At 41.5% G+C, this 144,179-nt stretch overlaps 1 protein-coding gene and 1 long non-coding RNA gene across 9 annotated transcripts; one reads left to right on the forward strand and one right to left on the reverse strand.

Moving 5' to 3' along the window:
• Positions 1–1,127: 1,127 nt before the first annotated feature.
• On the reverse strand, positions 1,128–22,528 carry LOC106006311. 5 transcript variants are annotated; one of them, XR_001180285.2, is made up of 5 exons: positions 22,438–22,528; positions 20,190–20,336; positions 13,783–13,850; positions 7,242–7,360; positions 1,128–2,263 (listed from the first exon to the last, which is right to left on the reverse strand). It is a non-coding gene; the product is annotated as an uncharacterized LOC106006311 (long non-coding RNA). The 5 variants fall into 5 exon arrangements; XR_001180281.2 differs by having other exon boundaries at positions 20,186–20,336; XR_001180284.2 differs by lacking the exon at positions 22,438–22,528 and adding an exon at positions 22,098–22,401 and having other exon boundaries at positions 20,186–20,336.
• On the forward strand, positions 21,543–115,747 carry PRTFDC1 (phosphoribosyl transferase domain containing 1). 4 transcript variants are annotated; one of them, XM_004757623.3, is made up of 9 exons: positions 21,543–21,647; positions 30,731–30,837; positions 36,749–36,932; positions 95,463–95,528; positions 106,526–106,543; positions 107,909–107,991; positions 108,482–108,528; positions 111,466–111,542; positions 112,094–113,377. In XM_004757623.3, the coding sequence occupies exons 1-9, from the start codon at positions 21,600–21,602 to the stop codon at positions 112,139–112,141; spliced, it is 678 nt and encodes a 225-aa protein (XP_004757680.1). In that variant the 5' UTR covers positions 21,543–21,599; the 3' UTR covers positions 112,142–113,377. The 4 variants fall into 4 exon arrangements, with proteins under 4 accessions (XP_004757680.1, XP_004757681.1, XP_044940902.1 ...); XM_004757624.3 differs by lacking the exons at positions 111,466–111,542; positions 112,094–113,377 and adding an exon at positions 115,554–115,747; XM_045084967.1 differs by lacking the exon at positions 111,466–111,542.
• Positions 115,748–144,179: the final 28,432 nt, after the last annotated feature.

The raw sequence follows: 144,179 nt of genomic DNA on the forward strand, positions 1-144,179 counted from the left end.
CACATATATATATATATAAAATTTTTAAATGCCTTAACTTAGTCACTCAAATGAATGTTGTCGGGACACCTGAGTAGCTCAGTCATTAAGTGTCTGCCTTTGGCTCAGGTCATGATCCCAGGGTCCTGGGATGGAGCCCCGCAACAGGCTCCCTGCTTAGCAAGAAGCCTGTTTCTCCCTCTCCCATTCCCCCTGCTTGTGTTCCCTCTCTCGCTGTGTCTCTCTCTGTTAAGTAAGTAAATAAAATCTTAAAAAAAAAGAAAGTTGTCTATGAAGCAAGGGTATACACTTAACTGTTGTTATTGATATGGAATATGGATATGGAATTCTTTTGGAATAAAAGTTATCTATCCTACCAGTGAAACTCTGCTACCAAGTTCTCCTTTTCTGAGACAGCCAATGTTACCAACTTTTATGTACCTTTCAGTAATACTGTAGAGCTCACTTTTATCAATATATACTGTTCTTTATTTCCTCTTGTGGATGTGTGCTATTAAATCATATGGCTGTATACACTTCACCAGTGCCAGTTAAGATTTCACTTGTTTTTAATACTTGTTATTAAAAGCGATGCTACAATCTAATGACTTTAAACATACACCATTTCACACATTTGGTTCAATTTGTGGGAGTTCATTCCCAGGAGAGAAATAACTAGGTCAAAAGGTACATGCACTCAAAATTTTATTAGAGACTATTGTTTTACTTTGCAGTGTGCATGTGTGAATAGGAGATGTACATACATGGTCCAATGATTTATCCAAATGGGAGAAGAGAAAAGTAAGTCTCCCTCATGCTGTTTCCTATGGCCTCTGCCTCCCCCTCTCAAGTAACCACTGTGACCGGCTTCTTGTGTAAGTTTCCAAAGAATATTCCATGCATATGTGTACCTATAATATAGAAACAATCATGTATGTATCTACAGGAGAAGTTCTCTGGCCTGACAGATATCCAGTTTTCTTCTGTTACAGTCATTGGGGATCAGAAGACTCTTGCCAAGAGAGACGTCAGAGATTGATGTCAGCATTCAAGTAAGGAATAGATTTTTTAATTATCTTGTCATTTTTTTATCAGCCAGACACCAACAACATTGTGGATTTCATCAGGAAAGCAATGTTTCTACTGACCTTCACAATGCCTATGTTACATTCTGGATGGAATAGAGACCATGGGTACTGGCTGAGTTTTCCAATCTGGATTCACTGTAACCATCTCAGATCTGTTCTCACCTTCCCAGTGGTAGAGTCTGTGCTGGGTCTCCTGACCTCTTTGTTTTGCGTTCCTCTCTTTCTTGATTGTGTTTTCCAACAGCAGAGGGCTACACATTTGGACGTTAGAGGGCAAGCTGCGTTCCAAGAACCCCTCCTTAGCACAAGTGTCTTCACTTCCATCTCTCCGTGCAAACTGCATGGCCCTTGCCTGACTTCTTTTCTCTCATCATGTCTTGATAAAAAGCAACAAGGAGCTGTCAACCTACCACAACAGTCTGAGTTCTTCCAAACAGTTCCCCTCGAGGGGATAGATAAGTGAGTGGTTTCTCCTCTATGACAGTTCAAGTGACGACTTTACCAAATATTTTGGCACGGGATAACAAGAGTCAACAGTTTTCCAGCCTGCCTGAGAATCTTGCCTATCATCTACAATAGGTCATGCAATTCAATCACTATTAAGAAGAATCAGAGTTTTGTAAGGCACAGAAAGCCCATCAAGTCTTACCTTTCATAGGACTGGGTCCCAGTGTGGCTTTATCACCTACGTGGACACAATATATTGTATGCTCAAGGCCCCCTATCCACCAAGAGGGTTAATCAAGGCAAAGCAGTCCAGTTTCTCATAAGCAAAGAGAATAACAAAACAGAGGGACTCAGCAGCTGTCTACTTTCTTTTCCATCCCCTGGCCTTTCTGAGGCCAACAAAGAGGACAAACCCCAATCTTGTGCAATTCCCACACATGAACTGTGCTGTTTTGGACCAATGCAGGTTTCTTTTATCTTTCCTGGCTTTAAGGAGACATCAGATTTTCTTCTGGATGAGCTCCGCAGCTCTCCCAACGCCAGCAGGCTTCGGCTTCAGGCCCAGAGCACCCTGGAGGCCACATGTGGTTTCATCTGGACAAACACTTTCAAACAAATTCCCTGGCTTTCCTTCAGAATTGCTGAGATGACAGGCAGCTGCCTCTCCTGTAGTCAGATGATGTCTAGCGCTAAGCTGAGGGCCTCATAGGGTATGGGTGGTAAGAACAAGTGAAACTGGTGAGTTCAGCCTGAAATTATAACAAGATTTTAGATTTTAGGTCACCATCTTACTATAGCATTAAACTGCTGGCGTTCTTTTGTAATGCACCCAAAGCTTTTTTTCTTGTTTTCCCCTAAAAAATCTCTTTGACACACCCTTTGGAGAATTAAAATACAGTAGTAGAAAAGCCTAAAAGACTCTGGTAAGAAGGCTTCTAAGTATATTTTATAACATAAAAAGTGAAATAAAGAACATGCCAAGATTCTAAGTGTTCAGAATTTCCAGTTACTTCAGTGTGAGCCAAGACATTGATGACAATTGACCCTTATCCTTTTAAAAATTAAATGAAACAGAGAATTCTAAAAAAGTAAAACTGTCAGCCAAGGGACTTCAGTAGAATATGATCTTTGTAAAAGATGCCGTATTCTATCACCATTTCATCTTAGGTTTCTACTATTCTTTCAGAATTTTATGTGATGACCTGGCATTGATTCAGCATCTGAATTTTTAGATTTTTAGATTTTTTTAGACTGGGGTATTTTTCATGTAAATTCAATTCAGTTACAATGAGTGCTTAAATTGATACATGTTTTTAAAGATTTATTTATTTATTTGAATGAGAGAGCGAGAAAGCGTATCAGCAGTGGGGGGGGGCAGAGGGAGAGGGAGAATCTCAGGTAGACCCCCCACTGAGAGCAGAGCCCTGAGCCTGATGTGAGGCTCCATCTCACGATTCTGAGATCATGACCTGAGCGGAAATATGAGTTGGACCCTCAACCGATGGAGTCACCCAGGCACCCCTAGGGTGATATTTCGTTATTAGAATCCTTTTCAATTTTAAAACTATTTTAAATTGTTAATTACTTTTAAAAGTCATATCAGAATTCATGTGTACTAGTTTATTCAAATGTTTAAGAGAAAATGAATCTACCATTACTATATTTGCTAACCAATATTTTTCTGGGGGTCTTATACTCTTTCGCCCCTCCCCCACTTCACGTATCGAATTTCTGCTTTTCTCTTGCGTGTCCTCAAGATCATATTTTCCTTATTCATCCTTCTTCTATACCCATATCTCCTTAAATCTAAAATGTTGTCATAGATCTGTCATTTTCGGTACTGTTAAGAAAAAAAGAAATCTGGGGGGCACCTGGGTGGCTCAGTGGGTTAAAGCGTCTGCCTTCGGCTCAGGTCATGATCCCAGAGTCCTGGGATCAAGCCCTGCATCAGGATCTCTGCTCAGCAGGGAGCCTGCTCCCCCCGCCCTGTGCCTGCCTCTCTGCTTATTTGTGATCTCTGTCAAATAAATAAATAAAATCTTAAAAAAAAAAGAAGAAAAAAGAAAAAAAAATCTTAAACTGTCACAGTGCCTTCTTATCACTTATAATTTTTATTTGATAGGAAAAGAGCCCTTTTCAACTTCTGATGTAGATTTTTTTCATGTACTCTTATGTGAAATAAAGAAATTAAGGTTAAGGTAATCCTAAAACATCTTTACGTTCAGATCTGGACTCAAATCCAACTCTCATAGAAGCATCCCTGACTCTAACCTCACTTGACACTTCCAAGTGTTCCCAGAACCCTATGTATCTGCTTGTGCATGCTCTCTCACATTTTCTCTCTTTTCCAGAATAAATTTTTATGGACCATGCTGTAAGACTCCTCTTTGAAATTGCCTGGCACAGCTTTCAGCTGAAAGATGGGGTGATGCCCTTCTGGGAAATTACAGCAGAATTTTAAAAAAGCAGTGGGCACCAAAGTGCCTATTTTGATGGCTTGTTTAGCAAACTTAGTTTGATCACTGGATGTGCCAAAAATTTCCTTATATTAGAGTCTTTACCGTCTCCCTCTAACATCAGCCTATTAAATCCACAGTCTGTTGGATTTGATTCCCAACTGATGGTCAATTGGTGTAGCTTAGATATTTGGGTGGAAATTTACTACAGTCACTACCCTTCCATCTAATGGGGAAAAAGTTTTGTTCCCATGGTAACTGTTTTCAGACCAGTGCATACTTACTATACTTCTAAAGTATGCAGCACATGCTTATGGGAGTACACATCATTATGAAAGATGTTTTTACTCCTTCAATAAGCATTGATCTCTTTTTTTTTTTCCTTTTCACCTGATTTCTGAATAAAATAAAGCTTTGTTTGTAAGAATTGCTAAGGCAGAGTTTCAGGAAATAAACCATGGATAAGCCTGGCCCCTGGCAGCTGCCACGAGAAAGCAGAAACACAGTCCTCAAGTGATTTCTGGGAACACATGACCAGTCCCTCCATAGCTGTATTTCTCCCAGACTCTTTCTATTTTCCATGCATCATCACATTTGCTGTGTTTGGGATGTTGCTATGCAAAACGATATAAAAGAGTGTTGTTCCCCCCCCCCTACGGCACTTAAGTTTAGCAAATGCTACTCTAGAATGTTGCAGAGTTCCTTAGAAAAATTTTAGAACTCCTTGGGGGAATGATCTAAGAATGCTCCTGATAAGAAAGGATACATGTCCATAATGGCCTAAAATGTCATTCCACAGGACAAAATTCATCAGCTCCAGGGACTCTGCAACTATGGACATCACCGAAGCCACAGTTTTGAAAAGTGAAAAGTGTTTTTCTTTGTATTTTGCAAACAAAAGGCCCTCTTGATCTTTTTCTTGCAATTCATTGGGCTCTATGAATTTTTCCCTATAAAAATGATATACTACAATCTTATTCTAGGAAAGAAAGAGAGAAAGAAAGGAAGGAAGGAAGGAAGAAAAGAAAGAAAGAAGGAAAGGAAAGGAGAGGAAAGGGGAGGGGAGGGAGGGAGAAAGAAAGAAAAAAACACCAAAAAATTTGTTTGTTTAAACAAATTTTAACATTTGTTAAAAAAAATTGCATCACGGTTTTTTTTTTTTTTAAGATTTTATTTATTTATTTGACAGAGAGAGATCACAAGTAGGCAGAGAGGCAGGCAGAGAGAGAAGGGGAAGCAGGCTCCCTGCTGAGCAGAGAGCCCGATGCGGGGCTCGATCCCAGGACCCTGAGATCATGACCTGAGCCAAAGGCAGCGGCTTAACCCACTAAGCCACCCAGGCGCCCCCCATGGTTTCCTTTTTATCTTTCTTTTATGTGTATGTGTGTGAATTTTTCTTCAGAGCTCACTCCCAGAAAAAGAGATCTACGGATTCTATAGTTCTGTGATAGGCTTTTAGAAGAGGCATTATGAAACATGCTCATAGGATCGTGAGCACAGAACTTCCATCCTCAGCATACATCACCCATAATAGACTCTAAAACGGTGAGTCTTTGTAACTGAAGGGGCAGCACGGCTAACTTTAGGACTGGCAGCATCCATCTTGCTACTTATAAAGAAGCCCAAATAGGGACAACTGGGTGGTTCAGTCGGTTAAGTGTCTGCCTTCAGCTCAGGTCATGATCCCAGGGGATGGAACCCCATACCCGGCTCTCTGATCCTCGGGGACTCTGCTTCTCCCTCTTCTTCTGCCTGCCTCTCCCCTGTTTGTACTCACTCTCTCTCTTTGTGTCACATAAATAAAATCTTAAAAAAAAAAAAAAAAAGAGAGAAAGAAACAAAGAAAAGTAGCCAAAATACAAGGGTTGGGAGAATAGAGAGTGAGCGATTATACATGATTCAACTTTGGGGCCTCCAAATGGAGGAGTCCCTGTATGGTGGTCAACCTGGAGTAAGATACAGGGTTCCTAGGTGATACTATGGGATTCCAAATATTCTGTCTGCCCTCATCAACATGCTGCAGTGTCTGAAATGCCACCATCAGGTCTCATCGGGTCCTCTAAAGTCAGATTACCTACATGGGTAGAAGGGCCTCAACCGAAGTTGTCGGAAGGCACGTAAGGGAGTAGGGGCATCACGGGGGGCTGAAAAGAAGCCATGGACATGGAGTCGTACCGTTCAAGGCAGGTCTAGGGGGCAGGACTGTGGGAGGAGCTTAGACAACAAAGGATATCGTGAAGGACATTAGCTGCTTGATGAGTGAGGGAGTGGCAGCATCTCTATGAGGAGATTGCTGAAAGACCTAGAAGGCTTTCCTGCTTGCTAAGCTTGCCTGGCGGGGCACCACATTTGTGTAGTCTCGAACTCCTCAACAAGGCTAGGCTTACACTTGGCTTGCCTTGTTCATCAGCCTTGGAAGAGAGAAAGGAAACAGAATTCTTCTTCCTGCTGGGCCTGGGAAAACCCCACTCCCAAAATAGGGATCAGAAGGAAGAAAGAATGGTCTAGTACAAGATCTCACCTGCCGACAGGCCTAAAAAAAAAAAAAAAAATCTACCAGGTGATGACATTTCCACCAATATTTTCCACTCTTTTTGTGTCCCAGTGATGATTTTGCTGATAACCAGAAATACCAGAAGCCTTGTCTATGTAAATCTGTTAAAATATTTAAAAAAAAATAATGTTTTGCTTTACTACTTCTTTTATCTTTAGGATGACTAGTGTCTTGCAGTTTTGGGGGTGCTGAGCCAAAATTATTTGGTCAAAATTATAATATACACACACACAAATATATGCATGTGTATTTAATCGTATATAAGTATAAACATATTAAATATCTATATTTTTCACATACCTATATACATACAAGTGTCACTACTACCCACTTAAGGGCACAAAGTACAGTCAGGATCACAGTAAGACTGCTGGTAAGTCTCCTATAGAATTTTTTTTTTTTTAAGATTTTATTTATGTATTTGAAACAGAGAGAATGAGAGAGAGAGCATGAGAGGGGGAGGGTCAGAGGGAGAAGCAGACCCTCTGCCAAGCAGGGAGCCTGATGCGGGGCTCGATCCCAGGACTCCAGGATCATGACCTGAGCTGAAGGCAGTTACTTAACCAACTGAGCCACCGAAGTGCCCCATCTTGTAGAATTTTTATTCAAGGATCTAAATATGGAATTAAGCCAAGAGTAATGCAGTGAGAAATGCTAGGGCTTTGCTGGACAAGGAGAAAAAAAAACAACACAATTCGTGATTTTTTCCTGCCCTACCTCCATGGCGAGCATTCTGTTCATTTGAGGGGTATTGTCATTTGTAAGAGCCAAAGCCTTTCATCATTTCTGGGCATGGCATCCATCAAAGGCAGGCCAGGTGGTGCCAGCTGCACTTGCTGAAAGAAATCACACGGTGTCATTATGAAGAGTAATGACAGAAGAATGGGTTAGTCCAGACCAGCTGGATACGTCTCTTCCACTTTCTCAGTGTGTGTGGCTATACACACATGCTCACACATAGACATACTCCAGAAAAAGATGACTTTGGAAGCTCTGAATGTGTGGCAGCAGAAACTGAACCTGGTACCTATGGAATCCAGAATCTTCTAGTATGTTAGGATGAGCAAAGCCGTGGGTCTTACTCATAGTGGAGACAAAATATGCTCATTAAATTAAGTAAAAAAATAACCCAATTGTTATATGACTTTCCAAAGGCATGCATAGCCAATAAAATGAGAAACAGAGACATGGCCGCATTTTATTCCCCATTAACAGTAAGAACATCAAACATATACAGCAGTTATAGGGTCTGTAGTGTTCTCCGTGCTTATTAAATAAACTCACCTAGTCCTCATAATAACCTTATGATGTAAATGTGATTACTATCTTCTTTTACCAATAGGGAAACTGAGGCACAGATAGGATGGGTAATTGTTCAAGACTCCACCATTAAAGGTCAGTACTGGAAGTGCTGATAGGAGAATGTGGATGTCCATAAATAAAGGTATACATTCGGGGATCTGGAGTACGTCTTACAAAGATTTCATTTCATCTCTAGCATCCTTCGTGTACCATATTCCAGTCACTTCATTGCTTACGTAGATGGAATGGTGCGTTCTAACAGAGGGAGATTGCACAATGGAAAAGGTGTCCGGGAACCCGGCTGGCAGCACAGGCTGCTCAGCTGACGCTGGAAAGTGACTCAGAGGAAGGTGTTTCTGGTGTCCAGAGAAAGCCCTACGGCACTGGCAGGAAGGATGAAAGGAAACCGGTGGGTGTTACGGTCCCAGAGAATGACGGCACTGCTTTCAAACTTAGTGAGAAAATTGCACATACCACACGTAATGGGGTCTTCCCCTTATTAGCCATGTTAGTATTAAGTCCCTTTCGTATACTTCATTTCATTTTTTTTTTTTTTTACATTGGAATACAGTTGGCAAACAATGTTACGTTAGTTTCAGGTGTAGGACATAGAGATTCAACAACTCTATGAGTGATGTCCCACAAGCGTGTGGTGATCGTCTGTCACCATAAAGGACTATCACAGCATCACTGACCATATTCCCAGGGTTTGTACATACTTCATTTTTCTTTTTTTTTATTAAAGCTTTTTATTATTTCTTTGAGAGAAACAGAGAGAGAGCACAAGCAGAGGGAGCTGCAGGCAGAGGGAGAGGGACAAGCAGACTCTCCTCTGACCAAAGAGCCCGAGGTAGGGGTTTGATACCAGGACCCTCAGATCATGACCTGAGCCGAAGGCAGAGGCTTTTACTGACTGAGTCACGCAAGCGCCCCATACTTCATTTTTCTCCTCCAATTACAAGGCTGACATAAATGCCAAAATAGAAATGGCATAAAAGTCACATTCAAGGAGCGCCTGGGTGGCTCAGTGGGTTAAATCCTCTGCCTTTGACTCAGGTCATGATCTCAGGGTCCTGGGATAGAGCCCCGCATCGGCCTCTCTGCTCAGTGGAGAGCCTGCCTCTCCCTCTCTCTCTGTTAACCTCTCTGTCTACTTGTGATCTCTGCCAAATAAATAAATAAAATCTTTAAAAAAAAAAGTCACGTTCAAGTTTCTTTTTCTATTTTCTAGACATATCTAGAGATTTTAATTCATACTCCGTTGGAATGTGTTTGAAACTTGTTCTTCCGGAGGAAGACTGTGAGTCTGAATGTTCTTTGTTCATATCACTGGGAGATCAGTCATCTTCCAAGTTACATAATCTCACTAAATGCAAAAAATGAGACTAGGTTTCAGGTGGTTGTGTGGCTTCAGAATTAAGTTTCGTTATTTTGTGTTTGATGGATTCACATAGAAAGCCGTTAAAGGCAGCAAAATTAGAGCCCCATGACTTCCTGATGGTCATGTAGCTCATTAGGGAATGAGAAAGGAGATGTAACCCGTATTGTTCCAAAAGAAAACACAAAACGTACAAGGTAGGGCGATGGCAAGAATTAGAACTTACCGAGAAGGGTCTGAGTATCCCTCAGTGAAAGTAACCTGACCACACAGTGGGTGTACTATACAAGGAGCCCTTGCTGAACTAGATGACTTCCAATAGTCCTGCCCCAGCTCGAAGACTTCGCTGGTTCATTTCAAAGAGAACTTAATTTTTTACATGCATGGACATCTAAACATTAGAACATGGGATGAAACCATTCCAAAGAGTAAGAAATGGATAGACAGCTCTGTTCAATTTCTTTGAAGCACGTGAACTCGGTTTTCTAAAAACCAGAGAGGTGGTGGTGAGCTTTCTGTAATGCTGGGACTCAGAATTAGGGCTGAGCATGTACTCGAGGGCTCTGTGGCTCCTGAGGCCTGGGCATGCGCAAGGAACAGACACGGTAGAGGGAAAAGTAAGGGACGGAGGAAAATTAGAATACTATGAGTGACAAAGATCATGATGCTAATGTGAGCCACAGCAATCACATCAGGTCATCATGGAAATTCTCATTTGCAGGCGAGGAGCTGAACCTCAGGCTGGTAAGTCCCAAGGTCACATTAATTGGCAGAGGCATGACACAGACTTCCGATGATTCAGGATTTGCCTGTGCAACCAGGTACTCACCCAGGCAGTGGCTTGAGCAGCCCAGCATGCACAGCTCTCTATGAAAGACAGGTCTAAGAAGGGAAGGTCACTTCCAACTTCCACGGTAAGCCTCAGGAATTTAAAATACCATTTGGGCAGTCTTATGTCCTCCCCCGAGACTCACCTTTCTTTATATTAAATGGAAAGAATATTAATGAACTTCGGAGGTCTCTTAAACTCAACTCCCTATTTGTAAACTCAAATCCCTATTTAGAAGGACTAGGAGAAAATGAAAAATGATTGAGTCATTAAGAAAAAGACAGTGTAGAAACCAAGTTTGGGTTTTGCTTTCCAACCTGAATGTTGATTTCCTCCTCTATGTTTGAAACATAGTCAATGTTTTCTTTATGTTTGGGTTATGTTTCTCTATTCCAGGAAACATCTAAGAAAGAAAACCCTCCCTCAAACTCTTCTAACATTATTCCATAGCCAAAAGGGCTATTACTGTTTATAGGTCTATTGGCTATGGGCTACACAGTTTCCTTTACCACCTTGAAATAGAGTAGGAAACAGGTAAGGCCATTGTAAGAGTTGTCACTCTAAGACAGTGATTTTTTTTTTAAGATTTTATTTATTTATTTGACAGAGAGAGCTCGAAAGGAGGCAGAGAGGCAGGCAGAGAGAGAGGAAGGGAAGCATGCTCCCTGCTGAGCAGAGAGCCCGATATGGGGCTCCATCTCAGGACCCCGGAACCATGACCTGAGCCAAAGGTAGACACTTAACCCACTGAGCCACCCAGGCACCCCAAGACAGTGATTCTTAACTGGGAACAAGTTTCCCCCCACACCCTGGGAGGGATACTTGTTACTTTCTGAAGGGTTTTTTGTTTTTGTTTTTGTTTTTTGAGAGAGAGAGAGAGAAATAGAGAGGGTGCATGCATGCCCGGAGACATGGAGGTAGGGGAGGAAGGCAGAGGGAGAGAGAGAGAGAGAATACTAAGCAGCCACACCGGAATGAAGTCCCACTCAGGGCTCCTCCATCTCACGACCCCAACATCATGACCTGAGCTGAAATCAAGAGTTAGATGCTTAACCAACTGAACCACCCAGATCCCCTGGGGATAACTTCCACAACTGGAAGCTACTGGCTTCTAGTGGGTAAAAGGGATGCTGCTAAACATCCTGGGGTGCACAAAACAGCCCCCACAGCAAAGACTGATTCAGTCCCAGATGTCAATATTGCTCATGGTGAGAACCTCAAGTCTAAGAGCAGATGAAATGCACTGAGCTTACCCACCTGGGCACTACCTTTTAGGCTTTCAGACCTAAAGAAAACAGCACAGTGGAGTTGCCTGGGGTGTTCTGACAGGGGGAGAGGGAACATCTCTTCCACATTCTCTAGTAATTTTCAGAGTTCATCGGATGAGCTTAGGTAATTATTTCCACCATCTCCTTTCTCTGTGTTTCTCATTACACAAAAGTAAACTGGCTTTTGAGAATTGTTGCTAGTCTGTTGGACATCACTTTTCATAGCTTGATCTTCAAGCCAGAGTTTCCTCCCTTTCTTTGTAATAAGGAGTAGAAAATGTGGAAGAAGATTCAGAAAAACTTTTCTAACACAAAGAGGTTTCCGATTAACCACCCAAGCGACAATCTCAGTAACCTTCTCAATATTTAGCATTTCTAAAAGTCTGCTACTTTAAAAAAAAAAAAAAAAAAAGTAGTTGATTAGACAACAGAACCCAGGAAATGCACCTAAAGCAAGAACTTAGAAACAAACACAAAGTAGTTCTAAGACCTAGAAAATATGTTGAGAAAGAAGGCAAAAGGTACCAGGTAACAAAAAAGTCATCACATAAAAGGTAATATGACTTCACTATCAAGGTAAAAAAGTAAGGAGTATAAAGTCCAGGTATGACGTTCATAAGTCTGAAGGCTGTCTGTATCACCTCAGCTTTGGCAAAATCCCCAGACTCACAGAGAAGTCTGAGTCACTCATCTCTCATGCCTTTATTCTCTGTAAAAGGTGACCCAGGTGCATGTTCTGTGGCTGAATGAACGCGCTGAGAAAACTGAGTGTAAAAGGCCACTGACGTCAATCGCAGGAAGAGAAAGAAATTATTTCTCAGGTAAGCATTTGGCCTTTACTATAAAAACTAGATTTTTCCTGTCTCCAATTGCTCCAAATGGCTTTAATTTAAAGATGCGTTAAAAATTTTCACTGTTGTGACTTTTCAGGTTGTCATTTGTGCGTCTGGTATGAACCGAAGAGAATCTGAAGGTTATTTCTCAAGCCAAGAACAGAGTCAGATAACGTCAATGTTGGCCTGAGCTTTGAGTTCAAGAGGTTCGTGATCATTTTGCTGAAAAAGTGGAGAATTTAGAGTGGAGAAATAGTGGAGAATTTGAGGTAAGGTGAGCGCTTCACCTCAGCAGGAAAGCCACTGATTGCAGTAACCAATTAGCATCTAAAATGGCCTGCTGTACCAAAGCACCATTTCTGAATCAAGGTACAGCTCTTTGCCATAGGATTTTCCAGGTCACTCCTTACAGAGACACTGAGAAAAATGTTAAATTATTATTTTCCTTAATTAAGTAGATGCCACACCCAACATGGGGCTTAATTAAACTCATGACCCTGAGATCAAGAGTGCCATGCTCTACTGACTGAGCCAGCCAGGTGTCCCTACATGATTTTTAAGTTTGGTCCATTTACACTTATTATTTACATGTAAACCATACATACTAGATGACTGGTGTATTTATGATTGATATAAGCTTATCTGAAGTATGTTAAGACTTCTGGAAGTTAACTTTTATTGTTATCCTTCATATTCCAAACATTAAAAGCATTAAATCAAGTTACTTTTTTTTCTTTCTAATGTAAAATTTAGAAATATAAAAAAATAGACTTCTTAATTCAGAATCCATCATTATTTGTACTGATCAGATTCTTTTCCTGTAGGTTATTTTTGCTTTACACACACGTACACACACACTATATATATACACACACATATTACTTATATATGTATTTATATTTATTATATATATATATATATATACATAAAACAAGTTGGTAACACAATATAATTTCAAGGAAATTGTTAGCTCACTTACATGAAAAAACTTTTAATAAGACTTTTTTAAAATTTTTTTTTGACAGTGAGAGAGAAATCACAAGTAAGCAGAGAGGCAGGCAGAGGGAGAGGGGGAAGCTGGCTCCCCGCCGAGCAGAGAGCCCGGTGCGGAGCTCGATCCCAGGACCCTGAGACAAAAGGTAGAGGCTTAACCCACTGAGCCACCCAGGTACCCCAAGAAACTTTTATAGATTGTAGGTTTACTAATTCAAAACTCTTCAACAGATCTATTTATTCACACAGAAATTCCAACTGACCAGAAATTCCATCTAAAATTATTCTATTTTAGGGGTGCCTTGGTGGCTCAGTCAGTTGGGCATCTGACCCTTGATTTCTGTGCAGGTTATAATCTCAGTGTCGTGAGATTGAGCCCCATTTCCAAGTCTGCTCTGCCCCTCTCCCTTCCACTCCCCTGCCCTATGTGCAGATTCTCTCTCTCTCTCTCTAAAATAAATAAACAAAATATTTTATAAAAGATAAAATTGTTCTATTTTGATAAAAGAGGCAATGTGCTGGGAACTCCTGAGCTACTCAGTCCCCTGAGTACATTACTTTACTTAAATCTCACAACAACCTTAAGAAGTAGGAACTAAAATTATTTTCCTTGAACAGATGTAGAAATGAAGGTAAAAAGAAGTTAGAAACTTACCCAAGTTCAGGCAGTAGGTGGTAAAGTCTGATTTTAAAACTGAGTTTGTCTGACATAGAGCCAAAACCCTGAAACAGAGCACCATAAACTTTTCATTAGTCTAGATATTACTTTATGGACTACTACAATAAAAGCACATTGTTTTAAAGTAATCTTTAGTTAAGAATTAATCACAAATTCAAACTGACTTTTCTTTTAGTTCTAATTACTAAGCTTTTAGCATATCTTAACTAATACCCTTTTCCTCAAACCTCAAAGTGTTTTTGCTGTAAAATTTTATTCAATTTCAGTTAAAAATTATATAAAATTTACTATAACTTTCCATTGAAGAGAGACATTAATATTGTAAGCTAAATTTAGCACTATATGTCAAGAACCTTAAAATATTTATACCCCCTAATTTAGGAACTCCACTTCTGAAGAATTTATCCTCCAGAAATGGTTAAAATGCATATAAACATTTTATTAAAAACATATTTATTTATATGTAGTTATGAAATCAAAATTTGGAAGTAATAAAAATACTTGGGGAATGGCTAAATAAATGATGGTATTGCCATTTCAAGTGACATTTGTACAGAGTTTATTAGAGCATGGAAAAAGACTTGTGTGATGTTTATTTTGCTTAGAGAGTGAGACAGAGAAGTACAGCAGTACAGAGCAAGTATTTAGTCACAACTGTGTAAGATACTTTCCAGAGTCACAAAAGTGGAAGACCCCAAAAACATGTTTTAAATGCCTTTCTATTTTACTTCTATTTGTCCAAGTGTTCTGATTTAAAATTATTGGTGCATACTACATTTAAAATGGAAAAATACATTTGAATTTTCTTTTTTGAAAAAGTCATAGGTCAGCAAGATGGCAGACTAGAAGTTCCTTGCTCCTATCGCCCCACAGCAACAATAATACGGCAGATATTCTGGGATAAAAAGGCCTCTCTGGAAGCTCTGGATCGAGGTTGGAGGTTGTGAAACCCTGGTGGAGCCCATCTGGAGGGCCCTTTGGAGAAAGCAAGTCCCGGTCCCCATGTGGTAGACTCCAGACCCAGAAGCAGCCCTGTGCACCTGTTGACTTGCTACAGCCCCATTTGGTGTTGGTCCTATGGGAGGAGCCACATTCATCCTCTGGGAAATCAGGTTGGACTTGCCAAGAGTCCTACAGGTACAGCTGAGGTGGTGACTACAGTAAAGAGATTCTTAGTTGGAAAAGACAAAGAACTCAGTTCGTTCAAGTACAAACCACAGAACTATTAATGTGGGAGCTACAATAGATGTCCTTTGTCCTGGATATTATAGAGACCTCCTTGGAAATTCCAGGAGCCCAGCATGCCCACACCCAGTATGTTTACTGGTTCACCTGGATATTCTCTATGCTGGCAATGTCTACAAACCATTGTCTTTGAAAGCCACCATACTATCATCGAGAGAGACCAAGGGGAATGGAAGCAATGAGATGGCTTTCCTCTCTCTTGCTACTCAGAAGGCTGTTCTTGTTCACAAGCTAGGGGGAAGGAGAAAGAATGAATGGGGGTAGGAATAAATTCCTTGTCTTCTAGGACATGCAAAGTTTCATGTCAGCTTGAAGGACTATATGGAGATGGAAAAAGATCTCAGTCATGTCCAATTAAGTTCTTAGTCATATATTTTTTAAACATTTTACTTACTAGAGAGAGAGAGAGAGAGAGATCATGAGCAGGAGGAGGGGCAGACTGAGAGGGAAAAGTAGACTCGTACTGAGCAGAGTCAGGTGGAGGGCTCAATCCCAGAACGGTGAGATGACTTGAGCCAAAGGCACACCCCAACCAACTGAGCCACCCAGCTGTTCCATTAGTGCATATTTTAAAAAAGAAAAACACAACAATACTTAGTATGAAAATAATGTTCTATTTAAAGGTTTAGTTCTTTCAGTGTATTTTTAAAACCACGTAAAACGTCTTACTGGGAGAGAATATTAAAAGTATAAATTAAAATATTTCACGATAGTGTAATTTAAAAAACTTTTATAAAACACCCACCCTGGGAAAGGTATCCACGGTCAACAAAGTTAGGGAAACATGGCATTTTGCTACAGTCTCCTTGAATATTGACAATGTACGTTGGCATGTTGCAAGCTTCTAGAAGTCCCAGAAGATGGAGGTGTGTTTAACTTTGCTGATCTCCTTGTTTGTCCAACCTAATGAATCACAGCCTCATCTTTTTCAAATATAAAGAAAAGCGACACAAAACACACCTTAGAAAATGTTGCTCTAAGTCCCCCCACTTTTTCTGTCTTAGCCTCTTCCCTCTGGAATTATCTGGAGATAATTCCAGACCTCAAGCCACCTCTCCCCAACCTCTTTCCCAGGCTCCCACTACTTCCTATCTAGAATACAACCCATACTGGCGATACTGATGAGTTCCTGGGACTCTGCCAGTGAGGACCGTACGTCTATGCTGATCTGAACAGAACCTATGTACAGTTAAGAGATTAAGCGGCTCAATTCCCACTCACGTTGGTCTTCCCTTTCCCCACCCCAGCCAAAGTTGAAGGAGATCTCCTTGGGTTTTGTTTTTGTTTTTGTTTTTTGAACGGGACATCTTTCCATTAGAAACTCAGCACTGGCTGAGACAGCCAATTAATTTTGCATAAGCTGCCACAGCAGCATTAGATGCTAATCTGTTCATTCATAACCACAAGGTATTGTGTTAGGGTCATGTACATGACTTGTGCCTCCAGCCCTGTGGATTTATTTAGTGCTTCGCCTCTAGTTCCTGCAGCTGTGTCCTTTCAATGACTGCTTTATGGTGGCCAAGAGAGTTGAGGTCGGCTGCCAGGACTCTGAGATCTGCAGGAACACATGGACGCATTATTCTTTTACTCTGAAGCTATCCAATTCCTGTTCCGGTCAGATGGGGAGATGGTGGGAGGATATCTCTGAAACAGCCCAGCACTTAGCGTTGGTGATATTACTCAGGCCTGACATTATTGCAGAAAAAGCAGGCTGACGTCTATCCATCGTGTGTTCTTCAGTGGAAGGTTAATTACTAATGAAAGTGTAATAATACAAAACATAATTCTGAAAGTAGCTCCTGGCTTTATTTGTAAGAACGACTATGGAGCCATTATTTCCTTTATTCTAAGACTACACATTGGATCCTGCTTCAAAAAAGAGGCAGTGAAAGAAGGCTTACTATGCTAATCGAATACTAATGAGGCTTTGGTGTAAGTTGTTTTGTGTTACAATTATTTGCAACTATATTTCTTCTGAACATATGTACCAGCAGGGGCCAAACTACCTCAAAGGTAGCAAGATTCTCACTTAGCCTGAATATTTGGAAGAAAGTATCTTGCCACTTTTTCTTCTATACTTGTAACATTTGTAAAGGGTTTTGTTCAGCACTAAGGAAAAGCAAAATATCATCATCATTATTACTGGCCTTTGTCCACAGTGGATTTCATCCAGACTCTAACCAGTGACTCTGTGACTAACAATCTGAGTCACTAAGTTTCATATGTTTATGTATTTCAACACAATTCCCAGGCTGAGAGTTTTTTTTTTTTTTTTTCATGTTTCAGGGCTTAGAAAAAAATAAATGCCTTTCTGTTATTTTTGAATCCAGTGTTACTGAGTAACAGACTCCAAGCAACTCAACACACAGATTGAAATGCTCCTTCAGTAACAGATTAGTACGGTCAAAAGTTTAAAAGCTACAGGAGTGTCCAAAAAATCAGTACGCATTTTTAGGACAAAAGTGTTTTGGTGAGGTGGAGAATTCAGGTAAGTATAAATATTTGTGATTACACCATGGTAGTGACACATGATAATCTCAGAATTTAAGATGCAGGGAATCTTGGGGCTCCTGGGTGGCTCGGTCAGTTAAGGGGTTGACTCTTGGTTTCTGCTCAGGTCAAGATCTTAGGGTCCTAGGACTGAGCCTTGCATTGGGGTCCTCGCTCAGAGGGGAGTCAGCTCGAGGATTCTCCTCTCTTTCTGCCCCTCCCACTTTTGTACACGCTCCCTGTCTCTCTCTAAAATAAATACCCCCCCCCCAAAATGAAATAAAATGCAGGGAATCTACAACTAAAATGTGATATGGAGAATGACTGAAAAACTCAAGTGTATTTATTGGTTATTAACTTAGCAAAGAGGTACATTTTTATTCTTACAGCTCCTTCAAAGAAATATCAGAAAATGGACAGTCTGAGCTAAAATATTCCTTTTTTATGTGGAAAATTCCATTATTTTACTAATTTTCTCATTTTCCTTATCAATTCTCATACCAACCCCAACTTGTCTCTAGACTGTAACTGCCCCTGATTGGTCCATCACACACATTTTATTTTATTTTACTTTTAAAGATTTATTTATTTATTTATCTGACAGAGATCACAAGTAGGCAGAGAGGCAGGCAGAGAGAGGAGGAAGCAGGCTCCCCGCTGAGCAGAGAGCCCATGCGGTGCTGGATCCCAGGACCCTGGGATCATGACCTGAGCTGAAGGCAGACGCTTTAACTCACTGAGCCACCCAGGCGCCCCACACCCATTTTAAAAAGGCAATTACCCTGTCATTTTCTGATCAACTAACTTCACAAGCATTTGCTCATACATTTTCACGGTATCTCAGATTAATAGCACCTTACAGTTTCATGCAATTTTTCTAAGGATTCTCTTGCCTGTTATGTTATTCTCATCATTATATGCAACAGAGCAGCAAGGTATTGTCCCTTTTTATAGATGAGAAAATTGTGGCATATTAGATTGGGGTATTTGGCTTAGCCTCATTGGCTAAGATGATAAGAATTATCACTAAAAAGAAAAAAAATCAGAATTCTAATGCAAAGCTATCCCACTAGACACGCAACAGAAAGTTGAGATTTTAAAAGAAGTTTTGCCCCTAGATTCTCATAATTCAAGAATAAGAATTAAGGCTGGCCAGATGAGTTGTTATTCTTGGATATTTGTCCTTGCAATTACTATTCCTGATATCAAGTATTACATTGTGTTACCTTAATGCTGCCCAAAGTACTGAAGTATAATTAGATCACATAAAACGTTATCCAAATATGACAAGATAATAAATTCACTTTTAAAAATGATTTGTTAAAAAAAAAAACAGGTATATTAAAAAACTAGAACGGGGTACCTGGATGGCTCAGTGGGTTAAAGCCTCTGCCTTCAGCTCAGTCATGAGCTGGGGGTCCTGGGATAGAGCCCCGCAGCCGGCTCTCTGCTCAGCAGGGAGCCTGCTTCTCCCCTTCCCCTCTCCCTCCCCCACCGCCTGCCTCTGTCTACTTGTGATCTCTGTCTGTCAAATAAATAAATAAAATCTTAAAAAAAAAAAATTGAACAAAACTCCAAATAGTTGGTGTCAGCTTTTATATTCTAGTATAATTTCTACCAAGTTCTTGGAAAATTCATTGATCAATTATATTTGAAATCTCATCCTTTTCGTCTTTAGTTCCTTTCACTCCCCAGGTCTTTAAGTCAATGCAGTCAATTCTAGAGTACTCTAGATTTGCAACACCCAAGTATGGGAACCACTAACTAACCACAGGTGGCCACTGAAAACCTTTAAATGTAGCTACTTTAAACTGAGATGTGCTGTAAGCATAAAACACACTAGATTTGAAAGATCTATTATGAAAAAATGAATAGACATCTCGATAAATGTTAAAGTGATATTTTTCCCATATTGGTTTAAATAAAATGAATTATTAAAATTTTTAAAAACTGTTCCTCATTGTGTGGTCTTCTTAGGATGTCCTATACAGGTCTATACAGAATGTTCTTGAGCATACATTCATAAGATTCCTGTTGCCATCCAAGCAAGTTATATTTTTTCATTGTGACCCCATTTGGTTCTGCATTTAAATTAATGGCCTTTCTAAGGAAAGATTCACCCAGAGTTTCTCTTTCATCTTCCACAGTGTCTGAGCTGGGCCCTTTTTGATTTCTGTTTAAAAGCTACACCTCTCACTTAATTTGAGGTCCCTTGCCCCTGATCTGACTGACACGGGACCTACAGTGAGCCTCCTAGGGGTAAGTTTGATTTTGCAGCAATAAGAGATAAAGTGGGATACTTTACAGCGGGCTTCGAGAACCACCTGCCTTTGGCTCATCTTTGTGTCTTAGTAGCACGGATTTCCACGTCCCGCCCCATGACTTCTCCCCATAACCTGCGGGTAGGGTTAAAGCAGCTCCCCAGCGAGTGTTGGGAACTCTACAGTCTGATCGCAGCACAGGGAGAGTACTTCTCAGATCCTGGAAGTTTTAGGGACGGTGGTTGTGAACATACTTCCTGGGCTTGGTCTTTGATAACTTTCAGCGCAGGACGGACTTTCTCACCTTTGGGAAAAGAGGTGAGAGGCAGAGATAAAAATGGCCCTGAACAAGGACCTCTGACAAGGAGGAGCGAAATGTTTACCTACACGCCAGGAAACAGTATCGCCCAGTGTCCAGCGCGGTGCCTCGTGTCTGCGAGCCACGGAGCGGTCCTCCTTGCATTGCGCTGGCATCTGGGGGCGTCACATCAGTGCTGAGCGCCGCCACGTCCGAACGACCAATAATTTTCCAACCTAGAGCGACATTAACCGCTCGATGACTATTTTCCCCTTAAGCCGAGCAAAATCTGCATTCCTCTCCCTGCCGTGCGCCAGAACCCAGACATGAACAAAATAGCCTTTTGGAGAGAGAGGCCTGAGCCCGAGAACCGTGTTCAGCTCCGGGGCTTCAAGCCCAGAACCGGGCTGCAAAGACCGGACAGCAGCGAGCAGAAGGAGGATAGAAGCCAGGAAAGCGGGGCCCTAGAGGAACGGACAAAGAACCCGCACACTCGGTGGGGAGAAGCCTGGGACCAGGGGTTCCATGAACAAAAGCTTCATAAAAGAGGCTTTCGAGTCTGAGAGCGATCGCTTTAAACTGCAACCCGAAGCCATTAAAGTCTGGCCCTAGGGTCTCAAAAAAGTGGTAAAGTAGATAATTTGTAATGATTTCTCTCCCCTCGCTCGCCGCCCCCCGAATAGGGGTAAAGAAAGGCCCTATTTCAGATTCCGGATCCTAAACTACGGGCTTAGGCTGGGAAAAGCCATCACCGGGCTCTTTCCCACCCCGGGATGGGCGTTTCGACGGTTTAAACACACACACACACACACACACACACACACACACACTCAGGAGAGTTTCGTCCACAGCCGTACTTCGAGAACATCCCACATCGCAGACTCTTCCACGGATTTTAGTCGGGATAAAGAGCGCATAAAAATTAGCAGGAAGAATTCAAAGACATTGTTCGCCTGAAAGCGGCGGACCACACAGCCTTAGGGAGGCGGGGGCCATGGGAACACTTTCTGTTGCTGTAAAATTCCAGCCGCCGGGCAGCCTCGTCGTCCCGAGTCCCAGCGGGGAGCAGCCAGGCGGCGGGGCTCCGGGGCTCCGGGGCTCCGGGGCTCGCAGACGGGCGGGCGGCGGCCGCGAGGGACGCGCCCCGGGCCTGCGCTCAGGTGGAGCGCGCGCGGCTCGGCAGCTGCGCCCCGCGCCGCCCGCCCTGCGTTCCGGGCCCGCATGGCCGCCCGCGCCCCGGGACCCGCCGGGAAGGGGAGGGGAGGGAAGGGGAGGGGAGGGCCGGCCGGGGGGACGCCGCGGCCGAGCCGCTGGAGCCGCGCCAGGCTCGGGGTCCGCGGCGTGCGGTCCTTCCCCAACGGCTGGCCTGGGGCGGGGCGGCCCCGTCCCCGTCCCCGTCCCCAGCCCCGTCCCCCCACAGCCCCATCCCCCTCCCAGCCCTGCGCCCTCCCAGCTCCTTCCCGCGCCCTCCTTTCCTTCCCGCTTTGCCCGGGAGAAACATGGCCGGGAGCAGCGAGGAGGCGCCAGACTACGGGCGAGGCGTCGTGGTAAATGCAAACTGCCGATTTCTGGGCCGAGTCGTGCGCTCCCCGCTCTCTCCCCTCCCCTCCCTCCTTGGCCCCCCTCCTTTTCGATTAAATGCCTGAAATGCATTCGCGTGAAATGCGGGCGGGCCCCTGCTTTGTTCTCCCGTCCCGGGGCGGATGGCCTCCCTGCTCCCTCCCTTCCCAGCCGCCCCCCTCCCCGCGCGCGACCTGACCCGACACTCAACAGCCCTTCACCCCGTGTTCTCAGTGTCCCCCCCCGCCACCGCGCCCCACTCCGCGCCCCTCCCTACCCGCCCGGGCCAGGAGTCCGACACTCCGGCGCTGAGCCTGTGTGGGGCCGGGTCCCCACTCCGGCTAGCGAGGACCGGTCGCCTTTAGGAGCGCGGCGGGTCCGTGAAGACCCTCGCGCGCTACTCGTGGGGGCCTCCCTCCCTTTGTGCTTCCTCTCACCCCTCCAGCGCAGGCTTCCAGTTTTGTTTTCCAGAAGGATCCTGAAGCTTCTCGAGGGCAGCTAGGAATTAAAGTTGCTCAAATGGACGGAGTTTGAGCTTTGAAACGTGGGCTGGGACCCTGGGGTCTTTGCAGATCGACACAGGCTAGAGCCTCTGGGGAGTCAAGTCTCCTTGTGAGCAAAAGGGAGAGGCTGCGGCCTTGACCCTTTGAGCGAATTGGAAAGATTTTAAAATATCTATCTAGTAGTATGTCCGGATGGGAAGATGTAGGATGATGGGTTCCCAGACCAGAGCCTCTTTATTCCTGGGAATCCCCCAAAGAGTCAATCAGAGAGTACCTATCTGTCAGTGTCCTGGAATCAAATCCGTTCTTGCCCTGTGGCCACTGGCGTCTGCTCCGGGCTCCTGTCTATGAATGGTTTCTACAGAAGGCGGTGGTTATTACTGTGTCAGGTGTATGAGCTGGGGTGAGGGTGGAGAGTGGGGCTGACTTGCTGCATTAACACTTCGTTCTTCAGAGACCTGTGGTATTTGCAGAGAACCTGTGATTATGCATGGATTGCATGGGATTTCAGGAAGGAAACACCCCACACTCAGCAGAACTCATCAGGTTGAAATGTGTTGCTCAGTTCTCAACTTAATCAGCAGACCATTTCTGTCTTCAAGAATGAGGAATTCATTTATTTATTCATTCCACATCTGTTGACTGTCCTGCAGAGTTTCCGGGTGGTGTTCTAGGCTCTGCAGATAGAGCACGGAACCAGACAAAGCTCTGCCTTCACTGGGCTTCCATTCTAGAGAAGGGACACAGACAAGCAAATAAAGAAGATAATTTTGCATAGGGATGTGTGCAGTGAAAAGAAAAGAGAGCGATGAGATATAGAGTGATTGGAGGAGAGCCGTGGAGAGCCGTGGCACAGAGCCGTGCTGTTTTTGCTCAAGTGGTCAGGAAGCCCTCTTGGCAGTGATATTTGAACCATGACCTGAGGCAGTAGCCATGTGAACACTTGGAAGGAGAGGTACAGGGTACACTGATTGCAAAGAAATCATTGTATCTTGAGAAGAAATCTTCACACCCAATTTATGCTTTAAAAAAAAAAAAATCACTCCAGTTGCCATGGAGAGAATAGTCAGACCTAGGGGTGGGGGATGGGGACAAATGAAAATATAGCAAGGGAAATAAGTTCAGTTCTTGAGTCTGTAAGGCCTCCAGGTCAAGATGCACTGCGGGTGCAAATTCATATTTGCAATTGAGGAGAGTGACTGGATAGACTTGGAAGTCTTCAGAAAATAGAAAAATATCTGATGCTTGGCTTGGATAGGAAGGCACCGGGAAAATGGGGCAAAAAAAATTATAAACTGCTGTTATGGGTAGAAACTTGGAAATCCCCATATGGAAGAGTGCCCAGCAGAAGTCCGATAAAGAGACCGAGAATGAATAGCAAAGCCCAAGAGGACAGACAGGGTAGTAGGTGTATAGGGAAGGGAGTTTTGTGGAGGGGCGACAGGGCCCCTTAAGAGCATCAGATGCTCCAGGAAGAGCAAATAGGACAAAGATGGAAAAGAGGCCGTTGTATTTAACAATTGCAAAGCCATTAGCCTTGAGAATCATTTAAACAACCATCCCATCAGTAGAATGGCTACAGTATAGCACTACTCTTTAATAATATATGCTTTAGAAAGGAATTAGGTAAATTGATATGACTAATAAGATGGGCGGATTGTTAAAATCTAAAAAGCGAATTATGGAATTGTATAAATAGCCCAATCTATTAGTATCAAAAGAAGCTCTCTGAGAAGCAAGGTAATTTTGTGAGAAAGACGGTTTGAGTCAGTGAGAGGACCTCATGAGAGGTTGGAAACAATGTGTCATGGGGATGACCCCTGCATTTATGCTATTTTCTCCAGTAGAGCTTGGCATCGTCAGATGAACTCAAGCTGGATACAGGTAGGGAAGGCAAATTCAGAATGAGTTCAGCGTTCTGGGGAAGCTTCCCAGAACGTGGCTTCCAGTGTAGAAATGAAAGACAAAGCTTAAGAAGATACCTATACAGGGAAAATAGAGAGCCCTCAAGGATGGTTGCAAAAAACCCAAAGGGTATGTGTAGTACTAGTGGAGAAAGGGAGCAGGTAATGATAGTGAGCGTTTACTGAGCACTTACTATGTGGTTTCCCTGTATTATTCATTACCTCCTTGCAAATCCGTGAGGAAGGACTATGATGATCTCTGCTTTACAGAGGGGGAAACGGAGGCCCTGAGACATTAAGAAAACCCCCAAGGTCACATAACTAGCAAATGAAAGAAGCAGAATTGAAGTCAGGTTTTACTTACGGTGCCGCATAGAAAGCTGTAATTGCAGGAAGTCCTTCGAAGGTGGGACTGCTCTAGAAGATGGGGTGTGGCATGACGATGAAGTAGTTTGGGTTAAGGCAGGTGAAGGAGCCACTGAATATAGTGTCTAGTAGGATGATGGAGGCAGGTTCGGGGCTGTCCAGGAATGAGGTGCAGAAGAAAATTCCAAGCTGGTAGGAACTTTGTGAAGAAGATGGGGGGGGGCGGTTTGCATAGAGCCAGAAGTATGGTTGGTGCAAAAGAAGGGACTATTAAGAGATTTAAGATGGCTCTCTGTTGAATCGGGGAGGCAGGACATTAGTAGATTCTTAACACTACGCGGTAGGAAATGCTCATTGCCAAAAAAGAGTTGTAGACCCTGAGTTCAGAAACTTTGCTCAGGATTGAGTGGTCCCTTGATCTGGAGGCAGTGAAATCACCAGCCCGTGATTAGCACATCTTTGTTCCCATTTAAGGAGAGATAAAGATCTCTACTCACCTGGCCTTTTGGGACCAGGTTCTTAGACATGTTTTGTTTCTGCCAAAGCACTGTCAAGAGAACCATAGTTAATACCTACGTAGTGAGTTTGGAAGGAAGAAGAAGAAAAAAAAATTTAAGATAATTGTTGTTTCTCTTATGGGTCTCCCCCGACCAAAGTATTGGGGCAGTATTGGAGTTAAGTAACCAGATAATCCTTTTAAAACCCAACTTTACCAGGTTGCATGCCACAGAAGAGGAAGGCTTGTGTGATAACAAGGTGTCATTTGGTCTTTATAGGTCTTTATTCCTCTGGGAGCAGAATCTGGAGCCCCTCTTTTAGGGATCCGCTCCTACACATGGTCTCAGCGTGTGGTTTGAGGCGCCCATCACAGCATGCCTCTTTACCTGGGCCAGTGGATGTTTGATGTTCCAGTGTAGGGATTCCTAGAAGCGGAGCTGAGGGAGGAGACTATTTTTCTCCCTGGTGGTCCAGGGGTAGATGTAAATTGGCAGCACCCATGGTCACTGCCTGAAGGAGAGAGTGGGGCCCAGCCTGTGGGGCTCAGAGGCAGAGGCTTTTTGTCTGTGTTTCCAAACTAATTTTCTCTGTGGGGGGTTGGGGGACCTGAAAAATGGTGCAAGAAATATACTAAGCAAAAACATTATTTTTAATGGCTTAGAAGGCAGGTTTTCGATATACCTTCAAATGGGAAAAAAAGAGATGCCGAATGAGTTCTGGGGTTTGAATTTTGTATAAAATGGCTCAGTTAATGTGTTTGTCACTTCCCCAGCCTAGCCATGCTTTGTGTCTTTGGACAGAGAAAGCATTGTTCTGACTAAACTTAGAGCATATTATCTGTGATACTGAAACTATTTAAAGATTTCTTGTTTTGATTTTTTAAAAAGCAGATGAATAACATAATTATCTCCCGTTCATAGCAGCCTCTGTTCCTTTAGCTTTAGGACTTATTTGCAATGCAATTTGCATGCACCATTAAGAATTACAAGGAGTAAATCAGTAGCTTCCCCCTTTAAAAAAAAAATATTACTTTTTCTTCTCCATGATAAGTGTACTCTTTAATCTCCATCGCCTGTTTCACCCATCCCCCCCCCCACCTACTTCCCTCCTGGTAACCAGCATTTGTTCTCCAGGATTAAAGTCTGTCTCTCTCTGTCTTTATTTTTCCTTTGCATCTTTGATTTATTTCTTAAATTCCACATATGAGTGAGATCATATGGTATTTCTCTTCCTCTGACTTACTTCACCTAACATAATACTCTCTAGTTCCATCTGTGTTGTTGCAAATGGCCAGATTTCACTCTTTTTTATGACTGAGTAATATTCCTCTCTATATATACACCACATCTTTATATGTTCATCTGTCGATAGATACTTGGGCTGCCCCCCTAGTTTGGCTTTTGTAGATAATACTGCAATAAATATCGGGGTGTCTGTATTCCTTTGAATTCGTGTTTTTGTATTTTGGGGCATAAGTACCCTGTAGTGTGATTTCTGGATCGTAGGGTGGTTCTATTTTTAATATTTTGCAGAACCTCCATCCTGCTTTGCACAGTTTGCATTCCCACCAGCAGTGCATGAGGGCTCCTTTTTCCCCACATCCCTGCTAACACTTGCTGTTTAATCTCTAATCGTCTTTTTATCTCAACAAGGACTATCAGACTCATTGGAAAAGGCAAGTTTGGATTACAGAATAGTTTTAGAGAAATGTATTTCTTCTAGTTTTAAATGTGTAACTTTAACTAGGGTAACGACATTGGCCAATAGGTTGGAGGCCTATTTGTAAATTAATTCTGTATTAATTGATTCTGTAAATTAATTCTGTTCTGTAAATTAATTAAGACCTTTAATTTGCAGGTTAACTCATGATGTTTCAGCACACCTAGATGGTTAACCCTATAGACTAGAAGACGATGTGAGAGTTTTATTTCCTTGATATATCTCACTAAATCCTCACAATAGCCGTGAATGACTGGCAGTGACTCCATTTTATAGATGAACACACTGAGGCACAGAGAGTTAAAGCCCCAAGTGAAGCCTTCCTCCCAACATGCACTGGATTTCTAAGTCTGGGTGCTTGACCACTGCGCCAGGCCATCTCTGACGACACGTTACCATGATGGCTCTTATCAATAGGTTGATTTTGCCATTTGCTTATCATTTTTTTTCTTCTTTTTGACATCAGTTACTAGGCACTTATTATACATCAGGAAGTGTCCTAGGAGCTCTAAGTAAATTATCTCTCTCTCTCTCTTTCGTTTTGTTTGTTTTTAAACAATAGACATGTATTTCTGATAGTTCGGGAACTTGCAAGTCCAAGATCAATGTGCTGGTTGACTTCATTCGTGGTTAGGACTCTCTTGCTGGCTTGTAGATAAGTGCCTTGTTCTTCTCATTGTGTCCTCACATGGTGGGGGAAGAGAAAGAGAGGAAGAGGGGAGAGGGACAGGGGAGAGAGAGAAAAAAGAGAGCGAGCGAGTGCGCGTCTGTGCTGGAGAACTCCCTGGTTTTTTTCTTAGAAGAGCACTAATTCCATCAGGAGGGCTCTGCTCTCATGACTTAATTATTTCCCAGAGGGCCCACCCCCTCATGTCATCACCATGGGGGTTAGGGCGTCAATACCTGAATTGGGGGGGGGGCACTGTAGATGCAGCTTCCTTGCAGCAGCTCCTCAAAATGGGGTTATTCCTGCCTGCTTTGGAGACTCGCTGTTCTCTCTGAATCCTCACACCAAGCCTGACCATAGGTTTTATTGTGTCTTATTTAAAGGAGGGGGAAACTGAGTATCCGGCAGGGTCAGTACTTTCCCTAACATCACAACTGGTAAGGGTCAGCGCTAAGCTCTAGAACACAGAGAGGAATGTAGGCTCTGAGATGTAGCCAGAGCCGTGGGGGCGGGCGGGGGGGTGGTGGAATTGGGGGCAAGGCAGTAAAGGATTTGCACAGTGGGAAGAATGGGCTCAGAAGACCACTAGTTAATGGTGCCACCATCTGGAAGGGCTCCAGGAAGTGGAGTGGGGAGTGTGTATGTGTGTGGTCTGGAAGGGGAGCCAGAAAATGCCGTGTACTTGAATGATCTCCCGGGGGCCTCATGCTGGTTGGGGTTCTTGTCTGGCCTCTACGAGGGCTTGCCGGGGGGATCTTCAGCAGGCTCATCATGTCCAGCTGGCGTTCAGGCTCTGACAGGGGACGGTGGTGTCAATGGTTACAGCAGGCCCAGGGAGGTCTCAGGGCTGGAAGAGAGAGTTGCTCTGTGCAAATTCAATAGTTGCACCGAGCCAATTTGCAGATAGAGGCAGAGCTTACGTGATACTTTTCAAATATGCAGATGGCACACACCATTTGGCCAACAGTCTGCGCCTGGTAGATTTCTAGAGCCTTGAGCCGCGGTGCTCTTGATGTAAGGAGGCAGATCGAGACAAATCAGTTTGGGTTGGAGCTCAGGTAGTATTGGGTAGTCTGCGGATGGAGAATGTGTCAGTCATTAACCCACTGAGCATTTTTGAGCACTTACCGTATTCCAGATCACTTTGAGCACTTTGAGCTCCAGATCACTTTGAGCACTTACTTTATTCCAAATCTGAGTGCAGGGATTTCAACAGTGATTCAGACATGGTCCCTGTCAGAAGGCCCTGACGTCCAAGTGGGAGGAGACAAGATAAGAGCACACAGAGAGACATACATGTGTCACATCCGGTGGGAACACATGCTGGAAAGGAAAGTCAAGCTGGGGAAGAGGGATATAGAGATGAGTAGGAAAGAAAGGAGTGCTATTTTCTCTAGGGGATCAGCTAAGTCCTCTCTGTGGAGGTGACACGGAAGTCGTGGCTTGAAGGAAGTGAAGTGTAAGCCATGTAGAAATCTGGGGGAAGAGTATCACAGGCAAGAGAGCAGGTGCAAAGCTGTTGAGATAGGAGCATGCCTAGCATGTCCAAGGGTCAGCAGGAAAAATGTGGCTGATGCATGGCAAAGGAGGAAGAGAATGCTTGTAGATGAGTCAGAGAGGTGGCCCCGTGGGCCATGGTGAGGACCTGGGTCGTTCTCGGAGAGAAGTGGGAAGCCCCTGAAAGAAGACGAGTAGAAGATGGCAGCCATGTTGGAACGGGGTGGGGCTGCCAGGGTGGAAGGCAGTGGTCCCTGAGGAAATGATGGTGGTGCAGACAGGGAGGTAGCAGTTGGGATGCTGACAGGTGGCCCTGGTTAAATTTTGAAGGAATTGATGATAGGATTTGCCAGTGCATTCCATGAGGGAATGAAAGGAAAAGTCGACAACAACTCCAACATGTTGATCTGAGCGAGTAGAAAAATATGTTGTCCTTTGCTGAGCTAGGGAAGGGATACCTTTGGAAGAAAATGCCCTTAGGTTTGGTTTGGCTGGCATCCCAGAACCCAGAACTGGGGTGGGTCTGGGTAGGGGCTGGACCATAAGTTGCCCTTCCAAAACCTGAGCTAAGGTTTTGAGTCCTGGGTGAGGAAAAGGGCGGAGAGCTGGGGGACATGCCAGAATTAAATGAAGGGCAAATGGGTTCTATTACAGATAAGACCGAGTGAGCCAGAGGCTGGAGGAGGCAGGAGTCTTCTCAAGGAGCCCGAATGGGAGTCTTTGGAAAGACAGAGAGTTACGACAGTCCTGTCTATGAGGAGTTTGGGAGAGAAGATCAGAGGGTAGGAGCAGCTAGCAAGACCTCCAGAAATAAGTGAGGCCTGAGCTGAGCTTCTGCGGGAGGGGATTGAACGTGGAAGAGAGAGAGAGAGAGAGAGAGAGAGAGAGAGAGAGAAGGAGAGGATATAGGTGCAAGAAAGACAAATGAACAGAACACAGAGCTGGGAAAGGTCATGACTGGACTGAAGACCCATCTGAGGATGGGAAGGTGATGGTGCAGGGAACTGGGCTGCAAAATTAGGCTAGTTCTTCATGATGAAAGCTTCAGGTTGAACAGAGGAGTCTGATGGAAGTGTGCAGGAGCCATCAAAGAACAGGAACCCCCAAGACGGCCATGGAATGAACTGAGTGCTAACACGTTCCTGGTGTATCCTTTCTCAGTGATCTGAAAGTAAAACTCACTCACTCTTCACTTTCATTTTCTCTCCCACATCTTTGCTGTTCTAACCATAAAACTTTCACATCCAGCGCTAAGCAAGGGGAAGACTGGGTAGTACTCTATTCCCTATATGAATAGGCCAATTTGGGGGGACAATTTTTCCTGATAGGACTGATAGAAGTTCCCACCATAGTATATTATTCTGAAATATTTACTGTAATGACTAGACCACCCAGAGGTTTGTGTCTTCACACTAATCCCAGGATACATGTACTTCAATAGGTAATCTTTCCCAGGCGGGTGAGGCATTTACAATGCATAGAAATTTAATAGCATATGTAATAACATTTATAATAATGTATGATCAGACTATCCATATTTGTAAGTCCAGTATGCTTATGAACATAGTGTCACTTATATTCACAATGTTATATAATTTAGATATAACACCATTACATACAATACTATCAGGCTAGCTGTAAGACATCAAGTGGCTATTTCTTTGTACAATGCCAAAAGGTAGGAGTGGAATTCTCTGTTCCTTTCAGTCCTAGATCCTTTATCAGGTTTCCTGAAACAAATTACTTTCCCCCACTGGGCTTTTCACAGGTTGACAGAATGTCATCTAATGTCATACTGATCGTCAGATCTCATCTCTGTTTTTAATATCATCCTTTTTTTTTTCCAAATGATACCCATTTTTACTTATTTATGTCTTACAAGGAAAATATTGTAACCAAGGTAATTTGACTTACAGATTATGGACGATTGGCCAGGATATGACTTGAATTTATTCACATACCCACAGCACTATTATGGGGATTTGGAATATGTCCTCATACCTCACGGCATCATTGTGGACAGGTGAGTGTTTATTTCTTGTGTCAGTTTTGGTCCTGCCCTGGCTGGCCCCCTCTTGTACAAATCATATAATACACTTTACAATGCTATTCCTGAGTCTTTCTAGAAATAGTTCTGTGCCGATATATATATATGTGTGTGTGTGTGTGTGTGTGTGTGTGTGTATATATATATATATATATATATATATATTTTTTTTTTTTTTGGTCAGACAGATATCACAAGTAGGCAGAGAGGCAGGCAGAGAGGCAGGCAGAGAGAGAGGAGGAAGCAGGCTCCCCACTGAGCAGAGAGCCCGATGTGGTTCAATCCCAGGACGCTGAGATCATGACCTGAGATGAAGGCAGAGGTTTTAACCCACCTAGCCACCCAGGTGCCTCAATATTTTTTAAGAATATATTGGAATTCTTTTTTTTTTAAGATTTTTATTTATTTATTTGAGAAAGAGAGTGAGAGAGAGCATAAGGGGGGAGAAGGTCAGAGAGAGAAGCAGACTCCCCATGGAGCTGGGAGCCCAATGTGGGACTTGATCCCGGGAATCCTGAGTCATGACCTGAGCTGAAGGCAGTTGCTTAACCAACTGAGCCATCCAGCCGCCCCTTGTGCCGATATTTTTAAGTTCTGTGCACACACACACACACACACACACACGTGTAATAACACATATATATATATCTATATAGATATATATATATATGTTATACATAACATCCTCAAAATAACAATGTTCTGCACAAACTGATTAAAACAGGGTTTGGAAAGCATTGCTGTTTACTTGAGGACCTTTGTCTTGCATTTTTCACAGACGCTTGAGTTAACCAGGGATAATTAACAGGTGAACTTTGCCTTCACGGGACACACCCCTACGGCCCTGGCTTTTCCTGCCACTTGGCACATATCTCTGATCAAGCAGTGTATCACAGTTCGGCCAGTCTGTGCCCGATTATGGTTTCTAAGCAATGGTAATGTTTTGGGAATAGGCCTATTTTCAACTTAAAAATATCTTCACAGAACTATTTCTAGAACACTATTTCTAGTTCTCTCTGACCCGTCTATATAGAGATGCTTTAGCTCTTCTTAGCCAACTGGCTTTCTATAAGCCAACATTTTCTCGCCTGTTGTAAGCCCTTAAGTCACCATTTGTTTCTTGGTTTTCAGAGAGCATCCTTCACTTGAGCCCACCCTACGCATCAGGATTTAAAGGTCATACCCCTTTCACAAAACTGCCTAATGCCCAGACTATAATCATTCCATGTACTTCTCTGTTTTCTTGTACAAAGATCAAATACTTAAGCCTTCACATTTACATGGAAAGCAAGCCTCACAGTGCACTCCCAGGAACACAGAGACTCTTTAGACACCCAGAAATGGGGGCAGGAGAGGCACTGGGGAGTAGGAGCAGATCGAAACTTTGGAAACTCCACGCTACCTTTTGTTCTTAAACCACAGTACTTCTGCCCCTATTTTTTTGAAAATCTGTTATATCCTTCTGAGTTAATATTTAACTTTATGAAACAAGTCCTTAGCCAAAGTAAAGTTTGGAAAACACTAGATAGTCACTATTCCCAGGATATTATCTTTCCATCAATTCCTGTTCATAGCAAAAGGAAATGTTCTTTCACTCCAAGATTTTTCCATTGGATAAGACTGGGATATTGCACGTCCTCTCAAACTATAGTATATTATTAAAATAAGGTCTAGTTCGGAGTTTCTCATGGCCCAAGATGGCTTTCCATGGAATACAAGTTGCAATCCTCAGAGGGAACAAAATGTTCTGTGATCAAAGAAACTTGGGAAATTTTGCACCTCTCAGATGGCCAGATCCCCCTGTTAGCAATTTATATTGAAGATACAGAAATTCCTGCAAAAAAAAAAAAAAAGGAAGAAGAAGAAGAAACAAGCTTGACTTTAACAATTAAACCGACCTTTCTTGTGTAGTAGAGTCCTTGCCTTCAGTGTACCTCTTAATAACTCAGAGGCATTTCCCCCTTAACACCAGTTTGGGAACCCCCTGGTTTAAAAAAATTCCTGCTTTTCTCACCTGCATTTTATGACTTTAGTTCATTGCGTCCTGATCTAGTACATGATTGGGCCCTGCTAAGAACTACACGAAGCCAGTTCCCAGTATAGGAGACTTAACCAGTGAACTTGTTAAAATGTGTATTTTTTTTTTAAGCTTTTATTTATTCATGAGAGGGAGAGAGAGGAGAAGCAAGGGGAGAGGGACAGCGATTCTGTGCTGAGTGCGGAGCCCTGCGTGGAGCTTGATCCCATGACCCCAAGATCATGACCTGAGTCAAAACCAAGAGTCAGATGCACAATCCATTGAGACACACACACCCAGGCACCCCATAAAATGTGTATTCTCATGCTTTTTATGTCTGGAAATTCTGATTCAGTGGTCTGGGGTGGGGCCCAGGAATGAATTTATTAAGCGTAATTTACATACTATAAAATTCACCCACTGTAGGTCAATGATTTAATGATGTCTAGTAAATGTTTATGGTTGGGCAAGCACAATCATCATTTTACAGTATTTCTATCATCCCCAAAAGTTTGTTTGCTGTCAGTCCTTATTCCTACCTCCAGCATCCGGCAGTCACTAGTCTGATTCATTTCTCTATAAATTTGTCTTTTCTGAACATTCCGTATAAATTAAATCATACCATATCTAGATACTGATTTACCAATCTGGGGTTATTTGGATGTCGAATTTGGGGCTACTATGAACAATGCATCTATAAACATTCGCATGTAAGTCTTTGTGTGGATATACTTGTTCATTTCTTTTTGGTGGTTTCCTTGGAGTGGTATTCTGGGTTTCGTGGTTAAGTTTAAGAAACTGCCAATTATGTCTACGGCCATACCACCCTGAACGCGCCCGATCTCGTCTGATCTCGGAAGCTAAGCAGGGTCGGGCCTGGTTAGTACTTGGATGGGAGAAACTGCCAATTATTTCCAGAGTGGCTGTACCATTTTACATTTCTCCAGCAAGGATGAGGATTCCAGTTTCTCCACGTGGTTACCAACATTTAGTATCGTCTGTCCCTTTGACTATAGCCATGCTCATGGATGTATGAAAGTATCTCATTGTGGTTTTAATTTGTGTTTTCCTATTGTTTAGTGTGCTTGTTAGTTATTTATGTTTTCTTTGAAGAGATGACCATTGATGTCTTCTGCCATTTTTACACTGGGTGGGTTATTTGTCTTCCTACTGAGTTGTAATGGTTCTTTATATATTCTGGATATAAGTCCTTTACCAGATATATGATTTTTGAATACACCACCCCCCATCTGTGGCTTGTCTTTTTATTTTCTTATCTGTATCTTTCAAGAAGAATGTTAGATGAAGTATTCTATAAATGCTAATTAGGTCCAGTTGAGTGATGGTACTGTGTAGTTCAACTATATCCTTAGTGGTTTTCTGACTGCGGGATCTGTCAATGACTGAGAGAGGGGTATTGAGATCTCCAACTGCAGTAATGGATTGATTTATTTCTTGTAGTTTTGTCAGTTTTTTGACACTCTGTTGTTAGGTGCATGCAGATTAAGGATTGCTAGGTCTTCTTGGCAAACTGACCTCTTTATTAGTATATAATGCCCTCTTTATGCCTGATAATTTCCTTGCTCTGAAATCTGCTTTGTCTGAAAGCAATAAGCTACCCTCCTTTCTTTGGATTAGTGTTGATATGGTATGTCCTTCTCCATTCTTTTACTTTCAATCTATCTTTATATTTATAGACAACATATGTTAGGGTCTTTTTTGGAAAATCCACTCGGACAGTCTCTGTCTTTTGATTGGTATATTTAGATCATTCACATTTAAAGTGATTATTGATGTAGTTTGCTTAATATCTACCATATTTGTAATTATTTTCTGTTCATTGCCCTTGTTCCTTGGTTTTGTTTTTTGGTTTTTGGGTTGTTGGGGTGTGGGGTTTTTTTTTTGTCTTTCACTCTGTGGAATCTGCCCCCCCCACAATGGTATGTGACCTCCGATAATATGCAGTTTATTTTTCTTGTTTTTACTTGTAAGCCTCACTTACTAGGACTCATCCCTGTGTCTGAATAGTTTAATCTTCAGTCTAAGATTGGTTAGAGATTGTGCTCAAGCACCTCAAACCCACTAAGCTTCCACTTTCTGCTGACAAATGTGTGTGGGGGCTGACAAGCACTTACAAATTCCCAGCCTTTCCAAGTCTTTCCTGACTTTTATTGTTTCTTCTATTGTTTCTTGTGCTTCCTTGCGTCCCGGAAAGCTTACAGGCTCCATCATTCAGGAATGTATAGGTAGCTGGTCTCGTGCTGGTCTCATGCTGGTCTCTGATGAGTGTATCCATAGTTTCTGGTCAACTTGGGATATATGAAGAGTGTATTGTCTGTCCCTCTCCCCTGAAGCTAACCTCCCAGAACTCCCTATCAAATCTCCAACTAGACTAGCCCGCTAGTTGCTCAGACAGGACTGCAACTTCACAATAATAGGGCCATTGGCAATCCCTGTTCACTGGCTACCAAGATAGCATGCTAACTGGCAATGCTCCCTATGAGGGGAGCGCCTTCTGGCAGTGCCCTGCCCTGGTTGAACTACCTGGTTGAACAACGGAGCTGATGTGGGGTGCAGGGAGACAGAAGCACTCTCTGGCAAGGATGCCACAGACTTGTCCTGTTTCTACCCATAGTTCAGTATTTTCAGGAATAAATGATTCTCAGTTTGTTATATGTCTCTGGTTAACTTCCAGAGTGCTGAAATGGTTGTTTTCGACAGTTTTATCTAGCTTTATAGTTACTTTTTTGTGGAGCGAAATGTGTTGACTGTCTCACTCTGTTATGCTGAAAACAAATGTCCCTTTTTGCAGACTATCTATCTGGCAGGCTGATGTCCCTTTTCTCAATGAGCATGTTTTGAGAAACATTGTCTGAAACCATGGTTGCCATTTAATATGTATAGGTTTATACATATGTATGCGTATACACACATATATAACTTATATATAAAATATATTAGGCAATATATGAGATATGTGGAACATATGTAATATAATGCTTTGTAGATACAGATGTAGATACATATACATATGTGTGTGTGTATATATATGTGTGTGTGTATATATATGTATATATATGTATATATTCAAATCATTCATTTATCACTTTTTAAATCTAATTCTATCTGAAGTTCCAGTAGGAATTTTTTTTAAATATGCACCTTAGCTCCTGCCTCCATTCAAGGTTTTAATGTTGTATGGATGCGTGGGCAATGGACTTCTGGACATGAAACAATTAGAAAAAATACAGTGGCAGTTCCAAATCAGGCTTTGGGTGCCAGCCCGAGGCTGCAGTGTTGCCTAGCTCCAGGAAGTCATCATTAGCATGGTGCGCCCTGGAAACGGTGCCCCCCGGAATTGTACCCTGAGCTCCCCGCATAGGTAATGTGCTATCTTTGTCCAATAGAAGACAGAGGTGATTCTTTTGATAGTTTCTGTGGGCTTGGCTTTTCTTCCAGTCTCTTCCAACGCTGTAAGGTGAGTCATTCTCCATGTTCTCCCTCTTTGCTATGATGTGGGCATAACATCACCAGGTACTTTCATAGCATTGTTAACAACCAGGCTCTGCAGTGATAAAATAATAGCATTCGTGATCTTTGACACGTATTTTACACCTTACCCGTGTTTGTCACACTGAGGAGCAAAAATATACGAGGGATGATATGGTTATCAGAAATAATGTTTTGAACACTCTCTCTTTGTCCAGTTTAAACAAAGCTTCTTTATCTGTAGGCTTCTGTCGCCCAAGCTCTCCTCCATGATCCCCTGTGTAATCTAATACGGGTAATGCATCATGCCTTTTTTTTGAAAGGGGAAAAAAATACTCAGAAGTATTTATGCCTTAATATATCTTTTAATCCCTCTTTCAGAACTGAACGGCTGGCTAAGGATATTATGAAAGACATAGGATACTGTGACATTATGATTCTGTGTGTGCTTAAAGGAGGTTACAAATTCTGTGCCGATCTTGTAGAACACCTTAAGAACATCAGTCGAAATTCAGACAGATTTGTCTCTATGAAGGTTGATTTCATCAGACTAAAAAGTTACAGGGTAAGTTCTTTTCTTAATTCCATTTTTATTTTATAATGTTTAGAATAAAGAATTTTCTAGAATTAAAGAATTGATAATCTGGTAAAAACAAAGAATGTCATTTTTTAAAATTGCAAGATACTGCAAGCTAAAATTAAAATAATATTGTTTGAGCGGAGAAAAAAAACCCTCTTTCTGTTATCACATATACGGAAAGAGGCTTCAGGAATGATTCATGCTTTCTTCTATGGTTATAAAGCTGAGTGGTTATTTCCTGATGACTAGCCTCACAGATGAGTGTGTTAACAATGACTGTTAAGAAAGTCCAGTGAGTGCTGACATGTTTCCGGTCTGGATGTCATCGTTGGCCCTAGAGACCTGTAGGAGAGTGTCCGGTCCAGAGAGGACAGTATTAGTGCTGGGGTGGCTGCAGTCACGGCCTGGAAATGGACAAGGGAAGTCTGTGGGACAATGAGTTACCAAGTGCAATGAGCCCAAATCAAAGAGCCTCCAACAGAAGGCCCCTCCACCAGTCTGTACTGGGGCTTTCTTGGCCCGCACTGGACAGAACCATGGGAGAGTATCCTCCAAAAATGTCATCCCCTTGGTCTTCCCTCTTCTATGATATGACCTTCTGTGATGCTTTTGGGTTCAAAGTATCATTAAAACTAGCCCACTACTCGGTGAGAAACTGTTGGAGTCAAAATCACAAAAGCATTTTCTGATTAAACTAGCTTGACACATTTTAATTCACTCTTCGAACAAGTTTTCTATTGCTCGGTGGCAGAATCACCCCAAACTTAGTGGTTTAGGCCAACACATATTTATCATCTCAGTTTCTCTAGGTCAGCCATCCACACACATGCTCTCTGCTCAAGAGTCTTCCCAGGCTGAAGTCAAGACATTAGCCGGGGTGGGATCTCAGATCTCACCTGGGGTTTGCAGATGATTGACCTTTCCAAGATCCTTCATTGGCAAAAGATCACTGGTTGTTGACAGAATTCCGTCTCTGCTTCCCTGCTGGAGACACTTTCAGCTCCTACAGGCTGCCTTTGGGGTCTTTGCTCCATGCCCTCCCCACCCAACACTGGGCAGTTCCCAGCACAGCAGAACCTTTCCATTTACTGAGGGCTAACGCTGACCTGGGGCGCATGGGTGACTCAGTTGGTTGAGTCTTGATTTCGGCTCAGGTCATGATCTCTGGGTCATGAGATCCAGCCTCGAGATGGGCTCCACACTCAGCACAGTGTCTGCTTCCCTTAGTTTACTAGTTCCACCCACACTCACGTGGAGGAGATTAAACCGGGTGTGTACGCCAGGGAACAGATGGGCGTGTGCCTTAGGGTTCTGCCTTCCGCTCTCGGTGATTCAGTTCTTCAGCTCTTGAGCAGCTGGTGGATTATTACCAGTTCTTGGGACACTCTGTATTCTCCTGATGACTTCTAAGCTGTTTTTTATAGACAACTTAACCTCCAATTGTTGGTTTCATCTTCTTCTGGAAACCTGTTCTTTAGGTTCCTTTCATCCCAGATTAAGTTGCCGTGCTTCCGTGTAAGATTTTTTTCCTCACTTACTTGGCTCTGAGTCTTACTGGATTTTTCCCCCAGAAAACAGCCTTTAAAAATTAAAGTCAAATGTGTTGAAGTATAATTTATGTGCAGGAGAAATTACCTGTTTTAGTTTACAGTTTTATAAGTTTTGACAATTGCATACAGTCATGGAAGTCACCACAATCAAGATACAGAACATTCCTGTCCATAAAAAATGGCCTTGTGTCCCTTTGTACTTTACAGTCAACTCTTTCCTCAGCTCCTGGAAACCACTGATACGTTTTCTGTTCCTAGAGTTTGCTCTTTCCAGAATGTCATATAATGTAATCACATACCACGTAGCCTTAGTACATCTGTAAATCTTAGCATAATCATTTGATATTCATCCATGTTGTTATGTATACCAGAAGTTTATTTCTTCTGATTGTCAAATACAATTTCATTATATATATATATGGATATATCACAGTTTTAAAATCATTTATCAGAGGCACTTGGGTGGAGCAGTCACTTAAGTGTCCAGCTCTTGGTTTTGGCTCAGGTAGTGATCTCAGGGTTGTGAGATCAAGCCCTGTGACGGACTCCACGCTCAGCATGGAGTCTGCTTGTGATTCTTTCTCTCTCCCCCTCTCTCCCTCTACCCCTCCCCCTGTGCACTCTCTCTCTCTCTAAAATAAATAAATAAATCTTTAAATTTTTTAAAAAATAATTTAAAATAATTTATCAGCTGAAGATGGAGAGGATTATGAACAAAGCTATTATAAGTATTTACATGCAAATTTTTATGTGTACTTATATTTGCATTCGACTTGAGTTAGTTTCTCTTGAGATTGCTTAGTCATATGCTGAGTATATGTAAGAAATTACCAAACTGTTTTTTAGAGGGATTGAATAAATTTGCATCCCCACTAGCAGTAGATGAGAGTTCCAGTTCCTCCATATTTTCCACAGCATTTGGTATTGCTAGTTTCCTCCCCCCCCTTTTTTCCTATATTTTACCCATTTGAATAGGTGATAATGGCTCATTATGGTTTTAATTTGCATTTCCCTAAGGAATAATGATATCAAGCATACTTTCATTTGCTTATTTGCTATTCATACAGATTTTTTGTTGAAGTGTTTGTTCAGTGTCTTATTTCAATAATTTTGGTCATGTTTTCTTATTATTGAGTTTTGAGAGTTCTTTATATATTTTAGCCACAAATCCTTTATTAGATATGCATTTTGTATATATTTTTAAGCTAGTGGGTTATTCTTTCATTTTCATGTTAGTATTCTGTTTTTTTTTCAAAGTGTATAATTGAAACTTTTTTTAATTATAAATTTTTTTAAATAATTTTTTATTTTTTATAAACATAATTGAAACATTTTTTATGAATTCTCAACTTACCAATTTTTTCTTTTATGGATCATGCTCTTTGTGTATCTAAGTAATCTTTGCCTCATCCAAGGTCACAAAGATTTTCTTTTCTGTTTTCTTTAAGAAGTTCATAGTTTTGGATGCATGCATGGCTCAGGAGGTTAAGTGTCTGTCTTTGGCTCAGGTCATGATCTCCAGGTCCTGGGACTGAACCCCATGTCAGGTTCCCAGCTCTGCGGGGAGTCTGCTTCTTCCTCTCCCTCTGCCTCTTCCCCTGCTTGTGCTCTCACTTTCTCTCTCTCTCTCTCAAATGAATAAATAATAGAAAAAAATCTTAAAAAAATAAGTTTCATAGTTTTGATTTATTTTTTAAAGATTTTATTTATTTATTTGAAGAGAGAGAAAGAGCACAAGGTAGGGGTAAGAGAAGGAGAAGGGAGGCTGATGCAGGACAGTTTTAATTTAAATCTAGGTATATGATCTATGTCATGGTAATTTGTTAATATGGTACTTTTTTTCTTTCTTTCTTTCTTTCTTTTTTTTTTAATCTAGTTAATGTCTGTTTGTTCTAGGATCATCTGATGAAAAAACTCTCCTTTCCCATTGTATTGTCTTTGATATTTCACTGAAAATCATTTGACTATAGTTTATGGGTCCATTTCTGGACACTCTGTCTAGCTCAGTCCATCTATATGCTTATCCTTTTGTCAATACCACACTGTTCTGATTACTGTGGCTCTATAATCAGTCTGGAAATCAGGTAGCATATGTCTTCTAACTTTGTTCTAAGATTTTATTTATTTATTTGAGATAGAGAGAGAAAGCCCAAGCAGAGAAGAGGATCCGAGGGAGAGGAAGCAGGCTCCCCACTGAGGAGAGGCTTGATCCCAGGACCTGGAGATCATGACCTGAGCCAAAGGCAGACGCTTAACCATCTGAGCCACCCAGGTGCACCTAACAGGTTGTTTTGTACAAATCAACAATATGATTTTAAAATCTACATGGAAAGGGGTGCCTGGGTAGCTCAGTTGGTTAAGCGTCTGCCTTTGGCTTAGGCCATGATCTACAAGTCCTGGGATGAAGCCTTCTGTCTGGCTCCCAGCTCAGTGGGGAGCCTACTTCTTCTCCCTCTGCCTCTCCTCCCCCTGCTTATGCTTTGTTTCTGTATTTCTCTCAAATGAATAAATAAAATCTTTAAAAAACAAAACAACAACAAAAACCAACCTGTTAGAAATTTTATTGGGATTGTTTTGAATCTGTAGAACCATATGGAGAGAATTAACATCTTAACACTCTTTATTCTTCCAATCCATAAACAAGATATAGTCCTCAATTTCTCTAGATTTTATTTAATATCTGTGTTTGTCTAATTTTCAAGAGTCAGATCTAAGACATCTTTGGTTAGATTTACACCTAAATATTTAAAATGTTTTTGGTCATATTGTTTTTGGTAAGTTTTTCTTTGAAATTTAATTTCCATTTGTTTACTGCCGTATGTAGAAATATTACTGATTTTGCTTATTGAATATTAGGACTTAACAAAACTCTCTGAGTGTTCCAACAACTTTCTTGTAGGATTTCTTGTAATTTCTTCCGTGAACAGAAATGATTTTACTTCTTCCTTTCTAATTTGTAGACTTTTTATTTCTTTTTATTGCCTTAATGAACTGGTTAGGACTACCTGTACAATTCTGAATAGGAGTGGTGCCGGAAAACATCCTTGCTTTGTCCTCAATGGGTATGATATTGACTATTGCATCCCCCAATTTTTGGTACTTTGTTTTCATTTTCGTTCAATTCAAACTATTTTCTAATTTCCTTTGTGACTTCCTCTTTCACTCATGAATTATTTCTTGTTTAATTTCCAAATATTTGGGGATTTTCCAGAGATAGTTCTTTAGGATTTCTAGTTTAATTCTTTTGCAGTAACTATACTTTGTATGATTTCAATTTTTTTACATTTGTTGAGGTTTATTTTATGTTGCGGAATATGGGCAATCTTGCTGAAACTAACAACATCGTAATCCAAGTCAGATTTAGCAATACTGCTGTCTATCTCTTGTCCATTTCTCTGGACAACTTCTGTTTATTTGATCAATGTTTTAACCTAGAGGCACACATTCTAACACTCATATTATGCTAACTTATATTTATGTAATACTAATTCAAAGCGAACATTTGCATTTCTAAAACTGCAATAGCATTGTGGGCATGACTGCTGTCTCTAGACAGTTATTTTCAAAACAACATATTTTTCCTGAGGATAAGGATGGGGTGGTTCCTGACCAGTGTTCCGGTGAAGAAGGAAGACGGTGGTAGACTTTACGTCTTCACCACCTTCATCCATTCTCACACACTGCGCATGTTTGCTTTCCTGCCCGGAAAGGTCCTAGAGTAAGTCCTGGAGGACCTGAGGACAACTGCCATGTGCCTTCTTTTCTTACCAACTGTTCTTCCCAATGTCTGTCAACAAGGTGGCACAGATCATCTCCTGAGAAACTACCTCACATACAATGTAAAAGCCTACCTGCTCAGTCAGAACAAGCTTTTCCCCTAACTAAATATCCTCAGAAATGAATGGGAAAACCGTATTCATAGACTGAGGTGTGATGTGAACAGGTTTCTGCTGGGGGCGTAAAAGCGGACTTCATCCAGAGGTGAATTAATTGCTGTGTCAGGTTAGGCCTGAGCTGACCATCCCTTTACATACTTGGGTTCTTTCAACATTCCTGAGGGCAGAGATGTATTTTTTCAAAACCAAAAAACTAATAAACACCACCAAATAAGGGGAACAGGACCAGCTCATTTTCCTCTGTGGTGTTTGGTGTTCCCACATACCTCTAAACCTGTTCACAGAGAGCAGACATCTCGAAAACATCTCGGCAGGAACAATGACCAGGAAAGTGTTCTTTTTATTCCTTTAGAAATTTCTGGAAGGAGAGCAGGACTCTACCGTTCTGGGTGCTGATCAAAAGCGTTGTGTAGTTTTAATTCCTCCTAGCTTCTTGCTCTGTGATTCTTTATAGATTTCTTATTTGGGGAAGAAAAGTTGAATGTCCAGTTAGCTCAGACACCATGTTTCTTCCTGTGACAGCCATCTGCGTTCATACGTCACTCGAGGGGCTCTTCTCCCAGGAGGGCTCTCATTGCTGGATGCCCTCCACTCTTTACTAAGGGACCTTCCCGAGGGGTGAATGGTGCCAAATATCCCAGATTCCAGGCAGTTTGACTTGTCTTTGCTGTTATATGAAACCTCCCATAAAACCTGGAATGAATTTGCATGAACAATAGCAATCTAGCCAAAGATTATTTAGAAATTAGCCTTAGACTAATTCCTTGGAAAGCAGGGCCAATATAGTCCTGTTCTTTAATGAGAAGAGGAACACTGGTAACCTTAATTCTCTAGCAGTTCAAGTTTTCCTTCCTTCCTCCCTCCTTTTTTTTCCTTCTGACCTTCCTTGTCTTTCCATCAATGTTCATTCAGTACTTGCTATATGAATTCATTGTCTCATTTAATTCTGACTACCACCCTGCCAGGTAGCTCTCATCTCTTCTTTTAATGATGAAGAAAAGGAGGCTCAAAGAGCTTCATTAACTCACCTAATGTCACACAGCCAATAAATAGAAGAGATGGCATCAGAGCCCAGGCCCATCTGTCTCTCAAGTCTGTGCTCTTTGCAACATACCCACATTTCCCACAAATTCTTCTAAGGTTTTCCACAAAACTTTGTTTCATGAGCTATGAATTTGTTTGCCAACATTTATGAAGGAGTTAATTATATTTTCCTGCTAAAATATATGTTAGATACATACTAAGTACATCTATACAATTATTATCATAATGTAATAATGTGCCTTTAAGAAATTGTGGTCTTGAGTGCCTGGATGCCTGGGTGTTTCAGTCAGTTATGTGTCCAACTCTTGATTTTGGCTCAGGTCATGATTTTAGGTCATGTTGGGCTCAGCGCTGAGCATGGAACCTGCTTAAGATTCTCTCTCTCCCTCTCTCTCTGTCCCTCCATTCCACTGCTCTCACATCTGTCTCTCTAAAAAAGAAAAAAGAAAAAGAAAAAGAGAAAGAAATGGTGGCTTTACTTGAGAATATCTGGAAGTTGCCTCAGAAAGAGAATTTATTATGTGTATGATATCCCATATGCACACGAGTGGCTATAGTTTGTAGCTTTTCTTATAAGATCAACAAAATTTGTGGAAATATTCAGTTTAATAAAAGAATCAAATTATCAATTATTTCTCATAAGAATTTATTCACCTGTGAGGCCTAATTTTTCAGCAGATCTAATCCAAGGAAACACTACATCTCATCTCTTTATATTATACCAGTATGTGACACATTTTAAAAACCTTTTCTTTTTCAAAAAGTAATACATTCAAGTAGGTTAACAGACCAAACAGAGAGTTTGGCTGTGGAAGTTTAATGGAATAGACAGCTTGAAAAGCCTCTTGCTACCAACACCTAAAACTGCTCAGTGAACATAATAATAAATGTTTAAAAACCTTTTCAATGCTTCCTGGAGCTCATAAGAAGCCACAAAACTGAAATGAAAAGCCTGAGAACTAGACCAGAGATGAACTGGGGGGCTGGGCTTGTGGAAGAGGAGGAGTTGTTGGCTCAGCACTGGATTTTCACACCCGTGCAGAGACAGAGAATAAAGCCTTGGATCAATTTAAGACGGGAAGTTGGATGAGACCCTGCAGCAAAGCCAGTGCCCTCAAAGATGCATGCCCTTGGTAAAAAAAAAAATCCACCCTTAATAATGGGAGACCCTAAGGAACTAGCTTGTCTCTTGGCCTGGGTTAAAAAGGGAAAGGAAAATATCCTGTGGGAATTTCTTAATTCAAGTCTGTACCACGTGTGAGTTAAAGGTTTTAATTCACCTCCATCGTCTGGGAAAGTCCAACCTGAGAGTTTCGTATTAAAATTGGGCTCAGACCACAATATCCCCAAGGTGCCTGGTAGAAGGCTGCTGAAAACGCTCTGGAGGGAGTCCTTGCGCATAGGCCGGATTCTTTCAGATAAGCCGTACTTCAGCTGAGGGCACAGACCCAAAGTGCAAAGGAAACGATCCACCACGACGAGATCAGCTGCACAAATAAATAGAAAGAGGGACATGAACGATCTGAAACAGAATATAATTATACTTAGTATGACTAAAGACATAAATGAAAGGATTTAAAGAAAAAGTGAGACAGCACGAGAAGAAAAAAAATAAATGAAAACTTTTAGAAGTGAAGGAACAGAACATCCAGCAGCGAAAAATAACGTAACTGGATGGATGAGACTGTAAGTCGGATGATAGGATAATGTCGATATGGATGGGAATTCTGGACTGGAGTATAGAGCTGAAAACAGTTGCCAGAAGGCAGCTCGGATAGAGACGAAATATAGGAGGGAGAAGTTAGGGGACATCAAAGAGTGAATGAACAGGCCCAAAATATGTCACCTAGGAATTCCAGAAGGAAAGACTCTTCCTTAGAGAGAATTGAGAAGAAGGAATTCCTTTAGATTTTTTTTTTTTTAATTTGACAGAGAGAGAGAGAATGGGAGGGGCAGAGGGAGAAGCAGGCTCCCCGCTGAGCAGGGAGACCAATGTGGGGCTTGATCCCAGGACTCTGGGATCATGACATGAGCTGAAAGAAACTCGTAACCGACAGAGCAACCCAGGTGCCCCACGTAGAGGAAATTTTTGATAAGCGAGTGCCTAATCATATTCTAGAGCTGGGGAAGGGACATGACTATTCAGACGTAGGAAGCACAGTAAGACCACACCTAGCATGTCATCATGAAACTGAAAATCAAAACACTAGAGTCAAAGAATAGATTGTGAAAGCAGCTGAGGAACAAAGAGAAACTGTCTCTAAAGGAATCACCACTACAGGATGAACACACTTCTCAAAGCCACAACAAAAATCAGAAGACATGGAGTACTATCATCAACACTCTGAGAAATGATAATTGTCCACCATGATTTTCATTCCCTGTTAATCTTTAACTCAAGTATCAGCGCCAGCTGGAGACGTGAGCAATCACATGCTGAAAGTTTCCTGGTAACAAACCCTGACTGAAAGCACTTCTTTAAGCATGTATCTTAATAAGAAGGAAATTGAACCCAAATGAATAAATGTGATGTGAAAAAACTGATAGGAATGTAGGTAAATCAAAAAAGTTTTGATTGGGATGCCTGGGTGGCTCAGTCGGTTAAGTGCCTGCCTTAGGCTCAGGTCATGATCCCAAGGTCTTGGGATTGAGTCCTGCATCTGGCTTCCTGCCCTGCAGGGAGTCTGCTTCTCCCTCTCTCCCCTTCCCCCCTGCCCGTGATAACCCTCTCTCTATCTCTCTCTCATGTGCCCTCTCTCTCAAATAATAATCTAAAAAAAAGAAAGAACATTGGTTCTAAAAAGAAGATTTTGATTGGTTAACATAATATTTGACAAAATAAAAATACTGAAGATGACATCTCTTGGTGGTAAAACAAACAGGATGGAACTAAAATGCCAGTCCACAGGCACTTGTAAATGACTAGAGGGAAAGCATTCTAATTTTGTGCATCATTTAGGGGAAGCCTAGAGATGTCTATGACTTGCAAACTTTAAATTAGCTATGCCTATTTAAAATTTAGGGAGAACCATTGAAAGATTAGGAATGTTATGTAGATCATGGATAACTTCCCAGGAAGTGGAGAGCATGAGAAGGGATAAAGAAAACTCAAAACTTGACTGATGCGATAGCAGAAAAAAAATAAAAAACAACTAGGTAACATTATACCCATTTCTCAGATGAGGAAACTGAGACCTGAAATGTTAATTAACATGTCCAAGGTCAAACAGCTTGCAATCAAGTTTAACTCCCAAGTGCACGATTGTGACCATGTGTTGATGTGTTGAAAGGGAGTAGGTTAAGAATTTCACCAAAAGGAATCAATCAACTTTAGGGGCACCTAGGTGGCTCAGTCTGTTAAGCATCCAACTCTTGATTTCAGCTCAGGTCATGATCTCAGGGTCCTGGGATAGAGCCCCGTGTCGGGCTCTGTGCTCAATGTGGAGTCCATCTATCCCTCTCCCTCCACTCCTCCCTAGCTCGTGCTCTCTCCCTCTCTCTCTAAAATAAATAAATAAAATATTTTTTTTAAAAAAAGGGATAAAGGGATCAGCTATATTTTTTTCTGAGGTTTATTTTAATACCTACCTGACTAGGTCAAGCCAGCTCCTGTAATTGCTGGAAAAAAATGGCAATGTCTATAAATAGACAATTAACGGCATAGTTTTTGACACGTTTTATACCTGATATTAATAAACTATGAAGGAGCACCCTCCAGGAAAATGAATAATAAATGTTAACTCTTGGTTTTCCTGTAAATTATGGGAAACTATGCTTTTCTCTTCATCTTTCCCCTTTACTCCATGGAGACTTTCCAAAAGATTTGAACATTCACTATACCGCTTGCTGTCTGGATTCCCTAAAAGCTGATGCTCTTGGGAAGCCAAATCCAGCAGAATGGCAAAAGAGCCTCGAGCACCAAGCTCCCTACCAACTCCTGAGAGCGTAAAGACTAGAATCAAGGAGAAACAGGCATACTTTAGTTGCCCTTGAGCCACCCAATTTAGTGTGTGGGGAAAACTCTGTCGGGGTTGGAGTGGGAGAACTTTTGGAATGTCTGTTTGAAGGGGCTTAGAAGTAAAGAAACATTGGAAGACCGAAGGGAAGTTGGAGGGCAGAACTGGTGGGTGCCAACAAATGACTTTTCAGCCAGCTTTTTTGTGTGTGGATGTACTATTTGCCAAGCAGTTTTTCTTCATTGCCTCCAAAATGTTGCCCTTATTTAAAGGCCTGTTAATTTACATACAACCCCACCAGAGGCTAAAATGTAATACTCTTGACTTCTTTCTTTTCCATCAATTTGGATAGCTAACCTGTGAGCAAAGTCTTCAACAGACTTTGAGGTTTAAAAACTGACAAGGACTTTATATTGGGCAGTCTAGAGTTTCCCAAGATCCTTGCCCCATGCTGTTTCAATGCACACTGCTCTGTATTAATTAATAAGTCCTGTGTGTTGGCAGCACCAACCGAAAGCTTTTTGGAGATAAAATACAGTCCCGAGATTCTCCATGCAGGCAAATGTGGGCCCCTGGGGAAGCTGGCATCTTTATTAAAGAGGCTCGTTAAAGCTAAGGTTTGGCCACAACCCTATTCCCATAAAAGAAGAGAAAAACTAAAATACGGCTCTTCTCTTTCATTCCCAGGGTTCAGAACAAAAGGTTTAGGTCAGTCCTTCATTAGCCATGCTGGTGAGGAATGAGGATGCGGAGATAAACCACATTCAGCGTCCTTAGTGCTAATGAGAAGTTCTCACTTTTCTCTACAGTCGGCTTTTCACCGAACTTTCCATACGAACTTTGCATATATCGTAAGGAGGCTTTGAGTTGAGAGAGGGACTCTACCTTTAGCAGAGTCCCATCTTGGGTTCGGGTTGAGGAAGAGGATTCCAGTTCAACTCTTTGGTAAGGAACAAGTGGAGAAGACAGGTCCCTAGTTCTCTGAGGGTGCTGGATGGGTCCAAGCCTGTGTATATGTGTGTGTAGAGTGTATATGAATATACATTATTTGTATATATACAGATTTGTATATATACAAGCTGTATATGTACAAATTGTACATAATTTGCATATATGTATATCTATATACCTTTTCAGCAAGGAAAGGAGGAAAACTAAAGGAATAGGGAAGTCAAAGAAAAGAAAGAAATAAAGAAAGAGAGGTGAGAGTCAGAAGAAATTCCATTATTTACCATATTTCATTAAACCTAAGACATCATAGACCGTAAAGTACACCACTAGTTCATGTACGACTTAAGAAAGGAAAAATGCTATAAATTAAGCCATGACATGACATGGATTGTATGCTGCATCCTGATCTGGGATATATTAAAATGTGAAAAAAACGTACCACTTGGAATGGATGAATTGGTGGCCCTCCCTTTGTTTGCAATAGCATTTGCAAATGTTTGAAAAGCTGAAATGTCGCAGAAAACATTGTCTTTACCCTTTGGTTATTCTTGTATCTTGGGTCCTGTGATATTATTCCAGTACCTTTTTGCAAATGACGAGATACTTCTCTGAAACTGCAGATTTTTTCCACCTAGTATCTGAAGTATTTTTAATATCCTCAGATCGTTTTTGCAGACTTCAAAGGGTGATTTATTTATGAAAGAATAAACCAGGAAGAGGCCTGGGTGGTTTGAATCCATCCACTGAAATCCTTAAAATTAATCAAAAGCATTTAAGAAAACTGGAGTATAATTTCTATGTGACCTCTGGATAGAGATGCTGGAACATCTGTCATGTTCATATGTTTACTGAAACAGAGTGTTGACATTACCTGTTTTGTCTTTGACCTTTGGTTCTTAAGATTTATTTACTACTGGCTTTCAACATGCATGGATGAAGAAACTCAGCATGAAGCAAATATCTAGTCTGACCTTAAGAGACATAGTTGAGCCTTGCTCTGGGCAAGTTTACTTTAAGATTTCCAATTCTATCAAGTAAAAGATATTAAAAAAGAAAAAGAAAAAGAAAGATAGAAACCAAAGCTCACTGTGTAATAAGGTTAATGGTAGTTTCCAGTGATATTTTTAGTTATCATTCCTTATGGTCTTTATTTTGTAAATAATTCCACATTTTATTGGTACACATGCTTGGTGTTCACATTTCGCATTCGGTAGAGATGCTTATGAAAAGCCAACACTGAGAGAGCAAACAAAAGGATAATGCAGAAGTAATTACTAAATTATAGAGGCAACCAAGTTATCAGGTGACTCTGGGATAGAGCTGTGCTTAAGTCGGTCACTGCCACAGGCTGGGGTTGAATTCAGGATGAGAAACAAGACCCAGCGCACTGTGCGGTGCACTGAGGAATGGACTCTGCAACCCGTGTGAGTTAAAGTCAAGTGCAGCAAGTGTAACAGATAGTTGAAAAATGGGATGTAAGCACCACAGCCTTTAGAGCTTCACACACTAAGCTGGTAAGTGTCAGCTGGATTGTATTCTATTATTGCTTCTACAATTAATGAAACCTAGTATTCAAAGAGCCCTTGTATACTATGATCAACCATTGTTCCAAGTTCTGTATATGTATTAACTATTAAATGCTGTACTAATACTCCCTTTGCACAGGTTAGGACATGGAGGCCAGAGAGGTTAGTTGGACCCCCAAGGTCTGTCCAGCTCCTAAATTAGGACTATTAACCACAACACCATGGCTGCTCTTGGAGTTGTGGATGAGGAAAAGAACCCTAATACCTAGGAAGCAGGTGGGCAGAAGGGAGCTTCCCAGTTCTTTAGGAGTGCTGCATGAGGTCCCAGGAAGGGGCTTGGGCACAGCAAACAGGACAAGGCATAAATCCAGAACACACATTGGGTACTGGATCTTGAGAACAAGGCAGAAAGCCAAAGCCAGCAGGAGAGGACTGAATCATGAGACAATTAGGCTCCGGTTGCCGGCCCAGCAGTTCCAGAGTTCCGATCCCATCTAAGGTTGGGTTTGTTCCTAGAGATTCACTGAGGTTGAGTCAATAGGTGAAGTGGGCGTGGTGGTCACGTGACTTAGCTCTTAAGCGTGAAGGCCGCATTACCTGGGAACTAGGCAAGGCCTGGCCCGGCAGGTGTGTGATCTGGGAGTCCTGACTGCATCAGATGCCTCAGGATTCCCATTGTATCATATGCCCCTGCTTTCGCCTCATTTCCCATACATTCTAGACCCACAGAACTTAAGCATGCTATAAAAGCATGCTGCTAATCATTTTGATTTATTTGTATCTGACCTTTTCCAAAAAAGTGGCAATGTGGTATTTTATTAAGTATGTCCAGAGAGGGACACCTGTGTGGCTCAGTTGGTTAGGCATCTGCCTTCAGCCCAGGTCATGAACCTGGGTCCTGGGATGGAATCCTGCATCGGGCTCCCTGCTCAATGGGGAGCCTGCTTCTCCTGCAGCCTGCCCCTCCCCCTGCTTGTTCTCTGTCTCTCTCTGACAAATAAATAAAATCTTGAAAAAAACATGATGTCCAGGGAATGTCTAATTTTCAGCACAAGAAAATAATCACAGGCAGCAAAAGTCCTTGCCCTGATTTTATTAAGTTGGACTGCTTTTATCAATGTTTTGTAACTGACATAGAATATAAAACCTAATATCAAGGCCATAAAAGTGTTTATGAACTCACATATGCCATGTGTATCTCATAAAACACATGGAGTTTATATGCTAGGTAAGACACCAAGAAATAATTTGGATTTGGAGGGGGAAAAAAATATAAAAAAATGAACTGGGGAAATAGTTATGATAAAATAATCTCTTTAAATATCTTTTATGATGGTCATTATGCTGTAATACAGTTGAAATTTAATGTTTTTATTCTCATTGTGGATTATAGTATAGATTAATTACTTCATGGCATGAGTTTGCCCTTAATAAATGCAATATTACTGTTAACAATTTAGGTAATTTCAACATACTTGAAATGTTTGAAATTTGCAGCTTTCAAGGACAGAAATCATTTAACTTAAAAAAAATTAATTTGGCATTCATTTGGAGGATAGTTGTGAAAATATTTTTTGTGGTGTGGCTAACATTTTTTTTTTCTCCTCGAGAACAGAAATGGAATTCAAACAGACATTGACAAATTAGGGAATAACACGAAAAACAGGATGACCCTCAGTGAGTAAAAGGGCACAACAATACGTCAAGGACCCTGAAGCTCACGCCAGGGATAGAAATGACTAGGCAGAAATGCCTCAGGAAGGGACTCAGCACTCATGGTAGACCAGTAGTCGGTGATGAGTCAGCACCGCCTTTAGGAAGAATGCTAACCGAATACAGTAGCGGGAAGCATTGGTGGTCATGTGACCCGTCAAATCCCGGAATTACTCCTTCCTCTCTCATGAGCTCTTGGCTGAAATACTGGCAGGGGCTTTGGTGCCCTAGTAACCTCTTGTCTGTTTTGTTGTAGAGGCTCTTCTAATCAGCAAAGGCAGATGGAAAGGACACTCAGAAGCTGCCCCAATTAGAATTCTAGTAATTCTAGTAATTCTGATACACTTTTGAAGTTCCTCTTGACCCGTGTTTAAGAGATCTAAGAAGGGAAAATGTACAGTGTTATCCTTCCTTTGCCTGTTAAGAAAATGTCTGAAGATGAAAATAGGGTTTTCCCTTATTCCACTGATTTCTGAGCCCAGGCCACAGGAAGAGATTAATTATGCCCATACTCAATTCTTTAAATCACTTTTCACTGTTGTTGGGTTATAGGCAGGGAAATACTTAACTATGAAAGAAACATATCCTGGTTTTATTTCATTATTTAAAGAAAATCCGCTCCTTTTTAATGCAGGTGAGTGGGGACCAGCAAAAAAAAAAGGGTAACTTTCCATGTTTTCAGGTAGAGTTCCTTTTTGTTGTTTTTTTTAAAGATTTTATTTATTTATTTGACAGACAGAGATCACAAGTAGACAGAGAGACAGGCAGAGAGAGGGCAGGGGGTGGGGAAGCAGGCTCCCTGCAGAGCAGAGATCCCGATGCAGGACTCAATTCTAAGACGCTAAAATCATGACCTGAGCCAAAGGCAGAGGCTTTACCCCCTGAGCCACCCAGGCACCCAGGTAGTGTTTTTGTAAGAATTAGAATTGTTGGTAATTTTAGATGATTAATGAGTATATTTTTACTTGAAAAGCCATCATGTAATCTAGCTCATTTCTTCTACTGCATAAATTTTAAGCATATTTCAAATGGATGGGTTCATGCAGACTTTTCCAAGGATGGTTTTTCTGTCAGCAGCCTTTTTAGGGTTACGTCTACATATAGAACACATATACTAGTATAAATTATCCCTAATATTGGTACGAATTCTTAGACTAAGCTCTCTTTCTACTATAATAGTACTGTGTGGTTTTTTTTAAAAGTTGAGTTAGATTTATTCAAACTAATAATAGTAATGTTGATTAATGGAAAGCTATGACTGCTATGTGGAAGTGCCATTTTAAGTGCTTCACAAATATTAATGCATTAATGCCAACCATGACCTGATGAGTTAGGTAACTGATATTATCCCCATTTTACATATAAGGAAAGTGAGTGACAGAGAGTTTGAGAAACTGTCTCAAGGTCCCAGAGCTGGTTGAAGATGGGGCCGAATCACAAAACCAGTCAGCCTGACTCAGTCCCCCTAGGCCTGACAACGTCTTCAGGCTGCTTTCCAGAAGAATCTCATGACTGCAGATCACTTTGGCCAAGAACTTATTTCTCAGGGATTTCCTTTCTTTTTTGTGAAATGACAAGGTCATCTTTCAAGATCGGTAGGGTGCCGGCATATTTGATTTGCTGTCATCTTTTCAATCTTTGAATATCTGTATGAAAATGACAGATTGACTGCATACATTTGATCTGCATTTTCCACTAAAGTGACATTAATATATTAATTATATGTGATAGTGATTATATACGTATAATATATATACATGCATGTATGTATGTATATGAAATCTCAGTTGACAAATTAAACAGGAGAGGCATTTCACAGCATCAGAGATAATGCACATAATGTTATGGAGGTGCACGGGACCCAAGTTCCTGCAGGAGGACACCACAAAGCAAAGAGCAAGTCAAGTGGGGCCTTGAGGGACTGAGTCCTGTACAGCAGTTAGTGAGCTGATATCTGCACGGTCCATTTGCACTTCCTGGTCCTCTGACCTCACCTTCCTTGTTTGAAGTCAGGTGACTACTCTCCTCCCCTCCCACCCCACTCTTATTTCCCTTTTCCCCTGTTGCAGGAAAGTAAAGTTTAATTTTGCAAGAAAAAAATGAACCAAAGAGGTGCCAAAACTGTGGACACCAAGGAAAACAGAGGCCTGGGGGGATTAAGCTAAGATTTCTATACGAGATTCTGGGAATATCAGCCCAGTTCCTTAGCAGCCAGACACATTACCACTCCACACCCCACCAGTGAGGCACTGAGGTTTGAAAGTAAATGCTCTTCTTTGAAGAAATTGAGTGGCCCTGAAGAAAAGACTTCCACATATTGCATTTGGGAGTCTCCCACAGAAAAGGACATCTCTCCCCTAAGGAATCCTCTAGTCAATTCATCTGTCATACTCTCTGCCCCTTGACGGACACATAACTCTTTCCAATCCGTTTGTTTGGTGTCACTCTTTTAAATAGGAAAAGACAAGCAGGAGGAGCTGCCTCTAACTTGGATGAGAAAGACCACGCAAAAATACAACAAGATAAAGGGGACCGTCAAGAAATGGAGATAAAGCAGGGAACAGAAGAAAACTTCAAAATGTTATGTTTAGCATTCCCTTGGAGACAAAATAAGGTTTGGTATCTCTAAAGCATGAACAAGACCCTGTAACAGAATAAGAGAAGATGAAGAAGAGAGAAGAAAAATTTCTTAGAAGTTAAAAATATTTGCAGGGCACCAGACATTCCTGCTTGCTTATCCAAAAGATATCCTTCCTCTCGACCGCAACTCTTCTGTTCTCCGTGACAAAAGCTGCTCATGCCAACTCACTCTCTCAGCCTCTCTTTCACTTAAGAGATGGGCATTGACACAGTAAAGGGAAGCCTACTGCAAGTCTTCCCAGAGGGAATGATTTGTTTCCCTAACGAGGAAATCCCTCTGTTTTTAAAGTAAGATTTATTTTGTCGTAAAGATTGTGGCAGTCTTCTTGGGGCCACCAGAAAACAAATGTGAGGACTCAGCTAATTACCAAGGATGGCAGAGAGGAAGGAGAGCTAGTGCATGGGTCTACAATGGCCCTGTGGAGACCAGGAACTAACTCTGAGCTATATGGCAATAAGAAGACATGAATATATAGCAACTGAGCCATAAGGGAAAGTCTCTAAATTTAGGTGGAGGAAGCAGTCTTGTCAGGAAACAGAAGATGATGTTACTGGGGGTATTATGAGTACAAAATTGCCATAGTGTGGTCATTCGAGAAATAGTTATGCTATGGGTCAGACCCTGTTCTGCATGCTAGAGACCCAGGAGTTAACAAAACAAATTCCTTGCCATTCTGGAGCTAACATTCTAGGTAAAACAGGCAGGAAATTTAAAAAATGAGAAAAAATATGAAATATGTCAGATAGTGAAAAATATTACAGAGAAAAATAAAGCTGGGTGGGAGAGATAGAGTAGGTCGAAAGGGGTTGTGGGAAGAGTGGTCGGAGAAGGTAATTTGAAGCAGAGACTTGGAGGAAACAAGGGAGTAAATCGTGTGGGCAGGGGAAGTAAATTCCAGTAGCGGAAACAGCAAGTAAAACAACCCTTAGGTGAAATTATGGTTTGCTTGGGTTTTTTTTTGCTCATTTGAAGAAAAACAAAGGAGAATATGAAGAAGATCAGTAGAGGGAGATTAATAAGAGATGAATTCAGAAGTAATGAGAGGTAAAATCACATAAAATCTGGCAGGCTGTTGTAGGGACTTCTTTGGCTCTTCATAAATGAGAAGACTTTGTTGGGTTTTGAGTAGATGACATGATCTTCCTTACGTTTTTAAGAAGTCTGTTGTGTTGAGAACAGAATGAAGGAGGTAAAGGTTCAGGCAGAGAGATGTCTGGAAGACCTCTGCAGTAATCAGAGTGAGAAGTAATAATAGCTTGATCCAGAATGGTTACAGAGGAGGTGGCGGGGATCTAGATTCTATACACGTTCTAGAGGTAAGCCAAAACTGTCAACTGGATTTGCTGATGGATTTGACATTGCTTTTCAAGAAGGCCTTCAAGGTTTGGGGCCTGAGCCGCAGTATGAACTGAGTTGCCATTTACTAAAATCAGGAAGAGTGTGAAGAGAGGAGATTTGGAAGGCAAAACAAGGACTTTGGTTTTGAACATTTTTCCCCTTGAACACCCAAGAGGAGCACGCCAAGGGATATACCAATCTGGAGTTTAGGGAAGAGGCTGAGGATAAAGAGGTGAATTTGACAGTAGTCAATGTGTAGAAGAGATTTAAAGCTGTTATAAAGGATGAGGTCACCCAGGGAGTCAGAATAGATGGGGAAGAGATCCAAGGACTGAACCTTGGGACACCCCCAATATTTAGAAATGAGGAGGACAAGAAGAAACTAGAAAAGGAGTCTGAGGAAGAGCCGCCAGGAAATTAATTTCTCCTAGAATCCAAGTGAAGGGGAAGCTGATCAATCACTAAAGGCAGTTGATAGATCACATAAGAAGAAGACTGAAAACCGACCACCAAATTTAGCAAAATGGCGCTCATTAGTGGCTTGATCAGGTGTCCTTAGGAACAAAGAGAGAAGGATAGGTTTGGCAAGCCATGATCTGTCGCAATAGTAGCTAATCTAGACACACAATAGGAAGTGTGGGGGGACACTGAAAATGGCTCCTTGTCTAGGAGGTGTGTGGCATTCCAACATTGCTTGTAAGGATGTGGTAGCCAAATGAGGGAAAATATATTTAAAAGGAAAAAAAGAGGCTCTGATTTTACCATCTAAGTTATGCTCTTTGCTACTCTTATTTATTTGGAATCAGTGTAAAGGAAGCTAGATGACCCATTTCCCTGTCTAAATGTCAGAGGTCTTTGAAAAGGCAGCCATAATAAAAAGGAATATGGAAGTTATAAGCATCAACTTCCAAATAAAGATGTATCTGGCACAAATTCCAGTATCATAGACTGAATTTTTTAAAGATTTTATTTATTTATTTGACAGAGAGAGATCACAAGCAGGCAGAGAGGCAGGCAGAGAGAGAGGAGGAAGCAGGCCCCCTGCTGAGAAGAGAGCCTGATGTGGGACTTGATCCCAGAACCCTGAGATCATGACCTGAGCCGGAGGCAGAGGCTTAATCCACTGAGCCACCCAGGTCCCCGACATAGACTAATTTTTGAAACCAAGTTACTGAACCTTTCTGAATCTTTCTCATCTCTAAATTAAAGCTAGTCATGCCTACCTCACGAGAAGATTTTACGAGCACCGAATCAGATAACATATGGATGACTCAGCATAGAGTCATGCAAATAGATAATTAATAAGTAACAACTATGGTAATGCTGATTTGTATTACATTCTAGTTAGGCCTGAGACAAGAGGCCACCTGCTTTGATGTGGAAAAGATGAAGCATTTGTTGATATGAACCTAGTTGGAAAAGGGGTTGGCTGTGCCTGCAGTTTTAACAAAATTCTTTGAAAGGCATTTATTATGACCTAGACCTTATAAAAAACAGAACAGGGCTCAAGGCCGTATTTTCTTGAATGTATTCCAAAATAAATTTCACTGACTTCTCTTAAACTCTACTCTTTATACTAGATCATAGCATGTGTAAGGTTAAGATAATACCACACCTCTGGGATGTTGAGGGCAGAAAAGAGAACACCTTGCTGTCTAAGAATGTTGCCAGGCCAAGAAGTACATCTTTGTGAGGCTCTAAGCAGCCCTAAACTCACCTTCATCCTTTGTTTTTCTTCTCACGCATGTATTTTTACTTCAGAACACTATGTACACATGGGTGTTGGTTTTATTCTCACTGGTTCACAAAATAGAAAGCAGATAGCAAATACCTAAGAAATAATTTTGTGAAAGTACACGATGACTTCCATTTTATTTTTGCAGTAATCCAAACCAAACTGGAATATTTCTAGTAGAAATAGTCACATTCCTCACTCTTGAATAAAATATTTGGAAATTTAGCAAATGGGTCCTATGTCCTAAAACAATGTTTACTTGCAGCTATTATTAACTTCATTTTCTTACTTAAATATGTAATTTTGAGTCCCGGTCCTATGATTTATTTTTTCTAGCTGACTTGACTATGAAACTTTATGGCATGGAAGCACTGTAGCCAAGAGATTCACAGGGCAGTGTTAGTTTTGGATTTCGGTTTTGCATTACAGTTCATGGGCATTCAACATTTAAAAAAAAAAAAAAATCAAACAAAATGGACATTCCAGAAGTCAAGTACAGAGAATGCCCAGCTTAGGACTTTTTGACTTTACAGATGATATGAAGGCAATATGTATTCAGTAGAAGCTGTACTTTGAACTTTAAATTTGGATCTTTTCCCAGGGCTAGTGACATACAGTCAGAATCTCTCTCGTGATGCTGGGTGTGACCGAGACACAGCCCATGGTCAGGTCCTCCATCATGAGGGTAAACAACCAATACATTTATAACCATCTTGCTCGCATACAACCACTCTGCTGTTCAGTTTCAATACAGTATCCCGTAAATTACATGGGATGTTCAATACTTTCTTATTAAATAGTCTCTCTGTTAGAAAATTTTGCCCAACCGTCGGCTAATGTAATTGATCTGAGTTCATTTAAGGTAGGCCAGGCTAAGTTATGGTGTTCAGTAGAATAGGTGTAGTCAATGCATTTTTGACCTACCAATATTTTCAATTTTTCCATGGGTTCATCTGCGCATGAGGGACTAACTCCCTCCCCAGAGGGAAAAGACAATTTCCCCAGAGGGAAAAGAAAATTGCATTAGTTCCCAAATTAAAAAATCCTAACCCTATTTAAAAATAACTGCGGAAATCCTATTTCTTCACATGTGACTCAAAGAAAGATTTGTTTATGCGTCTTGAATGCACAGCGGCTTTGTGTATTTCGTGACTTTCCCTTATATGAGTTCTAGTCCCTATATTAGAGGTAAATTGATTCTACAAATTGACTTAGAACCATTGCCTGAGTTGTCCTTACCCTTCTTAACCTCTGGCTATAAACGAATGAAAATACATTCTAACAGGGGCATTGAAAACCATGTAGGCTAACTTGAAAGGGACATTTCTGTCAGAAATGCCAATTCCTCAATACCCAGATCAGGTACAGTAAGCCTAATTAGATTCTGACCTCTCTCTCTTTTGGGGAGATCACAGTAGAATTTTACATAAGAAGTTTCTGGGAATAAGGAATTGTCAAAGTTTGGGCCTGCCATAGGTTGAGATATTTGGAGTTGCAGAACAGGCATGTGAATGATAACATCCAACAGAGAACTTAACTATAATAACTACTACATAAGTAATCATCTCATAAACCTAACATATACACATGAAGTTACTTAAAGTGTCAAGTAAAAAGGATCAGTAAGATTGCTTGACATTCCTTGAGACCATTACACCCACCCCTCTCTTAGCTAACCTAATTTTGAACCAACAGGAGGAAGTCAATTACAAGGTTATCTCTCAATGTAAATTTACTCTACTAGATGACTCTGCCTTGGAAACCAGGCAGCCCTAGAAAAGTTGGTGTTTTCTCCCCCAAAGTGGCTGAAATTTCAATGGCAAATGGTATTAGGACTTCTAGATGCAGTACTTGAAATTCTTTATATTTGATTTACTGAAAAGATTGTGTTATACTGTATGGTTGTAGCTGATTCCAAAAAGTGAAAGTGGTGGCATTTTCTCTTTGTGAATAACCACCTGTAGTTTTTTACTTGGTCAAAAGGGAGGTTTTGAATGGAAAGGTGACATGTTGTGATGTATGGTTTAAAAGGGTCACTCAGGATGCTCTTTAGAATATAATGAAGAGGCAAGAGAGACCTGTTAAGAGGCCACCACGGTATCCCAGCTGAGAGGTGACAGAGCCATGTGGTAGCAGTGGAGGTGACGAGAAGGGGCAGATTCTGGAGATATTTCCACGTAGACCCAGAAGGACTGGATTGTGAAGTAAATGGGAATGAGGGATGTCAAGACTGATTCTAAGATGTGGGACTTGGGCACCAATTAGAAGAAAATACCTTCAAAACATATCTGAGAAAGGTCTTATATCTAGCCATATAAAGAATTCTTCTAACTCATTATAGTAAGCGGACACATAACCCATTTTTTTTTTTTACAAGTAGGCAAAAGATTTCAGTAGGCAGTGCACCAAAGAGATAAGTTGAATGGCAAATGAGAATATAGGAAGATTCCTAGCATCGTGGGCCATCAGGGAAATGCAAATCAAAACCTCAATGAGTTCCTATTTCATACCCACTAGGATGCCTATCATCAAAAAGCCAGACAGTAACGAGTGTTAGAGAAGTTGTTGAGAATTGCAACCCTCTTCCATGGCTGGGGAGAAGGTAAAGTTGTATCACCTCTTTGAAAAACCCTTTAGCAGTTTCTCATAAACTTAAATATGGTTGATGGTTGAACAATGCAGGGGTTAGGGACACTGACCTCCCTCGAAGTCAAAAACTTTGGAGCGAGAGAAGGGATCATCACACTGGGGTCCAGCAATGCAAAGGGTAGAAACCAAGCAAAGAACCATACACACAACAACACGGGCACCTTTCCAAGGCATTATGCTAAGTAAAAGATCCAGACTCAAAAAGCTACATACTGTATGATTCCATGTAAGTAAAATTCTAGAAAAAAAAAACCCAAACTATCAGAACACAAAGCAGAACAATGTTTGCCAGAGCCTGCGGACAGAGGCTAGGGAAACAACTCAAAGGCCCACAAGGGAGGTTTTTGGGCTGACAGACATATTCTCTATCATGATCATAGTGACGGAGACTTGACTCTAGACATTTGCAAAACTCATTGAATTATATGCTCAAAATTGGTATATGTAAATTAAACCTCAGAAGAGCTCTCTTTTTTTTTTAAGTAACACTAAATATCACTGCTTTTATTTTTGAGGTTAGCACATATTAATTGCTTGGGACTCAAGAGATGAATGCACAGGTGTACACAGCATAAGCACTCTTGAAAAATCGACTTCCCTCTCTAGCCATCTGTCGCCTCAGATGCAAACTGGAGACCATAGTTCCTGATGTAGTGACTTTTTAAATCTGAAAAGTCAGGTATAAGAACTGTTTCTGTAAATTGTGTTGAATTTTCATTGCATCAAGTTCAGTTTTTATTCATTGGAAGCCCGTGGTGATTCATTTTGTAAGGTATCTGTTTGGGGTAAAGTAAGTGGGCGAGAATTATTTTGTGGACTGGTGTTTTTGAAAACTAGATTTTAGTAGAGGTGGATGGATCTATAATTATATAATCCTGAGGCGGGGCGGGTAGGGGAGGGATGCTTGCTCTCATATGCACAAGCAGAAATTCTAGGTTCTTAGGTTGTTTGCACTCAAGTAACATTGGATTACTGTATTCACTGTGATCATACACTGTGCTTTCAGATACACTATCTCATCTCCCACAGCCCCTTGAAATAGGTGCTATTATCCCCAATATGCTTACAATGAGATAAAAATCTATGAGCTGTTTAGATGACATGCTCGCGGTCACCCAGCTTTAATTGGTCAAACGAGAATTAAATCTAAGGTTTTCTGGTTTTATGCTTTCCCTCAACCAAAGCTGCCTTCTTGCTCTAGCCCTTCAAATACATGAAATTGTCAGGATAATAATTGGCCTTAACTTATGGAATCCCCAGCCTCCACCATTATTAAGCATATATTATTAGAATATATCTGCCTAGGAAGCCAGCCATGTCAGTAAGGTCTGGCCATGGCAACTGAGAAAGAGCCCCGTGCTGCTAATTTAGCCCTTTCCCTAATTTCATTGCGGTGCTAATGGCTTCATAGACTTTCACTAGGAGGCGAGATGAAACAAAGTAGTCTTTTTCAATATAGAGGGTGAAATATGGAGTGAGAACATTTTGAAATCTAAAATTAATGCCAGGTGCAGCATTTTAGCCTTCCACAATTAGAAGAAGGGGACACTTTTCCCCCTATAGAAAGCTGACAAATTATAAAGACATACATGCCATGTTTTTAAATTCATCCACTTAAGTGATTTGCTGAAAGCTGGTGCATAAGTGATTCTGCTAGATCCTGCAAATTTGGGAAAACATTACACAATTGTACACAATCCCTGTCCTTAAACAGACCCACAGCTTAGTAAGGGAAACAGATGTTCCCACAAATGAGTTTTGAACAGTGAGATAATGGGTAATGGATACTTTTATATAATACAAAGGGAACTTGAACCCTAGCTACTTACTGGAAGTCCGGCAATCTCTTCCTCCAATCTTTGCCATAGATCTTAACGTATGGGGGAGGTTAGATGCCCTGCTTAAGGCTGATCATCCCAGGAGGGGAGTTTATATTTAAAATGCCTGCTCCTTTTCCTGCATAACCATCCCAGCCAGAGATGTTCTGGGTTTCTCGAAGGATCTGGACTCCAAGGGACTGTTCAGAAGAGGGGTTAACTCGAAATGTCCATCCCCGGCCTCCGCACCCCATGTAGGTACGAAGGCCAGAGTGGAACTAGGTCTAGATCCAGGGAGGTGCCCAATAGCACATGGAAAGTTCCAGCATTCAAGCCCTTTCCAGCCCCTTCAAACCCTGGCTAGTCAGCAGTGCTCTAGGGGGGAAAGGGGACACTTTGTCACTTGGTACTATATTTCATACTGCCTCAGATTGTGAAAAAACATCAAAAATGTGTAAAGAAACATTGTTCGGGCTTTAGAAACACTGCCTTGAAACGCAATGGGGTGGTCTTCTAGTTCTTTATTTGATGAAAGCTAGAAGGCACGTTCAATTAAATGCAATTCAACAAAAATGTACTGAGGGTCTTCTGTACCTCAGTGGTGGTGATCGAAGCATGTGATGTAGGCCTGGACCTTGGGGGCCTTTGCAGCAGATCAAGCAGCAGTCAGTGAAACTATTCTAAAAGGCCCTATTCAACGTTCCCTTTAAAGATCTTGGACCAAATCCTAGAAAGCAGTGCTGCCCTCAAGTAAAATTTTCCCACATTTAACGTTCAAAACACTTGGTTGCTAGAAAACTCTGTAAAGAAATTATACTGAAAATCAAACTCTTAGGGCAAAGGTTATGACATTTTGTTGCCTGACTCCAGAATGAAATAGGCTTTTATTCCCTCTTGCCTATTTATACTGGGTTAGAATACTTCACTTTGAAATGCATTTGCATGTAGTTTTAAAATGAAAGAGGATGGCGAGAAAAAGAAAGAAGACAATTGCTCCAAATATTTTTTTGATTGTTAGCCATTATATTTGAAAAAAATATAATTCTGTGGCATTGGTGGAACTTCACGGGATGTTCAGAACCTAAGCGAAGTGAGGTAACTCCAAAAATGATTATGTTGCTATTTTCAAAGACATTTTCCCCCCCAAAGAATTTGCCTGGAAGTGATTGAAGTCAGATAACTTTTATCTTGTGGAAATTCTAATTTATACAACTCTGTATCAGTCTCCATTTCCTGGGTAATTTTCCATTTTTATACTTATCTACACTATCCCATTTTTCTTTCTTTCTTTCTTCCTTCCTTCCTTCCTTCCTTTCTTTCTTTCTTTCTTTTTCTCCTTTTTGGAGTGGGGGATGGGCAGAGGGCGAAAGAACGAGAATCATAAGCAGGTTCCACACCCAGCGCAGAGCCCGACTTGGGGCTCCATTTCAGGACCCTGAGATCAAGACCTGAGCCAAAACCAAGAGTTTAGATGCCTAACTGACTGAGCCCCTCAGAGATCCTACACTATCCCATTTTTATGAAGTGTTTTCATGTGACTTTTATATTTAGGAAAGTAAGACATAGCTGTTTTGTATCCTCAATGGATATAATTATAGCCTATCCATATGCCTATATTCCATAGAATTCCCTTTAAGGAAAGATAAACCAGCAGCAAAACCTAGAAGAGTACCAAGATCTTCTGACATGTCCGTTTTCCCAACCCTCTGACCCCAGGCCTTTCAAAACCAGAGCCTGTGGTGCTCAAATGGGAGCAGGCAGCTAGCAGCCCTCAAGCCAGCTTTAAGAGCAGCTGAGGAGAGCATCTTACGTGTGAGCCTTGTGGCCACAGTTGCTCTCATGAAATGAGGTCTTGTAGCAGCCCTTTTATTTCCCTGATAAATAAAAATGTTCCAGTTCACTGGCCTCTTAGCAGAAATGCCAAGGATATTATTAAAAAAAATAATAATAAAGACAGACTTTTGTGTGCCTTCTGTGTGGTCTGTATTCTGACCATTTACCAAGGAAGATATTATTCTCTTCATTCCACATGGGGAGACACATTCATTTGTTCTTCCATACGAGTCATTTGTTCCAAGTGTCAGTGTAGCCCATCTTCATCTAGCAATGGGGGTGTGTGTGTATGTGTGTGTGTTATGGAAGTATTCAAATTTGCACATTTTTGTAATTCTTAATCTTCATATTCAGTATCTTTAGATCTCATGAGATGGTTGGTCCGGGCCTTGCTTCACTTCAGAGAGGACCGGGCAGTCACAGTGTAATTAGAGTTGTAATGAGGTGTCTATACAAAGCATGGGAGCAGAGGTGGGGGAGGGGAGGCTCCCTCAGCTGGAGCATCATGTGGACTGGGACTCTCCTTACAGACAACAGGAGAGGAGGAGTTGGAAGCTGAGAAAGCAGCATCCACAACTGCACAGGGATTGGGGGAAGCCCGAGCCAGCATGGATGAAGGGCCACATGCATGGGCCATGATAGGAAGCTGAGCAGCAGAGATGAGCCTGGTCTACCTCTGGACTTGACCCTAACCCTCTGGTCTGGGGGTTGGGAAACTATAAGAGGATTTTAAACAGGTAAGTAATACACTCAGCTGCGACATAAAGAGTCATTTTGAGGATGATGTGGAACATCAGAGGTGGAAGAGACTAGGAACAGGGAAGCTAGTTAGGAGTCTATTGCCATAGTCCAGTCAAGACAGGAAGAGGCTCTGAACCAGGGAAAAGACAGAAGGGAAGTGGCAGGAAGAACAGGCTTAGTCTGAGGCTTCGTGGAAGTATTTTGAAGGCAGTTGGGCAAATAACTGAATTTTTTTGAGTCTCCGTTTCTAATCTGTGGGGTTAATATAATAACACTTAATTTGAAAAATCGTATCAGATAAGATGAGATCACCACCCCACCACCAATGAGCCCTTCCTCTTTCCACTTCCCATGCCAGTCATACTGGCCTCCTGGTTTCCTGAAATATACCCTGTATACTCACACGCAGAGCCACCCCACCCATGGCTTTCCCTGCTACGATGCTTCTTAAATGTCTCCTCATCAGAGATATTATTCTGACTGCCCTGTCTAAAGTAGTGTACTCCACACCCTTCACCCCCCGATCCTGCTTTATTTTTTGATGGAATTTATCAATGCAGATATCTTATTTATGTATGTACATAATCCCTGTCTTTGTTCACTAAAATTTAAAGCCCATAAGAGTAGATACTTGTTTGTTCACTAGTGTCCCCAGAACCTACAAGAGTTTCTAGCATAATAGTGGTTGGGATATTGTAATTTGTAATAAGAAATACATATTTGGTTTTCATCCACTTCCTGGCACAGAGCTCCGAAAACCCTTGGAATTTCCTGTGATGAGAGTGATAAAGGTATCTTTTATTGTTAATGAGTGACTTTTGGAAAGTCCTTAAGCATAAGGGTTGGTTGCCAGTGGAGCCCACCTTTTGATGAAAGGGTTGGATATTTCAGTCCCCCCCAACCTCTAATCACCATACCCTGACTTTCTGCAAGGAGAGAGGGACAAGAGATTGAGTTCAATCACCAATGGCCAATGGTTTAATCAATCATGCCTGTGTAATGAAGCCTCCCAAAACATCCAAAAGGCTAGGTTTCTGAGAACTTCCAAGTTGGTGAACCAGAACGCATCCCTGTGTTGCCGTGCTAAGCCCTAGACTCCACAGGGACATAAGTTCCTGTGTTCAGGGACTCGCCCTATGTATCTCTTCATCTGGCTGTTGATTCATATCCTTTGTAATAAACCAGTAATCAAGTGAGTAAACTGGTTTTCTTAGTTCTATAAGCCATTCTGGAAAATTGAACCCAAGGTGGGGGTTGTAGGAGCCTCTCTGATCTATAAACAGATGGTTAGAGCACTAGTAACAACCTGAACTTGTGACTGGTATATGAAATAGACGGCAGTCTTGTAGGACTAAGCCCTCAACCTGTGGAATCTGGTGGATGTCCAGGTAGACAGCATCAGAATTAAGATGAATTTCAGGTATCAGAGAATTGCTTGGTGTGGGGAGACCACCCACACCTTGGGACTGGTGTCAGCGTACTACATATATTTTGAATGAACGAACAATGAATGTAAAGTGTCAGACACCTGAATCCTGTCACTTTTTGTATCTATCCATCTATCTTTCTACCCATCCACCCACCCATCTCTCTGATCAAAGCAACTATAGTAGGGGTGATGATACTACTAGGACTAATAATCATAACTCATTGCATATTTACTGCTCAAACACTATGTAAGTGATCTACATGGACTTTCTCATTTAATTCTAAAAAAATAAATGAGGGGCCCCTGGATGGCTCATTCAGGCATCAGACTTTTGGTTTTGGCTCAGGTCATGATCTCAGGGTCATGAGATCGAGCCTCACTTGGGATCATGTTTCTCCCTCTCCTCTTGTTCCTCCCACCCCCAACAAAAGCAAAATGAAACAAATGAAATGGGTAATCAATAGTGATCAATTCCTCTAGGTGATTAAATTAATAGGTAACATTGAATATGGTTGATAAAAGGAAGAGAAAATAATTCTATGGCTCTGATGAATAATATATCCTCACCGAGACACAGGAGGAAGAAACCATTCAGCGGAAAGATAATAGGCACTATCCTACAGACTGACTTTGAAGGGCCCATGGAACACCCCTGTGGAGTGAGACTAACAACAGTAACAAAATAAAAGAATTATATGTGGTAATGAAATTTATGAGAAAGTGGTCTTGTTCAAAAAATCTCATTGTGCTATATTCACCCTTCTTCTTGTGATGATATGAGATGATAAAATGCCTGCATTAGGAGATGAGGTGAGGTGAGTGACATAGGGTGACGTAGCCTAACACTAGGCTTCGGGCAGATCAGACGTAGGATCATCTGCTTCCAGACTATGGTTGACTGTGGATAACTGGAACTGCTGAAAACAAAACTATGGATTTGTGGGGGGACTACTGTATCATAGGGTGACTGTATTAAAATATGAGCTACTTGAGAATTGGGATTCTGTCTATTAATTGCTTCCTGAGGTATGCATCTTTTAACAATGTTTTATTGTGGGGCGCCTGAGTGGTACAGTCAGTTGAGTACTGGACTCTTGGTTTTGGCTCAGGTCCTATTCTTAGTGTTGCAATATTTATCTCTGCATCAGGCTCTGCGCTCAGCATAGAGTCTGCTTGAGATTCTCTCTTCCTCTCCCTCTGCCTCTCCCACTTGTGCTCTCTCTGTCTCTCTCTAAACTAAATAAGTAAATTTTACAAAAAAAATGTTCAGTTGAAATATAACTACATACTGAAAAGTGTTCAAATCGTAAGAGGTCAGCTTAATGAATTTTTCATCAAATGAATATGAATGCACTCATGTAATCATTACCAGCTAACAACAAATAGAACATGACCAACTGTTTGCTATATTAGTTTTCTGCTCATAGGGAATGCTCAGCAAATAACAAGTTAGTCAATGGAGATGACCCAATCATCTTTTTCTCACAACAGTCTCTGTACCTGGTTACTCTATTCATAGTGTTAATTTTGTGCTGAATAATCCACCCAGTCTTTTAGAGTCTTAGGAGAATAGCAGATATTTGTTGAAAGAATAAATGAATGAGTATTGAGGCAAACAATTATGGCAAAGCACTTAGACAACAAAGAAGGAAGAAATCTAACTGTAATCTTGTTAGACTACATCGCATTTGCTTTCCTGTTTCCTGTCACCATGTCACTGTGTGGTAAGAGCAGAAAGGCCTTTAAGCTCCACTGTCACTCTTCTTGGTCCAAAGTATGAAGGAAAATGTGAACATTAAGTTCCCCTGGGGCTTCTAGAAGAGTCTCCTTTCCTAAGAGAGGCAGTTTGCACTGGATCAGAATTTATGGAGACTAGAGTCTCGTCCCGGTTCTGATGCAACCTTCTGAATCACAAGGTCTTGGACAGAAGTGGACCAGGTCTCATCTGGACAATTGTTAAAATTCATTCCTGCTCTAAGAGTCCAAGGACACCCACTTCTTTGCAATGACTGGCTGTTGCCCACAGAGCAGATGCAAATGAACTGGAACCCCACGGTAGTGAGCCATTGACCTAGGGCCACACCTCTATGAGCTTGCTGATCCAACCAACCAGGGCAGAGATGAATGCTTCACTCAAATGTGAATTGCATAAGAGCAATTTAAAGATTAGGGAGAAAAAAATTCCCGGCAGACCATCCCTCTGCCATCCCGCTAAACAGGCAGCTTTGATGAGCAATCCCTCCACTGCTCCAAGCCGCCACCTTTGTTCTTTTGCCCACTTTGCTGATGCAGGTTTCTGTGTAGATCTCACCTACCTAACACTCCTCTGTGGATAGATGGGGCAAGGAGTGCAGAGACAGTCATTGGGAAGACCCCGGGGCTTTGACCCTGTGGACGGATACCTGTGACAAGTCACCACACCTTTATACCATCTCAGCTGCAGTGGGTGTTATTCCTAGATGTCCAGGAAGAGAAATTGACTGTAGCTACAGAGTGATTCAGGACAACGGTAAGACATCAACAACATGGGGAAATTGGAAATGTTCTGTTTCAGCCTTTTATTTTTTTTTAAGATTTTATTTATTTATTTGACTGACAGAGATCACAAGTAGGCAGAGAGACAGGCAGAGAGAGAGAGGAGGAAGCAGGCCCGCCGCGGAGCAGAGATCCCGATGCAGGGACTCCATCCCAGGACTCTGGCATCACGACCTGTGTCGAGGGAGAGGCTTTAACCCACTGAGCCACCCAGGCACCCCTGTTTCAGCCTTTTAAAAACACATTTTAGCATGTATTCGTGAGATTAGGCCATGATAGTCAGTTCTCTTTAAAAGCAAATTTTGGGGCATCTGGGTGGTTCAGTCAGTTGAGCCTCTGCGTTTGGCTCAGGTCATGAATCCAGGGTCGTGGGATCCAGCCTCGCGTGGGGCTCCCTGCTCTGGTGGGGCGCCTGCTTCCCCTTCTGCCTCTACCCCTGCTAGTGCTTTCTCTCTCTCTCAAATAAATAAATAAATAAATAAATAAATAAATAAAAGCGAATTTCTGTCTATGGCTTCTGTTTTCGGTGGATGATTATAGCGTGCGCATGCGCGCAGCCCTGCCAGTTTCCCTTACCTTCTAACTGCTGACGCGATGCTGGTAAAGAAGCCCTCAGTTTCTCACACAGTCACAGGTTCCCTTTTCCTTACTGGACTGACGTTTCCCTGCTAGGCCATTCAAGAAAGGAGAGCTTGACAACTGAGGGGTTTTAATTGTTGCCTTGTGATCAACTACGCATAAATAAAGGAACCGAGATACAGTGGTCTATTAAGTTATGTTCTGGGTTCTGAGGCATATGATTCTGAAGCAGGCTCCAAGCCTAGACACATGTCTGATGCTAAAATATGATTTCCAGGCTGAGGTTTGACTTCGAGACCAAAGATTTCAAATTCTAAGTTCAAACACCAAATCAGTGGCTGGTGACTGTGAAATAATCTCCTTCCTGAAGGCCAGACACAGGAAGCAGGGTTTTTGTGTTTCAAATACAGTCTTTATGCATAGATTTTATTTATATAAAATGTTTATCCGGAGTTTTTATAAACAGTATTTACCCAAGTTATTTGTTTTTTTAATTCTGGAAATAAACATGCACAAAACTTTGCAACTAGAATCCAGACTCACTGGGTTTGCAAGTAATATTATCTAGATATGTTGATTGTGTTTGTGGGAGAAACAGTTGATTTTTTTTAAGCCAATGAATGAACTTAATGAGAATATTTAAAAGACAAAGGAGTTGTGTATCCCAAAGAGCATGTTTTTTTCACCCAATTTCTCTTTCACAAATTGGTTAGCACATTCCTCTCTAACTCCATGCAAGATTCTGGAAGGGTCTGAGGTATTGCCTTTCTGTTAATTGGCCAGAATAACAAGGTAACTTTTCTAGAGCCGCAGAAGTCAATGGGAAAAATTACGTTGCAAAAATACCAAATTACATAAGGTTATATAAAAAGTCAGCTACAAAAACAAGGCCTTAAAATTTCTGGCTTTTTGCTGTCTGCCCCTCTTTGAGCGTTGGTGTGTGTGAACTATCAGCGTTTGAAGGGTCTTTGGACCAATACCCCTGCCGTGTTGTTTCTCATTTCTCCTCAATACTGGCTTAGGTGTTCACAGGAATTTATATTTAGAAAGAAACTCTATAGAGGCCAATACTGAAGGTCTCTCAGTTTAACAAAATGAGAAACGATAGAAAGTAAACGGTGTGGTTTTCATAAGGGAGAACTAGGCTGTCGTGGGTCAATTAAGTGCACTGTGGAATTCTGCCTAGTGGTGGACAATAAGCAACAACTAAATTTCTTTCGATTAATTTTCAAACCTTCACCAGCTAGGAGTTGCTATACATTTACTACTCTCTCCATTTAAAAAACAACAACAAATCTGGGAGTTCATGTCCAATCCATCTTTTGCTCCCTTCCAAAGTCCCCCAGTTCCGATAGACGAGAGTCCACAGACATCTACGTCTGTATAATAAAGAAAATCTGTAAAAGCAGCATTACTGTTTAATTTAGAATACTCCCACAACATTGTTGGCTATTCTCAAACAGAATTAGAGAATTTCATTGCTGTGGGAACGTGTTTAAAATAACCGTCATGTGTCAGAATTACCTGTCTCTATTGAGATATTAGATTTTTTTTAAAGATTTTATTTTATTTATTTTTTATTTGATAGACAGAGATCACAAGTAGGCAGAGAGGCAGGCAGAGAGAGAGAGAGGAGGAAGCAGGCTCTCCGCGGAGCAGACAGCCCAATGCAGGGCTCAATCCCAGGACCCTGGGATCATGACCTGAGCTGAAGGCAGAGGCTTTAACCACTGAGCCACCCAGGCGCCCCAAGATATTAGATTGTTAAAGGCTCTTGTGTATTTCTCTCTCTCCCTCTCTCTCTCAAGTATATGGTTCAAATATGGCATCTCTATGATAGCATGATAGAGTTGGTTTCTGGTTAGTTAGAAATCAGTATGTTTTAGGAATGCTCTACTGGATTCCTATGTAAGAAATGGCCGTTTCCCATGACCATTTCTTACCTGCTAAGTTTGGTGGAGGATATGAATTATTTTGTCAGTGATGGCAGCTCTTCTGTCCAATCCCTCAGACAGTATGGCTGGGGATAGTTCTGCACAGCTCCAATAGGACAACCCCTACCCAATGCCCTTTATCCCAGAGCACTTCCCAATCACACAGTCGCAAAGGAATCCCTTAGTTCTTGAAATAAAGTAAGACAAAGGTACTGTTTAACACTACAACTAGGACCAACTACTGTGGAAAGCACTGATAAATCCTATTATCAACTGAAGTTGTGGGAGACAAATTCGAGTGGGTGCCCCGCTTCCACCAATTTCCCCAATGGCCGAGACTGTGCTATTTCATCCACTCTGCTACTCTCATGGAGGGTCCACATTGCCCCCTTGGTCACAGCTATTGACTTAAGTAAGGGTAGATATCTGATACAAAGCAGGCTAATCACCGCAGCTCAGGTATACTTGGCCATAATGATTGGTCCAAGGGGAAGACATGTGATCTGAGTTCATTCTTCTATGGAATTTTTCACATCCAAGTTTAAGAAAAATCCTTTTCTCTTGGGTGATGAGGTTATTAGGATGTGAGGCTAGAAATGGATCAGAAGCAGAGATAAGAGAAAGGGAGGGTCCTGAAGCCATCTGAGTTGCCGGTTCTAGAGTCTCACCATTCCTCAAACTGCCCTGTGCCCTACCTTCCTGAACTTAGTCACCTTTCTGTTTAAATTACTCATCACTAGCACTTGAGTAAGACATGTATCTTCAGTAAGACACATTTCAAAAAGAGGACTTTACAATCACTTTTCATGGTAGGGAAGCATCCCACCATTTGCATATATTTGCAGATTTTTCAAGTAAACCTCTATTATTGGACATTTAGATAACTTAAAGTCTTCCTGCATCATAAACAATGCTGTAATAAACACCCTTATTCATAAAATATTGTACACATCTCTGATTGTTTCATTAGGCTTTCTCCTAAAACAAGGTGTACTTTGAAAGCTTTTGATATGTTGTCACCAGATCTTCCTGAAAGCTTTTTTTTATTTTTTAAATTTAAGTCTAGTTAGCATACAGTATTATATTTCAGGTGTACAATGTAATGATTCAACAATTCTATACATTACTCGGTGCTCATCACCATAAATGTACTCTTAATCTCCTTCATCTATCTCGCCCATCCCCCAGCCACCTCCCCTCTGGCAACCACCAGTCTGTTCTCTATACATTTCTCTGAAAGCCTTTGATACATTAGCACCAGATTTCCCTGACAAACATTTGTATTTAATGTGCCTTTCCAACAGCAGTCTATGCAACTGTCTGGTTTTTTTCACGCTGTCACCACCTCGGGATATGATCGTTCTGTTTCTGTAATATGTTTCTCAATTTTCTAAGCAAAAAGTGCTAACTCATTGTTTTTTCACTTGGCACTTCTTGGGGAAAGCAGGTCATTCTTCTAAAGAAGGTCTGGGTTTCCATCACATTTTAGAACCCCACGCTAGTGGCGCTCTTATTGCTGCATTGAGCCCCTCGTTGCTGCCTGACTCACCCTATCAAAATGCTAACAGAGTTTCCTGACATCGGAGGGTTTTGTCAAAATATCACGTTGCCTAATTTTAATCCAAAATACCAACCCTTTTCATGCTGAGAGCAGAAGAAGAGAAGTCATCGAGTAAACATCCTAAGAGATAATAGCAGGTAGCAGGAGCACCTTTGCTTTATTTTGTTGGGTTTTGTTCCATTTAGACTTAGTGATTGAGGGGGGATGGGCAAGCTCTTTTACTGGCAGAGAAACTGACCCCAAGTTTCTCTTCCTAAGGAGGAGACTTTCTTTTGACTCATATTGCTCTCAATTTTTTTTTTTTTTAATGCTCTCACAATAGTTTGTTCTTTTGCTATGGAGCTGGGATGACCTTGGATTTCACAGAGGCACTTTTCAGGACTCTTCCACGTCATCCTTTTCCAAAGCATTTGCAATGTTTGACCGCCCAGTGCTCCCACAACGGACCGAATGACACACTTTCTCTTTCCTTTGCAGTGATTCCAAATAGGGTACATTTGCACTCCCTTCCATTAGCAGCAGGCTAAAACTAGCATGACATTGTCAGAAATTGAACTTGGTGAACTCTGGGATTCTCGAGAAGAGTCTCCAAGTGAAGACAGGCCATGTTTCACAATTAAAAACTTGGGGAAGTGTCCTTTAGAGTAACCACTGTTGACTTCTGTGCTGTTGTTGTCCAAAACCAAAAGCCCCTTTTGTGCCTATGTGGCGTGAATGTGATGTGGCCAAAGAGTTAGCTGAGGCTTAAGATTCTCACCGTGTCTGTGCAGTATAAGAAAGAAAGGAGGGAACTATTTTCATTTTATTTTTTGGTTAAGTGTGTGTTGACCTAGCTTTCAGTGGTTGGAAGAATTATCACGTGAAAAAGATTTTTAATATAGTTAGGTCTGTCCTAATATATCAAGAGATTTAATTAAGGCATATTCGTTTGCATTTTTAATTAGTCTATCTTTTTGTATATATGAAAAAATATATGTATGTATGTATATATATTTTTTTTAAAGATTTTTAAAACTTATTTATTTGACAGATAGAGAGCATAAGTAGGCAGAGAGGCAGGCAGAGAGAGAGGAGGAAGCAGGCTCTCTGCTGAGCAAAGAGCGTGATGTGGGGCTTGATCCCAAGACCCTGGAATCACGACCTGAGGCGAAGGCAGAGGCTTTAACCCACTGAGCCACCCAGGCACCCCACCCCGTATGCATATATTTTTATACATACATATGAAAAGCACAGACTGATTCAAAAGTGAAAATCCATATGCCTTGGTGCAATCTTATTTTAACCTATTACATCAATAATACTGATATTTAAATACATATATGGTAGGTGTGTAGCCCCAACTCTATCCCTCCTAAGTTTTAAGGTTTCTTCTCTCCGTTTTTGTCCACTGCTATACCTTTACTCTAAACTCACATCAGTACCACCATCCCCCATGTATAGAAAACTACTTTATTTGAATAAGAAAATTTAGAGATTTCTGGAAGAAAGAAAAAAAAAACTATCTGGAGCTGGAAACAGAATGGCTTATAGGCTATAGGTTTTTAAATTTAACCTTGGTACAAGTCACAGCTTCCCTGGATCTCAGTTTTCACATTTATAACAGGAAAGGGATCTAGTATTCTCTATAGTGGTATTCAGTTTTACAATTAGAAGTTATAACACAGGCAGACATGTCTGGGGAGCCAGGTCCCAAGTTCCTCTTTTCTAAAGCTCTAGGCACTTCCCCTTCTCTTTCTGGATTTTAACCCAATTCCCCTCTAGCTCATCACCCTCTAATGGGACCAGATGGTAGTGTTAACAACTACCATTTCCAGATGCCTGTTCTGAGCCAGCATGTATCTGAGGTTCAGAAGGGTGGATTAAGTTGCTCTGTGAGCACCCAGTCCAGGAATGGTAGAACCTGGACTTGAACCCACACTGTCAAGCTCCAAAGCCATGATCTTTACCACCATGCCGTGTCGGTCTCCCAGTAGGCCTGTGATTTTCAAATGTGTTTTCAGCACTGAAATGTTTTAAGTGGCATCTTCCATAAAACCTCAAAAGTAGAGCGGCTTTGGGTTAAATAGAGTGGGAATGTGAGTATGGGCCCCTTTGCCTCATATACAAGCCTAGGTTGGCCTCACTGTGCTTTCACAGAACTCTGAACTGCATGACATGGCTAAGAAACACGATACTCCCATGACTACACACGGTTATGATAGGGCAACATGCACCTTGTCTCCTTTCCAGAGTTTTGGGGTGAAGCTCAAGCAATCAGTGTCCACAGAGGCAGAGGTCCAAGAGCATGACTCACAGTGTAAGTAGCAATTCCAACAGCCAAAGAGCCAGTAGAGCAGCCCTATTTTAATATTTCCTTTGGGGGCTACGATAATGTTATCAGGAAGCAAGCAGTTTCTGCATTTCCTTTGTCTTGACTCCATCACATTTTTAAAAAACATAATAAGTAGGAACCTTTGGGCCCTCATTCCTGGAGCACCACTGCTATTAGCATTGCCAAGTTGATTAGTGTATCATTTTCCTGAGGTTTAACAGAATGGTCAAGTGTGAGGACTCTGCTATGAACAAGCCTAGTTTTCCATTCTGACCCCACCAACTGCTGAGTGGGTTTCGACCAGCTATCTAATTAAGATACCATTTTCTCATCTCGAAAATGAGATAAAGTAAGGAAAACCCAGCACAGTATCTATCACAATAAAGGTTAGCTATTAATATTGTAAGTTACTGAAACATATTCTTCTAGTTATAAGAAAATGAAAAGAATCAGTATTTCCAAAAAGTTTATTAATATATCTGGTAATCTAATTATTCAAAGATGGACTCCTCTCTTTAAAAACTATTCTTTTAGGGGCTCCTGATGACTCAGTCACTTAAGCATCTGACTCTTGGTTTTGGCTTTGGTCTGATCTAACGGGTCGTGAGATAATGGAGCCCGCATTCAGTGGAGAGTGTGCTCGAAGATTCTCTCCCTCTGCCCCTCCCCTTCCTCAAATAAATAAATAAATCTTTAAAAACTTTTTTTTTTTTTTTTTTTGGTTTGGACACTCCCCTGAATTGCATCTAAATTTTTTTGTTTTTATGACTGCCACAATAAGTCTAGTTAACATCATCAGCACACATGGTTACAACTTTTTTCCTTATGATAAGAACTTTTAAGATCTACAGTCCTTTTTTTTTTAATAGTAGAAGGAATTTTACTTTTTTTAAGCTTTTATTATTTATTTGATAGAGAGATCACAAGTAGGCAGAGGCAGGCAGAGAGAGAAGGAGAAGCAGGCTCCCTGCTGAGCAGAGAGCCCGATGTGGGACTCAATCCCAGGACCCTGGGATCATGACCTGAGCTGAAGGCAAAGGCTTTAACCCACTGAGCCACCCAGGCGTCCCAGGATCTACTCTCTTAACATGGTGCAATGTACAACATGGTGACCATAGTTAATAATAATACTATATTTTATATTTGAAAGTTGTGGTTGAATTTTACATGAGGTGTCTTTCTCAGATATGTAATATTATGTCATATGGGGTGTGACATAATTCCATGTTCCTGGGAGTCAGTTGTGCCATTACAAAGACAGATCTTATAAGGATCAGAATTTAGGTGAATTTTATTATCTATTGATAGCTAAACCCAAGGGATTTTTTTAAAGATTTTATTTATTTATTTGAGAGAGAGTGAGAATAGGGTAGGGGCAGAAGGAGAAGCAGACTCTCTGCTGAGCAGAGAGCTCTATCCCAGAATCCAGGGATCATAACCTGAGCCAAAGGCAGAGGCTTAACCGACTGAGCCACCCAGGTGCCCGTAAACCCCAAGGTTTAAAGAGAATTTGGAAACTCCTTTTCCTATTCCTCTCAGCCAAATGAAAACTGGAGTTATAGAAACCAAACTTCTGTGTGAGAGGTTTGGGAATCACTAATGCATGCTTAAAATGTAGCCATGTCTTCCAGTGGTAGCAAAACTTGCTTTTAGGTCTTTAGTGCTCCAGAAATAACTAACACTTTAATAAAACCGGAAACGTCAGTGTTCTCATGAAGAATCTGCTTTCAATGCCATTGCCTCCTGAAATACCCCAGTCCCTTTCTACTTGTGGACTGGTATATTTATAGTACCCACAATTTGTCATTCATTTAGGTGTGCTTAGAAGGCATATGAGCACAGAACCAAGGCTCCATCACTAATTGGCTCCAGCAGCAGATAAATAGGAAGAGAAGAGGATTTATTTTGACTGCAGGGGTAAAAAAAAATAATAATGTATAGCCCATCTGAGTAGATGAGAGTCAGGGGTGAATGTGTAGAAGAGACAGTTGGCGGTGAGTAAAGAGAAGGAGGCTAGACGTTTTACGTAAGAAGCGATTTAATCAGAACACCAGGGACTTGAAGCAGATTTGAAAGGCATTATTTGAAGGAAGTCTGACTTGGTCTCTATGGTGGTAATGGGATTGAGAAGACTTGGAGCAAATTCCTAGAACTTTTGGCTACAGAAGTTATTCAATATTCATTGAATATGTGTATTGACTTTTTTTTAACTGAGCTTTTTTTTTTTTTTTAATATTTTTGAATACTTAAACCTGATGTGAAAGTCAATCTTTGTAAACAGCCAATCAATAAGCATCCTTACAGGCACATTCTTACAGACATAGCATTCTTAACCCAGGGTTCTTTCCTGGTTGTTCATTCATTCAGGTGCCAGTGTTCTAACCTCAGCACCCTCCCCTGAGCCCATCTACTTGGCCCCTATTGATGGACAAGTGGGTAGTTTCCAGTTTGGGGCTATATTACAAATACAGCTGCTATGAATATTTGTAACAGGTCTTTGTATGGACATAGGCTTTCTTTTCTCTTGGGTAAATAAATACCAAAGGGTAAATGGCTGAACTTTATAGTAGGCACATGTTTAATTTTCTAAAAAAACTACTCAACTGTTTTCCAAAGTGGCTCTACCATTTTAAACTCCCCGCCCCCCAACCCAACCAGGAAAGCAAGATAGTTTCAGTTCCCCTACATCCTCACCAACACTTGGTGTGGTTTTTAATTTTTGCTGTTCAAAGGAATTGAGGTATCTCACGGTGTTTAAATTTGTATTTCCTTAATGAATACTGATGTTTTTGGTTTCTCTACTTTTTATTTCTTTTTTTCTTTTTCTTTTTTTTTTTACTTTTAACCTATTTGTTTCTTAATATGCAGAGCTGGTGTCTTGAAGGCAGCATATAGCCAATGTGATACTTTTGCATTTTACCTGTGACGTGGAGACCATATATATTTAATGGGATTATCAGTATGGTTCAATTCTGTCATCTTGTGATTTGTTTTCTATTTGTCCATTTGTTCTCTCCCATCATTTCCTATTTTCTGCTTTCTTTTTTTTTTTTTAAGATTTTATTTATTTATTTGACAGAGATCACAAGTAGGCAGAGAGGCAGGCAGAGAGAGAGAGGGGGAGGCAGGCTCCCCGCTGAGCAGAGAGCCCAATGTAGGGCTCAATCCCAGGACCCTGGGATCATGACCTGAGCTGAAAGCAGAGGACTTAACCCACTGTGCTGCCCAGGTGCCCCTATTTTCTGCTTTTTGTGTGTGTGTGTGTGTGTGTGTGTGTGTGTGTGTGTGTGTGATTCCATTATATCTCCTCTGTTTGCTAATTAGCCAAAATTCTGGGTTTTTTTAGTGATTGTTCCAGCATTTATAGAAACATTTTTAACTTACCACAGTCTACCTTGAAGTTGTATTATACCATTTCACCTATAGTATAAGAAGCTTATAATAGTACCTTTCCATTTTTACCCTTCTAGACTTTATACTATTGCCATGCATTTTACTAATACATATGGTATAAATGCCACAATATATTATTACTACTTTTTGTTATTTTTTTAAAGGTAATTATCTTTTAAGGGATGTAAATATGAAGAAACTATGTCTCTATGTACACTCATGTAGTTATAGTTACCTTTTCTGATGTAGTTTATTCCTATGCATGACCATATTTGAACAAATAAGATGGGTTCCAAGGATTCTAAGTAATTTATGTAGATACTTATTTCCCAAGGAGAAAGAGATTAATTCCCCAAACCTCGAGGGTAGTCTGGGCTTTGTGACTTAGGAGAGTATGGAAAGCAGAGGAAAAACAAGTCACTGTCCAGTGGAGAAGCCTGGCAAACTCTACCCTGACCAGGTGGCCAAGGTTAATATCATGAGTGTTAAGTCATGTTGATAGCATGTACCCTTGGTGTGATGTAATGAAAATAGCACTTTACCTCCATGATCATCTTGTCAAGAACCCGTAGCCCAATTTAACTATGAGAAAAATATCACACAAACTTCAGTTGGGGAACATTTTGCAAAACACCCAACTACACTCCTCAAAACTGTCAAGATCATCAAGAAAGGAAAGTCTGAGAAATAGTTTCAGACCAGAGTAGTCAAGAGACATGATGACTATATACAATGCAGTATCCTGGATGAGATCCTGAGATAGATAAAGGACATAACTAATAGCCAAATAAATTCAGCATTTAGTTAATGTAATGTAGTAATACTGGTTCCTTAGTTATAACAGATTGACAACAGCCATCTAATATGTTAACAATAGAAGAGACTCGGTAGAGGGTATGCAGGGAATCTTTCTACTAATTTTGTAACTTTTCTGTAAATCTGCAGTTATTCCAAAATTGATAGTTTACTTTTTAAAAAGATTTTGATACCAAATGTAAAAAATCTTTTCTATTTATTTGTGTAGTTACCGTATCTAGTCACATTCATTCCTTTGTGCAAATCCCTATTTCCTTTTCAGATCATCTTTCTCCTGCCTGCAGTTTTTCTTCTAACTTTTTTTGTAGTGTACTTCTGCTGATGATGAATTATTTCAGCTTCTGTGTGTCTGACACTGTCTTATTCATCCCCTTTTTTGGAGAGAGGGAGAGAGGACACATGGAGGGGAGGGGAAGAAGGGAAGGGAGAGAGAAGATCCTAAGCAGGCTCCACACCCAGCACCGAGCCCTTCGTGGAGCTCAATGTCATGACCTGGAGGTCATGATCTGAGCTGAAATCAAAAGTCAGACACTTAACTGACTGAGCCACCCAGGCACCTCTCACCCGATTTTCGAATGATAATTTTGCTGGGTACAGAAGTCTAGGTTGGCAGTCTTTTTTTAGTACTTAAATGCATTGCACCATTATTTTCTCACTGGAATTTTTTCTAATCAGAGCTACTTTGTCATTATTATTTTCATGCTTTAGTGTCGTTTTCTTCATGTTACTTGTACATGGCTTTCATTAAGCTTCTTGGATTTGTGGATGTATATGTTTCATCAAACCTGGAAATTTTCAGACATTATTTCTTCGAATAATTCTCGTCCCCACTTCCCATTTTCAGGAACTCTGCTGACATGTCGATTAGGCCATATTTTAAAGTTGCTCCAGAGCTCACTAATGATCTTTTTACCTTTTAAAAATTGTTTTTTGTCTCTGTGTTCCATTTAGGGCACTCTCTATTGCTGTCATCAAGCTCACTAACCATGTCTCCTGCTGTATCTCATCTGCCATTTGGCTTTGTCACTTATATGACTTCTGTACTGCTGCATGAAAAATCACCACAATCTTAAAAGATTAAGACAGCATACATTTGTGATCTCACATCGTCATGGGTCAGGAGTCTGGTGCCAAGATGCTGGGTCCTCTGCTCAGGGTCTCCCAAGGTTGTCAGCTGGAAGCATCCTGATAAAGCCAGCTCAGGAAATATATACCCTTGCAACCTCCACCAAGTTGTTGGAAGAATTCATACCCTCCAGGTTGTGAGCAAAGGTCCTCATTTTCTTTTTGGCTGACAGCTGTGGGCAGTTCTCACCTCCTGGAGGCTGCCCCCCATTCCCTGCCACTTGGCTCTCTCCATAGCATAGCAGTTCACAACACGTGTGTCTGCTTCCCAAAGCCAGCAGGCTTCCTGTTTCTTTGACAGACTCCTCTGAGTTCTCAGGCCTGCCTGCATCATCTCCCTTTTGGTTAGCTAGAGTGAGCTGATTTGGGATTTTGATTATATCTGAAAAATTCCTTTTGCCAAATATGGTAACATAAGTGTTGGAGTTATATTCTATCATATTTGTGGTCCCTTTCACACTCAAGGATGTGTATGCCAAAGGACAGTCTTGGGACCATCTTAGAGTTCTGTGCACCACACCCATGCATTTTTCATCTCATACATTTTATGTTTCATCCTTGGAAGCTCCATTTATGTCTTTTAAAAATTGTATATCTTCCCAGTCTACTTAACCAATGAGCCTATACAATACAACTGTAAGAACTGTTCTAATGTCCTCATCTTCTAACATCTAACATCTAACATGTGTCAGTTCTTGATCAGTTTCTACTGATTTTTATTTTCTTCAATTTTCTGCCTCTTTCTGTGCCTGAGAATCTTTACTTAGATGTCAAACATTGTGAATTGTGCCTTACTGTGTGATGGACTTTTTACATAAATAAAATTATTTAAATAAATAAAAATGCAGGAGATTTGCCATCTTAATAATTTTTAACTGTGTGGTTCAGTATTCCACATTGTTGTGCAAGAGATATTTATTTGAGAGAGAGTGAGAGATGACATGAGAGGGGTAAAGGTCAGAGGGAGAAACAGACTCCCCATGGAGCTGGGAGCCCAATGCAGGACATGGTCCCAGGACTCCAGGGTCATGACCCAAGCCAAAGGCAGTCGCTTAAACAACTGAGCCACCCAGGGGTCCCCTCTAGAACTTTTTATTCTGCAAAACTGAAACTCTATGAAACTGAACAATTCCTCCATTTCCCCCTCTCCCCAGTCCCTTGGCAACTGTCATTCTACTTCCTTCCTATTTCTATGACTGGAACTAATTTCGACACCTCAAATGAGTGGAAGCATACCAGTATTTGTCTTCTTGTAACTACTGTATTTCACTTAGCATAATGTCCTCGAGGTTCATCCATGTGGTAGCACGTGACAAGGTTTCCTTCTTTTTAAGGCTGAATAGTTTTCCATCATATGCATATACCACATTCTGTTAATCTCTCCACCTATTGAACTTTTGAATTACTTTTATGTCTTGGCTGTTGTGAATAATGCTGATGTGAACCTTGATGTGCATATACCTCTTCAACATGCTGCTTTTAGTTCCTGTGGATATATCTACCCAGAAGTATAATTGCTGGATCACATGATAATTCTATTTTTTACTTTTTGAGGAACCACCACACTGTTTTCTAAGGAGGGTGCGCCATTTTACATTTGTACTAATGGCGTACAAGTGTTCCAGTTCCTCTACGTCCTCATCAACGCTTGTTGTTTTCTGGCTTTTTGATAATAGCCATCCTAATGGGTGTGAGGTGATAGCTCATTATAGTTCAAATTTGCATTTCTCTGACGATTAGTGATGGGGAGCAACTTTTCGTTTGCTTGTGGATGGGTACTTTTTTTTATTCCCTTATATATTCTCGAGCCTTGTTTTGAGATGCGGTTGTGACTTGGAAGCAGTTAGATCCTTTCAGATCCTGCTTTTATGATTTGTTAGGTGGGTCCAGAACAAACCCCATGCTAGGGCTAGAGAGTCTTCACCACGGAGGCAAGACCCTCCAAAGTACTCTACGCAACTCCCCATCAATGGTGGGATTTCACCTTCTGGTAGGGACAGGCACTATTCTTGGCTCTGCTTATGTTGGGCACTGCTCCCTCCAATCCGTTTAGATGGTTCTTTCTTTGACACAAGCAGTTTCTTCGTCTGTGTCTGCAGATCTGCTGCATGCTCTGCTGCTTTTCCTTCTGCAGCCCTTCTCTCCAATATTGTATCCTGAGAACCACTGTCAGGTTCTCCCGGGTCACTCCTCTCCATCTCCTACACTCCACCTCCCAGACTCCACCAGGATTCTCCTTCCCTATGCTCTGGTATGAAAACTCTCCCAGGACAGTCAGCCAGTCAGTCATAGGGTCCCCTTTGTTGGTTCCTATCTTGGGGATTGCTCTTCTTTGTTGCCTGACATCCAGTATCTTGAAACTGTTGTTGCCTACATTTTGCTTATTATTATTTTTTTAAATCTGGTCTTTGTTACTCCATCTTGGCAAGAAGCAGAAGTCACGGGGACTTATCAAAATATAATGAAATTTTAAAACTACAACAACAGTAAAAACCATCCCCTTAAAATTTTTAAATTAAAAACCGAGGTGCTACAACAGGGATAGTGTCATGAACTCCACGATGTTAAGGACGTTGTGAACTTCACAGCAAATGAATTTGATGTAATCAGAGGAAGGTTATATAAACACCAAATAAATATTCGACATTTCTGCAACCCAAATGTCGTTTCCTATGCAGCTTTCATCTTTGGCATTACCCATTGGTAACTACAAAAGTAGATCCAGGTGTGAGCATGCCAAAGTACACTGCATTGGGATTATACTTTTCCCATTGGCCCGATCAAGAATTTTACTCTTTGGTTATTTCTGAGACTTCCCAAGGGGGTCCTCCCATGTGTGTCTGAGTCAGTCCCTCAGCTGCACTTACTCCACAGCATCTGCTACCTCCTCAGCCAGTCCCAGCTCTAGTTCCTGCATTTGGTATCTCTGCCCAAGAAGTGCCTTCTGGAATCATTATCGAGGCCACGGCTAACCATGCCTATTGTGAGTGCCTGTGTCTGTGCTAGGGGAGCCCCGCAAACTGCCAGCCTTGAGGGCACCAGGACAGGGCCATGTTTCCCACAGAGGCAGGGCTCCCAAACGGTTGTGAATGGGCTCCACTTTGGACCCTTGACCCCTTCCAGAATCTTCGTCTCTAATGAAAGCAGTTCAATCCTCCAATATCAGGGCTCAAATGTAGTCAAAGGGACCAGATGGAGAACAGTGGTCATCATATCAGCCTCCAGGCTTCTCTTCTCTCTTCCCTATCCCCTCTGACTCATACAAGTTCTCCTGCCCCCTTACAAAACAAAGGCCCTCGTGTCATCAGCCAATGACAACAAATACTCGATGGGGGTAAAGAGAGAAGAGTAGCTATTCATGTGTGAACAGTCAGACAGCCCACATGCCCTATTCTATAGCTGCTGGCTCTGTCAGGCCACCTCATATAGACATTCTGACTTTTGGGGCACTGAGGTTGTTGGGTCTACATCCTTAGCTGGATGCGTCATTAAGAAGTTATTCTTTGATCATCCAGCAGGAACTGAGAGCAAATCCACCTTCCCTAGGCGATCTGGCAGTCCTCATTGGCAAGTACAGAATAAGGTACTCTCCCATACCTTAGTCTGTATGGAACCCCACCTTTCCCATGTTAAAGAAGACACATCCGCTCTAAGTCAGACACAGCTGTGGTCTACTTCCTTCTCCCACTCCCCTCCCAGGCTTCCGCCAACAAAGTGGTACTGGAGTCTCATTTCCTTTGCTGTCTTGGACCTTCCTTTCCACTGTGATTATAAAAACATTTATTAGAGAATAATTTATTCCTCAGGCACATTAATGGAGTCCAGATTCTGTTTGTATAACATGGACAGACAGATGTGCAGTGTATTGTGCTACTTTTAGATGAGCAACGCTGTTTACACAGAATTTTCCTGAGACCACCCAGCTCAGTTCACATGTAGTCTCCAGCCACTTCCAAGCCTGGCCTCCAGAGGCAAAGAAAAAATTTAATAACTCAGCGCCCCACCCAGTTTTGAAGACATGACTTAATACTGAAGGAATTTGCAAGCCTGCACTGCCAATCAACATGCCTACATCACATAAACCATCTTCTCTTGTTCTGAAAAATAAAAGGTGGCTCTAGAAGCATTCTGCTCTCAGACCTTCTCACGTGATACTTGTGTCTCATCAGATACCTGGAGAAGTTGGAGCAAAACTGTAAACCTAAAATGTAGTCATAGTAGATGAAATGCTTGACATTTGGTGTTCTAATTTCTTTGTATTCCATATAAATTGCCTTTTCCCTCTAGCTTTGTATTATGGCTGAGGATATTGTTAATGCAATTTTGCATGTAAAAAATTTTGCTCCATTTTTTCGTAGCATTTGCATGTATAGGCAATCTGCTTGCTCTCGACATGTAAGGAAGGCAGTATTATCCCCATTTTTCAGATGAAGTTAATGAGAAATCGAGTGAGTTTGCCAAGGTGTCCCAGCGAGTAATTGCTTAAGGCAAATCATTGTCTGGTCATAATCATTTCTTCTTGTACAGTCATGTTACTTGGAAACCATTACCTAAATTTAAATTTGCTTATCTTGAATTACATAGACATACTGGTATGTCTATGTAACTGTTACATATGTACATCACATGCACATTAAATATATTATGTACATTAACTTATACTTTACCACAATGTAAGGACATGTATTCCTTTCATCTGGTAAGCCCTAATTGAACATGAGTCAATGATTTGCACAGAAAGTGTGAACCAGGAAATACTACTCCAGGTTTCTTCTGTAAATATTGATAAATTTTAGTTACATGAGTGACTAGGGGTTACATAAGCAAAAAAAAGTGAAGTAGAGCTTGATAGAGTGGAAAAACCACATAAATAAATGTTAAGATACCTTGGGGGTAAGCCTGGCTTTGTCATTAATTCACTCCCACACTCTCCCCTTTCTCTTTTATGGGTAACAGAAAAGGAAAATCCAATTCAATAAATATTTATCAGGGGCCTACTCTGAGCAAAGCACTCTACATATGACATTGAACTTAAAGCTCACAACAATCCAAACAAGTAAGTGTTATTGTCCCCACTTTATAGAAAAGGGGAACACATCATGGTTCCTTTCTGCATGCAAGACACCTGCTCAGGGCTAAGGAACCTACAAAGATGAAAGATCTAAAGTCTCTATCTTCAAGTTGCTTTTAGAAGAGCAGATATGAACAGATGCATAAAAAATGAGTGAAGAGGAATAATGTAACAAGTGTGGTAAGAATACATGCTTAATGCAAAGGAAACACCTTGGCAGGAGAAATCAATTCTGGCTGATGGTGGTGGTGGGATGAGGATCAGGTGATGACTTACAGTGATAGTCGATTTTTAACTTGTACATCTAGGGAAGTTATGATTTTGACAAGCAGGGATGTGGCAGGAAGACCTGGGTGAAGGGTGCATCCATAAGACACACGATGATAAAATGAGGGTGTGTGCTGGAGTTAGCCAGCAGATGGAACATAGACCCCCAACCACTCAGAGCATGGCCTGCGGACCTGCCCCCTCTCTGTCACCTGGGAGCTCACGAGAAAGGCAGACTCTCGGGTCCCACCCCAGGCAGGATCACAGTCTGTGCAGGGGATTCCTGTGCACATTACAAGCACCTTGGCAGGGAGAGGAAGTCTAGTGCAGAGTCAGACAGAAAGGTAGATTCTGATCAGACCCAAGAGAAAAGCTGTAGAACATATTGGTTAGGTGGAGGTTTGGGAGCAAGACAGAGGGTTATCCTGTTTTCAGCCCCTCACTTTCCAGCTGTGTGGACTTGGGCACTGTAACTTAGCAAAGTTACTTACATTGGGATGATAATAGTGCCTGTTACCCCATAGGATTTTTTTTAAATGGACTTAATTTTTTTTTATTTTTTATTTTTTTATAAACATATAATGTATTATTAGCTCCAGGGGTACAGGTCTGTGCATCGCCAGGTTTATACACTTCACAGCACTCACCATAGTAAATAGATTTTATTTTTAAGAGCAGCTTTTGTTCACATTAAGGTTGAGGGGAAAGTACAGAGCATTCCCATGCACTCCCAGGCCCCACACACCTACAGCCTCCCACCATCAACATCCTACACCAGATAGTTACATAGGTTACAACTGATGAACCTACAATGACACCCCATAACTCTGTGTTTGGACAAATGTGTAATGACATGCATCTATCATTATGGTATCCTAGAGTATTTATACTATTCTAAAAATCACCTGTGGTCCACCTACTCATTCCCCCCACCCTTACCAGCCTCTTTTACTATCTCCATAGTTTTGCCTTTCCCAGAATGTCTTACGGTTGGAATCCTAGAGTATATACCCCCACCAGATTGGCATTTTCACTTAGCCAGATGCATTTAACCATCTTCCATGTCTTTTTGTGGCTTGATGGCTCATTTCTTTTTAGTACGGAATGATATTCCATTGTCTGGGTGTACCACAGTTTATTTATCCTGTCAACGTACTGAAGGACATCTCTGCTGCTTCCAAGTCTTGGGAATTATGAATAAAACTGCTATAAACATTCAAGTGCAAGCTTTTGTGTGGACATAAATATTCAACTCCTTGGGTAAATACCAAGGAGAATGGCTTCTGGATGGTACCTCATGGGATTTTGCTTGGATTCATGTTCGTGATGTGTTTTTGCGCCGTGCCTGGCACTTAGTAAATGTTCGGTAAATGGTTCTCAAAGTCAGCCTTGCCTCTAATATGAATGCAGAGGCACATACCATTATTTCTAAATGTTTAAGGTTTTGAAGCTTTATAGCTTTGTCCATGGCCAGGCTCATGTATCTACTCAGATCCCCTGAGCTGGAGACTAAAGGTGCTGTACTCATCCCTGCAGCCTGCAAGCCTGAGCAGAGTGGTGTGTCTGCTGGGCAGGGCAGGGCATAAGCTGGGCCCAGGACCAGCTTCTGGGTGGTGACTGAGCCTGCCTAAAACCGGCATGAGACTGACCCACTTAAGCTCTTCAGGGACTTGGGGAGGCTATGCTTTTCTCCCTTGTGCCTCTTTTTCCTGATTCTGGTGCCTCCAAGATGGTACCTTCTGAGTAGAGAGGCAGGAGGGAACATGGTTATCTGGGGAGACACCTGATTTGGGTGGTTTAGAGTCACCAACCTGAAAACATGTCAGCCCCTCTTTTTCTGGTTTCCCGAGATAAGGCTGTGCTTTTCTCCACCACCATCCTCTCCCCACCCTCCACAAACTTGACCCTATAAGGGGGTTGAGGGCAAGCCCAGTTCAGCACACATGTCCCTGTTGCATAGTTCTTATTAGTTTAACAGTTACAGAACTTTCCAGAAACTCCCTTATAAGACCAAAAAGAAAAAAAAGCAAATGTCTTTGTGTTTTGGTGTTTGTGATATGCAGGGGACTCTTGCCTGGCTCTGAGGCGGGGCAGGGTGGGGGTGCGGGGGTTGGAAATCAGATGCTATTTTGCAAGCATGGGCATCTTCAGAAATGTTCTGAGCTGAGAAATGATACAAGATAGCAGAAGTTTTTGGACCCAGAGTACAACTGGGTGGGAAAGAAGATAGATCCAAGTTTAATACTAAAAAGTGGTGTGGGTTCTAGAGGTTTCTCTGGTATGCTATCTGTTGCCAGTTCTCTCCCTTGGTCCTCCCTGTTCACCACCCCTTCCCCTGGTAATCCTAAAACCAGTTCATGAGAGCTGGTTTAAGATTTCATTACTGTTGAACAACTATTTTCAGTTGTTGTTCTTTTTGTTGTTTTTCAAGTTATAATTATAAATCTTCCCTGGGTATTTAGGAGGGAAAAATTGTATGGAGAAAATGGTCTTCCAAGAAAGAGTCAACCATTGGGATATGGCCATCCACATTTTAAAACACAGATTTTACTGAAGTCTTTTGGGGTCACTCAGATGTTTCCAGAGGCTCCACTTGTTTGTCCTGCTGATCCATAATTTAAAAACACAATTTCAACCAAAACAACAGCCCATACCAAGATTCAAAACAGAAGGATATCCTGCTTCCAAGTTTTCAGAGTTCATGTAAAGAGAAGTCACTGGATCTGTTTTCAAACTGTGTTTCCTCCTTCCTGGGGTCCTCTATAACTATATTAAAATAAAGGTCTATTTTCTTCTTCCTGTTCTCTTTTTCTTTTCTTTTCTTTCACTCTCTCACTCTTTCTTTTTCTTCTTCTTCATTTTCTTCAGCCTATAGATTCTTCAGATCATTGTGGCCCCTTCTAACCCAGCTCCCCTTTATTTCTTATACAGAAAATAACCTTTCTCTGTTGGGTGGAGATTCCTCTTAGCTAACCCATACCCCTCTTGGAGACCGGGTGGAGTAGATTGATTGGTATTCTACCAATCACAATGGAGTAATAAATCGTTGTCATTAAGCAAAAAGCCATTTTGTCTTCAAATAAAGTCACATCATGTTTGCAAAATTAGGCACACCAAATTCAAGAGATGCAAAGTACACTTGTACTTTCAAATAAGTGAAACTGTACATGCTAACCTGTATGGTTTCTTTCCTGGCTAAAACACTAGTTTGGCTTTAAAATGTATCTTTTACTAATCATGAAATTCCTGTTATTAAGATATCTTAATAAATCATCTTTTCATATTTCTTGTGTTCAGAATTCACATGGATATGGGCATGTAGGTTTTTAAAAATATTGAGGAGACAAGGAACTGAGACAATAAGAATGTGAGAATAAAGAAATATCATTTGGATGGAAATCAGACGTAACAGAGGAAGGTCTACATTATTTCAGTCATCCCATCTTTCAAGTTACTCAAGTCAGCTTTATTTAAGTCCTTCTCAGTTGAGCTTTACAGATATTTTCTCATGTGTTTGTTTATAGTTGTCATTTTTCTCTGAGTCCCATTGAGGAATAAGGTCCTTCAGGTTTCTGGACAGCTGGAGAAGAACTTAAAGGAATAGAAAACAAGTGCTGTCCAAGAACACTTGTAGTCCAAGTGGGCAGGAGAAAAAGTACTAAAAATAAAGCTAACGCATGTGCTCGGATGCTTTAGTATGATTCCATAAACACTGGATGCCACCATGTGCCAGCGACAGAGGGAACAATTAGGATGACAGTAAGGCTGTTGTGCTGAAGGAGTTTCCATTCTATTGGCAACTGCTACATTCATAAAAATAAACTCCAGTTGGATATGGTCTATCAACATGCAGATCTGTATAGAGTGTTATTGTGACACATATAAAGTCCAGGGGACTCTAGGAAAGCTTCCCAGAAGAGATGATGCCTGAACTGAGTCTTGATGAAAGAACATGAATCACCCATGTGAAGAAAGATGGAGACATGTAATGTGAACAACCGTGAGTTAAGACATGGAGGGTAATGCAGTAGGTTCTGTGCCGGGAACTCCTGGGGTCTCAGTGCAGGACAGTGTAGGACATCAATAGTGATGAGATGTGTCTCAAGTAATTTGTCACTAGTAATATTTATCAAAATTTGCAAATACCGACTTGTCCTATAAGTTAGCATGGTATCTTAGTTGAGGTTCTTTTGTTTACAAGTAGTACCTAAATCAATTTTAGATTACTTTAAGCTAAAATGGTGGATTCGTAGAAAGAAATTAGGGCAGCTTATGATCCCCAAGGTAAAAGTGTAGCTGGGCCTGGAAAGAGATGAGAAACCCAGTCTTCCATTCTCATGTTCTACCACAGACCTTCTGCCACCATCTTGCAAGGCAGTTTCAAGGTTAACTCCTTGCTCTACTAACTGTAAATGGTTCTCACAAGGCTCTAAAGAAGTTAAGTATAAAAGTGGGCCAGAGCACCATCTCCAAGTGGCTTCTGCCTGTTGAGGAAAAGGATGAAAACAGCAAAGTGGAATGACAAGAATTATGCCCACCAAACAATCTGCTGGAAAGCATCAGACAGCACAGTGTGGAAGCTGGGAGGTCATTGAGAAACCCAAAAAGAAAACACGTAAGAGGTCATTTTTAACCAAAGCTCCAGCTGGGATACAAAGTGTCAGTGCAATGACATGAGTCCTCCTTACCCAAATGCCTCATGGGTAGCAGTTAGCCTTGGTAAACCCTAACCACGGAGCGCACCCACAGAGTAGTAAGACACCGAGTGAACTGAACGAAGAATACATCACAAAGTCAAATGTTAGGGTACCAGGTAGATTTGCAAGTTTCTTAGGAGAATATGGGGCCTGCTTTATGTACTGCTAACTGTTACATGCCAGGCACTTTTCTAAGTGCTTAATGTACATGAATTCCTTTAGTCCTCCAATAATCTTAAGAGGTAGGAATGATTAATATGTCCTTTTTATAAATAGGGAAACTGAGGCCCTGAGACGGTAAGTAACTTCCTCAAAGTCATACAACTCATGAAAGGTGGGGTTGTGAGTGGAAGCCAGGCAGTCTGGTCCTTGAGGGGACCCGGGGAGCCCAGCCACCTGGTCGCTTAATCTCCACATTCTTCTTTCCACAGCATACACTTTGCCCCCCACTCCCTCCGCATAGGTCCTAAGAAGGAGTTCCTAAACAAACACTCTCAGAAGCAGATGGGTAATTAAATGAACAGGAAACCAAAAAGTCAGTCAATTCCAAAGGAGAAAATACGAAAACAATGGTTTTTTAAACTTTTTTTTTGCCTGCACCACCTCACTGTGAACCCAGTCGATGTAAGAAAGACAAGAGGAATTGTTCTGCTTGAAGCAATGGGTTCAGAAGCCATGCAGGCTCTGACCACACTGTGCCCTCTGCTCTGGCTTCAGGCAGCATGAAGGACTAAGGGATCCTGTTAAGAGTCCTGTCCTAAATCAACCACTGGTTGAAGAAAAAACTGGGGATACTGGAACCCATTCACCTGTCCTTGTTCTCTGACTTGGCATCAGATGTTAGAGTTAAAAATAATAATAATTAGTAGTTTGCACCATTTTAATCAGAAACTCTGCAGGTTGTTCATTAAACCTCCTTATAATGAAGACTTTCTGGGTTTTGTTTTGCATCTCTGTCCATGTAATATAGAATCAGTGACCTTACTAAGCACAGAATAGTGAAGAGGAAAGATAATTAGGGAGGAAAAGCAAAGTTAAGGAATCTGTGGTGGCGGAGAATATTGAGAAAACTTTTGTGTGTACAGATTTTGAAGCAAGTGTCTCTGTCTTGGAAAACGAATGGCTTCGAGAGTGGTTCCTTTGTTTATTTATTTTCCTTACTTTTCCCCTTCCTGTTCCCCAAAAGGACAGGAACTCAGGATATTTATTCTTGCTCGGTGCTGTTTTTTTCTAAACATGATCTAAGCAGTCTAAATTCTCCATAGGAGGAATTGTCACATCTGTGGGGCTGCTTGGGCGTGCCCCCTTTGGTACCTGGAGATCAGGTCACCTAAATTAGTAGTTTCCAAAATATTTCTTCCAAGGAACCAGGGCTAAATACCAGAGATTTCCTTGTTTTTTTGTGGGTTTTTTTGGGTTTTTTTAAGATTTTATTTATTTATTTGAGAGTAGGCAGAGAGGGGAGGAAGCAGGCTCCATGCTGAGCAGAGAGCCCAATTTGGGGCTCCATCCCAGGACTCTGGGACCACGACCCGAGCTGAAGGCAGAGGCTTTAACCCACTGAGCCACCCAGGTGCCCCTTCCTTGGCTCTTTAAATCTAAATAACCGCTCCACCATTTCTACAAGATTTTGGCTTCTCCTGGCCACGGAGAGAACTCGTGTTCTCCTGAACTCGTGTATTTCCCTTCATTGTGTGAGCAGGACTCACTCCTTCTCTAGATTCCACTCAAAGACATACTATGCGCTTTTCTCTTTTAGGAATACTGGGTGCCAAGGGGCAGGGGTAGGTTACACCAGAATAACAAGGAGCCAGCCATTTTAGGATTGAACTAGATCCCTTCACCTATTAGCAACTCCTCTTTGGGCAAGCTATGTAAATGCCCATTGCTCAGGTTTCTGGTTTATAAGCTGGGAGTTAAATAAGACCTATACTGGGCTTTATTGAACCTTAGCAAAACCAATCAATCCCTTCTGAGACAAACTTCTTCTAGAGCCTAGGAAAAAAAGATAAGTAACCACTCGATGCATTGTATAGGGCTAGTATAACTTTGCTTTAAAACTATAAACCCATCTGACTTACGAAGATAAGACGAAAAATCCCAAATAAAATATTATCAAGGAAAAACCAAGGATGTTTTAAAAAGCACATCAATCCTAGGACTGTAAGGATGCTTTTGAGCCATCAGGAAAATATCATGGTTAAACACAGTGGATTGACTGCATACAATTAGCTCTATTCCCTCCTGAAACCGCACCGAAATGCCAGTAGAGAAAGGAATGGAAGTCTCTATGTGCAACGACAAAGAGGAGGGGAGAGATGTCAATGGGTTTTGGAGGCAAAAGTGATTAAGGAAGGGCACTGACGCAACGTAATAGAGAAAGTGAAAATCTAAATGCCTGTGGAGGGAATTGTCGATGAGCATTATAGGATTTGTGCCACAGAACTTCTGAAGGCTCACAAGTGAGTCACTAGGCTCTTGGAAGATGAAGTGATGGGGGAAGGGGATAAAGGAGCAAGAGGTTGGGGAACATATGAATGGAGAAGGGGGTCCTTTGAGTTCCCTTCTCCAACCCAGCAAGACACGAAAGCCTCCTTTGCTGGAGTCATTAAACCAGGGGGCTCCAGACCTCAGACCTCAGTGTACCAAAGAGGCCTGAGGAGTGACCAGTTCCTAAGAAGGTAGGAAAGAAGGAAGCAAGCAGGGAAGAAGCAGGAAGGACGGAAGTAGGGAAGACAGAGAGGGAGCAAGAGGGGAAGCGAGGGAAATTAATGATATCCAGCATTTCCTGAGTACTGACCACGTGCCACGCTCTGTTCTAAATGATCAGTATGTATTCATTTGTTTGATCTTCATAACAGCTCAGCAAGTAGGCCAATAATTGTGCAAAGATAGCCGAGACAGTTTTTAAAAAAAGAACACAAAAACGGGACTGACACTACCAGATACTAAAACATACTAGAAAGCTATAATAATGTAACAGTACGGTTTGGATGCTAAAATGGACATTTAGGTAAGGAAACAGAAGAATATAGAAACTGACCCTCACATAGGAGAATGAAAGATAAGGATAAAAATGATGTTTCCCATCAGTAGGGGGAAAAAAAAAAACAATTAAGTAAGTGGTATTGGGACAATTGACTTTATAGACATTTGGAAGATACAAGCTCCAGATGAGTTAAGGACAAATGTAATAATAAAAACATGTTATAAACTTGGGCTCTAAGGAAGGTCTTCTGAACTAAGACTTGCTTGGCAACATGCTGAAGGCGACACTTAGAGCAAGCACATTATTTAGCTTTCTGATATATTGTGCTTTTTGTTTTTAATCAGTAGAATGAAGATGGTAATAGAATTATTATGAAGTTTACACTGATTGGCAGCGGGTAAATCTCGTATGTTACGTCAAACTTTGTGGCTTAATAGTTGCATCCAATTCTGTATACCTCCCTCCTCTGGAGATATTGAAATTTCATTTTTCCTGCTGCTATGAGCAACACATTTGAGTCTAATATGCAGACATTCCCCCTATGTTAACTCCTGTGTCTCTGCACCTCCGCAAGTGATAAGAAAATCTCTCCTTTGACGTTTTGGACAAGTCCCTAACCTACTGCGTGACTGGTTGTGAATGTACGGTTATGAATGCCTGTTCAGAAACAGCAAGAGATCTGTGAATTCTGGGTGTTCTTTGACTTTCTCCTTTTGAGATCAGTTCCCATAAGAAGAAAATTTTTGGTCTCACCTACTTGGTGGGCATCCTGTCCACTCCACTGCCATAAAGAATGAATGCTTTACCAAGGGAAGTGAAAACAATTTAAGGTCGTTTTTCGCCCCCAGCTCTGGAGCAGTAAGGTAAAAGATAAAGGCTGCTTCATTGATGAAACTGTTCTGTGGGTTATTTGGCTGCTTTTCATCTTCCCAAATAACGCATTCTACGACAAAGTAGCTCTGTGCCTAGAGACTCAATTGCAAGTGACAGAATCCAATTCAAACCAACCCAAGGACTTTCCTAAGGGGACAAATCTGTTTCAGTCGCTGCAAAGTCCAAGACCTGTTGTAGCTTTGGGCATAGCTGGTTTACCTACCCAGGTAAGGCCTGGCCCCACCTGATCCTTAGGAAATGAACACACCTGCTCCCCATCCCACCACCAGGAAAGAGGCAGAGCCTTTTTGCCAGAATAAAAGAGGAGAGCCCAGAGCTCCAAAAGCCACAGCAGTGACCTGAGATGTTTCCTGGCTCATCGAGTCCTGCACGAAGGGCAGCACTGTGACCTTCTCCCGTAGGTTTTTGCTGGAAGGTCTGGCTTGGTTGTGAATCCACGGTCTGTAGGGTGTCTGCGTCAGCCCTTCTGCTGTGTCTTCCCAGTGAGGCCAGAAAACAAGTTGCCTGTCTCTGTTTCCTCTGTTCTGCCTCCATGTTATTTTGTTGTGATAGGAACTAGGTAACAATCCGTATTTGGTTTTGTGTGCGTGTGTGTGTGTGTGTGTGGTTTAATTAGAAGAGGATGATATACGATATATAATCATCATGAAAGGGATACTCATGGACCTTTAACAGAACTGGCGTGAAAATCTCTTAAACATATTCCTGGGCCTGCACAACGTTCCTGAGGCTTCTTCATTCATGCCTGAAGGTCTGAGTGCAATAGTTCTTGCTCTGTGTGAACTGTTAGAATTGCCCTTGACAGGGTGGCTCAGTTGGTTAAGTGTCTGTCTTTGGCTCAGGCCACGATCCCAAAGCCCTGGGATTGAGCCCCTTGTGGAGCTCCCTGCTCAGTAGGGAGCCTGCTTCTCCTTCTCCATCTGCCCCTCCCCCTGCTTGTGCTCTATTGCACTGTCTCTGTTAAATAAATTAATTTTTTTTAATTGCCCTGGACCTCAGATGGGGGGCTGGACCTGTATTGGTAGGAGGAAAGAGAAGGCCCCTAATTTCTTTGGGAACCACTACCTGATTGCTACCCCCTGGGGCAGAGGATGGGGCTTGGTGGCCCAGCAGACAAATGCATGGCCCATTTCTGCCCACCCCCACATACACCCCCCACAAACAGTAGCCCCCTCCATCCAGAGAGGTCCCGGAACTTGACAGCCTTCCCCAATTCCATCTGCCTCAGGGTAGACTCAAGCATCTTCCATCATTTCTGTGTTCCCAAATTAGGTCTGTTGGTTTTCTCTCCACTCCATTTATCAGCCCCTCTCCACAGTCTCCCTCCTCTAGGAGCCATCCCAATGCTTTGTCTCCAGCACCGAGGCAGGCGGGTGGCTCTCGGTAACCAGGGGCAACCAGGAATCTGTACCAGCTATTTGTGCGGGATTTGTCAGGCACAATCTAGCCGCGAGCTGGGCAGACAGGGAAAATGTGCCGCAAAGGTTTTCTCGCACAGTGAAATATTATCTTCGCTTTTTTTAGAACGACCAGTCCGTGGGCGAGATGCAGATAATTGGAGGCGAGGATCTTTCAACACTGGCTGGAAAGGTTTGTGAATGTGACTCTGCTGGGGCTGCACTGAGGTCATGGGGAAATCAGTGACCTTCGTTTCAGGTCAGCTCTCGCAATGCATTTCAGACACTCTCAGGGGTGGGCTAATTCATGCAAATGGATGTGTGAATCCTTTTAATGATTTCTTCCTTCTAAAACACTCCTTTTATAAGGCTTCCAGGACCCGAGGCCGACCAGATCTTTGGTCTCCAACCTTCTTTTCAATCTCACTTCAGACAACCCCATATTACAAAATCCCTTGGCGCTCCTGCTTTCTTCCTTTTCTCCTCTTGCTGTTCCTCCAGAAAAGAAACCTTTATTTCTATGCTTTTGTGTCTCTCATCTATGCCTCAGCACCTAGGCCTTGCACTAAGGCATTTAAACAGGTTTGTTGAAATATCTAATATTTAAGGAGGGGGTTAAAAAGTACTTCTGGAGAGCATATGTTCCAACCTTAGGCCTTTTCCACTCCCATGCAAAAAATGCAATCCATTAAATCATGGGGCAAACACCTCCACTTTCACCTTGGCGTTCCAGACCTTCCAATGCTTAATAGTTAAGTGAAAATCTGTTTGGATTCTGACATAAGTACATCCATGGAAGGAAGCGTTGTTTCCTAAAGTGCCTGGCCTTTGTCGAAATGCGCCCCGAGATTCAAGTTCTGCTGCGAATCCAAGCAACAACTCTTTTGACATCTCTAGTACTCATTATCCTTGGACAACTTTAGCTTCCCAAGTGACAGGAATCAGTCTCTCGCACAAGTTTAATCTCTCATATTCGTGGTTGTTATTGTGACGCAACATCTGGATGGGGTAAAGGAATAGCAGACATTTAACAGAAACATGTATAATAACATTAGGAACATGACAGAGCCCCAAGGGCTCTACCTATACAAACCAGCTTCTTTCCCTCTACTCTTTAGAAAGCCTCGTAGCCATCCAAATGGGGCATTACTATCTAGACATAAATTATATTCTACAGAAATTGGAATTAACTGGCTGATGTTAATGCATCACGAGGCCATCATGTGATATTACTACGTCAGTGCATGAAATAACATCCTTGGGGCACCTGGGTGGCTCAGTCCATTGAGCGTCCAACTTTGGATCTCCGCTCAGGTCTTAATCTTGTGGTTGTGAGTTTGAGCCCCACGTTGGGCACCACGCTGGGCATGGAGCCTACTTAAAACAAATAATAAAAATAAAAATGACATGCTCGAAAATTAAAATACTCAATACCCAGAAATTAACTTTTCACAACCATGAAGTGGCCTTTAAATAAGTCACTTTGGGACTTTGCTGGAGGACATTGCCTTACAGGTGTATGACACAAGAGAAATACTGTACCCGGTGCAGTATTACACAATCACCATGGGCTATTACCAGGAGAGTTTGTCAAAGTATCAATTCTAAGAATTCTAAAGGAAGGCCAAGAAAAAAGATGCATATAAAATTGGTTTTTCTTTCCTACTTTTTTAACATCATCTTCTATTTCATTTTAAAGTGCTCTCCCTCTTACATGAGTATTGGATATTCCCTTCCCTTAAGAGACAGAGAGTAGGGCAGGGAAAGGGTAGTTTCCTACAAAGCACAGAGTGATAGGAGGGGTGATAGTACTAAGCCTCAGTATCCCTCCCAGAATTACTACAAAGATACCTTCCCGCCATGAGAAAATAGAGATCATGGAAGTTCAGGTAGGAGAGGGAGAAAATCAGCCAGCAGGAAGTATAAGCAGGAGTCAGCTTCAGTGTTCTGTTCCCAAGACAAATGATTCTTCCAGGTTACCAGGTGCTACTCCGTGGTATCTTTACATTCACCTGTATGTGTGTGCATCAATGGATTTCTATATGTGCTTAAATATGTGCTGAGTCAAACCCCTTGAGCTTACAATGCATGGGGTAAATATATCTGAGATGAATCAACATTGGTCAGCCAGGTTCTCAACGTTCACAATGACTTAGGTTTAAAGATCATGCATCATTATGCATTTCCGTGAACCTGGACTCACATCAGAGCGGAGTACTTGATGAACCGTTGTAGACCACATTCAGTGTTCTCAAATGTGTTTTAAATCTGCCTACTTCTCTCCATCTTCATGGTAATCACCCGAATCTAGACTTTTGCAGTAGCAAAATGTGGTCTACAGCAGGGCTTTGTGAGCTTTTTTAGGGAGGAGCCAGGCAATAAATGTCTTAAGAGTTTGAGGGCTGTATGGTCTTTGTTGCAACTACTTATTCTATCACAGCATGAAACCAGCAAACAGCCATAGATAAATTGGAAACAAATGGACATGGCTGTGCTTCAATAAAACTTTATTTATAAAAATGGACAGCAGGCCAGATGGGCCATAGTTTGATGATCTTTGGTCTAGGAACCAGCAAGGTCAGTACCACCTGCAAACTAATTAGAAGTGCAGTATCTCAGATCCCACCACAGATCTTCTGAATTAAGTCTTCCTTTTAACAAGAGGTCTAGATGGTTCCTAGGCACATGCAATTTTGGGAAGCACTGGTCTAGGGCCAGGCCACTATTATCTCTTCTCTGGGATGCTATGGTAGCCTAACTAGTCTCCTCGAACTTCGGCCTTCATTTAACTCTTGCTACACCCCAAACCATTCTCCAAAACACAACAGCCAAAGAGATCTTCTTAAAATATACATGGGATCCCCTCACTTGCCTACTGAAAACTTTTCAGCGGCCTCTCAATTAGAGTTGTCAGACTTAGAAAAAAAAAAAAAAAAACACCAGACATGCACACAAAACAGAGAACAGGATGCCAACAAGCTGAATTTGAATTTCAAATAAACAATGAATACATTTTAAGTATAAGCATGTCACATGCAGTAATTGGAACATACTTAAGCTCAAAAGTCATTTATTGTTCATCTGAAATTCAGATGTAACCGGGTGTTCTGTATTTTATCTGGGAACCCCACTCCCAGTGTTCTGAGATTTTAATCCAACATCCTTCTCACAGCCTGTAAGACCTATGTGATCTGGGCCTGCTTCCCTCCCACCATCACCATCACCATCACCGCACGCCGCTCACCCCTCCTCATCGTGCGACACTGGTTAAGCTCCTTCCAGCCAAGACCTCGGATAAGCTTGGCCTCCAACTTGGAATCCATTTTCCTCCCATCCGTCAGGTCTCAGCCCCCTGTGGAAGGGAGGCCCTCCCTGTCTCTCTGTCTAAAATGAGCAAACTGTCTTTCCCTTGCACACTCCCCACCATTCCCATTCATCCCTGTATCAGTACCCTCTTTCAAGTCAAGCGCTTTTCACAGTTTGCAGTGTTTACTTTGAGGCTAATTTTTTTTATGTCTGTTTTCCCCACTAGTCTGTGTAAGGTGGGCAGGGACCCTGACTATATTATTTACCATCCTATGTCCTGCATCGTGCACGGTGCCTAGCTGACAGGTTGGAATAAATATTTGGTGGCTGAGTGAGGGCAGGCTCCTCTTTCTCTTAGAAAGAAACCAGAAAGATGTTTTCAATGAAGTATGGGAAAGGGAGGTCATGGTCGGAGGGAACAGTAAATAGAAGTCCATCTAGCAGGGCACCTGGGTGACTCAGTCAGTTAAGTGGCTGCCTTCGGCTCGAGTTGTGATCCTGGGATCAAGCCCCACATTGGGCTCCCTGCTCAGTGGAGAGCCTGCTTCTCCCTCTCCCTCTGCCTGCCTCTCTGCCTACTCTCTATCTAAATAAAATTAAAAAAAAAAAAAAAAAAGTCCGATTAGCCAGAACAAAGGACACATCAGCCAGCAAGTTGGGTTTAAGCCGAATGAGAAATGAGTCAAATGAGAGCGCGTTGTCTTGGAGAAGCAGAAGGGCTTTAGCGTCCTAAGAGATTCAACCTGGGGACTGGGTTGGCGAATGCTGCACACCTGAAGATGAACGAGTGAAAACAGTGTCACTTAACGTTCGGAATTTCTTTTCCCTTAAGTAGATGAAGGCATTCATATGGCTTTATCTGTTCACCTTTCCTTCAGCCTTTCAGAGAGAGGCTATGCATTAAGACTTAGAGAGAACTTGAAAAAAATGTTTCAGAGGCCTTCCAGAATCTTTCCATCATGCAGAATGTACACCAGCATGGTGGGAGAAAAACAAACTTGAACAGGTGCCCAACAACAGGTGGGTACTTTCTTCAGTGGTTGTAGAGCGAAGTCGAGTCGTAGTAAACAGCTGCGTGGGATGGAAGGGTTGTTGGAGGCCATCAGCCAACTTCTCCCTTACAACGTGATTACACAATTTTCAATCAATACATTTACACTGAAGCTGCATTTATCATTATCTGATTACACCGCCATCAACTTGTACATTTTTTTTTAACGTTCGGCACCCCGAGAAGAACTTCAAGAGTCTTCCCACACGACATTCTTTCCTTGCCCTTAAAGAAATCCAGAGAAGGAATGATTCCTTGGGACTGTGACTGTCTTCACAAGTGGAAGTGGTTTCGCTTGGGAACAGAAAGCCTGGGGGAAAGGGAGAGAAAACGCTTGAGAAGAGGGAGGAAGAGAATCGCACAATGAGGGACAAAGGAAGGAAATGAGAGAGCCGGAGGACCAGAGCAGACCAACGTGACCCAAGGAAATCAGCTCAAAATAGAGAAACAATGCTTTAAAACACTGAGAATGTAAATTGGGTTTGGTTTGTAGAATATATTAAATGTCTCAATAAAGCATTTAACTCGCTCAGAAAAGCAAAGAGGAGTCGCAAACGTTTTTGAGGAGAAATGACATCAAGAAGCTGTGTTTCAGGGGCGCCTGGGTGGCTCAGTGGGTTAAGCCGCTGCCTTCGGCTCGGGTCATGATCCCAGGGTCCTGGGATCGAGTCCCGCATCGGGCTCTCTGCTCAGCGGGGAGCCTGCTTCCCTCTCTCTCTCTCTGCCTGCCTCTCCATCTACTTGTGATTTCTCTCTGTCAAATAAATACATAAAATCTTAAAAAAAAAAAAAAAAAAACAAGAAGCTGTGTTTCGGGAAAGTGAACTTAATAGGAAGGTAGAGTAACTGAGGGAGGGAGAGAGACTCCAGGCAGAGAAACTAGTCAGGAGGCCCCATGGACAGGGCACACACGGGCACTAGAACCACAGGAGCTGAGAAGGGGCCTTGGAGAAGGCACAGCGCTTTCCAAAGGAGCAGTAGCAGAGCTAAATGACAAAATGAAGGAGGGAGAGTTAGAAAAGATTTTTTTTTTTTAAAGACTTATTTCTTTATTTGAGAGAGAGAGTGTGTGAGTGGGGTGAGGGACAGAGGGAAGAGGCAGAGGGAGAGAAACCCAAGCAGACTCCTGGCTGAGCGTGGATCCCAATGCAGGGCTCGATCTCACAACCCTGAGATCATGCATGGCCTGAGCTGAAATCAGGAGTCGGATGCTCAACCAACTGAGCCACCCAGGAACCCTGGAAAGATTTTTTTTTTTTATCAAATTTGTTTATAAAAGAACTTTTAAAAACATGGGGACATAGCTTACCTATATAATTATCCATACATTATAAGCCCCATAACTGTACTCCATAACTTCTTAAATTCTCTAAAGATGTGTGGATTAAAATATTCAGAAAAGAGACTACAAACCCCACGGACTTCTCTCTTTCTTGGCTCCTCTTTTTACTTTTCTTTCCTTCTTTCTTTCTCTCTTTCTTTCTTTCTTTCTGTCTTTCTTTCTTTCTTTCTTTCTTTTTAAAGCAAAGAAAAGGAAACCCATAAGGGAAGCTGGCTGAGTCATGGTTCTAAATAGGTCATGGCTATTGAATAAAGGGAACCCTCAATGATTAAGTTAAATGGCCTCGTCGGCTCACAGTGTTTAAAAGCGTTTTCCTCGGTGTGTTCAAGCTGTCTGCACAACGTGCTCTCTGGGTGATTTTTTTTCAGAGTTGATTTAATCCTGGCACTTCATAAAATGTGTGTATCCATTAAAGCAAGAAGATTTTATTCATGTTCAAGGGAAATCTTTGAAAGGGGTGGAATAAAACCAAATGCATGGAGGCAGACCCAAATCTGGCAACAGGAAAACACAGATGTGCAGGTTAAATGCAAGATTTCAGGAGACGTGCCACCTTCCTCCACCAAATAAGTTTCTAATCGAATGCCAGAATGAAGCGTCAGAACCTGCCAAATTTCCTCCTTGGCTGCCTTAACTATTTAAATCATTCCTTTTTATTGCATCTGACTAGGCTGAGAACAATAATGGAAATGCCCACCAACTGATAATTCTGGCAATTTTGTGAATTATCACATAAAGTGAAATGCTGCACTGCATTCCTTTCTTCGTGGGGTTCATATTCACACTCCTACCCATGCTCCGCACCCACAATGAGCCCATCAGCATTACTGCCATCCCTCTGCTGGGCGTGACCATAACTGCAAAACTGTGTCGCTGCCATTAGCCTGTGGTGTGCTAATCAGTCTGTATCTTAAAAGACTGAAAGTGGGAATAACCTATTTAAGAAAATCACTTAGATTTGTATAACTCCTTCCTTCTTTCTTTTCTTCTTTTTCTTCTTTTCTTTCTTTATCTTCAGGAAACTTGAGGTGATTAGCTTCCATCGGGATTGCACCATAGCAACGAAAGGACACACTCGAGAGACCCCCATAGAATTTTTGCCTGTGGCCCTCCCAGGTTGCAAATTTTACTTACTTTCCAGGAGGAAATGAGCTAGGTGTGATGAGATGACTAAGACAGTAACTGGCAGACATCTCAGATTCAGTGATGGGAGTTATCAGATTGGAAGCATTTAAGAGGCACAGCTTGTCCTGAAAAAATTGCTAAGGGTGCCCACTCCAAAAAAAAAAAAAAAAAAAAAAAAAAAGAGAGAGAGGGGATTTTTGAAAATTTCTTGGTGCAAAATTAAAAGCAGTAGACATTAATTATAGCTCAGTTAAGGGGGAATTGTACATCGTTAAGGAAAAATAATGGAGGGAATGTGTCAAAAGTATAACAGACTAGAGAAAGAAATGGGGTCAAAATTGTTGATTTGTTCCACAGGCATTTCTGTGGAAATGGAAACAGAAGATCGTTTCCACCGGTCTCCATGTTATATGCTAATCGTATGAAGATGAATTTGTCTTTGTCCCTTTGTGTAGCTAATTCTGTTATGTTAAAATGTAAAGAGAATAGTACTCTTAGACGGTAGTGAAAATGTTTCCAAAGTTGGGGCAGTCACTTTCTCTGTACTCTTGAGCTATTTGTTCTGTATTTCCAAAGGTACTAAAGGTATTGCTTTTTTGGGAAGTGAACTTTTCATACAACAGGTAGGTTTCTAACAATCTGGGCAATAAACGCACATATTACTTAGGAAAGAATTTGAAAATAGTGTGATGTTCTGTAAAGGAAAAGAAATATCTGTATTGACTACTCTATTTAACTCACTGAAGAATTCTAGATTTCTGCATAGCCCCCTTTCAGTAGCAGATGGGTTTTTTTATATCAGTATTCCCTTGACCATCATTTATGAACCCACTGAATAATTTTACTTTTTTTTTTTTAGATTTTATTTATTTATTTGTGAGAGCGATCACAAGTAGGCAGAGGGGCAGACAGAGAGAGAGGGGAAGCAGGCTCCCTGCCAAGCAGAGAGCCTGATGCAGGGCTTGATCCCAGGACCCCAGACCATGATCTGAGCCAAAGGCAGAGGCCCAACCCACTGAGCCATCCAGGTGCCCCAATAATTTTATTTTTTAAATACTATACACAACTCAGAAAGTTCTTTATGTTGTTACAGATTTTATCAACCCACTTAACCTCTTTAATCCTCCAAAATCCTTTGAGAAATATAGTTAAACCATAATTAACTAATTTTTTTTCATAACAATCCTTCCAAGAAAGAAAGAAAGAGAAAGAGAGAAAGAGAAAAATAAAGAAAAGGAGGGTTGTTGCAGTCTAAGACAATGGATGATGACAGGGAAAACAATTAGGAATTCCAAGGAAAGAAACAAACTAAAAGGGAACGTAATTATAGTATACTACTTGACTCTGTAGTGGGAAAAAACATGAGCAGTACAAGAAGATACAGTCATAACAAAGTATCTACCCCGGGGGGTGGAAAAAGAAGTGAGATAGTGTAAAACAACAAAATTCTTATCCTTATATAATATAGTAAGTAGATAATGTCTAAAATTATTAAATTGGGAAATAGTAGTAAGTAAAGGAGACTTTTAAATTAAAAGAGAATTAAAGACCCAATACATGGGCTTTAATTACCCAGACCTGCTACAAAGGCCATTTTAAAGACAACTAGGGCAATCTAAATATGTCCTAAGTTTTATATATGATATTAAGAAATTATTGCCATATAAAGAAGTTGTGATACACACACACACATGATGGAATATTATTCCACCATAAGAAACTGGGAAATCCTGCCATTTGTGAGAACATGGATGGACCCTGAGAGCATTATACTAAGTGAAGTAAGTCAGATAGAGAAAGACAAATACCGTGTGATCTTATTTGCAGGTGGAATCTAAAATAAAACAAAACAACACAAAAACTGGACTCACAGAAAAAGAGATCAGATTTGTGGTTACCTGAGGCAGAGGGTGGGGTTGGGGGTAGGGAAATCAGAGGAAGGTGACCAGAAGGTTCCAACTTTCAGTTATAAGATAAATAAGTATTAGGGATGAAATGTACAGTACAATGACTATAGCTAACACTGTTGTATGTTATATACAAAGGCTGTTAAGAGAGTAAATCCTAAGAGTTCTCATTATAAGGAAAAAATTTTCTTTTTTTGCTTTCTTCTCTTACTGTATCTATGTGAGATGATGGGTGCTAACTAAATTTCTTGAGGTAATCATTTTATAATATACATAAATCAAACCATCATGCTGTACACCTTAAACTTATATGGTGTAGAAGTTTATGTGTATGTGTATGTCAATTATGCCTCGATAAAACTAGAAAAAATGAAAAACAGAAAATAAAAGGATTCTTGTCATTTCTGTTAGGTGTGATAATATTTTGGCTATGCATAATATAGAATGCCATGATAACTTTAATATAAAGTACATAAGCATTTTTAAATACTTTACAGTTAGATACACAGCAACATTTAGAAAATATTTAGACTTTTCTATTTGATTTTGAATCTGTATATGCATTCCTTGATTTTAAAATATGTTTAAGTAATATTTATCATGTATTTCTGGATTAGTACACATTTAAGTCCCACTTCCCAGTCACCACTATATCTTACAGTTAAAGCTAATTCATTCAAAGATGACTCCTGCTTTGCAAGGTTCCAAGCTTTTAAACAACAAATTTAATTATGTTCTGTGCACTTTATCTAATTAGGCAAGAAGGCAGACTAACAGAGTTTTAAAGAGTTTTTCATTATAAGATTGAAACAAACAAACAAAAAAAAGATTATGAGCTAGGGAATTAAATTAACCAAGTATTCTCCAAGTATTTGGGTTGGTTAACAAGCATGGTTGGTAAGCCTCAATCAGACTAAAAATGCACATCCTAAGTAACTGTCGTGGGATAATGGCTAAGAACATAGCAAATGTGTTCAGAATACCAAGGGGACTCCTCTGTCTCTGGGACTTTTAGGGTAGAGGATACTGTGGTCATGACCTACTTTAAAAGTGGATGAGATAAGCTTACATTTCAATGATAAAACTAGGATTTTTTAAATGTATTTAATTTGGGGGGGGGGTGGATTGCTCCATCAGTTAAGCATCTGACTTCTGCTCAGGTCATGATGTCAGGGTCCTGGGATCGAGCCCCACATTGGGTTCTGTGCTCAGCAAGGAGCCTGCTTGGCTCTCTCCCTATACCCGTCCCCTACCTTACACACACTCTCTCTCTCAAAAAATAGATAAAATTTTTAAAAATGTATTTAATGACTAAATGACTATTTAATGATTATACCTAAGAGGAAAATAGTTCCAGAAAGATATTTCCTTCTAAGAAGCACATGGTACATAAAGTAAATATGGTTTTGGTTGGTTGACTAACACTTTCATTACTTAAATCTCTTTTGCACTAGGCGTAAATGAGCTTCCTAAGGTGTAAGGCTTGATAGAATTTTTAAAGTATCATATGAATCACAGGGAGAAATAAGAGTCATCCAAAGGAAAACAACTTTACATCATATCCACACCCTTCAGTTCATTGCAATGTCATATTAACACAGTCGTGTTTTAATTCGGGCGACAGTACTGACATATAACTACTAATCCATTTAATTGGTTGGTTTTAACTCATTAATCAGTGTCATCAGTTATTAATCCTCCATTCAGTAAATAATTGCTAAGCATCTATATGCAGCTCTATATGCCCTAGGGACTGAGAATAGTAAGCAAGACAGACATGATCCCCATCCTCGTGGAGCTTATATTCTGGTGGGAAGACAGGTATCAAACAGGAATTGAAATGAAACATAGTCAGCGTTTTTAGGGGAGAAGGAGAGGTAGACCTTGAGAGCACATAACAAGGAACCCAACCATGCTTCTTAAGATATCAACCAGGCGATTCATAGAGCTCTCCCTAGTCCAACCCTTCCTCGGGGTTGAAAATCCAAGAGTAAACACAGAATCCCCAATGACCGGTAGCTATGCAGGAATACAGGACTGTCAGAGCTGAATATATGATCCTTCCGCAGAGCGCTGTCTCCATTAACAACATAGTTTATGTGGCTTATTTTCCTGGTAAACTTTGTGTCCCTCTTATAAACTTTGTGTGCCAAGGAATGCTTGGATGGGGTGCTTGCCGGAATTAGGGACATGGGGTGACCTTGTAGATAGGTCTTCAGACAGGTCTAGGATCTGACATGACCCTGCTAACCTCACCAAATATTTGCAGAGAGACTGTTAACATGAACCTGAGATACCTACATGACCACCGAGCATTTGAGTTAGATGGGTAGGGGAGGACCAGCTAAACAAATTGTGAAATTTCTAACTGTAAGCAAAAATGTGGGTCTGTCTTGTGAGCCAGATTTGCATCGTATTCTTAATAACTGTTGCGTTGGTTTTTGTTTGTTTAATTTCAGAACGTCCTCATTGTTGAGGTAAGCTGACTTTTCTTTATCCATACGGGGAAGTTGAAAGAATCTAATGGTGAGTTTTGAAATATAGAACTTATTATCCAATTGGTCAAGGATTTATTGAATTTCCACTGTGCACATGGCTCTCCAGATTTCCTAAGAGCTAACTAGAATCAGTGGCCTGAAACAGTTTAGAATAAAAGCTTTGGAATAATAGTTTTGTAGTACTTTATCCGTTTTTATGTCTAATTTCACGCCCGTCTACATTGGTTCTTCTACCGATGTGCGAATCAGACATTTTTACAGAAGAGGAAGCTAGCCCAACAGAACCAAATATATGGAATAGCAAAACCAAGGTTTGAACTCTTTTCACCCTTGAGTCAGTGTTCTTGCTAATGACCCCTAAGGACTTCAAACAATTCTACCTTCAGCAACCAAGTCATAAATACAATCAATTTTTAAATGGCAATCCAAGAGAAAGCTATAATTTAATTTCGTTTTCTGCTAAAAAAGAAAAATGGGAGAGAACGGGTCCTTCGGAAGCAGCGGACTTAATACAGCACATGGCCACTTTTCCTTCAAGAGCACGCCTGTCTTATCAACTGGCAGGAATTCAAGAGAGCTGTTTTCAAGCTTTTGTTACACAATTGCCTGTGTGCTCCGTTTGTATCTGCAGTCCTCCCGGCTCAGACCTAAGCCAGGAAGTAAACCCTCTAGCCAAGCGAATTGCCCAACCCTGGCTAAATTCAGACCTGTTGTTTTGATAATCAGCTCCTGACAGCTGATTTCTGTCCCAAGGACAATACATTTCTGCTGCCCATTCTCCTCTAATTGTGCAGCAGCTCATCAGCAGAGATGAGCCGAGGCTCACTGCAGCCTCGTACCCTCAGAATTCACAGGCTGTCACCAGCTGCCGTCCAGACACATCTCACTTCCCGGCCACAGAATGCCCTATTGAGTGGGGAGGGCAAGGGGGAGGCGTTTATCCATTCAGTGTATTCAGATGTACATCCCACGTCCATGAAAATTCATGCGTTCTGTATTGTGTCACATAACCTCGGGGCCAAATTTGGTCCTTGCATGCGCGTGCACGAGTCCCAGTGTGCTCAGTGAGCAGCCCCACAGGCTCTCCAAAGGCCAAACTTAGATTTCAACACGGCTCAAGGATTCCAAGAGGAAATATTCACCGATATACTCCCCTAAGCCAAGCTTCCAAGAGAGGCACCTGTCTAAAAAATGGAACCAACCCCGCTTCCTACTTTGACTCCATCTGATGGCAATTCTAATTAGGATGCATTATTAATAAGGCATACAGTCATCTGTCTTGATGCAAAATCTGTTATGCCATCCAAATGCGCCCAGCTGAACGTGTCTGTCTTCTTTGCAAAGGATGTCGTTGGAACTGGGAAGACCATGAGGGCGCTGCTCAGTAGCATAGAGAAGTACAAGCCCAACATGGTGAAGGTCGCCAGGTGAGTAGGACACTCACGTCATTGATGCTTCTGTGTGTCCAAAGAAGCCCGAGAGGGGCCCTAATACAGGAGGTTGTCCCCAAAGAGAGCAGTCTTTTCCAAACCAGTGACCCTTTGCCCTGGGGTGTTATGGCTCGACCACATTGAACAAATAGCCCATTTGAGTGCCAGCCCGAGACAGAGGAAGGGGAAGAGGACATGCTTTGCTGGGTGTCTGAGCCTCTCGTTATTGCGCCTCCATTAGCGGCTTTCGGGAGCAGCTGGCGGAGCCTGATGCCAGCGCCCCTTTCCCTTTCTTTTATCTAGAATCACTGATGTGGTGCCCCGGTAGCAAGAGCATGAATTAGGGGGCTGGGATGGTGCCCCATGTGCTCGGGGAAGTGGGGGAGGAGGGATACCTATTTTAATGATGTTCGGTTCTATTTGCAATTCCCAGAAGTTTTATCTGGATCACTAAACGCCTTTTTTTTTTTTTTTTTTTTAATGCTAGTTTGTTGGTGAAGAGAACACCTAGAAGTGACGGCTTTAGACCCGACTGTAAGTGGGTTTGCTTTCTATTGGTTGCTTATTTGGTTGGCTGGTGTTGTTTCGTGTTGAAGAATGTCTGGTTTCCTATTTGCCAGCATTCCGTGTGATGCAGAAGCTGGAAAGGTTTGATAGTGCCACAGATCTCCCGAGGTCTCCCCAGCCTTGCCGATAGAACCCTTTACAACAGGACAGAACCCTTTACAATGAGAGTTTTTAATCTCCCAGTTCACGTTTTTCACAGAAACTCTGTTGTGTGCAATGGATAGTTTCGTGTTTAGGTTTTCCATAGCACCTTAAAGCCCAAGAACTCAGCAAATGGGCTTCAGGGGGGTAGAGGGAGACTTGACCCCACCCGACTGGCTGACATGCAGGATCCCTGCCTTGGCCACTGGCCCTGTCAGTCAGACCAGGAAGGTAGAGGGATCCTCTTACCATTTCCAGGAACTTTCACCAGACAACGCTCAATGCCAACCTTCAGCAAGCCTGAATTTTAGCATGCAAAAGGGGGAAATTCAAGACACCTCTCTCGTCACCCTCAAAGGAAAGTTCAATAACGCAGAGAATTGGCCGAGGAAGTATCTCTATATATCATCTTTGTACTTGACTTCATATGTCCTGGAGGATTTGGCTCATAGAGGGCACTTGGCTACTCTCCTTCCCATAATATGAATAGTTCCAATGCCAGGAAGAATAAACAAGCAGCCTGATTATTTATTATTCTAACACTAGAGGCGACTTTTTTTTCACTCACATAGGCAGACTTCAGCTTGATTTTTATAACTTACATTTGCTCTAAAGCCTCTGGGATCATTTGGCTGTGGTTCTCATCAGCAAGCTGAAAAAACATCAGAGCAAGAGACGCATGCTATGAACGGGTAATGACATTTCACAAGTGACTCTTTATTCTAAAAACAAGTTTCATCCGTGCTGGGCAGATAGAACCAACAGCATGTCCCCGTCCAGGTCCTGGCCTGGAGAATATACTCTGGTTGCAGTAAGGTTAGGCAAAGTTAATAAACAGAAATCTTCGAAGGAAATCATGGAAGATCTCACAGAGAAAATTTAACTGAAGTTGAAAGATTCGCCTCAGATCTAGCCAACTAATTACAGATTATTTGCATCACTGACAGCAACAACATGAATAAAATAATGGCTGATAACACCAGTAAGAGGTCACCATGGCCCTCCACTCTTCTAAGGGCAACACAGAGATCAACACATTTCCTCCTCACAACATTTGTCCAAAGTAGTTGCTCTTGTGATGCCCATTTTACAGCTGAGGAAATTGAACACAACAAGGTTGAATGGTTTGGGAAGGTCACGTTGCCGTAAGTGGAGAGTCAGTATTGACTGGAGTCAGTCTGGTTCTGATCACTGTCTTGCTCTTGCACTATGTCTATAAGTAACATCTGCCAAGTGCAAATAGAAGTGTAGGAAATGCACCCATTTTCCAGCTGGACATAGGTCACCCTGATTCCTAACCATCCCCCTCATCTACTGATCCAATGTCCTTCTTTCCCTCCCCGACAGCTCTGGAGGTTTGACCTTCGGAACTGGCTTTAGCCAATCCCAGGTGCCATGCCTACTGTAGGCATTGTTCTGGTCCCTGTGATGTCGTTACTATGGTGACAGCCCGGGTGCTCTGGGATTTACTAATACTGTTTTAGCTGGTTCAGAATCTCTGTTTCTTCTCCCTGGATTTCTCAGGCTTGATACTTTTGATTCCTTTCTCGTAACTGACTCTTTCCCGTATGCTCAATGACATCTTCTATATGCTCTGACATCTTTTCTTCTGCTCTAGCTTCTCCTCTTTTATTATTTTTCTTAAGGTAAAATGTACAGGGTGGAGGGACCAAAGGGGGTTTCTATCAGTGACCTATAATGCAATCCTTTAGAAAGTAAGCCCCTCTCTTCTGGCACTTCCTACAAGCAGGAGCTAGTTACCTACTCCATGTGAAACATCTTTGGTGATAGGAATCACAGTGGTAGTGATGTCACCAGAGGAACAACTTTCTCCATGCTCTAAGTCCATTGGCTATACCGAAGTCCAGTTTCATAAAACTGAGTTCCTCTCTCATCTGCAATGCTGTAATAAACAAACAGATTCAAAAAAACTGAAAAGAGTTTAAAAAACCATTGGATGATAGGCACATTTATTCTGTTCCAAGACCTGTGAAGAAGGACCACTACTGCCTGTTCCTTAAAGATCCTTTTCCACAAAAATCACCTACCTTTCAAGACATTTTTCCTTTGTTTAACCTAAGTACCTCATACTGCACTTAAATCCATTTACTCCCATTCTTCCCACAATAGAGATAGAGAGCTAATTCATATCATCTGTCTCCTGGATTCAAAGACTAGTGTTAGAATAACCCTTAGTGTTCTGTTCCTCAAACTGAACAATCGCACTTCCTGTCATCTGGTATCCCAGGTTTGGCTTCCCAGGCCTTTGTCCAGCTGAGGGCACTGAGCACAGTGGGAGAATGGCTTCCAGTGGCAACAGCCTGTGTACCTAGTCAAGTAGTACAGGATTGGAATACTGCTGTGTGAACTGCACTTTATGCTTCCAAGTATTTCCTTTGGCATTATATCATTGGATACTGCTCGCTTTGGAACCAGGGGGCTCCATGACTAACTCACACATACTTCATGATCTCCCCTTAGCTGGCTGAGCCCTTTCTCAGCTCTGTGTGGTAGGAGTACAGCAATCCTTCCTCGTATGTTTGCTTGTCTACCTGTCTACCTGACTACCTGCCTAGTCACCTGACTACCTGCCTAGTCCAGGACCCGTTGGACTCATCCTATGCTTTCCTTATCATTTCTCTCACACTTGCTTCTGCTTAAATGAAAGATCCTCCAGTTTAAGTGCCAACATTAGCATATGGTGACTTTCTACTCATTTGATTCCTTTTTTTTTTTTTTTTTGCTCTCTCTCTCTCTCCTCAGATGTTGGATTTGAGATTCCAAACTTATTTGTGGTGGGTTATGCCTTAGATTACAATGAATACTTCAGAGATCTGAATGTAAGTCATGCATGCAAATCCCTAACCTCCTTTTCACAAGAACTTAACAGTTATACGAACTTAACAAATTATTAAAATAGTAGTCATGATGGCTGCCACATACTGAGTATCTTCTGTATCGGGACTATTCTGGGCACTTTTCATTCATAATTCCAATTACGGTTGCATGCAGTTCCTATTCCCCATTTGGAGAAATAGTGTCAACATAAATACATGGACCTCTAGTGTAGACCCCTCAGCTGTGTGACCTTGACAATTGTTGAATGATCTAGAGGTAAACATCCTACCTAAAGTGGACCAATTGTGTGCACTTTGTGACCCAGGGAGCCAGATTCATAATAGAGCTCAAAACCAGAACAATGATGAAACTTTTTCAAGCATTTGATTGGGTCTCTTTAGATTTTCTATACGTGCACACACATAAATGCGCACACGTAATTTGAATGAACAATAACCAGTTTTAAGATGACATTCTGTTATCACTGCATTACATTCTCTGCACCTCCTATTTTGTTGAGAAACCAAGTCATTTAAATCATCTATTGTTTCAGCACATATGCGTGATCAATGAGCATGGCAAAGAAAAGTACCGGGTCTAGAGGAGTCAATTCTCACCGTCGACTCTCCAGATAACATCGTAACTTACGACCACAGTTGGAAAGCCACCATGTAGAGTTTGTCTCCCCAGGCATCTTCACTCAGCAGGATATAAAAGAAGAAAAAAAAATGTTTTAATGAGAGAGCTTTCTTTTCTGAGGTTTTAACATAAAGAGTACCAAAGGTTGTTAAGGAAAAGAAAGCAATGCTTTATTTGACTTGTTCCAAATTAAATACTCCGCCTTGTGACTCATGAGTTCTATCTACCTTCACACTCTCTGAAACTTCACCTTTCTTGATTCCAACACAGCCTTTAAGCTTGATCACCATCCCCCCACCTAGTTACTCAAATATTTTTCACTTAACTTTTTTTTTTTTTTTTTAATATTCCGTTTGGGTGACATTTTGCAATCTGAAGAAACTGGAAGGCTTTCCAGTTAAGCTCTGAACCCAAATCCTGGGACTGCAACTAGAGTCCCATACGAAAAAAGGAGAGAAAGAACAATTTCATATAAATTTCTATTTGTGCATTTCTGGCAGGCCATAACTATTTGCTTTGACAAAGCCTTTTTGAACTGTAGCATATAATGAATCTTAATGATGTTATGAGATGAGCCTTTGCTCAGTGCTGTTGATACTGGCTTCCGGTGTGTGATAACGGTGTGTCATGTCTGCATGGATGTACTCAACTGTGTTTAATACTCTGAATTTTAATTAGAAAAAATACAATGGCAGCAAGGCCCTCGTTTCTAAGCTGCGTCTCTTTATTTGTGTGGGACATGAGCAAATGGCAGAATTCGCGGAGCGGGGGGTTCAATTCAAATCGAAGCAAGTCTGAGGTTTTTCCCCTTATTTACATCAAAGGACAAGACACTGTTATATATTATCATCAACATGAACACAGAGGTTGAATAATTTTTTTGAGTGATCTTAGAAGGCTTATCCGACAGCCCAAGGCATTACAGAAAACCAGCACACTTAAGAAAGTTTTTTTCTGAATAACATTTTTTTCCATTTCCACTGTTTAATGAGATGTTTTCTAATTTATGGGAATTTTAATTGAAAGTACACTTGAGTGCCAATAGAACTGTTTTTTTTTTTCTCACTTCCTAAAAGGAGAAAATGCAAAATAAATAACTAAGCGGCCTTTGTTTGGTTCTGAACCATATATGGCATATTGTTATCAGGTTCTAGCTTCCTTTAAACTAATAAAGAATAAAAAACCTTGTTACATTTCATAACTGCTTACTGTTTTTCTTCCGCCTTTGTATTTTTTATATACTTTCAGCCATTAAAATGTGTGAGCCAGTAGCTTAAATATACTACTGCATATATCTTTCCTGAGGCTTTATTTTTGTTAACCTGGAAAAAATCCAGTATATGCACTAGTATAAGCAAACGATTAAGCCAGACTTGATCTACTGCTTTTTTTTTTTTCCTTAAGCTTGTTTGTAAGACAAAGAATTTTAGTTGTAAAAGATTTTCCTGAATATCTTTGTTCCAGTCAGAGAAGAAAATAAACCACACCCAGATATCTCAAGTGAGAAACCAGCACAGGGAATTCCTTTTAGCTTTGTTCCGTAGAAGAATCAGTTACCAAGTTAGAGATTGAAAATGCTAATTGGACAGTTTCTTAAATTATCAAATTTGTGTTCTAAACACAGTTTTCACTATGCCACCTTTATATCAGAAGCCCTAGAAAAACCCAGATACATTTGATTATAAATATAAAAGTATCCATGATCTTTACAAAAGTATTTTCTATAGAATGTTGAGTTTTAGCAAATGTCAGTATAATTTCTGAGGACTGAATGTTTATTTGAATTAGGAAGGAAATTGATCTGCTTCACAAAATCTTGAGAAGGACTTATGCTAGTTAATGCTGAAAAAGAAAAATCCATTAAACACACAAGAAATTTAATCATTCCTACAATTTTTTTCCTATCACACAATATTTTGACAGTGATATCCAAGAATGTCATCTTGGGAAAAATAGTATTTCCTTTTCTCTTGCAAAACTCTAATCGGTTTAATACCTCAGGGTTTTTTCAATCCAGACCAAAAATGTGAAAACTCATAACCTGCTTAGCAACCAATGCAATTATTAATTTGGTGTTCCAAAGCTGATTGATTGGTGGGGGTGGGGCAGGGACAGACAAGTGTGTGATGTTTTATTTGGATTCAGTTACAGTAATTAGTAATACTTTTGCTACAGTAATACAGTTACCTAATAAGTAATACTTTGGGATATTCCATACAAATTAGAATGCTTCATTATAAATTGGTTCTTTCTTACTGGGTTGGAATGTATCCAATATTGAACCATGCACTCCCAGAGTGAACTGCAAATAGTTGAATCTTGATGCACCTTGTTTAACCTTTGGATGTCTTTGGGTATAAAATGGTTTACCATGTTCCAGGCCTTCTGAGCATTTTTTCAGCCTGCCATGGGATGAACTTGGGTTTCCCCAATGGAGAGAGAAGGTGGCCCACCCCACTTCTAGAGAACTAGTGTCATGGAAATATTTCCTCACTTGTGTAATAGAGGTAGTATGTTCTTGGAAATCAAAACCCTAAATCACACTCCCCACCCAGATGTCTGGTTAATTTGGGCAAAAATAGCATTTGGGACTTGTTGTTACTGTGCCATCATAAAGTTCCTTTGGGATCACCAGATGACACTTGAGGGCTGGTGGGCAGGCTAGTTTCAGGAGGGGAGCAAAGGGGTAGAAGGGAGGTTTGTGCATTGATGTTGGGATGCATGTAGAGGGACGGAAGGTGTACATGGAGAAGACTGCTTTGTTTCTTGGCCCAGCCATCCACCATGTTTGGTTCTGAACCCCATGGAGAGAAGGAGACAAAGACCCCAACTGAAAGAGCCGCTTTCACCGTAGCCTTTGGGCCACACACTGGGACAGGCCATTGGCATTTCATCGAGGGCCATGCATAGTCCATTCCCAAAGGGGGAAAAAATGTTTTTGCCATTTCTTGGCCCAAAGGACCCCCTTTTCTGACTTTTTCTGCCAGGGTGGGCTTTGCTCAGAGATTGGTAGGAGAGGCCATGAAGACAGAGTGGGATACTAAAGTCCTGCATTTTCTAAGGGGGAGAAATAAGCCTTAACTAATGTTACTGTGACTTTGTTTTTATCCAGAGCTAATAGGTATTGGCTAGTAAATAAGCTGCAAATAGGGTAGTGAGTGTAGATGACTCTTTCAAGAAACCTGGCTATGAAGACCAGAGACACATAACCACAGCTAGAGGGCTTTTAAAAGATGGGAAAGGCCCGCACGTTTTTATTTACTGTGGAAAACTAAAAATAAGTGAACAGTAGAAACAGTGTATCATTATCAATGGCTCTGTAACAAATCACTCCCCAAACTGAGTAGTTTAAATGAGCAATTATTATTTCTCAGGGCTTATGAGAATTAGGAAGATGGAGCAGGCACCGTGGGGATGGTTTGCTTCTGCTTCGTGAAGTCTGTTGCTTCAGCTGGAAGATTCAAAGGCTGACGGCTACAACCAAGTGACGGTAAATGGTCCAACATGGCAGCCATTATCCACATGTACCTGTTTAAATTTAAATGAACTAAAATGAGGGGTGCCTGCGTGGCTCAGTGGGTTAAAACTTCTGCCTTTGGCTCAGGTCGTGATCTCAGGGTCCTGGGATCGAGCTCCACATCAGGCTCTCTGCTCTGCCTGCTTCCCCCTCTCTCTCTCTCTCTGCCTGTCTCTCTGCCTACTTGTGATCTCTGTCTGTCAAATAAATAAATAAAGTCTTTAAAAATAATAATAATAAAAATAAATAAATAAATTTAAATGAACTAAAATGAAGTAAAATTTAAAATCAACTTCTTCATTCGCACTAGCTACATTACCACTGCTCCATAGCCTCATAAGGGAGTAAGTTACCGTATTAGCACATAGAAAATTTCCACCATCCCAGAAAGTTCTGTGGGTAGCTCTGATCTAAAGGTTTGCCTGATGGTTGATACTGGCTGCTGGCAGGAACCTAAGCTGAGGCTGTGGTCAGTCAATTTTTCTGTGTGATGTCTCCGTGTGGTTTGAACTTCCTCACAACATGGCAGCTGGGTTCCAAAGGCAAGTGCAGACAGACAGAGACAGAACCGGTGTAAGCCATACCGTCTCTTAAATGACAGGCTCTCCACCAAATTCTGTTAGTCAAAGCAGTTACAAAGACTTGTCTGAGTTTAAGGGGAGGGAACGTAGACTGCTACCACTTGATGGAAGAACATTATAAGACCATCATCCAGTGGGGTAGGATGTATATGGCTCTGGCCATTGTCAGAAAGCTGAAGAAGAAATCTACCACAGATAGGTTATTCCCTTGCCCATTTTCCACTCATGAGATTAGAGAAGAAAGTGATTATGCAGTGGTCATAATGCACGCTTGTTTGCCTAGATTTTTAAGAATGACAGAATACTGGGGCACCTGGGTGGTTCAGTCAGTTAAGCATCTGACTCTTGATTTTGGCTCAGGTCATGATCTCAGGGTCTTGAGATGGAGCTCAGCGTGGAGCCCCACATCCGGGTCCATACTGGGCATAGAGCCTGCTTAAGATTCTCTCTTCCGCCTCCACTGTCCCTCCCCCTCAAAAAAAAAAAAAAAGAAAAAAGAAAAAAAGACGACTACTACTTAGCCACCTGGGGAAAGAGGAAATGATAAAAAGAACAGTGAAATAGCCCACCTTGATTATAAAGAAATACATGTTTTCCCACTGATAGTGTCTGGACCAGATTAAGAAGACTTTGAAAGAGCAGTTTAAAAAAAAAAAAAAAAAAGAGTAGTTTTATTTCTCTTATTATTAAGGTGCTTAAATTTGAAAAATAAAAACTATAGTAAAATAGTTTTTGCTTGCCAAGTATTCTGTAAATGTAAATTCAAGTGGAAACTTTAGAAGTAGTTCCGCTTTTATAGGAGGAAATTGCCATATAATTTGGCCAAGAACCTAATCCAGAATGGGACTCCCTATATATATTTATATAACATCATGCTAGAAATAGTACTCACCAAATCAATTAAAAAACATTTTTAAAACAACAAATCACTGAGTACTAACCAACAGGGCTTCCGATAAAAACTGCTGTGTCCAATTTATCTAATCTCCTAATATTGAATGACGGAGCTGGTGGACTGGATAAAGGAAGTGCTGTAATTTGTCTTATCTTTATTTGAACAACGCCTTTGGTTGTGCCGCATGAAGAGTATTCATCAATAGCCTGGGAAAATGATTTATGCTGCACTATGTACACTACATACGTAACTGCTGGGTGACTGCGTGAATCTTTATGGTCGTATTTAGTAGAGATCTATCATGAGCATAACAAAAGATTGTGAAAGACTGGAACCCAGACATTGAGTGTGTTGACATTTTGCAATGATCTGGCCGCAACTACTGTGGGTCATGCACTCTACGCAATCTTGACAATAATTCAATTTTGTATCTAGCATGAAACCCACAGGTAGGAACCGGCACCTCCATTTTAGAGATAAGGAAATGAGCACCAAAGAGATTAAATCACTTACCCAGGGTCACAGAGCTGTGTTCAAAACAAGATGTGGAAACAGTGTTATTAGACGGCTGGGTCAGTACTCAGTACACAGCACTGAGTTCATGGACCATGAATGGAATTGTGTCCATAGATTCGCAGGTGATAATCAGACGAGGAGAAGAAAGAATGGTATGGGATAATAAGAAATGTGCTTGTTCTTTGTCCCTGGTTCCTGACGCAGAGCTCCTAAAATCCTTGGAATTTCCAAAGTGGGGATGGGTTTATTTGTTACTCTTAACAAGCCCCTTTTATCTACCTGAGTTTATGCTAAAGAGATGACTTAGAATGGGACCTCTCTAGAGAGCCTCAGGTTGGGGCCGGTCACCAGAAAGACCAGTGACTGGGGGGTTGGAACTTGGAGCCCCGCACACTGACCTCTGTGTAATTATGCAACTGGATCTCATATGCTACTATTTTTATGAATCTACATTCAAATATGAAAGAATCCAATAATTTTTTTCTATTATTTTTACATGGTTTTGGAATCCGGATTATTTTAGCTTTAAAAGGTGACATCAGCTTTTACGTTTCTTCTGTTTTTCTCAAACAACTTGCATAAGATAGGGGGTTCTCTGTGTATTGAAATTGTTAGGACTTAAAATTCTCAATGTGTATATAGACATTTCTTCTTTTTATTCCATATTTTACTTGCTTCTAATACTTTTCTCCTTCCCCCGCCCCAACCAAAGAAACCAGTTTAACTTTGTTCATGTTCTTCTAGTGGATTTTCTTTTCCAGACTGGTGTACCCATCTTCTAGATTCCCTTGAGTATTGGCTGCCACAGTCCCCCATCGCCCCTTCCCTGCTTCCTGGAGTTCTACACCCTCCCCAAGGTAATCACAGCCAGTGACTTGCAGACATGTGAGCACCACGAAATCCCAAGTGGGACTCTCTGGTACGATTCATGCTCTGAACTCCCTGGGGGACCAGGCTGAAGTTCTGCACATCCTTGCTTTGCTTCTCTGTCCTGGCCTGCTTTCTTGCTTTCTTCACTCTGTTCCTCCTCAGAGCGCTCCTTCAAGACAACACCAAAGAATGAGTGTGCCTGAACAGTTTTTTCCAGCTCTGCTTCTAGGAGGGCAAAGTGCAACCCACAGGTCAAATTCAGCCCGCAGCCTGTTTTGACATGGTCTGCAAGCTAACAGTGCTTTTTCATTTGTATGGGATTGTTAAAAAAGAGAGAGAGAGAAGAGGAAAGGGAGGGAAGGAGGAAAGAGAAATGAAGGGAAGGGAAGGGAAGAAAGAAAAAGAAAAACAAATATATCAATAAACATCCTATGTGACCTGCCAAACCAAAAATATTTACTAGCTAACCTTTCACAGAAAAGTTGACAGACCTCTGTTCTAGGAAATCTGGCTTAAGATATTTCTCTATTCTTTTGTGTTCTACTTCATTTATTTCTGGTCTTAAATGACTCTATTGTTAAAAAAAAAAAAAAAAAAACTACTTGAGCTAAATTATTAGTTTTTTGGGTTTTTAACTTTTTGTTTTCTGATAAAGATCTTTAGAGTTAGATTTCTCATTTTCTTAGATTTGCTGTAAATACTGGTGTATTAAGACTTCATTTCTGCCGTTTTAGATCATATTTCTCATTTATAGTATTTTTTGTCTCTTTTTCTCTTTTTCTCAGATTTCTTGATTTTTCAAGAAAGATTTATTTCTTATGCTGGTTTGAAAGTTACATCATCAATTTTTGTTGTCATGGTCATTGGCTTTGGGTTACCAAGACCCACTCTCATGTTCATGATTTTTAAAATGTTAGAATCTATTCTCCCCCAATATAAGTGCTATCACTTGTCTGGAAGTTAAGTTCTAAGGTACAGTGTGTGTCCTTTCTTTTATTATTTAGTTCCAAGCTATTTCATCTTCTTCTTTGTTTTGTTTTTGTTTTTTTAAAGGATTTTATTTATTTACTTGAGACAGAGTGAGAGAGAGAGAGAGAGCAGGAGCAGGGGGAGAGGGAGAGGGAGTAGCAGGCTCCCCACTGAGCAGGGAGCCTAAAACTGGGCTTGATCCCAGGACCCTGGGATCAGGACCTGAGCCAAAGGCAGATGTTTAATGGACTGAGCCAACCAGGTGCCCCCAGCCATCTTATCTTCTTAAGACAACATAAATTTTGCCAAGGTATTTGACTACCTTTATTGGCTCTGTCTCCTATGCACCCTAGCCTTGTCTCTCTTCTTATTTAAATACTACCTTAAAGCAACTTCTCATTGTGTGTGTGTGTTTATGATAAAACTTCTAAGCCTTCATATGTGTGTGAATACTTTTTTATTGTGTTCTCATTTTGCATGAAAAATTGGCTGGATATAAAATTCTAGGTTTCAAATGATTTCAAGACTAATTTACATTATTTGTTGATCTTCTTATATCCTATACTGCTCTTGGGAGCAGGATGTCCCTCTGATCATTGTTTCTTTGAAGAGAATCTGCTTTTGGCCTCTGAGCACTCTAAGAAATGTGTTGCTTTCTCTCCTGTTAGGCACTGAACATTATAATCTGAAGACTTCCATCTCTTCTTTTAGTTTTGAGAAATCCCTGGTCTTTATTTCTTCCACTATTTCCTCCTTTTTTTTTCCTCTCTCTTGGAGGTTTTATGATTCTGACCTAAGCTCTTTCACCTCAATCTTAGCCACTCCTTGGCTTGTCTATCTTAACTCCATTCTTTCATGCTGCATTCTGGGGAAGTTGCTCAATAGGGTCTTGCAACTCACTAATGCATGTGTCATTCATAACCTTCTGGCTGTCCTTCTCATTTATGGTGTTCTTTAGTGTGACTATTATATTTTTCCTTTCTCATATTTTTACTTGGTCTCTACTAATGGCTTTTTCTTATTGATACGTGTCACCCATTATCTTCCCCCACCTCCTAGAGTAAATTTTTCGTGTTTATTTTAAAATTCAGGTGTGTTTAGCTCAGTAGTTCTCCTTCAGATTATGCTCAGCATAGGTTTTCCTGTACGATCATTGTATTCTTTGTGTATCTAGTTATTTTGACTTGCAACTTCACATCTTCCTGGAGGGATCAGCTGCTTTGGAGGAAAGGTGTAGTGCAGAAGGTCAAACCCTAGTCTGTGCTCAACCACGCGTGCTGAAGGTAAGGGGAAAAGATTATCCCAGAAACCACAAAACTGTTGTTGATCTATTCACCGCCATTCCGGCAGCCATGCCCTTGGTTTCACAGGAGTCTTCCCTTTAAACTCTTAGAGGCAGCATTGGGAGAAAGCAAGCTTCTTTGGTTACAACCCACCAGTCCTAGGGGTTTACAGAGAAAGTTTCCCCTCACTTCCCAGAGTGTAAGCACAAGGCTGGCAGCTCAACCTGTACTTGTTTTCATCAATTCCCCAACACTAAGGCTCTCTGTGCTCCTGCATTTTACCCTCCGGGCCAAGGAATTGGCTACTGGTATTGTTCTGTGGTGAAGGCTCAGGACAATGGGGTGGAGGGAAGGAGGCAAAAACAAAACCATCTTCCAACCACACTCACTTTGCTGCCTCCAGCCACTCCCCAGCCCCCACTCCACCTCTAGGCTTCAGTTACCCACTGCCCTATACCTCAGTGGAAAGAAGCCTCCTGTTCTCCCAGTTGAGGGCTGTTGTTAATTGGTTGAAACTGAACCTGTATTCCCCTTCTCACTTCTGTAGTTTCTCTAGGGCTTATGCGAGGGGAGGAATCCAGTAGTCCATGCTTGTTTATATTTATCAGCTTTTATCCCCTTAACGAGACTTTGCTTACAAATTTACAATTACATCATGTTCATTATAAAATATATACAAAAATAGACATTATGAAGTAATGAATGAGATAAATTCAGTGGCTAGCCTTGTGAAAATTTAGATATCCTGACTGACCTCCTTGAAGGAAATGATAAAAAAAATTGCTGGATGAAATTTTTTTTTAAAGATTTTATTTATTTATTTGACAGACAGATCACAAGTAGGCAGAGAGGCAAGCAGAAAGAGGAGGAAGCAGGCTCTCTGCTGAGCAGAGAGCACAATGCAGGACTCGATCCCAAGACCCTGGGATCATGACCTGAGCTGAAGGCAGAGGCTTTAACCCACTGAGCCACCCAGGTGCTCCTGAAATATATTTTTTAAGTCATTTTAAATGCACTCATAAACTGTTACCAAAAAAGCAAACAAACAAACAAAAAAACAAATTGCTCAAAGGTTGAAACATGAGTAAAAGCAGAAACCCAAACAAGTAAGTTTACTAAAGCCAGTTTTCATCTTAAGTCTGTGAAGGCCATGAGAATGAGCCTTAGACCTCCAGCAGCAGGGAGAGTGGGCTTCAGAGAGAAGGGTGGGGGCGTCAGCTCTACTTTGATACCCTCACCACATTTGCCCTGAAGTCACTCTTCCCACATGCTGCTCCTGGTCAGTGACTGGGCACAGTGAGACAGACCTAAGCCAGTTCTGTTCATAGAGAACTTGGGGGTCCTTTGTTGGGCATCTTTGTCTCCAAGACTCCATGACGGTTTTGCTGAAATTACCTTAGACCTGTACAACAGTCTAAGATGCTTCTATGCTCTTTTTCCAGATCCCTCCCCACTTTCTCTCATAGGAATGTTTCATTGTAAATTTCTTATACATTTAATCTCATCATGGCATCTGCTTCTCTGAGGACCCACGCCAACACAAGAGTATTTACCAAACTTGCTGCACCTGAGATTTCATTTTTATTGCCTTGTGAGGTGTAAGGAACAGGAGAGCAAGCCCAGGATTGGGGCTGGGTAGGAGTCTGATCACAGAAACACCCATGGCAAAAGTGAGATTAAAGAACAGCAATAGCATGATAACCTTAAACCTAACCACAACAATAATTACATTAAATGGAAAGAGCCTAAAGGAAGGGTAGATAAAGTTATTTTTCTGTCAAGGGCCAGATAGTAAATATTTTATTCTCGCTGGCTATATGGACTTGGTAGTAATGAGTCATCTCTGCCTTTGAATGCTAAAGCAACCATAAACAACATGTAAATGAATGACTGTGGCTCTGTTCCCAAAAAAACTTCATTTGCAAAAATAGCCTTTAGTCCAGGATCTGTAGTTCACCATCCCTTGGCCTAAACACCCCAATTAAAAGGAATAGATTGCCAAACTGGATAAAAATCCAAGGCCTAACTATCTATCAGAAACAAACTTTAAAGATAAAGACACAGATAGGTTCAAGGTAAAAGTATGAACAAAGACATAACACTCTGATACTAATCAAAAGAAAGCTGGAATGTCTATATCAATATCAAACAAAGTAAACTTTAGAACAAAGAATATTATCAGAGATAAAGAAATACATTTTATGATAATAAAGCAATTTATCATGTGGCCAAGACAAACCTAAATGTTTATGCACATAACAACAGAACTTCAAAATACATAAATCAAAAACTGAAAAGTGTGAGGGAAAATAGACAAATCCACAATTATAAACAATGATTTCAACACCCCTTTTTAAGCAATTGATAGAACAAGTAGAACTAAAATCAGTAAGAAGGATATAGTAAAGTTGAACAGCACTGTTGATCAACTTAACCTGATTGATATTTGTTGAATACAATGTCTAACACAGAATATACACAGGGCAGGTAGAACATTTACCAAAATATACCATATTCTATTAGATAAAATAAGTCACAAAAATTTGTAAAGGATTCAAGTTATATAAAGTGTGTTCTCTGACTACAAGGGAATAAAAGTAGAAATCTTTAATAACAAAATGAGCTATCTCTTGAAAATCCCAAAATATTTAGAAACTAACAGAGGTTTAAATAAACTCTGGGTCAAATAAGAGGCCCCCCAAAAAAATAATAAAGTATTTTGAACAGAATGAACATGAAAGCACAATATATCAAAGTTTGTGGGATACAGCTAGCGCAATATTTAAGGAAATCTTAGAGCACTAAACACATATTAAAAACGGAGAACAGTTTTAAGTCAATAATTCCATCTTTCACTGTTAGGAACTAGAAAAGGAGGATCAAATTAATTACAAAGTATATAAAAGGAAGGAAATTATAAATGTCAAAGTAGAAATCTATAACAGAAAATTGAAAAACAATAGAAAGAGATCAATGGATTAATAAATGGTTGTTTGAGAAGATTAATAAAATTGATAAACTCTAGCTACACTGACCAGAAAAAAAGAAAACACAAATCACCAATATCAGGAATGAGGGAGCTGATATTACTACAGATTCCACAGATATCCAAAAGATAATAAGAAAGTATTAAAAACTTCTTATGCCCAGAAATAAAATAAACTAGTAGAATTAGTAAGTTTAATGAAGTTGTAGGTTATAAGATCAATATACAAAATCAAATGTAAATACTAGTGACAGCAATCAGAAATTGAAATTTAAAATATATCCTTTACTTGTATCAGTAAATATGAAATACTTAATGATAAATCTGAAAAAAAGATATGAAAGGCTCGTATGCTAAAAACTACAATAAGTGCTGAGAGAAATTTAAGAAGTTCTAAATTAATGGAGAAAAATATTTATTGTGTTCTAGGCTCAGAAGATATAATATTGCTAACAGTTCCAAATGAAATCCCAGCAAGACTTTTTTTTTGGCAATAATTTAAAAAACTGAATCTAAAATTCATATGAAATTCAAGGACCTAGAATAGCCAAAACAACTTTGAGAAAGAATAATGTAGATTAATACTATCTAAAATCAAGTTACTATAAATATACAATAATTAAAATAGTATAGTATTGGTACAGACAAATAGATCGGTAGAACACAGTAAAGAGTTTAGAAATAAACCTACTTCTACATGGACAACCAAGTTTCAGCAGAGATGCCAAGGCAGTTCAGGGAAAGTATAGCATTTGGTACTAAAATAATTGGATATTGCATATGCAAAAAAAATATGAACTGTGATCTGTACTGCACACTATATAAATAATCAACTCAAAATTGATTATGGACCCATATATAAATAATCAACTCAAAATTGATTATGGACCCATATATAAAACCCAAAACCACAGAATCTAGATAAAACCTTTGTGACCTTGGTTTAGGCAGAGACATATTTGATAAAACACCAAAAGCAGGATATACAAAAGAACAAATTAATAAGTTGCACTTTATCAAAATTAGGAATTTCTGATCTTTGAAAGTGTTAGGGGAATGAAAAGACGGGTCACAAACAGGCAGCAAATATTTAAAAATCACTTATCAGATAAAGACTTGTATCTAAAATACATAAAAACTCTCTGGGTGCCTGGGTGGCTCAGTGGGTTAAAGCCTCTGCCTTTGGCTCAGGTCATGATCTCAGGGTCCTGGGATTGAGCCCCGCATCTGGCTCTCTGCTCAGCAGGGAGCCTACTTCTTCCTCTCTCTCTCTGCCTGCCTCTCTGCCTACTTGTGATCTCTCTGTCAAATAAGTAAATAAATAAAATATTAAAATAAAATAAAATAAAATAAAATACATAAAAACTCTCAAAACTCAATAATGGGAAAACAAAAAACCAATTTTTAAAATGGGCCAAGCATTTGAATAATTACTGCACCAAAGAAGATATACACATGGCAAATAAGCACACGAAAAGATAGCAACATCATTAGTCATTAGGGAAATGCAGATTAAAGCCACAATGAGACAATACTACAGATCTATCAGTACAGCTAAAATTAAAAAGACTGACCATACCGAGTATTGTCATGCATTTGGAGAATTGTCCTCATACACTGCATGGGGGGAATTTCCAATGATAAACTACTTTGGAAACCAGCTCCGTTGTTTCTTAAGAAGCTAAATATATGCTTGCCATAAGATCCATCTATTTCACTCCTAGGTATTTCCCAAGACAAATGGAAGTGTATATCTAGAAAAAGGCACATGAATATTGATAGCAGCTTTATTCATAATAGCCCAGACTAGAAATATTTCAAATATCCAACAGTATGTGAATAAAAGAATTGTAGTCTAGCCATACATTTAGGATGAAACTCAACAACAAAAGTGGATGAACTATTGATAGACACTAAAGCATGGATGAATCTCAAAATACCTTATGCCCAGTGAAAAATGCCAGACCCGGCTCCCCGAAAAAAGAAAGAAAAGAAAATGCTGTGTGATTCTTTTACATCAAATTCTAGGAAATGCCAAGCAATGTATAATGACAGAGAGTAGATCAGTAGCTGCCAGGGGATGTGAGAGGAGAAGATGACAGAAGGTAGAGCAGGAAACTTGAATCAGTGTTGAATTACCTTGACTGCAGTGATGATTTCACACATATATACACATGTTAACAATGAACAAATCGTATACTTTAAATATAGGCAATTTATTACCTATCAATTAAACTTCAATAAAGCTTATAGAGAAAATAATACAGGTAATATAATCCCTCAAATTAATCCAATCAGAAATACACTATGAGTGACACGCACACTGTGTGGCCGACCCTTTGAGATTATAGGCTCGGGCCATTTGCAACAATTTACGTGCAATGTGACATTGGACACACGGGCCATGTGAGGGCTCCCATGACAATCTATATGGTAAATGCCAGCAGGGTTTAGCTTCTTATTTTTAGATTTAAAACAAGAAACAAATAGAAATTTTAGTATTTCCTGCCCACCTAATGAATCATGTGTGTCCATCTGGAGCTATGAATATGAAAGTCCGCGGACATCTACAAAAATGATGGTAAGAGCAGGAACTGAGTGACTGCCTCACCTTTGTCACCAGTGCCAACATAGCTGGGGCACAATAGGCAGTTGATAAGTATATGTGGATTGCATGAAGTGGGGCTGTCCTGTTGACTGTAGAACTAATCTGACTTTTTCTGGAGTTCCAGCACCAGTTCTGGGAATAAAGGTGATAAAGAGAAAGCCAAAAATTGCAAAGAAGAAAGGGAGATTAGGTTTCTAATGACAGAATAAAGAAGCTTAGAGAAAAATCTCTGGGTAAGGGTGGAGGTTTGGAGCTGTTAGGGTTTAATTCAGATGTTGTAGAGGTGAAGGGCTAACCCCCACTTGTGAAAATCAAAGGCAAGGGATTCGCAGCTCCACTGGGATCAAAGAAAAGACACAGCCCAATGTGACACCTGAATGAATTCTGACATAACGAAGGTATTTTTCTCAATTTTCTCTCTAGCAGACACTGTAATACCTTTGACATTAAAAAAAAAAAAAAAGTTCAGGACGCCTGGGTGGCTCAGTTGGTTAAGCAGCTGCCTTCAGCTCAGGTCATGATCCCAGCATCCTGGGATCAAGTCCCACATCGGGCTCCTTGCTCAGCAAGGAGTCTGCTTCTCCCTCTGCCTCTGCCTGCCATTCTGTCTGCCTGTGCTCGCTCTCTCTGATAAATAAATAAATAAATAATCTTTTTAAAAAATTAAAATTAAAATTTTAAAATTTTAAAAATTTCTCCGGGGCGCCTGGGTGGCTCAGTGGGTTAAGCCGCTGCCTTCGGCTCAGGTCATGATCTCAGGGTCCTGGGATCGAGTCCCGCATCGGGCTCTCTGCTCAGCAGGGAGCCTGCTTCCCTCTCTCTCTCTCTCTCTGCCTGCCTCCCCGCCTACTTGTGAAATAAATAAATAAATGACAGAGACACAGCCCAATGTGACACCTGAATGAATTCTGACATAACAAAGGTATTTTTCTCAATTTTCTCTCTAGCAGACACTGTAATACCTTTGACATTAAAAAAAAAAAAAAAAGTTCAGGATGCCTCTCTCTGTCAAATAAAAATAAAATCTTTAAAAAAAAAATTTCTCTGAAATGTGCTTTTGGGGGTGTAGAGGGAGAAGTGAAAGGTCGTGGAAGCCGGAGCTAGGATCTCTCCAAGTCCTTGCAACTAGGGGACGCTATTAAGATTTTCTAAATGGGCGGGACGCCTGGGTGGCTCAGTTGGTTGAGCGGCTGCCTTCGGCTCAGGTCATGATCCCAGCATCCTGGGATCGAGTCCCACATCGGGCTCCTTGCTCAGCAGGGAGCCTGCTTCTCCCTCTGCCTCTGCCTGCCATTGCCATTCTGTCTGCCTGTGCTTGCTCTCTCCCTCTCTCTCTCTCTGATAAATAAATAAAATTAAAAAAAAAAAAAAAAAAAGATTTTCTAAATGGGCAAGTGTAAAAGGTATTTAAATTTAAATCTCCTACATTTTCTCATTTTGTACCATTGTTCGTTACACATACCGCAACATGCTTTCATTAAAAGAGCTGCTAAACTTTGCTTAGCTGTGGTTGCACCCTATGACTCATCAGCTTTTTCCTTTTCTCTTTTTAAAATTCAATTCAACAACATCTGGTAGCTTATATAAGGAGAGAGGATGTTCTTTACAATCAGTGATTTTTCTGGACAATGTGTTTCTGCAATTGGCAGACTTCCTTTTTTCTCTGAGTTGCTCTCTCCATGTAGTCTAACACTGGCATCTTAATTTTTTTTCTAAAGATTAAAACATGTAGGGGTTTGGGGCGCCTGGGTGGCTCAGTCAGATAAGTGTCTGCCTTCGGCTCAAGTCGTGATCTCGGGGTTCTGGGATCAAGCCAAGCAGTGCCCTTCCCCTCAGGCTCCCTGCTCAGCAGGGAGTCTGCTTGTCCCTCTTCCTCTGCCCCTCCCCCCAGCTCCAATGCTTTCTCTCTTTCTCTCAAAGAAATAAATAAAATTTTGGAAAAAAAAAAAAAAAGATGCAGGAGTTTGATCTAATATTGCACAATAAATTCTTGTAATGATCGGTTCCTAAATCCCTTCTGTTCATTTGTTCTGAGTTGGTCCAACCCTGAAAAAAGAAAACTAGGAATAATAGTGAACGAATTAGAAGAAAACAAAAATATCAGTCTTAGACGCTTCCCAAGCCGAACAGCATTTCTTTTCTGGGATTTTATATTAAGAAATCCTTTTAGCCTCTTTGATAACCACTGAAAGAGAAGATAAGGATCAGAAATTGCAAAATGTATCCCCAGCTAGACAGTATTTTTTTCTACCCAGAGGTTTTTAACATCCTTTTGACTCACAGTGCTTGAGACAGAGATAAATTATGTGTGATATTCATGCTACTCAGTGATCTTGAAACATATCCCTGGATTTTTTAATGTTCCTGTGTTGGTCTAGTCTGTTTATTAATCTTTGAAATGGGAGAGCAGAACTAGGCTTGTTGTCTACAACAGGAATTATATTCACCTGAATAAGATCCTTATACAATTTTCTACTACTATTTCTTCAGGAAAAGAAAAATGTTAGCTCAAGCCACTTATTCTCCATCTGTTTGCATCTCCATTTTTGCCAGGGGAAAAATGCCCCAGGAGTTAAAAAAAATAAATTGTAATCAAATTGAGCAAAGAGGTAATTATTGACTCCAGATACTTAAGGATATCAAAATGAATTTTAGGAAGAAATTAACCTATATTGCTTGACACCCAATATTGGTGTTAATATTGATTATAGATAAGATATTAATCAACAAAAGCTATTTTATGCTTATCTTTGCATGGAACTCTTCTAGCTTCCTAATAATTAGATCCACTTGATATTTGGTATCTTGAATATTTGGTAGTTTGGATGGTTTTAATAAATGTGATATTTCTCATTTCTTTTTTAAGCTGTGTTCTTATTTTCATTAGGGACTAAATTGTGTCATCAAGCCCAAGGAGAAAACAACTTGGTTTTAAATAATGTGTTTGGAAGAGAAATTAATACACACATTGAATATACTTACAGCAGAATTCTTTGAGGTCTTGGCATAGTTTCAAGTGTGGCTGATGTTTCAAAAGGTCGCCAGCATGTCCCTGCCCTGTCTCCACCCTTAATGAGACTTTAAATCCACTCATTCTTCTGTGAACAACATACCAGAGTAGGCAGGTGAAGAAATTACTATTTCCTTGTGCATTCATGTTCCTGGCAGCACTGTTCACAATAACCCAGGGGTAGAAGGAGCCCACTTTGTCCATTGGTGGATGAGTGGATAAAAATGCGGTCTGTCCTAAGAGTGGAATATTGTTTAGCCTTCAAAAGGAAGGAAACCCCGTCACTTGTTATATAGATGAATCTTGAGGTTATTGTACTAAGTAAAATAAACCAATCACAAAAAGAGAAATACAGTCGACCCTTGAACAGCACGGGATTGACCTCTGCCCATACATTTAGAATACAGTCGACCCTTGAACAGCACGGGATTGACCTCTGCCCATACATTTAGATGCAGACATTTCTCTATAAAACAAGACAAGACTACAAATGCATGGTCTCTTTCTTATGATTTTCTCAGTAACGATTTCTTTTCCCTAGCCTCCTTTATTGTAAGTATACAGAATAGAATACGTACAACATACACAACGTGTGTTAATTCATAGTTTACGTAATCTTTAAGTCTTCCTGTTGACGGTAGGCTGGTAGTAGTGACGTTTTGGGGGAGCCCAAGGTTAGATGCAGAGTTTTGACTGTGTGGGGAGTAGGTGCCTCTTACTCTCTGTGTTGTTCAAGGGTTAACTGTACTGTGTGATTCCATTTATAGGAGTTACCTACAGTAGTCAAACCAGCGGCTGGGGAGAGTGGGTGGTAGGGAGTCATTCATTATTCAATGGGTGTAGAGTTTCAGTTTTCAAACATGAAAAATGTTTGGGAGTTGGGAGGTGATGAATGAGTGAATGAGTGAATGAATATGGAATTACTCTTCCTTCAAAAAGGTTTTTTAATTCCCAAAGTTTATCTCGCTTTAAAATTGCCCGTTGCCAGGAGAGAAGAAAGGAAACCTGCTGTTATCTCAGCAGATGCACATGTTTCTTCCTTCCTCGCTCCAAAGGTGTTAAGTAATTCATCCCGACAAAATCTGATGGGGCTTGAGAAGTTCCCAGATTTCAGGCAGGAGGATTGCTAGAACTGAAATTCAAAAGCAACTGTGTCATTTTAAGAGGCCTTGAAGCTTGCAATCAGTTCATACCTTCCCTTCCCTGAGAAGTCTTCCTTCACGTCAAATAGCACAGGAGATTGGTTTTTCGATAAGGAGAACAGGACCCGGAACACAGGGAAGGGGCATGTAGTACGAATACCAGAGTCTCTGCTGGTCTGTCTGCTTCCCTCTTGTGCTCAGCCAAGACACTGTGGTCCATTTCTGTTGTGTGGGCGTCCAAGGAACTCAAATCTCTGTTTCAGATGTTCCCACGTGCAGCATGTAATAACGCAGCCTTCCGATCATTGCCTGAGCGGCTGTGGGTGCACACAGGCTCCAGGCGGCTGAATAAAGTCCTTTCTGCCCTGAAGTCTGGGGAAGGATGAATATGACCTTCATGGAAGATTCTCTGCTGTCACTCCATTATCCACCCATCTTATCCAAGATCTCTTTCCTAAGTCTAAGCTTCACTCTTGTGGGGAGGAGGATGGTTTCTCAACTTTCCAAACACACTAAGTATTTCCCCTGGGCATTAGTTCCTGGTTTTCTCTGGCTTTATGAAGACCCCCCACTAGCATTCCAAAAGAGAGTGGCCTTCTTTTTGTTGTCCGTGCAGACTCTTTCATTCATGTGACAAATATTCATTATTTAATATATAGTAGGCATTGGTTCTTTACCATTTAATTTAATATTTTTATTTATTTAATATTTTAATTAATTAAATTTTTTAAATTTAACTAATTAATTTAATGGTTATTTATTTAATATTCTAATATTTACCGTCTATTTAATATGGCCTTTTCATATCCTAGATTTGGGCCCTTTAAAAATCAGTGGGGAAAAAAAAAAAATCAGTGGAGTAGCTTGAGAATGACTCTCTATGTTTAAACAATGATCTTGACTACCAACACAATGCTAGATATCTATGAGGCATGCTTAACAGCATTACACAGAGGGATGTGTGGGTGGCTCAGTTTGTTAAGTGTCTGCCTTTGGCTCAGGTCGGGATCCCAGAGTCCTGGAATGGAACCCCTCTCTGATGGTCTCCCTGCTCAGCAGGGAAACTCCTTCTGCCTGCCACTCTGCCTACTTGTGATCTGTGTGTGTGTGTGTGTGTATGTGTGTGTGTGTGTGTGTCAAATAAATAAATAAAATCTTAAAAAAAAAAAAAAAGAAAAAAAGAAACAGTGGGAAAAAAATAAAAATAAAAATATTACACATACTCTTGCTTCATTTCCAGAAATAAACAAACCAGTTATGTTTCAATATAAAACAAATATATTTTGGGCGCCTGGGTGGCTCAGTGGGTTAAAGCCCCTGCCTTCGGCTCAGGTCAGGATCTCAGGGTCCTGGGATTGAGTGCCACATCGGGCTCTCTGCTCAGCAGAGAGCCTGCTTTCCCCTCTCTCTCTGCCTGCCTCTCTGCCTACTTGTGATCTTTCTCTATCAAATAAATAAATAAAATCTTAAAAATATATATTTTCTGAAATGCATACGGAGGGCGTCACAGTCTTGCTCACAAGCATCTATACTGGCCTTGAACACGGACAACCGTGACCCAGCTCTAGTCCAGGGCGCCCCATCCACGCACGCGCTCTGAGACAGGAGCTATGCACAGGCCCCCAGACCGAGCCTGCGGGGTGCTGGGGCCTCCGGAGCTAACGCGGAACCTGAGTGTTCGGCTGATTCTGTCCACCATTCCTTGGCCTGCAGAGACCCAGTCTTCTCACATGACTTCTGGCCCTGCGCTCAGCTCACGGCCACAGACCTCACCACTTCTTGGCATTCCCAGCCTGCTCCTGGCTCCGTGCCCTGCTTCCGTTATCCACCACGGCTGAAGCCCAAAGCTTGACAGTTGTGACTAATAGGGGGCAGGTCATCCTTTCAACTCCAAGAGGACACCCCATCTACCTCATCTGAGCTGGTTTTACTCAAAGGCATTCTCTTCCCAGCCCCAGCAACCTCAAAGCTACACTAGATTGTGCATTTGCTTCCTAAGGTGAAAAAGCTAAAGAGAAATAAATTTCCTTCCTAATCCTTAGAAAAAAATGGTAGCAAAAATTTACTAGAGATCACTTCACAGTTTGACCTGACTCTTAGCCTCTTTGTTAGCAACACGACATTTTACTTTTCTAGAACATATGCTTAAAATGCGGAGCTGAATGAGCCCTGTCCTCCATCTCTAGGTGTAATACTAGCATATGAAGGTAAAGTCCCAGGCATTGGAGACAGGCCTGTGTTTGAGTCCAGATTTCCCCTTTACAAACTGCAAGCCATGGACAAATGCCTTAACTCTTCTTAGATACAGTTAAACGGAGACCATACGTACCCCCTAGAGTTGTCGTGAGAATTAAATAGGATAATATATCTAAAATTCCAAGTACTTTGTATTAACCCAACTATACACAACATACAAATATATGGTCTTATGTAAATACCTAATATTGATATTTTTCTTATTGTTCACCTCTGAGCTTACCCTTCAGCTTCATTAATGTATTTTAAATAATTACTATTTCCACGGTCAAGTAGTGTTTGCCTGAACCTTGACTTTGTTACAAAGGTACAAAAATCTTGGTTTTTGAACTTATCCTAACAGAACTATGGTTAAAATAATTGTGGTGCTGTTTTAATTTGAACAGATGGCTTTTTTTTTTTAAGTACAAATTATTTTGGTGACCATCTTTGAACTTAGTTAAAAACTTTTTAAGAAAGTTCTAATTTTTTTTTTAAAGATTTTATTTATTTATTTATTTGAGAGAGCACAAGCACAGGGAGAGGCAGAGGGAGAAGCAAACTCGCCACTGAGCAGAGAGCTTGATGCGGGGCTCAATCCCAGGACCCAGGGATCGCGATCTGAGCTGAAGTCAGTTGCTTAACAGACTGAGTCACCCAGGCGACCAGGAAGTTCTAACTTTTAATCAGGATGCCAGAATGATTGGGTCGTGCACCGGCAAGGTACTGGGTCCCTGCTAGTTTAGTGCCATAAGTTCATAAACAGTCTTTCTAGCAACATTCAAATCAGGCACCTAAAACAGGAAGAGTGCCAACAGAGTGCAAAACAAAGAGAATTTTGATCTCACCATAACTCTCAGTTAACTTTAGCAGTTAAGACCAAACAGGTTCTACTCTCCCAGTTAAAGGCAGAGAAGTGAAATCTTAAAGCCAAAACTCAGAATCCAAGTAACTCTGACTTTTACAACATTGAGCTATCATTCTGGGCCCCACTGGGGTCCTCTCTAGGCCTTGCATTACTGAGCTACACACCCAGGTGAGACCAATGAGCTATGAGGAATAATGAGTTAATAAAAGAAAAGTAAACTTATCAACAATAGCAAACAGTAAGACACTTATGATTAATTTAGGGGAAAGAGTCAGGCTGAGATGCTTGCCTTCATCACGAACTGTCCTTCTCTGAGGCAAGGCAGCTCACGTTCTAGCATTTGGAAAGTCTTACTGTGAAGTCAAATGTCCTCGAATTGATATAAATTCAGGCCAGAGTTGTTTCAATATAAAACAAGTTGAGCAAGTTTACATGGTGAGCAGAGGCTCTAGAAGAAATTACTAATATGCATCACACTGTTCATTCATTCCTACTGAAGTCAACAGAATAATGATTGCCCCCCCACAAAGGTACTTGTGCCCTGATCTCCAGAGCATGTGAATATGTTGCCATGCATGGCAAAAGGAACTTCAGGGATTGATTAAATTAAGGATCTTGAGATGGGGAGATGATCCTGGATTGTCTCAGTGGGCCCCATGATATCACAACGGTCCTTGTAAGAGAGGAGAAGACACAATGACAGAAGTAGGGGGTCAGAATCAGGAGCCAGAAGGTGCTCCGTTTCTGGCTCTGAACATGAAGAAAGAGGGCAAGAACCAAGAAATGCAGGAGGTCTCTAGAAAGTGAGAAGGCAAGGAGATGGGTTTTTTCCCTGGATCCTCTGAAAGGAACACAACCCTGCCAGGGCTTTGATTTTAGCCTAGGGAAAGCTGTTTTAGACTTCCGGCCTCTAGAACTATATGGTAATTAATTCATATTGTTTTAAGTCTCTAGATATGTGACAATTTGTCAGGACAGCAATAGGAAACTAATACACTTACTATGTACCACTGCTTAGGTAGTAGAGACTCAAAGATGAACAGGCACGTTCCTCCTTGGGGTATTTCTCCAACAAATATTTATTGGTTGCTCAAAGTCACGTGATACCTAATGGTTTTTGGGCATTGACTACATGTCAGGTAATATGTTAGGTTCTTCGTGTGTGTTTCTTGGATCCTTAGATCCATCCTATGTTAGTATCCTACAGGGTTAATGTTTATTGGATATCATGTACTAGCCACTGGCCTAAATATTTAACATGCATCATATTTAATTCTTATAACCCTTTTAATGTAGATAATAATCATTTTCCCTCATTGGACACAAGAGGAAGGCTGAGGCTCATGGAGGTTGAAAGTAGTTTCTCTGGGGCACCTGGGTGGCTCAGTGGGTTAAGCCTCTGCCTTCAGCCCAGGTCATGATCTCAGGGTCCTGGGATCGAGCCCCGCATTGGGCTCTCTGGTCAGCAGGGAGTCTTCCCCCTCTCTCTCTGCCTGCCTCTCCGCCTACTTGTGATCTCTGTTGTTCGAATAAATAAACAAAATCTTAAAAAAAAAAAAAAAAAAAGAAAGAAAGAAAGAGAGTAGTTTCTCTGGGTCAGATTGCTGAAAGGTGATAAAACTTTAAACTGGTCTGTTTCTAGAGACTGCCTTGTATTTTCCAGATGAGTAAACTGAGGAAAGTTAAATAAGTTACCAACACCACACAGCTAATCAGTGGCAATGTCCAAACTGATTCATCATCCACCAACATGGTCTTCTTTCTGACTCCCTCTGCTTCCTTCCCCACTGGCTCAGAGCCTTGTGATTCTAGTCTGAAATCAGTTTAGAAAACCTCACTAATGTAGCGACTAGATCCCTCCTAGCCTGATGCCCAACTGACCAGTTGACCCCACAGAGATCTGGGGGTAGGACAGCTCAGGCTGAATGGCTCAGCTCCTCCTTGGGGTCATCAGCCCCCTTTAAGCTGGAGCTAACTGAGTTGTCCTAGCAATACTTTCTTCCCTCAGAGGAGAAGCCACTACTCAGAAGAAGCTACCTTCTCTTTTCTCTCCCCTCTTGCCGTAACCTCTTCAGGACCAAGAGCTCTCTGTAGCGAATTTTTCACGCAGGTCCTAGAAAGCAATGGTTTTTCAGAACTGTGAGCTCCCAGATGAACACAAACCCCAAGCTGTGAACCTACAAACTGTGACAGAAGGAGCAGAGAGGAGGAAAGAGGCAGATGGGAAGGCTCAGTTGCTCCACTGCCTTCAACACCCTCAGTTTGACAGTATCCCAAATGTTCCCTGAGTTGTATTCTTGCTGGTGGCCTCACAGAAGGCCACAGTGCCTGTCCACCCCTCCCCCACCTAAACTACGGCACTTCCCATAGATTAGCCAAGCTGACATTGGGAAAAAACAGGGTCAATGAAAATCTAAAGGATGACAATAAAGAAAAAAAGAATTAAAAGCTATTTATATGTTTCTAAATATATCTAGACTGCAAGTGTCTGGTGGTAAGAAATGCATTTTTAGAGAAGAATGCTAAGGTGCTCCAGACTTACTATAAATGGTTTGAACACATACCAAGTACCCTAGAAATGTTTATTTAATTGAGTTGGTTTACTTGAAATCAACTGATTTGACAGTCTGGCCTATTTTAATCTAGACACACGCCTTCCTCCCCTGCCCTCTCTCAACAGGAGGGAATCTTGTCCATTCGGTCTCTTTGCAAAGACAAGATGGCTTCCTTATGAAATTGCAAACCCTCTCCTTGTTCAACCTGCCCCGTCTTCCAGCTACCTCAGCTCCTTCCCATCAGTTCTAGTGGAGATCTTGAGGGAAATGCCTAGTCCCTGACAAATGAAAGAGAATGAGAAAGGCTTTCTTCACAGTCTCTTCTGTTTCAGGAGCCCTTGGCCCGGTCTTCTCCCGGTGAGTTCCCATGGGAGTTTACTCCCCACGTGGTCTTACAAAGTACTACCCAGCAGCCCCCACAGCGAGAACAGCCCAGTGATCAGAGAAGAGCCTTGCATCTCTCCAGGGAGAGAGCACGCCTAGAGAAGGGGTAATGCTGTCCTGGCTTGTGGCCAGAAGAGCAGGAAGCATATAAATGGACGCCTGATTTCTCTTCTTGAGTAGATGGCGGGGCAGAAAGAAAAAAAACAAAACAAAACTAATTTCATTTCCTCATTTAAACATCCATGAAACATACAGATTATTTAGTGCCTCTGAGAATTCCTGGGTTCCCTTAGTTTTGGAAGACATAAAAAGAGCTGATTTTCTGCTGGAACTGTTGTCACAAAAACCATTTATAAAGAACGTCCAGAACAGGACTGAGCCTACCTCGCTCCTTGTATCGCTGGAGCCCAGTATCGTACCTGGAATAGAGTCAGGAGCCCCATCCCTGCTCTGGACGGGTTTATGGAGCTCGTGGATGGCATCATCATCACTGAGGCTCATGGGGTGCCCGAGGGAAACAAAGCGTGTCCCTTCATTGTTTTGCCTACGACGGGTCTTGTTCCTTAGCTGTCAAACCAGGGCAGATTCTCCAGCATCTCAAACATTAGCCAGCTTGCTGCCTGGAGGTATGACAGGAATGTTGTTAAAGTTGGTTTCTCTTCATGACGTCATTTCTCATTCCTTATAGATACAGACTCTCCGGGCCAGCCAGAGAGACCTGTTGGCTGCCTGTGCTCGCGGATCTCACTCCCTGTTTTCCTCTCCACCAATTCCCCTTCCTCTTAGTGACCTCCCTATAGAACAAGGTGTGCTTCTAGAAACGCTTCCTGCCTTACTATCACCCTGTTGATCCTTGAAGTCCTGAGTCTTCTTGACTTGGGAAGTGGTGAGATGCGTTCATTGGTGTTTCCTCTCAGGGATCCTGTGGATCCCCAGAGAGGTTGTACGCCTCAGGAAGGGAGGAATCTATCTCTCACTTCTTTCCTGTCACATCCCTGATGAGACCAGTCATTAGTATGGCCTTCAGTGTTCAGGACACACTTGACAAGTGGCTGTAACTGGGTTTGCTCATTACTTCAGGGGGAGAGAACAGACCTCGATTGTCCTCCTGGCTCTGTCTTGAGCCACGTGAGTGGCATTCGCTGGGGCTCTTCACCTGCCGGCCTCAGGGCTCCTCAGTGATAAGATGAGAAAATACTGGAATGATCTCTATGGGCTCTTTCAGTTCCAAAGTTGTAAGTATTTATTTCTACCTCGATGATGTTTCCCCCAGCTTGCCCCCTCCTTTCCCACCACCACCCTTTGACCTCTCTGAGACTTTCCCAACATCTTAAGCTGTCTGGGGGCACATTCGATGTTCGGTCACAGCCTGGTGAGCCTGAAAGTCAGGAGGTGTCTGCGTCCCAGTCATGGCTTTCTGAGCAGATCCATGAAGAAGCTCCTGGTGTTCGATTAATTGTCAGTTGAGGAAGGAAGCAGCCTTGTGGAGGTTGCTTCTTTCCCATCCCTAACCCTAACCCTTGTATCTCCTCAAAACACTTCTGACCCCAGAAGCCCTCTCCTCGTCCCCTCTAGGCATGTCTGCCTCGTGCGAAACATGTGGACACTATTTCAAGTACCTGGCGAAGTAGAATGTCGCCCAGCAAAGTGGGTCCACGGGAGGCCCTGGGTATGTATTGGAGAAGACAGACTGTGACCTCAGGCAAGTGGCTTACCTCCCTATGCCCCAAAGTCTTCATCTGTAAAATGGGGCTACTAAAGGTACCCAGCTCATAGGATTCTCATGAGAATTTAAGCATTTAAAACTGGGCCTGCTGCCTGGGAAGAGCTCCGTAGATGTCAGCCATCGTGATTATCATTACCATTACGAAGGGTCTATCATAAACCAGCTCTCAACAGGGCTTTCATCCCCATGAGGATGGAAACTCAGGCAGAGAGGTGAGCTCATGGCAGAGCCAGCTGGCTTGCTGGGAAACAGAGAAGCCCCGGGTGCCTCACGCCAGTATTTTTAGCGGTGATAGTGAGTCACACGCATTTAATGTCAAAAAGACTTAAAATTGAAATAGCTTCTAACACCTCTCTGGTATTTTTACCGCACTGTTTTATCTGGGCATTAAAAAAAAAAAAAATAGTTTTAATTATATCTTGCTCTGCAGGGGAAAAAAAAAACACAAAGCTTTGTCATCTCTCCTTCTTTTTATGTGTTCTTCATTCTTAATGAACAGCGGCCTCAACAATGATGGCATCAAGTGGAGGATGTCTCAGTCAGGTGGCATCGCCCACTAGGCCTCCTTGTGCCCGATGTCATTACAGGAAATGAATGCATTGTGTTGAAGGCTGTTTGTTGCCCATTGTTTCCCAGGGCCGGGCCTGTGTGGGACTGTTTGTCCTCCAGCACACACAGCAGCCATTATGTCCCCTGCAGCGTCCTTCGTGCAGCTGTGAACATTTGTGCCCAAGCCAGTTCGGCGGCGGCAGAATTCTCTCAGAAAGGCGTTGTGAACAACATCCCTAGTCAGAGCCTTCCTTCTCTCTGGGAATATCCTGGAGTCTCTGCTTCCTTCTCCCACTCAAGCCAAGGAAATCAAGCAAAGAGAGGCCCCTTTGATGTAACATACATACCTCTGCTATTCACAGGGGTGGGGGGTTTTCAGATCAGAATTTCTGATCTCCACATGGGCTGTCCATTCACAACTTTCTGACCCAGAGCCAGGAAAGGTGATGTCCAGGTGCAGACCGTGGCTTTCCCCAAAGGCAACAAAGTCTAATGACTGCCAAGCACTCTGTCCCCCGATCCACCAAGTGTAGGGATGTGCAGCCTGGTCCTTGGTGGCACCATAGCCATGAGACCAACTTGAGATGTGACTGTGAACACTCTCTGGCTTCTTCTGACCCACCGACCACCCACCAGAGAACACATATTTAAATCATCAGAGCACGAGGGTCCCCTGGGTGGCTCAGTCGGTAAAGTGCCCAGTTCTTGATTTTGGCTCAGGTCATGACCTCAGGATTGTGAGATCGAGCCTCGTGTCAGGCTCCGAGCCAGGCGTGGAGTCTGCTTATGATTCTCTCTCCCTCTCCTTTTCTGCCCCTCTCCCCTCCCCAAAATAAATCATCAGAACATGAAACCTTGGCTCCCAGGCTAGAAATGGGCTTCAAGGGAGACTGAGGCAGGAAGTTCCCAGACAGACATTTCTTGTCAGACTCTGTGACCCCTGGGTTTGAATTTAATGGCCTATTTGCCCTCACCTTGAGGCTTGGGTTGGCAAGGGCAGCTCTAGAAACTGTTCATTTTCTCTTAGGCATGATTCCTGCCATTTTGGTTGAGAAACACTGGTGTTCGAAGGCTTGGTTGTGTAACGTGAACCAACCATCTGGGCTTTTCCTGGGATTGCAGTGCTGATCTGATGGAACATTTAGCAAGAGGAGCCATAAGTTAAACATTTCCATAAGACATATACGTGTATGGGTATGTCTGTGTTCATATAAATATAAAGCTCTGTGTATACACTTATCAGTATAAATCCCTAACAAACACCATTTATCAACATTTGCCTATGACTTTTAAAGTGGATGTAATTTAGAACATGATTTAAATACATACAAATATATAGGTGTACTTGCAGTTCCTTATTGGCCAAATTTCCAGGTCCCACTGCTAAATATGATTCTGATATTCATGACTAGGGTGAAAGAGGGACTGAACTCACTCTGGACTCTTATGACTCTGGAACCTTCTGGAGCTTATGCTCAGCTTCTGGGCAAAGGCTTTGGCACTAAAACCCTTATACTCTTCTCCTTTCTGCTAGAATCTGTTGACCTCCCGCTGACTCTCACTGCCCTAGCAAAAGAATGTTGTCTTTGACCGCCAGTCCCCAGGACCCCAATGCCCTCCAGTTCCTTTGCTAAAGGAAATCCCTGTCTCTCTGTCCACAAGGAACCCAGCTGCCAGAGGTGTCTCCCCACTTCCAGCGCCTGAATGCCATCTCTCTTGCAAGCAACAAAGCAGAGTAGAAAGATATTCATGGAAAGTCCTTCCCTGTGAGCCAATTTTTCCTGGGACGGTTACTCTTTTTCCAATCAAGAAAGAGTTCTCTTGATAATCAAGTTACTGATTTATTCTCAACTCTTCCCTCCCCGCTGATATTTGAGGCTTGGAGTGGCAACAAAAATAACTTCACATGGAAAACTAAGGATTACTCACTAATTGTGTTCCCTTCGCACTCATCTTCCTTGCCAAGCGATCTTGAGTTTTGCCACATTTTTCTTTCTTTTTTTTTTTTTTGGAACATTAAAAAGCAGAAGGAGGCAACAGAGAATGAGAACAGATAAGGCTTTAAAATAGGAGTGTTAACGTGGTTCCCTGCAAGGTGTGTTCCTCGTCTGGAGATCAGCAATCTGAGGTCTCTTGCTTGGGGTAGTGTCGGTCTAGTAGGAGACTGGGAAGCATGTGAACGAGGGAGGGTGTGCCAAATGAAATAACCGTCGAACATCATTCTTCTTCTTCAAGGTTTCCGGTGAAAAACACGTCTAAGCAAACGTAAAATATTGCAAATGAAAAAGCAATCTGTGAAATAAAATCCATAGCAATCAGTCTCGCTCGTTTAGAACGTGTTCGCAAAACACTTTACACGGGAGGTTCTCAGACAAGTTTGCTTCCAGCACTCCCTCCAAAAAAGTCATTTTGAAGAGCTCTGCGCTGTTTTAAAGACAACATCCAAAATTTTTTCACCGGAAGTTTAATTAATGGCCGAGGAGATCATTTCCAGCAGATGGTAAATGTTGATATTTTAAACTAAAAGTGCACACGACTCTCAAATGTGCCTGATGGGAGCAAAGTATGTGGACAATGTAATGACTCATTTTCATCCACTCACAAACACAGGAAGATTCTTATTTAATATTTGGAAATGATAAAGCCTTTATTTTGTCCTTGAACCTATACCCAGTCCACTCCTCCGGTTATTTGCACCTTCGTGATATGGACACTTACCCTTGAGAATCTTTTATTCGCTGTGCCATCATGCTTCTCTGCAACAAGGTAGATTTGCAAACTGTGTTTCTGGCTGGACTGCAGAAGGAGGATTGGAGACAGATTTATGGTCTGAGGGACTGAAGGACCCTAAGAAAGTACTCAGCAGCCTGATTCAACATAGTGCTCAGTATGAGTGGAGCAAATAGCCTGTGCCTGGGATCTAAATGTCTCCACAGCTGCATCCCTAGTAAATACGCAGCAGAGTCTTCATGGATGAGAAGAGGGAGGCATGTAAAAATTGGAAGTGGGCTATCATGCAAAACTCTTTATAAGACTCCGGCAGCACAAAGCAGCCCTAGTTGGGCCAGAGGCATGAAAGCGAGCCCTGAAAGTGAGAGGCGAGATTTAGCCCTTTCTGTATAGAAGGCCATCTCTGCACAGGGCACCATGCGTGGCCACAGTGTGCCTGCTGCCCCAGAAAGCAGCACAAGGGATCAGCATTCATGCCCCCAGGCCAGCACCCACTCTGGTGGGCAAAACCCACTCCAGAACCAGCCTGAGGGCACCAGCTGTGGGCAGCAGCCCCATTGGCAGCCCCGTGATAATGGCATTGGTGGTCTCATCATGGCGGGGAGAGCATCCCGAGACTGCCAGTGCCTTCCGTGGTCGTGGTGACTTCACCAGCTGCTAAGGGTGACTTTGACCAGGTGTCAGTACGTTTGCTCAGATGAGGGGCTTCGCTGTGACTTCCAGGGCGATGTCCCCGGAAGAAGCCAAAATGGGAACGCCAACAATTGGCCAACACAGGAAAGACTTCTTTGCAAACTCATATGAACCACCAACTGAGTTGTCACCCCTCAAGAAAACTGGGATGAACTTTCAAGATTCCCAGAGTTACTGCATTAGCAAAGGGAAGCCAGAAGCGAGAAAGTATTGCTTTTCACTCAACACAATGCTGTTTTTACCTCAGACCTTTGAGGCCTGGGCAAAGTTGAGGTCGGAAAGAATCTCCCCGAAATTTCCAGTGGGTCAGTCCATCGCTGGATGAGAAGCAACAGCTGGAAAACAGAAGACTCCGAGACTGAACTTACCAGGATGGCATCTGAATTTAATACAAAGTGGGTCTGCCTTTACTTATTCTACAAGGCTTAAAGGGGGAATTCTCTGACACGGGAGACCACCCAATCAAGTTAGGGGGAAAGATAGTTAGCGTCAGACAAACCAGGGCAAAGAGCACAGAGAGTGAAGGAAAGCGGAAGTTACCCTGGGGAGGTCTACCTTCCGATCCTTATACAAGATAAGGGGAGAAAAGAGCCTTGTGCTGATCATCAGTCTCTAGCTCCTGCCTAGAAAATGCCAACCGCCAATAACCATGACCTGTGCACTGAGTCGCTGATGTTAGTTGTGTTTTCAGAGAGTTTGAGGTTCTGTGAATGAGAAGTCACGTAGATGAGCCATGTATTTCCCTGATGTGGAAGACAAGAGTCTCTCCATCCCCTCTGAGCAGAATGCAGGGGGCAGGCAGGAAGACAATTGTCTAGAAAAAGACTCCATGCTATAAAACAGAGGCCTTGCTTCTAACAAATTGCCAAAAATGAAAAATCGGTAGGCAGCCAAGTCTGGCTACAGCATGTTCTGAAGAGAATTTTCTGTATCCATCAGCACGCTCCCTTTGGTTCTTTTCCCCCAAGAAGCTGAGAAAACAATCCCGAACAGAAACAGCTCTGGGCGGGGAAAGCATTTTGGCACCTGAAGATAAATCAGCAGATATGCACGCTCCCAGAAGCCTCCCAGAAGCCTCCCCTCCCTACCCCCACCTAAGACCCCAACCCATATTGGCATGCAACTCCCTAAACCCCCCTCAGCCTGCATGAGGTGAGCACATCCCTACCCAACACTTGACCGTATAGTATAGGAGGGGCGAATAGGGTCTCAAAGCCAAGTGTGTCCCGCTCTGAACATCAGTGAGTCACGGACTTTGTCCACAGTCCATCACTTGGGTAAGTTCTCTATTACTTCTCTAGTTGTTTGGCTTCTGTCCACGAAATTGCAAGCTCCTTTCTCCTTCCTTTTTATCAGCTGTAGAACCTAGGGCACAGGACAGCGCTTAATAAACATGCAGTTCAATTGATGGGATACACCTGATTCAATCGCTGAGCGGGAACAAGCCATTAGCAGAGACAATTTAGGAGAGCCTTGAAAACCTGACCTCGGCAGATGTGCCAAGCCGTTTTACAGATGCGAACTCATTTACTCCACATTACAACCCTGACAGGTATTCCTTTTACAGTAAGGACATCAACAATGGAATCAGGGATAAAACCAGAAGTTGGATCTGATAGACTCTGGCCCTGGGGCTCTTTCCAGCACACCTGAGTCCTCCTTAGAGAGAGAAGCCTCCCTGGGTCGGTTCCCGATGTCTCACCTCTGGCCCCTGTGGGCAGGTCCCTCCCTCCTGCAAGACCCTCGCCTCCCTCAACACTGCGTAAGGGCTCCCTGCCCGCAGAGAAGCAGAACAAAAGTATCTCCCTTCTCACAGACCTTCATCTCCGAACCCCAAGCTGGTCATGGCCTTCCAAACATATTGCATCTATTTATAGAGAAAG

This window comes from Mustela putorius, unplaced genomic scaffold (genome assembly GCF_011764305.1).
Source record: "Mustela putorius furo isolate JIRA1106 unplaced genomic scaffold, ASM1176430v1.1 tig00000827_pilon_pilon_pilon, whole genome shotgun sequence".
Classification (NCBI taxonomy): Eukaryota; Metazoa; Chordata; class Mammalia; order Carnivora; family Mustelidae; genus Mustela; species Mustela putorius.

Bases quoted from the DNA above. Each gene is read 5' to 3' on its own strand.
- PRTFDC1 (XM_004757623.3), top strand. From the start codon at position 21,600: ATGGCCGGGAGCAGCGAGGAGGCGCCAGACTACGGGCGAGGCGTCGTG. The intron at 21,648-30,730 runs GTAAATGCAAAC...TTTGACTTACAG, and splicing joins ACTACGGGCGAGGCGTCGTG to ATTATGGACGATTGGCCAGG. The intron at 30,838-36,748 runs GTGAGTGTTTAT...TCCCTCTTTCAG, and splicing joins CACGGCATCATTGTGGACAG to AACTGAACGGCTGGCTAAGG.